The sequence below is a fragment of the Manihot esculenta genome, chromosome 9 (genome assembly GCF_001659605.2).
Source record: "Manihot esculenta cultivar AM560-2 chromosome 9, M.esculenta_v8, whole genome shotgun sequence".
Lineage (NCBI taxonomy): Eukaryota > Viridiplantae > Streptophyta > Magnoliopsida > Malpighiales > Euphorbiaceae > Manihot > Manihot esculenta.
Genome location: NC_035169.2, coordinates 34953932 through 35094276, shown reverse-complemented (window position 1 = coordinate 35094276; position 140345 = coordinate 34953932). Strand labels below are relative to the sequence as shown.

The following is a 140345-nucleotide window of genomic DNA, read 5'->3' as shown; positions in this document are numbered from 1 at the left end:
ATGCATGCATGTGGTTTAATCTTCTTGTCATGCGAGCATGGTGCACTTTTCTTGGGATGCTAAATCATCTAAAGCAATCTATTTTTGTCAAGGTGGAAAGTATGTTTTAGTAAATAATTATTTTCGCTGCTTCCAGGTTACTGTTTTCAAGCAGCATGCTAGTAGAGTAGCTGCTCTTAATGAAAGATTAATTGGTATCAAAGTGGGTGATTTCTGGTAAGATAAAAAATTAATTGTTTGTATGCTTCCATCTAATCATGTTTTAGCACATTCTTACTGTTGCTGCTTCACTGTGCAGCCATGTCAAGGAAGGACTTCTTCTTGGGCAGCTCCTAGGTAACCGGTTCACAGTTACCTTACGGTAAGTGTGCTTTCCTACATGGATATATTTGCTGGTTATATTAGCCATCCAATTTTTCTGGTGTTATGGTCTCACAGTTCTTACATTTCCTTAGAGGAGTCATTGCAGATTCTGAAGATACCATCAAAGGTTCTGCAGATTCATTAGGAAGGCATGGCTTCATCAATTACTTTGGTTTACAGGTACGTCCTTGATTTATACTCTTCAAGTTTTCATTTCTTTATTTGCTCTAGTCAAATGCAATTAATCAGCCAACCCTAAGGAAATGCTGGCTGAGCAAGTCTTACTGATCTTTGATGCTGACCCGTGATTTTTATAATGCCATGTTCTTTTCAGCGTTTTGGTAGTGGTTCTGTGCCAACTCATCTAATTGGGGCTGCATTACTCAGAGGAGAGTGGAAAAGTGCTGCAAGCATGATCCTTGATCCTAGAGAAGGGGATATCCTTTTGTCAACTCTGTGTTTATTCAGAGAAATTTTCCTGTTTAGCTAATTCGTAATTCAAATTATTGTTTTTTCCAACTGTAAAGCAATGGAGAACTGCTGGCAGTTGTTTTTCTTGACTTATATCTTTAAATACAAAGAGATGTGGTGAGGAAGGCACGAGAATATTATAAGGAAAGTGATGATATTGAAGGGACCCTAAGGCAATTACCTCGGCACTTGATTGCTGAAAGGGCCATAGTGAGTTGTCCTCCTCTAGTACTGCTCATATGTAACTTTCTCTGAATTGGGTGCTTCTAGTATTGAGTTGGATTCCATAATAAATATTTTAAAAGAGTAAAAGTTAATCTAATGTCGAACTTGTTAACCTTTCTACTCATGTTTCTCACACATATTTCTCAATTCTGTTTGTCACTATGTTAGTTTCATTGCATTTTTATAAGACTGCCTCGTGGTTAACTTTTCTTTTTTTATCTGTTTTTTGATGCTGTCCAGCTTCAGTGTTTGAAGAAATGTCCTGGGAACTACTTGCAGGCCCTGAAAGCTATACCTAGAACTTTGAGGATGATGTAAGTGTTTAGAAGCATTTGAATGTAGTATCTTCCAATTGAATTGTGTTCCACACTTTCTGAAAGAACCTTTGGTGTTTGTTGGCCTTCATCATGATTGAATATATTTGTGTTCTAAGTGAATTATATTTAACATTATTGCTTACACATGAATGCTTTTGTGAATGCCAAAGTTCTGGCTTAATAATCCAATATGGTTTATTTCAATCTCTGATATGTTACCTTTAAAACATATCACTTCAGCGTATGAAGAGGCAGTATGTTGTCTGTATGAGTGTGTGTGCCGCACGCTTGAGATATTATGAGGTATATTTAATGTTTAATGCAAGACCAATACTTTATCAGCACATTTAGCTTTTGGAGGTACAATAATACTTAATCCTATATTTTTTTGCAATACTGGCTTACTATAAAGAGATCATGGACAAGTGCGTATTGTATGTACGACGATATTATTGTCTTTCATTGTATGGTTTTTGAGGTTCATATTTGTGGTTGTTTAGGTATGTGCACAGTTATCAAAGCTATTTGTGGAACCATGCAGCAAGTGCAAGAGTACAAAAATATGGTAAGCTGATGTATTGTCAGATTTTCTTTTTCTTTGTTATTCCATGCATGTAGTGATCAAAGCAAATGTTTAAACGCCTGTCATTGTTATCACTGTTATCACCATACACATTGTTGTACCTTCATGATGGCTTCTAGGAAGTGAATAGGAATGCATTTTATTTACATCTTATAATCATGTTGCAGGAACTCACCAAGTTGTGGTGGGGGACTTGGTTTATTGCAAAAGAGATGATACTGCAAGAGAGACATCAGGAGTTAATTTGGAATGTGAAGATCTTAGCTATGATGAAGTGGATGATTGCAGTAATTTAGATGAAACCCCTGGCACATATGTTCCTGAATGGAAAAGCACTCTTGTTAAGGTCGATTCCTATATTATAGCTCTCAAAGAAACTCTTTCATCCTTTTGTGTACATATTTACCAATCTTCTTTGGAGTATCATACTAATCACTTATTTTTCTTTATCATGCATGTGATGTTAACTGTGAATAGTATTTTGCTGGTGTTGCTCACTATTGTCAATCTGATGCATATATCATTCATAACATGAAAACTTTTAGGGCTATTTACATGAAAAATCCAAAACTTTTCTCTATTTTGCAATTTAATCAAGAACTTCAAAAGTTGGTAAAATTGTCCAAAATTGCAAATTTTGTTGCAATTATATCTAAGTTTAAAATTTGAATTGGAGAGAGTGTGTTTTGCTGATGTGGCAAGATAATGTGTATTATTTTATTATACTGATATGCCACATAGATAAATGCTATTGATACAAAAAATTCATAACTTTTAGCTATTTTGCAATTTAATCCAAAACTTTGAACACTAAGACTACAATTTTTTTTTTTAATTATATTGATATGGTTTTTTATAACAAATATATTGAAATTTATTGTGATGGATACCTAACAAATAAGAAACTAATAAATATGATACCTGTTGTAGTTTTTATTGGAATTAGTGGCAAATAGAAAGAAGTTAAAAGTTGTGATTTTTTACATCTAGACGGGTATGAAGACATAAATTTAGAGAGTTGAATTACATCAATTTTTAAAGTTTTGAATTAAATTGCAAAATAGCTAAAAATTTTGGATTTTTTTATCAATAGCATTTACCTACGTGGCATACGAGTATAATAAAATAATCCACATCTTCAAGATACACTCCCCAATTCAAGTTTTAAGTTTGGATATTGCAACAAATATTGCAATTTTGGACAATTTTGCAAACTTTTAAAGTTTTGGATTAAATTGCAAAATAACGAAAAGGTTTGGATTTTTTATGTAAATAGGCCAAACTTTTAATATAAGATTGAGAATTTAGAGATGGTTTTGTATCTTTTGGCAGGCAGTAACTGCAGAAGACATCTCTACTGGAAATTATACTATTGATGATGTAATCCTTCCTATGCCTGGGTAAGGCAAAGCCATGTTGCTCATATCTGTTTTTACATTAAAAAGAACAAGGCAACAAATGAAATTAACTCTTTTTGTTTTGGCAGCTCTAGGGTGTCTTATCCAACAAATGACATTGCCCAAGTTTATCATGATTTGTCAAAGAAGGTTTGAAATAACTTAATTTATCACCTACCTCTGTAAAAGAAGAATTCTGATAAAGGAAAAGTGGTTGATGTGTTATCAATCATCATAAAAATTTGTTATTTAATGGTGAAGAGCACCTTGGTCTAAACCCCTAATTAAAACCAGATCATGCTCCTGTGCGTCACTGTCACTCTTCTTTAAACTTATTTCACATTCAAAGTTCAACTGTAGTATTCTCGGAATCTTTTTTTGTTTCTTGTTTATTTTAATTATTGTCTTATTTATTTTTTGATCAGGATGCTATCAATTTGACTGAGAGTGTCCATAATGTCAAGTAATTTACACAATGCTTTCCCTCAAATACTTTATGATACTACCTTCCAATCCTTCCATCCCTTTCCCTTACACCCCCCTCTCTCTGTCTCTGTTACACACACTTGCATACTTTATTCTAATTGGAGTGGCACATTTGTTTCCTTTCTGTAGAGAATTTTCAATAACCAGCATGACTGGAAGTTATAGGCGCGTTTTTCAGAAGCCAATGGACTTTGAATGGCATGTCTCCTTGCTTTTCTCGCCATTTGATCTGGGCATCTGGAACCTGGATAATTAATTGACTGGTCATGGTTATTTCACTTTTTGCAGGGAATTACTCTCGTATACTGATGGTAATGTACCATTGGCAGAGACAGATTTTGACAAAATTGCCAAGGTTAAATCTAAGAGCTTATTCAAAGAAGAAGAACAAGTCAATGAAAAAGAGGATAGAAACCCATCTGATTGCACGGGACTACCAGCGAGCTTTCAAAATGATATACATCTATCAACAGGTTATAATGAGACTGAGGGTGAGAGAGAAGTAGGTCTGCCACAAGTTGAGTCTCTATGTAACTCTAATTCACAGGGAGCCCAACTGGCTCTTAAGTTAAGCTTCACTCTTCCAGCTTCATCTTATGCAACAATGGCCATAAGAGAGCTGCTGAAGACATCTACATCTGTAAGTATTTTTATTTACATTTTAATTACTAAATGTGTTGAAACCATCATAAATTTGGAATTTTGTTTGAAATGCTTCAGTACATAGGCTTACACCTGTGTGCCAATGATGTGGGTACTCTGTGTAAGACCAGATACATGTATGTGCAGTTTATAGATGTACAATTTCATTATAGGTTAAACTTTTTTACCCACACACAGTTATGGCATTCAAGTCCATCAATATAATTAGTCATATTATGTAACTATTCATTGTCAGATTTCTTCTTCTTCAACTTCCTTCTGTTTCAAGTATTGGTATATGTACATATCTAACAAATTTCTCCGTGAAACTTTCAGGTTGCATTCCACAAAACATTAAACCAGTAAGATCATAGACGTTTTTGGCATCCAAACTGGAGTCTTGCTTTTTCAGAGATCAAAAGCACTAATTACTAGAGCAAATAAGGTTCAATCTTTTTCCTGATTAACAATTTCTTCTTGTAGATGAGAATCCATCTTATTAAATGAAATATGGGTTCTTTTTTTCTTCTTTGTTTTTCTTTTCTGTTTTCAATTTTTTCTGTTAAGCAGATTCATGTGACTTTGCACATCCATATATTATTCTGGACTTTGTAATACTTAGCTTATTATCTAAACCCCATATGAACATTGCCTGTTCATAACATATAATATGTACCTCGTATCATAATCCTTTCAGGTTGGATGTTTGTTGATGTGATGCATTAGATCAGCTTTTGAAGCTATTTTAGATGGGGTCTCAAACATGTTCCCAGGAAAAACAAAGTTTTAAGGACCACACTGCCCTGTCTTTACTCTTTAGTCACAACGAATGCCTAAAGGTTAACAGTGTAGCTAAGCAGTATGCAATGCTTATAGCCTTCTCCAACTCCTGAATTCAACTCGTGCAGGTTACTTCTAGAAGATGATTAAAGCTCAAGTTTGTTGCTTGTGATGACTTTGGGAAAAGCTGTTGTACACCATTTGCAAAGTTAGGGGAACAAAAAATGTAGCATTCACCTTTGTTCCAGTATGTTGCATCTTTAAATTATCAAGTAAACAATGAAACTGATGTTCTATTCTTGATTATCATGAGAACGTCAATCTTACACAAGTCATCTAGCTGTGATATTCTATACACCAAAGAATTGTTTCCGTCTTTTCCCCCTCAGAGAGGAAAGCTAAGTTAATTCCAATGCATCTTTGTGTGCGCTGTTTTTGTGGACGGAAGATTGCGTTCTTCCTTTGTCTGCAACGTTTAAGAGTTGGTACCTAAAAAGATTTTTAGGGGTAAACTTGAATTTGATGGTTCCTTGCAGTGACCCTAGATTTATAAATTTATCTGGCATTTTGCTTTGATAGCATTATAGCTCCCAACTTTATATTGGTTCCTTCACTTTTCTTTGGCTTAAAGAACTACATTAGTATTTGGATGACCAATTGGTGCTTGATTCAAATGGCGTTGTTATCAAAATATTCAAAAAACTTTGGGCAAAAACTTCTGTAAGATTGTTTCAAGTAGAGAAAAAAATTAATGGAAAATTCACCTCAAATGCGACAAAAGTTTGCATTGGTTGAGATAACTAGAGCGAGTTGTGCTCTTCGTATCACTTTCCTTTGAGCTGGTTGGTTGATAGAGCTTGATGAGCCAATGGTCTTCGTTTCATAAGCAATGGATGTTTAGTGAGAGAATAAACCTTTTATCTGAGCGCCATGCTGGGATCTCCTTTCAACCATTGAAGCTGCTCCTGTTGGGTTTCGTGCACCTTTTGGGCTTCAATATTGGTTCACTTTGTTACCTGACTTGAGCCCTTGAAGATTCTACCAGTACTTTGGGGCCGAGTAGTTTGGATGACAAAGAGGCTTGTTCTGGGATTGGCATGGGAGTTGGGAACAGAGTTTGGGGACTATTCAGTGCTGTGGTGAAGGAAAACTCCTCGTATTGGCGTTCTCGCTTCCAGATTGCGAGTTTTCCAGAGTAGCACAAGCCTGTCCCATGTTCCCTTCTCTTGTCTTGAATGGTTCACATTCTCATATTTGTCCATCAAAACTCCTTTTGTTTCATAAATACTAAGGTTGATTCGACTCCTTGTATGAACAGGTGAGAGTTAAACAAACTGAACAGTGACTATAGCGTTGTCTCTTGCTGAACCCGTCGCCCTCTGCAATTACTCTGCTAAGAGTTGCCCCATTATTAAACAAATTAGTTGTATCTTGATGAGTCGTTTTTGCATACTGTAATTATGTTTGTATTATCTTCTCATCAAGTGGATTTGTCCTAGATAAAACTAGAAGGATTGGCTGAGAGTGTCATTTAGATGTGAATAAACATGGCCTTATTATAATTATGAAAATTACAAGGCATGTTTTTGGATGCGAATCGTAAACTTTCAGTGATAATGGAGATTTTATCATTTTGGAAAATAACTCGATGTCTATATCGAGTTAAAACGGATTGATACATTTTGGTAAAAGCTTTGGGCATTTATGTGATGAAGAGATAAACTATTATTGCCATCCAGACACAGATCCAAGCAATTTTGAGAAATTATTAGGAAAGAAAGATGAGAAAACAGCATAAAAAACAAATGACAGGTCTAATCACTGCAAATTCTCCATGGATCTATCTCATACATAATGTCAAATTACAGCTTTACTACTTCCCTTTGCTCAAACTCATCTGCAGAAATGTTCGAATCCATAATATAACGTTGCCTATTTGAATAAACAAAAAAATGAGAAGAGATCAGGGGCATTGAAATTTACAACCTAAACATCTACCTAAGTATTGTGTGCCTCTTCATAGATCATTGATGAAAAGCTGATAGATCAAGCTCTAAAACTGTCACAGCTACAACTATGGTACACAATGAATCAGTTTCTATAATTCTTCAGCTTTTAGAGTATTCTCCTTGAAGCTTTTTGTCAGCCATATAGCAGTTTCCCTGGGGGAAACCTTACCAGGCCCAAAAGGCTTTAGTAGCACACCAAGCTCTTCATACCTTTCATCTTGCAGTAATCTTGCACTAAATTCAAGCAGCCCTTCCAGAGCTTCAGCACGTTGCCTGAATGATGAGGTGTCAAACCTACAACGCCTTGTGTCTGATGAGGTACGGCTTGATGCACCTGCTGTTGCATTTTGATTAGAGGAATTGCTTCCTTCATCTTCATCTACCTGAAACATGCCATGTTCAATTCCTTGCCATTCGTCATTGAAAGTGGGCCTGGCAGAGCTTCTGTCAACCTGAACTGTGCATTTGTCTTTTGTGATTGAGTAGTCCCCATGACGGGGAGTGCCACTTGATCCTTGAGCTGAAGTTGATGAAGTTCTGCGGACAGGAAAGAATGTCTCTTCATATGAAGCTAATGGGAATTCAGCTATTCTATCAATTCGTGGAGCATTGACAGAGACATCTGGAGATTTTATATCATGAAGGGTTCTGATATTTGTAGATCTTGTTGGCAGTGGGAGAGATGATCTGCGATTTGTAGGAACTGATGTTTTTGTGGGAGTGCGTGTAATAGGAAGCTGAAAAACAAAAAAATACATAAGATCCTGATTTGCAGTACTAGTCGAAGCTGCAATTGAGAAGCTGTGTGCATGCAGGTGTGCAAATGGGTGTGCAAGCATAAGGGATGGGATGTGTGTGTGTGTGTGAGAGAGAGAGAGAGAGAGATAGAGAAAGAGAGAGAGAGAGAGAGAGAGACTCCTATTATCTTACAGATTCACGTTTCTTCACAGGCTCAGTTCGTCTCCTAGTTGTGACAGAAGCTTTTGTGGGAGTGAGTTTTGAAGCCTTGGCAATATTTGAAGGTTTTGAAACAGTGATTGATTTACAAATAACTGTTCCATCATTGCTACTTCCAATGGATAACTCTGACAACCTACCATGTATTCCTTTCGTAGAACAAAAGGAATCCTGCTCTCCTACAGATATATTGGGGTTTAATGCCCTATCATTGCTGAATGAATGTCGCTTCTTCCTGTAAGATTTAAGAGAGAGCTCTTCTGCATCTGCAAATCGTGTTTTCTTTATGTAATTGGATTCAGGCCACTGGACAGGAAGTGCATTATGCCTAGGGCTATTGATCTTAAGATGAATCTTGAAGACATAAGGCTCTAGATATGGGTGCCTGAGAAGCTCCGCAGCCTGTCTCAGTGGATATTCAAATAGAGGAAAACACGTTAATTTACTTGCACAAACTCACGCACACAGGCATATGCACATAAACATGCACTCAAATTTCCATGATATCATTACACAGAAAATGCCAATCATAACCCAAAAAATTGATACCACTTGTACTGAAAGTTAATAGGCAAAGCTTTAGTTTCGTTTCTGAAATTATTGGCAATTAGGAAGAAAAGTAACATAGTAACATGTTAATTTGGTATGTTTATAGAGCAAAGGTGAAAAAACATTTTGTATGGTCCACCGAAAAGTGTTAACATTTGTTGCACTCTTGCAGAATCAATAAAATGAAACTTCATAAGTCGTCTTTATGTAAGCCTACAGCCAATTATGAACTTGCACAGAGGGATTTTCACATTTCACACTAGGAGGGATCAGAGGAGATCAGACATACACTCGGTCTAAGCTCTGGGTTCTTTCGCAGCATGCTTTTGACAAGACCTCGGCTGGAATATTCAGCAGAATCATGATTAAATTAAACCAACAATGTTTACTAAAATCCATCATTTATAAAGTAAAGTGCTACTGCGATTATAGAATGAAGAGATGCAGTACATACAAGGCACCAGAATATTTAGTTGGAAGTGGAGCAACTATAGATTTATTTATCTTGTTAATCAGAGCTTGCATATCCTGCAAAGACAAGTAAAATTATGTAAATACAACAGAGCAGACTGAGAATCAGAAACAAAAAAAAATTTAAAGATGTCAGAGAGCTCAAACACAAAGGGAGATGTGAAGGAGAGGCTCCCAGCCTTCACCATGCAGAAATAAAATCTAGAAACAAAACTCTCTTTCAGGTATAATCACCAAATTTTAGGTCAAATAATCAGAATTCTAAAGGGTAAATTACACAAAAAGATCACATGATTGTTAGTGAGAATGAACCTAATGCTTTCTATTACTTCCAATCAATATATTATATCAATCGATATTATATATTCATCGATATAATACAAAAAATATCAAATAGTAGTAGTTCATTATCTATACATGCATTAAAAAGAGTTATGAGAAAGTATATCTTAGATCCACGAGGTATATAGAACTTACGAAGGCTTTAAATGCAGGCTTCAGTGCAGTCATTTCGTATATACAGCATCCTGACAATTTTCAAAATAATAAAAACATATGCAACTAACGAAACAAGAAAACAATTAAAGCTAAGTAACTTCTGTAAATATATGGTCCAACTTACCCAATGACCAAATATCTGATTTTGAACCATAAGGTATATCAGCAAGAAGCTCAGGACACATGTAGCTGGGAGTTCCCACAACCTGAATTCACGACCATAACATTTAAGAAAAAGTGGCTGAAATTGTAGGACTACCCTGAATAGGGACCAATATACTTACAGAGGAAGTAAAGTCATCCGAAGTCAATATTTTGGCAAGTCCAAAATCACCTGAACCACTGTTGATCATTATTTGTTCAATGAAATCTTAATGCTAATGACAAGAATTAGAAGTTAACCATCAGATCACTCACCAAGACGAATGTTTTGCTCCTTCGTCAAAAAGATATTTGAACACTGAAGAAATCATTAAACATTATTGACAATGCAACTTCAGAAAGGATTCAATGTTTAGCCCAAGTACAAAAGTATGACACTAACCTTGACATCACGATGAAGAATATGATTCATATGCAAGTAATCAAGTGCCATCAGAAGTTGCACAAGCCACTTGCAGAGCTTCTGGAAAACATTGAGTAACAGAGGTGTAAGCACCAGATGCAATTGAAATTTAAGTACAATAGTTGTTAAAATGAATAACTTTTCCTGAAACAGACCAAGAGGCCCAAAAAGGGAAAAGGAAAAAACAAACCTCCTCTGGGTAAAGCACTCCATTAGCTTTCTTTATGGCTTCTGCCCTGCAACACATAGAAAAAGAAAAATAGCACAGGTGCCTAAGATTATCCTTGTTTCAAATTCGACAGATCTTAGGGCTAGCAAGAATCCAACTTACATGTCTCCTCCTTCACAGTAACCTATGACAATGCATACATAGCAACCCTGAGTCAAAAGTATCAAAATCGTTGAATGATTGTTAGGCAATTCACTCAAAGAGTTCTGAACCATAATAATGCTTCAAAAACTAGCCTAATAAGCAAGAAGCCATAAATAACAAATTATGGATCTCCAAGGAGTTCATGACAATGAATATCGGAAAAACATATCACACTGTGCCAAGGGCATTCAACAAAGCACCTCCATAAGTTATTAGTTCCATAGTAAACATTTTTAATGATGGCTCTCAGAGAAAAAAATGTTATGTCAAAGGATTATGCAATGCCCCTGAACACATAGAAACTAGTTTGGATATGTAAATTTAAAAGGAAAATCTAAGGACTTAAGTAGGGAGATGAATTGGACACCTTTCAGCTCAAATGAAACATTAAAATGCCAAGAACACCACAATCAAACTCAGCATCCACTCACACAGACCATTGACAAGGAAAAAGTAAATGAAGGCAGCAAGACGACATAACAAAATGAGGTACGTAATTAACAAATAGTTAGAAGCAGTAAGTACCTTCTCTACCCAGGAATCTTTGTACTCTACAATAAATGGATTTCGAATTCTAGAAATAAGCTCCTTCTGCATGAAACACGAAAAATGTTGAGCAAGTGGATCTGATTATCAGCTAAAAGGTTTCAGCCATATCACAACTAGCAGTGCAGGAATTCATTAAAACAGATCAAATCCAATCAAAATAGAATTTATTGTAATGAGATTCCAAATCCATGTTCAATGATGTTAAGATGCATTAGGCGTATCAACCATAAATTACTGAATTCAGGCCCTCTATTAGCACTGTGACTTTTTCTTTTTTCCAAAGGAACAACAATGCCAACAGCAAATGCCTTTTTTTTTCCTTAGAGATTATTGAAAACTATTTTTTGTGTGAACCGTGAATTAAGCATAGCAGAATTTCAGCAGAACAGAAACACACGAAGACATAAATATGGACAGAGATATTGTCACATATTCTTTGATAAGATGATAAATGGCCTGGCCATCAAGACAGGAGACACTAACCTCTTGATGCGCAGAACGGCGTGACCTATCAGTCTGCCGGGCAAGGCGGATCTTTTTCAACACATACCTTAACAAAACAAAAGGCTCAGAATAAAAGAATGAAGTTCATTCTATGAAGGCATAGTATTACATATGTTTGTGATTCTTAGCACAGAATTCTATATGGCAAGTCAATAAGAAGACAGAGTGCTAGGTTCATTCTCACTTCTTCTTTTCATGTTTATGCCTCACGAGAAGAGCTGAACCAAATGATCCCTTGCCTATTTGCTCCAGTACTTCATATTGCTCCATGTGAAATATTCAAGGGACTTGCTTTTCTGCATGTAGACAAAAAGAAATCAACAATTACATAAAAAATTGCAAAATCTGCATACGGTAGATGCTCATCAAGGAATTAAAACATACTCAAGTAATGTACAAAGATAGCAGCATAAGAAAGTTACTCTATCTGTGAAGTTACTCAAGCAAATGCATGTACTGCAAGCTATTGAGTAGTGATGGAGAAAGGGACTGCATGGAAATGAAACCGGGTCATTTGAAGAATTTACAATATTAAAAACAGAACCTTGAAAGTCGAGAAATACAAGAAATATCCAAGATTTTGCAATGCCAGGAGAAAAAAAAAAGTTGGTGTTATTATGAGTTCAGAAACGATCCCTTTTCTGCCAAATGTGAGAAGAAAAGTACCCTCCAGTTTAAAAAGAAAAACTAACCTCTCAGCAAAAGGAATAAATTGTCAATCATCGAGAAAATTAGACAAAACCAAAGTAGTAATAGTAGAATGCAACACAAAAAGTAAAGCACTGGTAGGCTACATTGCATGAATTTGATCAACCAGATTCAAACAAGCTCTTGGTCATTAAAGTGACACAAGTTAGTTAAAGCATGTCAGATTTAGAGCGGAATAAAAAAAAATTAAAATTACAGGTAAAATTAAATCAAATTTCTCCAGTAAAATTTTTATGCCTTATTATTTGGCCAACAAAATAGAGCGAAGAAGGAAAACAAAATGCCGAATATGAATTTTTTTCCCCCCAATTATAACACTTGTAAAGCTCAAATTAGCCATTAAGAACATTCAACCAACCCATTCAAAGCTAGAAAACTTCATAAAACAATCAATTTCTCACCAAACACCAGAAATGAATACTATTAGATTCAAAATTCTAGTGTCCTTCCTTCCGCAACATTTTCCCAGCAACCAAACGCTGTCGTTATCCGAACGAAAAAGGCGGAAAATGAAAGTTCAGGAGAGAGAAAGTAGACAAGGAAAAAAAAAATCCACCCAAAGGAGCATTCGAAGACCACAAGCCAGCTGAACTCCTTGCACTTCAAATCAAATTCCAAAAATAGCAAGTACTATATATATTATCAGTTTTGTGAACCAAAAAACTTACAGAAAGAAATGAAAGAAATCAAAGTGAATCTTTGAATAAGAAAGCAAACTGCAAAATTACAGCAGAAAATTTTGAAAAAGGAAAAAAACAAAAACAAATCAAATCTAGGAACTCTGAAAGGAAAGGGAAGCAAAATACCTGAAAGTGAGTATATATGAAATGTATGGATCGAAGAAGGAGATCAGTGATCACAATGTGCGAGGAAGAGAGAGGAAGAGGAAGGCGGAATTGAACATTGTAAGAGAAACGAAGAAACGACAGCGTTTAAGGAGGAGAAGAAGGAGCTTAGGAGCAAGTTGCAGCGACAGCAGAAGAAGCTCCGGTGACATAGTGCGTTTGTGGAGAAAGGGAAGGGAGAGTGAGAAAGCGACAAAGTTTCAGTAAGAGAGAGCTGAGCGTGAAACTTACTTTTAATTGGCCAACCGTCTTATAGCCAAAAATTAAACCCACGCCACCCCAGATTAATATTATAATTTAATATAAATATCCTTGTACTTAATAATTATAATAAAGAAAAAAAAATAAAGGAACAAATTGCAAAAATTTAATTAAAAAAAAAAAAAAACACTCACCACCTTCAGGCTTCAGGTGGTCCTTCTCTTACCATAAAAAACGTTTCATTCGTTTATTTGATTTTAATTTAGAGTATTTAAATTCATAATTCTACATTTACAAAATTCTTATTATTCTAATAAAAGTTGAAATGAAAATAGAGATATTAAATTATTAATAAAAATTTCTTTTATCATATAAAGGTAGGTTTATAATTTTTTATGGATTAAAAAATATAGTTTCAGATATTATATAATCAATTTATTTTGATTTATTATTAAACTATTTTCAAAATAAATAAACGTTAATTTTTAACACATATTATAATAAAAAAGTATAGTATAAAATTAATAAATAAATTATTATTTTAAAAAAGTAAAATAATTTATAATTTAAGAATAACAGAAAAGGAAAATAAGCTTAAACTTTTATTTTCTACAATCAAATTTGAAACGAATTTTTTTAGTTTCGATGTAATACTATACTCTTAACATACGAATAAAATCTTTATAAAAAAAAAAAAAGGCAGAAAATGACATAAAATCTAGGGAGATAGAGGGAAGGGGTAAAAAAAACAAGAAAACTATGGGTCAAAATGAGAAATGAATAAAATGAGGGTATTTATCTGCTTTATTTTTTTTCCTGTTAAAAGGAGAGAAAACTGAGAAAGTGAGAAAAAACGGTGGGAAGTAGTGTGAATTTGTCAGCTTTTTAGGGGTTTAAATTAAATTTTACTTTTTTTCTCAAGTTCATGAATGGAGGGAAACAAGGTGGACCCACACAATAGATCCTTCCCTGGATCTGAAATCACGGGGCAAATAATCCGGCGCGTTTTATGACCAAAATACCCTCCTATCCATTCCTCTAATTTTACGTTTTCCTCCCTAGATATTTTATTTTCTGCTTTATTACTTCACACACTATATTTTAAAATAATTCAATTTTATTTTTAATAGAATAATACAGGGTTTTAAATAGCTTATTTTTAAAAATATATATATAATATTTAAAAAACAACTAATTCATCCTCTTATTTATTTATTTGGCCAATTCAGATTGAAGTGTCAACATAATTTTAGTGGAAGGCATAACTTTGAGTTGTTTAAATTGTAGTTAAGGTGGTGACGTGGAAGCATAATCTGAAAGCAAAAAGCGCTCTGCTTATGTGTTCAGTGGTTTGTTTTTACGACGAGTATTTGCGGAGTTGGACCATTAAGCACGATTTTTACTTTTTAAGCACCCTAAATGATTTTTAATGTTGTGAAATTTAAAAAATAAAATTTAAAATATATATCTAAATTTAATTAAAAAAATTCTATCTTCTTTTTCTTTATTTTTTTTTATTCTATATTACAATTTTATCAATATCTGTCACTCGGTCATAAATGTATAGACGAATCAAAATACTCTTTCATACTAAGCAGTTATTTAATTTTTTTTTCGTGCACGTATTAATAAGACTGCAAAGTGATTGAACTTGCTTCCCTTACCTTCTATCACGTCACCGAACTAAATTTTTTTTAAATAGGTTTATTTTTATAATCAGTTCGGTCTATCTCATATCATAAAACTGAATTATGCATGTGAATTGACATATTTGTATCTGTCTTGTATCCTTGTCGATGAACCAGCCATCATCAATTTTAATATCAACCGAGTTAAAAGTAAAATTCATCCATTAAAGGGATGAATCTTGTGGACCATAAAAGGTCAAGCATTTAAGGCAGGAGCACATGTAGGAACATTGAAAGATCTTCGTAAGTTCCAAGAAGAAGAAAACAAAACAAAAATCTTAATGGATAAAAAGTTGGAGAAATACCAATCAAAATCGTAGCCAAGCATTTATTCTTTAGCAAAACTCACCATGCAAATAAGAACAAAGTCAGACCCATTTACTAAAAAAAATTAATCTCATTGTAAATTTTAGTTGCAACAAACAATAAGGCCTTATCGTGATTGAAATGAGTTTGGTTCATAAAGGGAATGTCACATCCTCTGCTGCTGAAGACTGATAATTAAATATATTCACAGAGAAAAAGTGATGGATTTGGATCCCCCGTGAATTGTGTGATGTAAATATTAAAACTCTTACCTTTTCGTGAGCTCACTAATGGACCCTTGTCTCATCATCATCATCATCATTTACCAAATAACCGTATTGTGAATTTTTCTTTTTACTGATTTTTCAATGTCTTAAAATTCAGCTGATTAATTGATTTATAAATAATTTGGAAGCCGGCCAATTCATTAGGAAGACTTAAATTTATTATATTATATTATTTAAATTTCTAAAAGAAATGTGATAAGTGAATAACCAACTTATGTATTGGCAAGCATGTCTTTTTTTGGGTTTGCTAGACAAATTGGTCAGCAACAACAGTGAGCATGGTATGAAACAATATCTAAAAATTAGATAAAGATTTTATAGAGAAAAAATATGTGGGTGTGTGATTGGGGATGTAGAGGATCGGATAGTGCAAACCACAACCATTATCACATGATCCAATACTCGCACATACCTACTCAACTCAAGCTGTCAAGTTCATGTCCTTATTAGCAGCTGGCTCCTAAATATCATATATAAAAAAAAAAAAAAAAAAAAAAAAGACGTAATGAAGTATGGCTTTCAATACTTTGGTTGAAAGGAGGAATCCGATTAGAAAAAAAGGGATTTTTTTTTCAATTTTTAAATTGATTTAAACTTTAACTGTTATAACCGCTTCTAACTGTTTTAGAATTTTAATTCAATTAAAATATTTAACATTATTTTTAAAATAGTTGCTGGAACAAAATCTTAAAATTAGGGTTTATGAAACTTGATATTGAAAGTTGATTTTGATGGTTAAATAGAGTTGGTGTGTATAGGCCCAATTGTTAGGATTTGATGAGCTTGACCAGGCCCAAATAGTTCGACCATGGACCCAGTTTAAAGATTACTCGTGGTTCAGGTTGAGCGGTGGCTGTGGGCTGGTTTAGAAGTTTGATTTTCAATTAAAAGCGATGATTTTGACAAGGGGAGTGCAGGGGTCTTGAATTGGATTGCATTCATTAATTCAATAATTGTCAGTTCAAATATAAAAATATTTAAATTAAATTTATTGGCTGGTTTTAATTTTAATTTTTCTTTTTTATGATTGAATGGAGGAGATGAGCTTAATTCCTAAAAGTAATGATGGAGATGAGTAGGTAATTTAATGGGTCCGATTTGGATAGGGACTCCATTCCAAACCAGAATCGGCCCTTGTTTATTATTTTGAGGACCCCAATTCGATACGGTGTACCAACCGGTACGTAGTCGCAGCTCTGGTCAGAGTCCTCCTAAACAGCATCACGTTTGACGATGATGCGGTGCACCCTATCAGTTTGCATAAGATTCAGATTTAGATTTAGATTAGATTATATCAGATGCGTCGTATGACATGGGACCCACTGTGGGTTCTTGTCTTTTTTTTTCCCTATAAACCATTCATTTTCTTCTCTATAAATTATAAATTAGTCCTATAATTTAAAATAAATACAGTTAAAATTATTTTATCCATAAATTTTAGCTGTGTTTCTCATAACAAATGATTAATTCATTAACTTTAAAAATTTATGTGATCGTTTTAGAAATTTAGAAAGTAAATTAAATTATAAATATAACTAATATTTTTTTTAATTTTCTTTCTTTATGTACAACAAATTAATTAATTAATTGATAAAAAGATATAGACATTCACTGAATTCTCCGTAGGGCATGTGGTGGGACTCTTCCCCAACAGACATATTCTATCATGTTCTTTGTGTTGTCGTTTTAGGTTCTGCAATTAATGTAGCCTTTCTCAAGTCAGTCGGTATCACTCTTCATTTTGTTTTTTGACAAATATTTCCATAATCTCATATTTAATTTTTCACTTCAACATTTTGATAGCTTTTAATGACTGAAAGAATATTTTGTGTATTAAAAATTGCGTATATGACACTTCATTTAAATATTTTAAGTTTTTTGTTCATTAGAATTATTATTTTTTATATATTTACAATTAAATAATATTTTTATAGAAAATATGTTTTATTTATTTTAAAAATATTTTGTAAAATATTATTCCTAAAACAAAAAGAAATGTCATTATTCATAAAATTACTAATACAGGAGCATATTTAAAGAAGTAATATCTATACTTTGAAAAATAAACTTCAACTTTTATATATATCTTCATATTATTTTATAATGTAAATCTTAACATAATGGTTTCTAGTAAAATAGACTTATGCTAAATTTTTATTAGATTCATTAACAAAATAATTATATATATATATATATATATATCTATATATATATATATATATATATATATATAAAAGCAAATGCAGCATCACAAAACTTATTAATCAATTCAGACAAAAAAGCATATTCTTTAAAAGAAAAAAATAGATGAAGTTTCCACTTTAAAATGAGATGATCATCAAATATTTTCAATGTACGGACTATATATTCTATAATGATAATTGATGTCCAGAGATCCAATAAAGTTAGACTCAAGGTATATTTTGATAAGTTTGATTTAGTTTATTATCCCTTACTTCCTTTATTTCCATCATTCTGTTTTTTACCTCCTATTATAGTTATGTTTGGCCGTACGTATGGACGTACTGTGTCATTTTTCTATCGTCAGACGACTATTTAATTCTATTTGGTGTCATGTGGATACAATCCCAGACGTTATGAGATTTATTGTCCCATCCAGCAGGTTAATCAAGTTAGGTCTTACGAGATTTATTATCTCATCCAGTAGGTTTATCAAGTTAGGCCTCCCATATGTAGGCTTAAGTCCGGTCCGGTTCGTCAAAATAAGTCATAGACTTGTATGTGAAGCAGACCTATGTATTAGGTCTTAATAGAATAGAGTTAAGATTTGGTCTTTCCATCACAGACTCAATTTGGACTAGGGTATCCAAGGCCCGTTTATCATCAAGTGTCCCCTTACCCGCTCATTAATTATTTCATGATTAATGAGGGGTAAATCCCAAAACTCCAATTATTATTGCACAGTTATAGGAGAGTTATTCTTAAAACGTCTTCTCTTTGTCTTTACTCATTTCAAATTTACGCTCTTGATTTTACTCGCTGCTCTGCCAGTTATGCTGCTTTTGCTGTCTTGTCCTTTCTCTTCTCTATAATTCCTGCCTTTCCAATTTGAGGTACGTCCTACTCTTCTCATGGGTTTTTGCTAGGATTTCCGATGTAGTGGGTCTGGTGTCCTTCATCACCCCTTCCTCCTTTTTTCACTACTTTTTCAACGACTACTCTGACACTACCATCTATAGAATTAGGCTCCTTTACCTAATGAGCATATTGTTGTCCCTTATCCACCACCGGCAAGCCTGATAGACGCCTAGTAAAGGTGCAACTTGGTCTTTTTCATCAAACAACGCGATTTTGGACTGACCTTCCCTTTTATTTCTTTCTTTATTGAGGTCTTCTGTCACTTTAGGGTGGCTTCTCGGATGTTGTCCCTAAATTCTATTTTGTTCATGTGCTATTTTGAGTCTGTTTGTTTGTGCTGGGGTTTTGCTCCTTCTATTAAGTTGTTCTGCACTTTCTTCCATCTCATTAGGTCTATCCATGGATTCTATTACTTTGGTCTCTGGCTTCTTCATAAAATTCTGAAGGTGGCCTCTCTTGATTAGCCTTTCTATCTCATTTATTAACTGGTAACAATCGTTTGTGTCATGGTCATGAGTTCTGTGGTATTGAAAGTACTTATCCGGGTCCCTTCTGCTCGCTTCTACTTTCAAGAGCTTAGGTCATTGTATGAAATCTTTATCTTGAAGTGCCACGAGCACTCGGCTCTGGACACGTTCAAGGGAGTAATCTCAGTGGGAATTCGGGGTTGATAAGGTCTCTACTCCTTTCTCTATCACCGGTGTTTATTCAAGGCCTATGGTCCCCGATCTTGCCTCCTCTCCAGCCTATCTTGTCTCTTGTCCTCCCCAACCCTTCCTCTGTCTCTATCATCTTTGGCAAATCGTTTGGTCATCAAGGCGTCATCCTGCCTTACGTATTTCTCGGTCCTCTTCATCAGTTTTGATAGGGAAGTGGAGGGCTTTCTACATAACGATCAAAAGAATTCCGGGGAGGTTGTGCCCTTTTGTATAGCTTTTATTGCTCTCCCTTCATCCAGCTCCGATATCTGCAAAGCCTCAGAGTTGAACTTGACAACATACTCCCTTAGGGATTTATTCCTCCTCTGCCGAACGGTCTCTAAGTAGCTTGTTTCTCTTTCTGCAAGAACTCCGGTGATGAATCTACTAATAAATACACTAGTCAGGTCTATGAAGCTCTTCATGTTTCTGCCTCTAAGCTGTTAAACCATGTCCTGGCTGGTCCTGTTGAGGTGGTGGGGAAGACCTTACACATCAAGGCATCCGAGTGGGTTTGCAATTTCATGAATGTCTTATAGTTCAAGACATGCTCTCAGGGGTTTTTCGTCCTATCATAGGCTGCCATGGTTGGCATCATAAACTTCTTTGGAATGGTTTCTTGTTGAATCCATCTCACAAATGGTGATGAGGTTGGCAACGGGGGCCTGTTGTTGTCTCGTGCTCCTAACTTTGTCATTAGTTGCTCTTTCAACCTTTCTAGCTTTTAATCTATATCTACGTCTTTCCTTCTGAATCTTTTCTCCAAGTGGTAGTTTCTTTCTAACTCTTTACTCTCCGACCTTTCTGTTGATTCAGAGGAGTAGCTCTCAGCCTCATTATTCTCAATGTGCTCTCTCACTACCCTGCCTTTTGCTATGACTATCAGCTCATTTCTTCGACTGACCTCTCTATCTCTGTCATTTATTCTCCTACTGTTCTGCTGAGGGGCTTGATAGTTTAACGTGGGTTGGGGCTCATTGACGTTGAGCCACTCGGCTACAGGTGGTATGCTCAACAGGTGCGGAGCCCTCTCTGTTGCAATATTTGGCCTAGTCTCTGGGCAGTGTTCTGTAATTGGAGAGCCATACTTTGCAACTCTTAGTCAGACAAGATAGTTCGAGGTATGGTTTCGGCTGAGATCGGTGACGGGTTAAACAATATAGGTGGCTGGTTTATTGGGGCAGTTGGGCTAGAGAATGAGAACTGTGGTCCTTCCTGAGTTGAACTCAGGTCGTTTGGGGTATTTCCAGTATGGTTTTTATCGTGATTAACCATGTAGATTTCAGTGGGTGAAATGAGGATAAGAACTCCGGTGATGAAAAAATCTCCTTCGTTCCCACAGACGGCACCAATTGATGTCCAGAGATCCAGTAAAAAGTAGGTTCAATGTGTATTTTAATAAATTTGGTTTGGTTTGTCCTCCCCTGCTTCCTTTATTCCTGTTCTCTTTTATCCTTTAGTAACGTGTAACCGACATCCTACGTTTGTACTCTCCTGTCATAGTCTCGTTTAGCGTACGTACAGATGTATTACGTCCTTTCCCATCATCAAGCGGCCATTTGATTCTATTTGGTGTTATGTGGACACAATCCCGAATGTTACGAGATCTGTTGTCTTATCTAACAGATTAATCGAGTAGAGCCTCATATAGGCTTGAATTCAGTCCGATTTATCAAAATATATATTGAACCTTAATAAAATTAAGGTTTGACCTTTCCAAATTGAGTTTAAGGTCTGATATTTTCAGTACGGGTTCAACTAAAATCTGAGTGTTTAGAGTCCGGTTATCATAATAATTAAATGATTGTTGGTTTATTATATACAAATTTATGTGAAAATTATTCTGTTTACGTGAGGATAATTTATCTAAAATTTTCAAATGTTTTAATTAAAATAACGTAAACTTTGAATATTTTTCTGCCATTTAGCTTTTTAAATTTTTTTTACTTATATCAGAATTTTATACATTTAATTAATAAAAAAACCATTAATATGAATTTAAACATGAGGCTAATGAACCTTGATTTTAGTGAAAACAACATTAATTAATTGAGAATATACTCTGAGTACCAGGTAAGAATTATATTCCTTATATGCATGCAAATTAATTTGATTCTCCTTTTGTTTTGCTAAAAAGATTCCAAAATCTCTTTTTCACATAGTAAGAATATGTCTTTCTCCAATATAGAAAGGAATACTTGAATAAAAATAGAAAAATTATAAATAAAAATAAAACCAGAGATTTTGAGTTCTCATAATTAATTTATTATTTTGTCGGTGGCCACTAAAATACAACTTCACATGTCTCCTCCAATAGATTTATAGAAGATATATATCGAAAAAAACAATGTCAAATGATATAAATATATTATATACACTCGCACGCTATCTCATGTCGTTTTGCTAAAACGAACAAGACAAACAAAATAAAAAGAAAAAGAAAAATTATCACAGAAAAACACCCACATAAAAAAAAATAAAAATAGAATTCAAAATTTGAGACCTGGTGCTCCAACCAGATTTTTCTCAACATTATGCATTGTTGAAACTAATAATTAGCCTGCTCCAGGTAGGGCGGCTTTTCCAGCGAAGAAGCAGCCAACGGCAGTTTTTCCGGCAACTCAGAGTGGGGTACTCCGAGCGTTCCTTGGTTATACAAGGTGCTTAATTGATGAAAGTAAGGACATGTCCTAGAATCCACAGATCTTTTCTTGTTAACATCCTTAGTTTTTCTGAAGTACTTGTTTATGTTCTCCCATTTTTCTTTGCACCTCTTTGCACTCCTTTTATAACCCAACTCCAACATCCCTTGTGAGATTCTCTCCCATAGAGGAGCCTTAACTGTTGCTTCCTTATCTTCATTGCTGCCATAGAAGCTGCTTCTTAGGTTTATCAAAGCTAATACCTCGTCTTTTGGCCATCTCTTTCCCAGGTCTTCGGCCTTACCATTAGATGCAGGCTTTCTTTGCACAGTTACTGTTTGCAGTCGATTGCTTTGGGAATTGGGATAACTTGGGGTCTTGGTTTGGGGACATTGTGATGAGGATGTGGATGAACTGCGCACGAGGGTTGAACTAGGGTTTTGAGGTGCTAGGTTTTCTGGCAGTGAGCTTAAGTTTTGATGGCCAAAATCTATCATAGTTGACATTGGTGCTTCAGATTTGCTTTGTTTGTTATTAGGGTTTTGAGGTAGCACCAAGGAAGATGAAGTGGAAGGATTTGAATTGTTGGGTCGTTTAAGGAGATCTTGTACGCTTGTCTCCCCAAGAATTTGAACACAAGAAGCAGTTGATGGTGAGAATTTTTTCAAGAAGTTGACTATTGTTGCCTGTCTATCACCTGTAAGAGCTTGTGCTTGTGCCCTAAGTTCAAGCTCCTTGTTTATCTTGTCCATTTCTTGCTTCTTCCAAGCTTCTTCTCTCGCTAACTTCTCTTCATCTCTCTTCACCATATCTTCAAGAAGCTTATTATGCATTTCTTCCTGTTGAGCCATGATTTTGCTAATGATATCTTCGCAGAAGCCCATGAACATTTCGAACTTCTGCTGTCTTTTTCTCTTCTTGCTCTTTGATTTGTCAACCCATTTCCCATTTTCTCCATCTAGGTTTCCTACTGTTTGATCAATTCTTGAATCTTCTTCCACGTTCTGTTCCATCTTGCCTTCTTCTTCGGCGGCCTTGTCCATTGTTTTGTTCTTTCCTAACGCAATCCCTTGAGAATTATGATTATCATCACGATAAAGCTCTTCAATCTCCCCAAACACCTTGTAATTCTTGGAGTAATTAATATTGTTGTTGAAGTATCTGTTTTCTTCTTCAAACTTCTCCTTACACTTCTGAGCACTTCTTTTGAACCCAAGCTCTCCAAGCTTCCTGTACCCACCATAAATATGAATAAAACAAAAGCCACCTACATATCATTAGCATTTATTTTCTTTATTTTGATATTCAGGTATTAAATATTCAAGAAAAGTTCCATACTTTCTTTAATTCTCCACTCAGATATGCTTGATAATCCCTAGACTAGACACAAGAGAAGGTGGGTTTCTAGCTTATAAAGAGATTTAGTCAATTCATTGATCATATTCATCATAAAGTGCAGCAAAATCCACTTACGTATATGTTTTCTTAATTTGCACCGCAAATTAGCAGGATTAATGGATGAAAAGAAGTGCAAATCTAAAGGGATTAAACTATTACCTTGATACATGTTCCCAAGTGAATTCTGGGAACCAATTCTCCATGCTAGATCTGATCCTCAACAGTGCAAGAACTTCATCATTAGACCACGGATCAATGGATTCGTGCATCGATCTCTCTCTTTCACTTTCCAAATTCACAACCACCATGCAGTTTTCTTGCTTGTCTTGATTTTTACTGGTGGATGGTGCAGTTTGTTGCAGAAAAGTAGGCTGCTGCAAGGGTAGGTGTTGATGATGAGAAGTGTAGAGATCAAAACTAGCAGAGGAGCCATGAAGAGACGGGAAAGAGAGAGGGAGAGGAAGTGAAGTTCTTGAAACTGTGAATTGGTGGAATTGGTCTGGAACTCCTTCAAACATTTGTGCCCTGTGTATGTGTGTGTTTTTGTGCTTGTGTTTTTTTGTTCTTCTCTCTATCTCTCTCTCTCACTGTAAATGGCATTCAGTATTCATAAAACTACAACACCAACCTCTTCTCTCTCATTTATCAAGAACTTTGTCCTATCATGGAAGTGAGAAGATAGGAGGCAGCCAACATACTCAACTGTGAAGGGAAGTGAAATCACAGTCCAATCAGAGTAAAAGAGAAGGGGATTTTATAGGTAGAGAATATAGAAAGTAAAACGCACAGGAGAGAGATGAGAATGGGAAGAAAATGATACTTATTATTATTATAGAGGGGGTTGGATTGGGATTGGAGGTATTATGAAAGGTCCCTTTTAGAATCCAATGCAGTAGCTGATGCTCATCATGGTGTAATTAACGGCAAGAGGGATGGCAGGGCACGTGAAAACATGCAGAGACTGGGACCAATTCTTTAAGAAATGAGAGAGAGAGAGAGAGAGAGAGAGAGAGAGAGGGGGATTCTTTTCACATGCTGCTTAGGGCTACCTTACTGGGGTGCGATTTTAAAATTCAGTCCACTGTGAATTTAAGTAAGAATTATCTTCTGAGGGTTCATGGAGCAAAAAGGAAAAGGTGGTTTTTTTTCTTTTCTGCTTCTATTCCACTTTTTGGGTCAAAAAAGTTCCTCTCCTCCTTGCTTCCAAACAAAAGTTCCTGCATCATCTTTTTCCTTCAGCATATCCAGCATAAGATATCACTCTTATTGATTTTTTTTTTTCTTTTTCCAATTTTCAGTTTTGTTAAATATAGATTTAGAATCATAATTTATTATTATTGTTGTATTCGTTGTTAATATATTTTAGTTAAAATAATATTAAAATAATAAAATAACTTAATTTTATTTTCTTTAATAATTTTTTAAAATGCAAATAGGTATATTATTACTCCCATATATGCCATTAGATGTGATAAAAAATGGAGATATTTAAAAAGAAAAAGACTATGGGCCTGTTTGGATTGCTGGCAGGTTCCTTTTGCCCAGAACGAGGATAACATATACTGGACTAGGCCTTCTTCTAAGCCTGTAAATTTATGATTTGGTTTGAAAAGTAAAATAAAATATTTATTTTCAGTAGACACTTTTGTTCAAATTTTTATAATTTTCAAGTTTACAGAAAAATAAAATAAAAATATAAGAGAGCAAATATGTAATTTCCCTAAACCCATTCATTTTTTCACATTAAATTTCAATGATTTAATTTAGATAATTTCAAATTTGGTGGGCCTAAGGGAAAATGTTCCTCTCTCTTTATTTTCTTTTTTTATTTATCAAAATAAAAGAAAATCTCTGGCAAAAAAATAAAAAAATAAAATCAATCTCTATTTACTTTTAGTAATCAATTTTTTTTATTTGAACAATTAAAGGTTTTTTTATTACAGTTATTTTTAGAAATTACAAAGCCGATCAAGCTTTGATTTCAATTAAAATTGAGTAAAAAATATTATTAGATGGTCCCAATATTCTCAATGTTTTTTTTTCTGAAAAAAAAAATTCTCAAAGATATCTTTGGCATCCATGGGGGGCATAGGAATCAAGTGGAAAGAGATATTTAGCATATTATTCAATTTATATATAATATGTTGATTAAAACAATAAAAATAAGAATATAATTAATGAATATATAAGCAAATTTATATTTCTTGCCACAATTAATTTATGCTCAACTAATGATAATTTTTCAATAATTTTTTTTTGATAAAAATAAAAAAAAGTATTTCTTATTGATATGTCCATTTAGTAGATGGTGGGTAAAAAAAAATTAATTTATTTTGAAAATAAATTAAACTGATATTTAAAAAATTAAGTTATAAATAGATTAAAATAAAATGATTTTATAGTTAAAAAAAAAAAAAAAAAATCTTAGGTCCCAAAACTTCTAGAAGGCCAAGTCAGAGTAAAAAGTAGAAACCCTTATTTGCCGTTAAACCCTAGCCTTAAAGTAAGGCATATGACAATATGCTTATTCCTCGAAGCCTCCCTCCTTCTCTCGGCGCTTCTCCTTGTTTTCAGACTTCTCCAGTCTTGACCCATCTTAGAAATCGGTCAATAACCAAACCCTAGAAGTTAAATCCCCCAAAACCCATCTTCCTCTCCCAAAAAATCATACCTTTCGACCCTGCCAATCTTGCTTTATTAGAAAGCTTTCAATTTTCTCTTCTCTGAACGAAAAAGGTTTAGTAATGGATGATTCAAACGATCACAATCAGAAATACTACAATTACCACCCATATCAGGATCTCTACAACGTTCCTGCTCAAAGCTTATACAAATTACCCACTTCTCCTGAGTTCCTTTTTCATGAAGAAGCTGCCCATCAGCGCCGCAGCTGGAGTGAAAACCTTCAATACTATACCGGAACCGGCTACTTATCTGGAGCGATCATTGGGGGGGCTAAGGGTTCTTTGGATGGTATACGCTCTGCTGAGCCTGGTGACACCTTGAAATTGCGGATCAATAGGATTCTCAACTCCGGTGGACATATGGGTCGGAAGTTTGGGAACAATTTGGGTGTGTTGGGCCTGATGTTTGCGGGCCTTGAGAGCGCTTTGATTCAATATAGAGATACTGACGATTTGGTCAATACGGCTCTTGCGGGGCTCGGGACTGGGGCGATTTATCGTGCGGCAAGGGGGCCTAGATCGGCGGCTATCGCAGGGGCCATTGGAGGGATTGCAGCGGCTGCTGCTGTTGCGGGAAAGCAAGTGATTAAGAGATACGTGCCCATATAGAAATTTGAAAACTTTTTCTTTTGGTGGCTTTATTAGAGGGGATGGGACTTGTAGGTTTTCTTGGGTCGAAAAGTTAGATTATAAATGATTTTGGTATAAAGTGGATCGTTACGTGTAACGATTATGATTGTTTCACAATCGAATTTGCTGACTTGACATTTCTTGATGCCCTCTTTGATAATTGTCAGGAACATTGGGGTTTTCACTTCCATTTATTAAATTGGTGATTCATGAAAAGACATGAAAAAGTTGCTTAGCAATTGAAAATTATGTGTATTATGGTGATGTTATATATTTGCATTTAATTTGGTGTAAAGTGTTGTTTGACGCTTATTATTGTGTTGTTGTGTAAGCTCATGTTCTTTCCAAGCCTACATTTTCATGTTGATGGAAATTTTGATTTGTTGGTTGAACTTCTATGTATAGTGCCGAGATGAACTGCTCTTGTCTTCTTCTTCTTCTTCTTTGTTTATGCATTCAAGCTTAATTTGTCTTGTTAACATATTAATTTTCAGTTTAACTGTTTGGTTGGAAGGTGTGATGTTAGTGTTCCATGTCATGTCTTTTATGCTGTATTGCTGTCATGTTGGATTTTCTTTGAGGTAATCTTAGCTGCAGACAGGAGACATACTGGGTTTAGTTGGTACTGGCTATGGGGAATGAATGAGAGCTTAGAGAGCATGAAATGTTCTGGAGTATCAAATAGGGGATAGCAGTTCTTCCAAATTGGAGGAATAATGATCAATGGTGTTCATATGGGTTTCAGCTGTTATTTGCTTTGGGGAACGAATGAGAGCTTAGAAAAAGATGAATGAAATGACCTAGTCTCCTAGAGTAGATCAAATAGGGGAAACTGTTCTTCTAAATTGGAAAAGTACTGACCCGTCATGTCTAATACAACTTGTTGGATATGTTTATATTCCATCTTTTCTGTTCCAGGTTCACCATTAAGTAGTAGTTGCAATACCTTGGAAGATATATAGAAAAGACGATGAGCATACTTGGGATTATGTTGAAGGCAATCTACAAAACCATACTCATCAAGTCAATGTGATTATATGAAAGGATAAAATTTTTGGAGCATTAACTGACATTAGGGAAGCTGAGTGTGCATCATTAATATAATCTTGATGTCTAAGCTAATAAACTATTAGATCTGCATGCATCTCTGGACAGAATAATGAAACAGTGCATGGGATTGAACATGCTGATTAAGATGTTACTTGTAGTGAGTGAAGTTGAATGGGGCTTCTGTAGGGAGTTCTAGTTAGGATGGTGTGAAACTTCTGTGTTTTATACAAGAACAGAATTATGTGGATTTTTCAATCTTGCTTTGCATCGATGTGCATCATTCAGATATGGTTTTGAGTGATTGGGTAATTGCATATTTACTTTGTTTTATACAAAGTGGTCAGAGGATTGTGTCTAGTATCCAAGAAAGCGGGAATTCCTGAAGGCAAGTTCCATACGCCTTTGATGGTTGGCGTTGTTTAGCCTAATCTTTGTTTGCTAGGAGAATGTAAGAGTTCAAATTGCAGTTGGTAATTGTGTCTAGACTGACTAGATGTGTAGCAGAATTAGACAGTTTTTGCTGTAACTAATCCAGAAAGTCTCGTGTTGGTGATTACCTTCATCTTCCTTCTCCCATAATAAGTATCTGGAATTGAATAATTTCTTCGCAATAAAATTTCTGTCGTCATGCTCTCTGCTCGACTTTTCTGTTTCGTTCAAATGTTAATCAGAGTTAAAAAGATAAGATGTTGCAACCTTGTTAATGATTTTGCAGAATGGATTGGGCATTTGGTAGTATGGCGTTGTTAATGATTGGGGTATACATGTTACATGTTTGCTTGTCTCCTTTCTCTCTCTTTCTGAGCTTGTCCTGTTAAGCGTTACTGGGGTTTGAAGCTAAATATATGGATTTGGAGGGGCGGGAGGAAGGGGTTCATCTGGCAGGGTAACTTCAATTTGCATATGGCTTGATGAATGAGCTACCGCCGTTTTGTTGCATTGCTAATATGGTGAGGCCTTGCATGAAACTAGTCATCCATTTATGGAAGCGCCTCTGGCTCTGGGTAGACCTGCAGTGTGATGTATCGGTGGAATGACTCTAGGTCTGAGCAGTTGTCTGCTACCTAGTAAAAGATGGTCTTTAGGCCAACTTGCTACCACAAAAAAACAGACCTTCAAACGTTTGTAGACAACTATGTGTAGGATTCAGGAGCTATATGTTGTCGTATATGTGTTTGATACGGGTTCTATTAACACTTGGGACATGTTTGTTCTCTCTATGACAAGGACTGTCGGCTTTGGCCCAAAATTCGCGAGTACATCTTTCACCACCCCCATTGGATTTCTACTGTTTACACAGCCATTTGAATGCTGTGGTGAGAAAAAGAAAATTATACCTTGCTAGAGCATCTTCTGTCCATAATCGTAATGCTGAATTTCTAGATGCCATTTTTTTTAGGTCGGACTCAAAAGGAAATTCATTGGATTGCTTAAAAATTACAAGGTGTACTGGTCTAAAAACTGAAGGAATTTACACAAGAATCTGAGCCCAATAATTTAAAAAAAAAAAGAAAAGAAAAATAAACTAGGATGGAAAAGAGGCAACTTTAAACAAGCAATGGCTCAAGCCCAGATCATTAACCTCACCGACCTCCGCATGCATCCTCCGAAAGGAGGGCAACGTCACAGCTAACTTCAACATCAAAAATTGTGGACAAAGCTATTGCTAGCCTTCACCGTCAAATGGGCCTTCATTTTTCATGTCAAGGAGAAACAACAATGGTCTCTGGGGGAAGGTAGCAAATGAAAACCATCTACTAGAAGATGGTGGATATAGCGATACCTTTTTGAATTATCAAGAAAATACCGTAAGTCTTATCATTGTAAACTATTTACTGTCTGCACTCTTGGTTAGATTTGGACAGAAGAGGCATTGAATCTGGGCTTCCCAGGACACCATACTAAGAGACAACCACCATAAACAGCACATATACTAATAACATATTTTGCTAAACCACCAAAAAAGAAAAAATTCTCTGCCCACCCTAACTAAATAAATGATGGAGAGGACAACCTATTGCTGAATTAGAAAAAGAAAGGTCTTATGTCGTGTGATGAAAATAGAGGAAAGCCGACAAAATTAAGAGTTATATAGTTGTTTAAAAAAATTTCTATCAATTTCTAGATACCATTGAAAGTTTATAACTTAAATATTTTATTTGGAATTTTATATCGTAAAATGAATTAAAATGTAAAGCACCTTTCTTTATATATGTATATAGATATATAAATTTCCAACCGGAGCTAGTTGATGATAGGAGGAAAGAATAGATCTGACATTAGGGATTATAACTATGAACAACATGGTCGACAAAACCCATTGCTTATACAATTAAGCTTGATTTAATATTCTTTCTGTTTTTGACTTGTTCAAATCTCTTGTATATTTCCTTCTTGATTTAACAGCTACTATATAATTTATTATGCCCAGTTTTGGCGAAATTTTGACTTTTATTTGCTCTATTGGTTTTATATTTACATTGCTAATCTTCTAGAATTTCCTTTCTTCTTTCTCATTTAAAATTACATAACCACAATAGTTTTCTTTCTTTGTATAATTCCCCCATTTTATTTTATTTAAATAAATACAACTTAAACAAAAACATTATTGGACTAAGGATTTGCATCATTACCATGAAATTTTAAAATTGAAAATTCATAAACTAAAAACATATGACAAGAACTATGAAATAACTTTCTAAATTGATAAACTAGTCTTATTTTTATGCTTGGAAGCCAAGTCATAGGTAAGAAATTTCCTCTAATTAGCCATTATTAAATAAAAATTGAAATTAGAGTTTGAACACAAATTATTTAAATGGGTTAAGAAGGAAGATCTCTTTTATTAAATATAATATTTATTATTAATATTTGTAAATTCTAGAACAATTAGAAATAAAGAGTTTTTTTCCAAAAATAAAACCTTGAGATTAAGAATGAATATCTTAAGCTGTAGATATGATTGATTAATTATTATAAACATTTTCAGCTTTACTTGTTTAATCTTTCCCTAAGCACGGGAACAACTATGTCGTTGCTGTGATTGACCGCAATCTCTCAGTTGACTTCCTTCTCCACCTAACTACCCAAACTACCCTTCAAACAGTTTTTTTTTTTTTTTTTTTTTGCAAAAATTAAGGGATGGAGGTTGAAATATTGAATACCAGACTTTTTGAGTTTAAACTAAATAAACTTACTGTTGAATTAATTCCATGAGTACCCTTTCAAACACAACTTGGTACTACTTAAAGTGAGTGTAAATTAAGGGTAATCTTGTCATAAAGGAAAATAAACTTACCAAATGAGGGATTTAGAGAATGTTTCTAATAATCTATAAACTCTTAAAAGAGAAAAAAATAAATTAAACATCAGTTTCTCATTTTTATTATTTATTAATATCCTTTCTAAAATTCTAAAGTCTAGCAACTATCCTCGTTTAATTTTTTAAATTTCACTACATGTATTTTTTAAATAATTTTAATATAATTATTTAAAACTTTAAATTAAATTCCTATAAACTAATTTTTCTCAAGGCAAGTGAAGCATCCTTTAATATTTTTCATGTTTGAAAAAATGAACCCAAATGATAAAATCAATTCTCCTGTTTACTCTTTAAAAAGAATGAAATGCTTGATATATTCAAACTGCAATATATATATACATATACACACACACAGAGACCAAAGAGAATTTTTTAAAAAATAAATGAAAAGCCTGAAGGAAAAGAACTGCATAGAGAAAAAGATTTGGCGAAATAAATAATTTTGCTGCCTGAACAGAAGCTTCTACAAATAAATAATAAGAAAATAAACTTTAACTTCTGCTTGTGGTCATAGACGTGCATAAAGAAAATTTCAAACAACTCCAGAGAAAGTGTTTAAATATTGTGTGTTTGGTGATCTTTATATCATATAACTTCACCAAACTTCAAAAGCAAAAACATCCCAACTTTCACTGCAAATTGCAAGCTTTGTACCTCTCTCAGTGTTTGTGCTGGAAGAGATGGCTTTCTTTAGTGCGCCGCTGCCTTTCCTTTCTCTGCTTCTTGTGTCGCTGCCTGTCCTTGCTTTAGCAGATGATCCCTTAACTCCTTTCCTGCGTACTCCCTCCCTCTCTATCTCTCTCAAACTCAAACTCAAAACTCATCAATATATAAACATGCATGTTTTTTTTTTAATCAGACTCAAACTTGGATTTTGAATTGCAGAGAAAATATGTGATGAAGTGGAATGCGGGAAAGGAACATGCGTAGCAGATATAAAATACCCACTAGGGTACATGTGCCAGTGTGATCGTGGTTGGACTAGAACTACAAATGATGATATTAACACTAATCTTACGTTCCTTCCTTGTGTCATCCCAAATTGTAAGCTCTTCCCTTTCTCATAAATTAACCAAAACTTGCATACAACATAAACACGTGGTTGTTACCACTTCCTTGTTCTGGTTCGCAGGTACTCTCAACTATGGTGGCTGCCAGGAAGCCCCGAAGCCACCCACAGAGAAGTCCATCCCCTTGAATTCATCTGCCTTCGATCGTAATTTACTATTATTACATCACAATTCTCTAGTCCATGATCAGGTTTTTGAAGAAAGTTTAACAAGTAGACTCCTGATTTTATGTATATGTAGCTTGCTATTGGACCTACTGTGGAGGAGGAACCTGCACAAGGAATGCAACATATACCCACATGTGCACTTGCAACTCTGGATTCTTTAACCTTCTCAACATCTCTTACTACCCATGCTACAGCGAATGTAAGAATTTTAAAGACTACTAATTGAGCCAACTCTTGTTGATTTTTCTTTCTTTCATGTTCAATTGATTCCGATTAAGACTCTAATTTTTTTTCTTTCAGCTGATATAAGCTATGGATTTTGATTGTTAGGTACAATTGGGTCAGATTGTTCCAACCTTGGGATTAAGGTTTCAAATACGCAGGCCACAAATAATACTGCAGGTGGTGCAGGGAATCATGGTAAGCTATTTCTTTAATTTATGAAACATTATTTCAAGTACTAAAAATCTTGAGGCCTCTGGAGTTCTAAAAGCAACACATGCACCAAAGCCATCACCTTTGGAAAAACATGCAAGGATTATTAAAATGTTTCAGATATTGAAGCATTGTGGATTTTGTGTTTGTTATCCAGGTAGCTCAATTATGCCTGGGAAGTTCCACTGGATGATCATATTGCTCATGTCTATGCTTGTGGTTCTACGCAAATAGGAGCAAAACACAGGCTCATCAGCCTCTATTTTCTCCATACTATACTAATATATACTTAGAAATAAAAATTTACTTGGTTTTTATTATTTTGTGGATTCTTGTGTAGAAATTCAGTTTGTATTGAATAAAATATAGATCACTGGCGAGGGTGATTCATTTTAGGTTGTACACATGTTTTGAGCATATACAGTTTGTGCTTATATTCAATTTTATATATTCTTGTAATTTTCTTAAAGAAAACATTTAGATTGCTTAAAAAAATAGAATGGGTATATAATATTGACAATTTAATTCTGAAGGAAACTTAACAGCAACAAGCTATTGGCAGTACACTTGTCAAATGTAAATTTCCCCTTCACTCTCTTCCAGATAGAACATTTCTGTGTTAGGAGCATACAAGTCATTGTCATACAACAGCAACAACAATAATGATAAAATATCAATACTTCAAGACTTGATTAAATAGATAAGCCGCCTTAAGTCTGGAAAGAAAATAAAAACGTCCAGGTAGCTTCTGGGCAAGATGCTTATTCTCAATGGTGATCGAGTTTGATACTTTCAAACAAATTTAATGCAGTAGCACTTGCAGAAGAAAGTTTGATCTACTAAGGCTACAAAATTTAGTAACTACAATTGATGGGCTACAACCGTGACACTATAATAGATGTAATTTTCCCTTCTTTTTCTTCCTCAAGAGAAGGCTTCTGGATTCCATGCCAAACAATTGTGTTATCACAGAAAATGGGAAAGTTAGGAAACAATTGGGGATAGAATAACCACCCAGGTCTAATCTACACCAAGAATCACAACAAGATAAAAGCACAAGGTTTAGGCTTGCTTGACGAAGCAATATAACTACAAGTTGATTTATTTCCAATGGGGGTTTGTTGCTACTTACTACTCACTATTTGAGTAAAATTATTTTTTGAAAAGATTCATTTTTCGATTCAAACATCCTGTCCCTTACAAGGAAGAATGCATAAATACTCCGAAAATCTAGCTGTTATCAACTGCTCTTCTCGAAAACTTAAAGGCCTAGTATTAATGTTGCAACTACAATTTTTAACATGACAAAAAAAGGGGACTATAATGAGATTCTATAGCTTTTCTTTTCTTTTTTTTTTTTTTTCTGAGACTCTCAGTGTCTTCTGACATAGACTCCATGCTATAGTTACATTGGCATTTGCTTGGAATTCACATTGATGTCTCATAATACGTGAGAGAAACTCACTATTTCAGTGGAGTCGTCATTTCTCTCACAAGAATACTTAAAAAATTTCCTGATTTGCTTCCTAAATATTGGTTCATCTGAAATCCTCATTTCCATATTCTGCAACATCTTAACTAAGGGATATAACTTTCTACAGCTATGCACCCTTGTGCATTCTTATATGACATGGTGCAAAAATGAAACCAATTAATTGAAGGCAATCCCCTGTTCTTGGAAATTTGCTCAAACCCCCAAGAAAGAAGTTATTAACTGAAAACTTGTGATGTGCTCCCATACAATCAAGCTTTAATCTGTTAATCAATTTAGCGTGGTGGTTCAGGGTTATTAGCACTCCTCCACAATAGTAGACACAAAGGAACTCCCAATTAACACTCCTACACACTTAAGTTTCTCACTTCACATGGAGATTAATATACTAAGTTTCTCACATCACATGGATAGGAGTATAGGGCACAAGTAAAATGGTGAAGAATACTGTCATTGGGTTGATGTAGAAGGGAATATTACTTTAGGCACTACTCTACATGGAATAACAACTAAAAAGAAAGGAAAAAGGAAAAAAAAGAGTAAACAGCAGAAGCAAACAGCAGAAGCACAAAATTTTGCTCAAAGCAATTTATTTCTTAAATTCTCTGGGCGCAAAATACTATATCGAAATAATGTAGTTTCAGATGGACAATATAAGCATGAAAAAAAATTATTCATTTCCCATTATTTCACGTCTCTACTCCTATGATAATTGTGCAAAGTCCTTCTAAGATGCCCAACAAACACACAGCACAAAAAATTCTAACAATTACTCAGACAATGCCCATTAGCGGTGAGCCCACCTAAGATGCTAGACCAAAAGTGCTCAAAATCACCATGAAAGTAATCAACAACAACAATAGAAGAGCAGCAGATGATAAGAGATCTCAGTTCTCCCTACCTCCTCTGAAAATATCACTTGGCCTTGACCTCCACTCCACTCTTCCCAGCAATAATCACGGCTGTTGCCATATCCAAAAATAACCCATGTTCCACCACTCCTTCAAAAGCTGAAATCTCTCTTCCAGCTCCATATGCATCTTTAATTGGATTCTCGAAATACAAATCCACAATGTAATTGGAGTTATCGGTCACATAAGGCTTGCCAGCTTCATTCAATCTTAGCTTAGCTTCGCACCCTTCTTCATTGAACAATTGTTTCAACCTCACCAAATTATGCTTCCAACAAAACTGCACGACCTCCACCGGCATTGCCAGCTTGCTCCCGCCAAGACCCGTTACCAGTTTCGTCTCGTCGGCTACAACCACGAACTTCTCAGACGCTGCTTCAACCATTTTCTCTCTCAAAAGGGCCCCACCGCGGCCTTTGACAAGGTTGAGATCAGGGTCCACCTCGTCTGCGCCGTCTATAGCGAGGTCGAGACGAGGATGATCGTCGAGGACTGACAGTGGGATCCCGAGCGAGCGGGCTTGCTCTTCCGTGCGTTTTGAAGTGGGTGTACCAACAATACCGGACAACTGACCGGATTTTAGGAGTTCCCCGATCTTAGCAACCACAAAAGCAGCAGTTGATCCAGTGCCAAGGCCCAGAACCATGCCGGATTTGACGTAATCGACGGCTTTGTCGGCAGCGAGTCTCTTGAGGTCATCTTGGGTGAGGATAGGTGCGGATTGGGCTCTGATAGAGAAGGTCCTGGTGGAGGAGCGCAGGCTAAGGGAGCGGGTCCGCAGGGTAAGGAGGGAGCAGGAATTGGGGTACAAGGAAGCGGTTGAGGAGGCGGCGGTGGTGGACGGAGGAGAGTGGAGGGACAAGGAGGCCATTATTTTGAGGAGGAAATGCCAGAGAGAGTGGAAGGTGGGTTGTTGGTAGTAGTGTACTAGTGTTTGTTTTTGAGTTACATCGGAAGCAAAGACACATAATTTGGCTTTTCATTGTGATATAAACATTCTTTTATTTCTTTTTTTTTTTTAAATCCAAAATAAATAAGAAATATTGAATTTCTAAATTATTCTTAATATAAAAATTATTAGAAGTAATTAAGTAGAAACTATGTAACTCAATTACATATATTATTTATTTATTTATTTATTTGTGGGAGAAGATAAATTAATATGCTCATTTTTATAATAGTAATTAACAATTAGTTCTTTCCAACGTATAAAAAGAGTATCATTACGATAATGGTGCTTAATTATAATTCAACCCAATTAAATTTTTCATAAATTCAATCGAGTGCTATAATTTTTATTTCTTTTATTTTTTACAAATTTTAGAAAATATAATTTTTTATTAACTTTTTAATTATATTCCTTCAAAATATATTAAATTTTATTAAATATTAAAAAATATTTTAAAATTCTTTTAAATAAAATAAAATTATAACACTTTATTATAGTCTAAAAAAAATTATTATAATAAAAAATTAGATAAAAATTATAAAATAGATGAATTAATAATTAAAATAAATTATATATACTTTTAATAATAAAAATTACTTTTTAATCTCTGATAAATTACATAATTAACGAATTTATTTATTTATTTTTAAAATTAAATACTTTAATCCCTACCTTGTAATTAGATCTAAACAATTTCGCCCTTCCATTAATTAGTTCAGTTAAATCAATGGTCTACCTAATTATAGATTATATTTTATTTCTCTACATAAACTTAGTTTGTTTCATTTCTCTCCTTTCTTTCTCTTTGTTGGATTTACCTCCTTATTTCTCTTTCACCGCACAGTCCTCCTCTTCTTCTTCTTTTACTCCTCCTTGGATCTATAATTCTCCTCCATCCTATTTCTGTTTCATTGCTCAGTCCTCTTATTCTTCTTCAATTATATCAATAATTCTGCTCAATTCTCCTCTCCTCCTCTTCCTTCTTCTTCTTTTTTCTTCTTATTTTTCTTCACTTAAATTCATAGCCAATAAACTTTGGATTCACCTGTAGCTTCATCAAATTAGTACGCATGTACTCTGCTCTTCTCCACAGAAAAAAGTGCATGCCTTGTTTTTTCAAACTCTAGTTTACTGTCTTCGATAGGATAGATACAATCTGAATCCCATTTTTCAAAAGGTGTAAGACAGTGATTGATGGATTATTTTATAAATCCTAACCCTAAATTCTAAATCTAAATCGGTGCTTTGTTGATCGAGAATTGAATTACTCCTGGAATTAAAATTTTTATAAAATTATTTTTGTGGAATTAAATTGCTAATTGGTGCTGAGAATTGAGTTTTTTGAGCTTTTTACAAAAATTAATTCGGAGAAATAATATAATTATGTACTCTGCTTCTTTTATTGCAGCACTTATAGACTTGAGAGGTTGATGGTGAAAAGTAATTATTGAGAAATTTCTAAAGTTAATAAGAATTTTATATTCATTTCTCATTTTATTATCAGTAATTTTGGCGGAGAGATATTCAATTTAAACAGAATTAAAAGTTATAAATTAAAGTATTCGATTTTAAATATTAAAAAATAAATTTATTAATTATGAAATAATTTTTTTTAATAAATTAAAAAAATGATTTCTCTAATGCTTGAAGTTAAGAAAAAGCATGTCACTATGTGAAAACTGCTTTTCAACCATTATTGTTGTTTTTTAAAAGCGATTCAACCATAAGCTATTCCTATGAAGATAGGAATATGGGATAATGAAATATGTTTTTTCTTTCTAAAATGTATTTTGCATTTAAAATATATATTTTATTAAATAAAATGTAATACGTTTATCTTATTTAAAACTTTTATATTATCTATATACTTATATTTAAAAGTTATTAACGTTTTATTTATATTAACTTTTAAGTCCAAATATTTAATTTTTGAATGATAGATAAAACTAGTGTGCACCTTATATTAATAAATTAAGAATATTTACTCTATTATATTATTATCTCACAAATACTTACTATATTTTTTATTTTCTATTATATTAATTTCCGGTACAAAACACATTTAATAAAAAAATAAACCTATAGCCACTATTACCCTATTTTTTGAAGGCTTCTTTTTCATTTTATTCAAGTTTAATTGTATTAAATTTTAAATCGATTGTGAAAAAAATAAATAATGTACTTTTATATGATTAATAGATAATTTTATTTTTAATTTTTAAATAAGTTAGACTTTATCTAAATTTAATAAAATATTAAAACTTTTTATTTAATATTAAACTTTTAAGAATATGTCATACACCAATAAAATTTTAATATCAAAAAATTTTAAGTCGATCATCAACAGAAATAATGTGTTCTGAGTAATAATTGAAATATAAATTTTTTTATTTTGATAAACGCATTCTCATCATAGTTTTTTTTTTTTCTAAATTAAAACAATACAGTTAAAAATGAATGAAATCATAAAATCACGAATTTAAAGGACAAAATTCCTCGTATTCAAGGAGTATATATGGCATATCAAAATCGTAATTTGAAACCATAGCAGGAGTTCGGATCCCAAAGTAGGTCCTGACCCATGAGGTGAGAACCCGCATGTTTGGATTTCAGTGGGATTTGGGGGGGTCATGGATCAAACGGTACCGTTTAGGCTTTACGAATTCAGTCTTGCTCCGAGATTGCCCCGTTGGTCGCAGTATATTATGCTCTCTGTCTGAACAGTGCTCTAGTTTCTTTGCGTTTATTTCCTCTTTCCCTCTCAAAACCTCTGCCTATACAAAACCATGTCTACAGAATCAGCCAGTGCAATTCTCAGAAGCCAAGTAAGTGCCCTTGTTTTCAGTTCTTCTTCGTTATTTCCGACCCTTGTTCGGGTTATTGAGAAAATTTATGGGAATTTTTCGAATCTTGGAGCTGGGTTTTGGAGGGTAAAATTGAGATTTGTTAATTGTGGTTTCAATCTTGTTGGTTAATCAGGTTGATCTAGTAGACTTCATTGATTGGTCTGGAGTTGAATGCCTCAATCAAAACTCCAGCCACTCTCTTCCCAATGCTCTCAAACAGGTAAATTTACCAGCAGAAAGTTTTCCCTTTTGTGCATTTGATAGTCTATGTGGTTTGGATTTTCTTTAATTGCATTATTTTTCCTTCATGCTCATCTAAATGCAATTTTTATTTCCTTTCCATTTGTTTCTCCCTTCTATTTTCGTAGCACGCGACAAACTTTCGGGAGTGTTCAATACGTTTTCCCTCAATTTTCTTGAAGCCCAAATTGACTGACATGAAGCTTACTAAGATTTTCTTTGAGCATAATGCTCACTTCAATCATGCTCAGAGAAAGAATTCCTCAATAGATTGTTTTTTATGATTCATATGGCTATATGTTTTACGTTTATTGTAATTTGTGCACAAGTTAGGGATATAGAGAAGATGCTGGTTTGAATCTAGAGAGCGATGCGGATGAGCAGCTGTTGATCTATATACCTTTCACTCAAGTTGTTAAACTGTACTCTGTTGTTGTCCAGGGACCTGAAGAAGAAGGTATCTGTTAATATAAGCCCTTTATCATTTTCTAACAGCACCACCTTTTGTTAAATTTAATCATTCATATTTTTGCAACAAGTTCCACTTTGCAAAGGTTTTAGTGAAAAGTGGTCTCATCCACATGGCTAGATTTCTAATGAGAAGGGTGTCTCTTCAGGTCCCAAGACTGTAAAACTTTTCTCAAACAAGGAGCATATGGGATTTAGGTATTATTTAGCAACTCTCAACTAATTACAGTTTTGGACGAAAAAAAATGAACTTATAAACTTTTTAATTCCATGATTTGATAATGGCAGTAATGTCAATGACTTCCCTCCTAGTGACACTGCAATTTTATCTTCAGATAATCTCAAGGTTTGTTGTTACCCTGTGCTACTACTATGATGTTCACATCATGTTTCTATAAATTATATTAATGGATTCTTTTGTGTTGTCTTTTATGTTTCATTACCATCTCCGTAGGGACAACCAGTAGTCTTGAAGTATGTTAAGTTTCAGAATGTTCGCAGGTATCAGAAGTTATTATGTTGTTGGTTACTGTGTTGTTGTACTCCATTCTCTTTGTATTACAATATCTTCTAGCAAATAATTTTACTGATAAATTTACAATATCTTCTAGCAAATAATTTTACTTTTAACTTTTTTTTATCAGTTTGACAATATTTATTGAAGATAACCAGTCAGGTTCTGACATCACGAAAGTTCAAAAGGTTGCTCTATTTGGGACAACGTAAGTTTTGAATGATCATTGAAACTTTAGCTGTAGGTTCCCTTCTTATGGTGCTACAACTATCTTCTTCACCTGTATGATATATTTGTCATATATTTACTTGGGTCCTTATATAGTGAATCAGTGTCGTTACTTTATTCTTTGACGATTACTGTGTCTGCTGATTTGACACATTTTGAAGTGGCACTTTTCCAGTGATTATTAGGTTATGAAACCTGTAAATTCTGATGACTAGTTACCCTATCCAAGAGTTAAATTTGAATTCGGGATGTCTTTATCAAATCATGCTGCTTGTGCTTATCAACTGAATGCACACTGGTTCCACTTTTGCATAAATAATAGTATGAGGATTAGATCTTTTCGTCAATTATGTCTCATGTGCTGCCAACACTTAAAATGATAGATGATTGCATTGTTTACGCCTGCTTGAAGCTTTTTGTTCTGTGTACAAACTTCTGTAGATATAGATTATCTTTTGTCAACCAACAGCTATTTGCAGTCTATATGGTTTGTTACTTGGTGAACTATCATCTGATTCTTTCTCAAGTAATACTCCTTCCGTCTCATAATTTTTGTCCATCTTTCCTTTTTTTTATTATCTTAAAATTATTGTCCACTGTCCTTTTATACACTATAATAACATATAATTTGACTATTCTAATTCTATTTAATTTTATTTTATTTCCGAGAAATCTCTCAAAACATCTATTAATATTTAATAAAATTTAATGACTTTAAGATGGGTATAATTAGAAAGTTAATAAAAAAAAATTGTCTTTTCTTAATATGCGTGAAAAAACAAAGTGGAAAAAATTATGGGACGGAGAGAGTAGAAGCAATAGTGACATCCGATCAACTATTATCTAGTGTCTGGAAGGTATACTGTGGATATGGCTGTCAATTACGTGTGCAGTTGTCACTTGTTTTGAATGAAAATAACAATTGAAGCATCCTTTACCACCATATTTTATTTCGCTTTTCATTCTGAATGATCAGCTACGCAAGAACAGTGCATATATTTTTAACATATTCTGTATCTATCTTTCAAAGATGCCATATTTTCTTCCCGTGCTTCCTTTTATAATACCATCCTCTGGGCAGTCCACATCACTTTGATGATTTTTTTTCCTATTGCAGGGTGGAAACTACAGACATGAAGGGCTTGAAGAAGATTGAGGATCATTGACATTGAAGGGGGTGTTAAAGAAAGGGTTGAAGTTTCTAGCAACCACCGTTAAATTTGTTATTTGTGTTTTCCCAAAGTTCCAACCATTTATCATACAATATCAAAAGATTTTGGTGCCTGAAAGTTTTTGGCTGTTGTTTCAATCTCGTGTCCTGGAAATCTGCCAGTTATTATACAATTGAATGATTGCATCTGAGGCATGTCTTACTTGGTTACATGTGCCTTAGAGATGGGTTGTAACTTGGTACATCAAGTGTTTTCTGATACAAAAACTTGATATTAGCCTAGGAGAAATTTTAGCTTAGGTCATGCTTGTGGTTGTGGCCTTACAGCATGAGTTTCTCAACCGTATCAAACTGACGAACTCTTTTCCTAGTTATGAATTTTACAAGCAGCTTCTTTAAAACAGTTATGTTCTTATGCATGCAAGTCTACTATATTTTCTTTTGGTCTAAAGCAAGATGATTATCTAGTGTAAACGAATTATATACCACCCAGATGATGATGCCATCCTTCTCCAAGGCCTGGCAGTTTTACTGCACAAAACGACCAACCAAAATGCCAGAGTTGGCAGACTTGCTTGCTTTGGAGCAACAATTGCCAATCTGCGAAATGTACTCGTCAAAATTTGCCAACTACATCCCCATCATCACTCCCCTCAAGAGCCCTGCAAAGAAATACTCAAATGAGATGATGGATGCAGATAGAGTGTAATATAATATCTCCTTGAGTTTTATATCCTGGGGTGCTAATGATAAGCGCGAGCATTCAGTTAAGCACCACTGAACAAATGCAGCAGAAATCCATTCACATAATCTAACGGGCACTCCACGACCCATATATATCTGGAACTTCGAAATTCACTTTCTCAGTTGTTTTTCTGTTTAAAATGATTAAGATATTATAATGTAGCGGGTAAGTAAAAGATTGAAAAATTGAAATGACATACACGAAGGATAATTTGAAAAACTAAATGCACCAGCCGGGAATCGAACCCGGGTCTGTACCGTGGCAGGGTACTATTCTACCACTAGACCACTGGTGCCTCGATGTTAGTGGATGTAATTTAATCATTTTATTTATTAGTAATTTTCTTATTTGAGATGAAAAAATTCAATTCTATAACTTAAAATATTTTTACTGTAAAAAAATTAAAATATATAATTTAATGAAAAATTATTAAAATTATTTTCCTATAAAATAAATTATATCAAACAGGTTAATATCTTTTGGTTTAGGGCTTTATATAAATAGGCAACCTAACATTTTTTTTCACTTTTAAATATAGCTATATATAATTTTAACTTTTTTTATATTTTTATAAAATTTAGGAGTATTTAATTGCTTCATATTATAATAAAAAGAAAAGATAAACTATGAGTATCTCTATGTAAGTAAGCATAATTACTTCTCTTATATCCCATAAATGAACTTAAAAGACACCATATTTACTTATAAATATGAATCTCATTTTAAGCAACTAATATTAAAAATATATGAGAAATTTAATAAAAATTTACAAATATAAAAAAAATTTAGAAACTCTTCACTGCCTGTCTGCATGTGGTGGCGTGGTCGTCACATTTTTCAATTTCCTTCTTTAGGGACCACAATTTTCCTCCTTTTTCTTTCTTTCTTACATTTTCTCTTCCCCATGCTTCTTCTTCTATATACTCTCTCTCAAAATCCTTGTACAAAAAGTTTTGCTATTTCCACTGCACTTATGTTTCCTAGTCATACATGAAACAAAGTATTATGAGACTGTAAGTAGTAAACTATGGCTTGGACATAGCACAAATAAAAGTCTACTACCTCTACGATTCTTCTCTATTTATACCCTAGCTCATTTTTTAAGAGAACAAATGCAGAAGATGAAGAACAAGTTAACTCTCAAAGTCTTAATTACTCTCCCTCTCTCTCTCTCTTTCTCTCAGCTGTGCTTATGGTTTCTGTATATGTATATATGTTTATATATATATATATATATATATATGTATGGCCCTTGTAAATGATCTTGTGGTCGTGTACCACTAGCAGATGAAGCTGCCAGCATGATCTGAGCTTTCGTTAATTATCCTATACATATGGATATATCCAGAGGAGAGATTAGATCATGTGGCTGCTTCACCTGTTGATGGTAGCATGAAAAACCCTAATCAGGATAAACCCTAATCCCCTGGTTCGATCCATTTCTCACAAACAGCGGGCTTTCTCATGGAAAACCACAATTAATAGATGAGGTATGTCATATATGAATCAATTCAAATCTATTTGTTTGTTTTTTTTTTTTTTCTGTCTTTTTGTTTTATTTCTCTCATAATCTGCTCTTATTTTTTTCAATGTTTTTTCTGTTGTTGTGTTCTTATGTGAAGGTTTGTGGAGAATCTTATTAGCAGGCATATGATGTTGTTAAGGTCTGGAGTGACAGAATTTCTGTTGGTTCTTTTGAGATCTATCCTTGCTGCCTTGAAGACGGTGCTTTTAATATTTTTTTTTTTCTTTCATGTGCTTTTAAATTCATTTAATATTTCCAATTGATGATCATGAATTTTCTTAGTTTTCAATTTTTAATCAGAAAATGCTATTAAGAATATATAAAAATTTTAATTAATTGTTGTAGTTCCTCATCTTTCTCTTCATCTCTACCACCCAAATTAAAGATGAAAATTCCGATTAGAATTGGTGACGAATTAGTTGTCAAATTGAGATTGATTTCCTAATAAGAAAATAGGGATGGAATAGTAAGCTTTTTCTCACTTTGTGGTCGCATTTGTAATCATGAAAGTGAAAATTATGACCAAATGACGTTTCTTTTAGTTTTCATGTTCATAACAGTTGATGAAAATTAAACCATACACAATGAGATCACATTTTCTCAGAGAAAATCCCATTTGCCCTATTGCATGAAAAAAGTTCACAGAACCCATATATTTTCTCATTGTAGATCCAAAATCAAACACTGTTTAATTAAGGTGATTTTAAAGCTATAGGAATTTAGCCAGTAGAAATAAATCTTCATGAATTACAAAGCTAGCTAGTTTGCCAAAACCAGAAACTTTATCAATATTTTCAGAAGTTGTTAGTGTGGACCATTTGATTTCCACATTACTATTCATTGAATGCAAAACCAGCATGGAGGGGACCATCTCTTTCCAATTCAACACCTTCATTAACCCTAATCTAATTGTGATCACTTAATCACAAGAGGAGTTCTTGTGAGACCACCTTTCATGGGTTCCTGCAATTCTAAGGCACAACAGCTGGTCCTGGCCTATCACCTTTCTCATAAAGCATTAGCCTGTAAATATTAAATATAATATATATATATATATATATATATATATGTATATATATATATATATATATATATATATAGAATGTGGTACCTCCTTGTGAAATAGACATAACGAAGCATATGAACATGCATTATTATCTGATATGGGTTTTTATAATTCTGAACATTATCATATTTTCCCAAGTTAAAATAGATGACGATGATTTTTATGGTCAGAATAAATCAAAACAAAAATGTATGCAACTCTATTTCTAGTATTTGTCTCATTTAGTGTAATATTCCATAAATAATTAATTTCTTTATTTTTTTTTGGTTGTTTTTGGAACTCATCCAATATGCAATTATTGATAACCTAAGCTTGTAGCATTTGTCTGCTTGTATAAATTTCTCACCAGTTACAGTCAACCTTTTACACCATGAATTTCATACAGCCACCTAATATGCAAGACTTAACTCCTCCAAGGAATATTTTAGTCTTTGATCTTCTTGCATTTTTCATCAAATAAGAGGATGTTTGTCTTAATTTATAAACCCTTAACATTTGTAAACTAACTTTTATAAATTAAGCCAAATATTTTATAAGACTCACAAGTCACACTGTGATTTATAATATCAATTTCTTTCTTAGAAAACAAAATAATCTATGGATAACACATGTAAGAACCACATGATCTCCCTCTCTCTATTTATATAAAGTAGTTGGTTTTACATATGTCATGAATTAGGTTGTTATAAAGGTTTGATTTCGGTTTGTCTGGAAGCTTGAGTTAGCTAGAGTCCATGAAACGTTCACAAGATTCCTGAAGGCGGCCACCTAAAGGAAACGTCAGCTATTTGAGATGAAATATTGGTTTGGGCATGATCTTTCAATTTGAACAGACATGGTTGGTGGAGTTTGTTACATGCACATATTAATATTTAATGGGGCTTTTAATTCAAACCATGAACTGTCAAGAGAATGAAGTAACCCTAGACTGCGTTTCATGACTTTGCGTTTTGCTTGTCTAAGTTTTACATCAATCTCCTGTCCTCGTTTGATAGATATTAGGGCTGCCAAAGAACTTCTTCATGCTCTCCGCTCATGAATTCAAACATTTACAAATTTAACCTTATTGTATAATATAAAGCCCTCCTCATCTTTAACCATTATGTCTAAATTAAAAAAAAAAAATCATAAGAAAATCAAAGCATATAATTATGTGAATCTGTGGGTATAGGCTGGTTTCAAATTGAAATCGAGAAATTTGAGAGTTTTTCTCTATTTTAATATTAATAAAATTTAGTAATTATTATTTCAAAGAAAAATAATTAATTTTCCTTTAAATTCAAGTTTTAAATGGAGGCAAAAGTGGTCAATTCCAATATAATTTACAGTTTATTTTGATAAATTAAGTATGACTTTTTTAATTTGGTTTTGATTCTAAATTAGACTAATTATGGTTCTGGACCAGAAAAATGGGCAGGCTATGAAAAATTGAAATGGAAAAGTGAGTTTGAAAATTTATCAGTGCAATGTGTGGTCAATTTCTTGTCCCAAATTGATTAGTTAATTGAATTTTGGAAAGCAGCCTGACCTGATCTCACCCTGAAGCAATTCCGTATTTTTCACTGCATTGTAGAGTAGTTATTGTCAATAATCCATATCTGAAGAAAATGGATCAATTGGGCCCGAAATTAACTCATTTTTTACGTAGCCCACAAAGCCCAACTGGAATGTGGACCATACTCTGCAGTCGACGTGCCTATCTCGTGCCTATCAATATGAAATGTAAATTTTATATTTCAGGAAAACATTACTCGTGTGAATTATTAAAAAAATACATTAACTATCTCGTGAGATTATTAAAAATACAATGTACACTGACTATTTTTATTTTAAATATGATTAAATTGCTTGAACTATCTATGCATGGATATAATTCTTATCATAACAATAATAATAATATCTTGAAAAATTACTGATGGATTAGGTTAGGCAATTCATTTATGGAAAAATAATTATTTAATTTTTTAAATTAAGTAAAATTTATTAATTAGTTTATTAATTTAAAAAATTCATTAAAATATTCTATATTAAAAATTTATTAATCAGTCTTTTATTAATTTTAAATATTAAATGTTCCTATTATTTAGTCTTAATATTATAAATAAAATTTATTATTTATTCCCTTAATTTTATAAAAATTAAATTAACTAATTCTTTAATATTTAAAATTAACGGAGGGTTAATTAGTAAATTTTTTAATATTTTAAATATATTTTTAAAAATTAAGTGATTAGTTTCATATTACAAATTAAATAGTAATTATCTCTTCATTTATATTTAGATTAAAATTAAAATTTTAATTTTCAATGTGTTTTAATTTAGTCTAAGATTATTTTTTTTACCAATGAACACAAAATAATGATTTTGTAATTTATGGTCAATTAATTTTAAACCCTATTCACTTAAAATGCATCAAATTCATTTTGTTATCATAAGAAAATTTCATTCTATTATAAAAAAAATTAAGGTCTAAAAATTTTTGTGACTATTAACTGGACCAATTTCTTTTTTTAAAAAAAATCAAACTTCTTTAAGCTAAATCAGCTTTTAAAAAAGACTCTAATACATGCAAGTGGATTATATTTCCACATATGAAAACCCGAAAAGCTCTGGCTAATGCATGAGCAACTGGATTAACAGTTTTTTTTATATACATAATTTTAACATCATTAAGAGTTTGTAATAATAAAACACAATAAAAAATAATAGCTCTCAGAACTGAATTTAAACAGTCTAACTCTAAAAATATTTAACTACAACACTCTAGACCCTTCTTTTTCTTTAATTCAATTAAGAGTTTCATGGATAGGAATGGCTTCTAATGTGGTTGCCAAATACTACTCCATATTATACTTGGACTCCCTCCCAAATTCGAGTTAAAGAAAGTTTCCCCCTTCGAAAGTGACAGATGTGTTTTGCTACTGCTCAGTACCTTTTTTAAGCCAAAAGATCTTGGCTCGCTGTCTCCAGAACTCCTCCTCCTCATCCTGCTTGTAAAGTTTCTGAAGTTGGCTTTCAACGCATTTAATTCATTAACCTGGTCAACTTCACACTAACCCTTCACTTTCTCGATGCACTGCTTTTGAGTTTAAATTTGTTCTCGAAGCTTTCCTAGAATGTGCTTTCCTCAGTTGTCTAAATCTCCTCCACACTGCTCCAATCTATCTTGGATCAATAAACCTCCAGATCTGCCCCAACTTTCTTTCACAATCCTACCGCATTCCTCTTTCCTACTCCATAAATTTTCATATCTAAACCTTCTCCTTCTATAGACTTTAACGAAGTGTTTAAGTTCAAGAAAGATAGGTAAGTGATTAGAGGAGGAGATAGGGATATATACCATGCGAGATTGGTTGAATCTCTCTAATCAAGACTCCAACGCAACTGCTCTATCAAGATGCTCCTCAACCCAGTTGTGTAAGCCACGCCATTTCTCCCATGTAAATCGGTGACCAAGAAAACCAAAATCTTGCAATAGACAGTCATCAAGAGCATTCTTAAACTTATTACACAGATACAAAAGATGGGGCAAACGACCTATTTTTTCATATGGACCCAGTAACTCATTAAAGTCCCCTACTACTACCCAAAGCAAGTTAGATTCATGGGCTAATTGTCTCATGAGAGCATAAGAAAGGTGCCTAGAGCCTCTACTAGCATACCCATAGAAACCCATCATCCTATAAGGATCTTCTTGGCCCACTCAGACCTTAACATCAATATGATGGTCCAAAGTACTTCACACTTCAACTACGACAAAGTACTTCGGCACTTCAACTACGACATTCCCCTTCCAAAATAATGCTAAACCCCACTATGATCCACTCTACCCATCGAAATAATATGATCGTAACCAATATGGGTTTTTATTTCATCACACTTTGCAAATCACAAATCATTTCAATTAAAAAAAAATAAATATTGGCTTTTTGTCCCAGATTAAATCCGTACGAGGAGGCAAAACCTTCTTCTAACCCACATGATAAGCTATTACTTGGAACAATTAAAAGTAATTATAAGTACTTTTCCAAAAATTATAAATTTATTTTATATATTAAATTAGCTCAATTTTTTTTTTGAAGAAATTCAGCTTTAATCCATGATTTATATGATATTAGACGAAAAGTCCCAAACCCATGTAATGCTTATCCAGTTGATGGGGAGATGAAGAAACCACAGGTTCTGTCATTGTCACAGTGCTAATCGAAACCCTAGACTGTTACACAGTACAGATTGCAATTAGGGCTTTATCAGCAGCTCATCTGGGTCCCTCCTCCACAATATTGAGAGGCTCCAATGTCTTCAATTCACGGAGGTGGGGCATTCAATTTCTCAGCTTCACATAGAAAGGTAAACGTACTCGCCTTCTATGTCTGATGTGCTATTTTAACTTTTCTTTTGTTGAATTGCTTGTGGAACTCTGGCTTGGTCTTAGCAAGCACTCCAATTTTGACAACAAGCGATTGAAATACTGTAGCTTTAGATTCTCTTTTGTACTTGATGTCTGGGTTTTATCCAAGTTCTCATTTTTTGTAGTTGTTAATTAGTTCCAATGCAAGAGGACTACTAGAACTAATTTTTAATGATTATACTTTGTCTCTCAGTTTTGTGTTGAAAAAGACCTGTCGCCCATGGTTATTTAAGCAATGTCTCGTTTAACAGATTTGTTAATTTTAAATTGGTTTATGTTTTCTTGAGTTGGATAATTTTATCGGGATTGATTCAGTGATCTTTAAAATTAATGAGTTTCTCCTAGAAGACACTGAAGAAAATTTTAATGTAACATTTTGAATGCCAAGGAATAAGAATGGACCATTTTGAACATCGAGGAATAAAGATTAACATAGGGTAACTAACTAGATATTCCCCAAAGATTTCTCATACTAGATACACTTGGTAATTGCTGTTTCAAAATTAGCAATTTTAGTGTTGTGCTACTAGTAGTGAAAAATTTAAGATTTAGGGGAATTCCTGTGGTTTCTAATATAATAATCCAGAGACTGAAATGCAACTAAATTTAAAATCTTAAGGTTTAATTAAGATAATAGAGACTAAAGTCTATTGAGCCATTAACTTTAGGGAAAAATGAAAGTTTTTATTCCACCAAAGCTTTGGAGAATTTCAGAATTTGCCAATTAATCATATAGATAGACAAATGTGTTTTAAGTGCTTTTCTTTATGCGGACAACAAGGACAAAAAAGAAAAGTTTAGAAAAAACTTGTCTAGCTTCAATTAACAAATTAGCCTGGAGAGTATTAATATCAAACAGAATGAAGCAATAGGAAATTCTAAAGACCAGAAATGTTGTCAAGGTGTCTTATTTTCCTAACAAGGCTATAACTCTTCTTCTTTTTCTTCTCTCTCTCTCTCTCTCTCTCTTTTTCTTTTTGTTTTCTGGTTATCACCTGAAGCATGTGTTATCACAAAAATATTATCATGGTGTTCAATTTCTTCTCTTTTTTCCATTTCGTTTTGGTTATATTTTCTTTCTTCATACATTTTGGCTAGCAGTTTCTGTTATCCTTGCATGTTTTAGAAGTTGGTTTGCGTCCAGTGTAAGGGTGTGTAAACTTCATTTCTCATGGATGATTGTAGCTGAGAGAGTTTCAGTGATAAATCAGTTGACTCAATCTACTCTCCTATTTCATTAGTTAAGACTTTTCCAGTTAGTGTAATAATGTGAGAGGTGTTCTTTTGTCCTGCTTTTAAAGAATTTAAGCTCTGTGTCTCTTTTCTTTGTATTTCTCTGATTGTTAATCTGGAAGTTTCTAGTACTTAAAAAATTCTTCTAAGATGCAATAACTAAGAAATCAATTTTTTTTTTGTTTCGCAACTACAACATCAATGATGAGATAAATTTTGGACGTGGATTATCGTGGTTAAAGGAGTTAGTTGATCTATATTAATTCCCATTTTTGTTCCCATTAGAAATGGATAAAGGTGTACATCACAGAAATTAGAAGACATTCTAGAAGATTATGATTTTTGTTATGCATTCTGTTATCCTCTCTCCCTTTCGCTCTTCTTCTTCTTCTTCTTCTTCCTTGCCTCATTCTAGTTCTCTGTGCATATTCTCTGTCTTGATTCATTTCTCATTTTTCTACCTAACTGGTATCTTACAGTATGCTTTCTGCCTTATGGGTATCCCTAAACTTCTCCTGGGGGAAAAGGAAGGATTGAGTAGAATACAGATGAAACTTAAAAACTTACTGAACCGAGCAATTCCTCTTTGGTTGTTAGTTACTTGATTCAACTCTACTTTATTTAATGGGTATTTTGATTATTCCAGTTAGGTTCAGCTTTTTAGATTTTAAAAGATAACAATAATTGAAATGAATCAACTGATATAATATATGTAGCCTGACAAAAGACCCAATTGCTCGACTCGTCAACCCCTCCTTTCCTCCAGTTTGCACCTCTTGCTTCAATTATTCTTTTCCTCGTTTGCATTTTCTTATTCTTCTTCTGTTGCTTGCACTTTCACTTTGACTTATCAATCTTGATCTTCTTGTTACTAAGAGAGTTCTTTTGAGGGAAAGGTTTGAGAACTTTAATGGGGTGCAAAATTCAAGCCAGAAGATAGACTACGTGTTCAAGGTTGTCTATGTTGTGGATTCCATGCATGACTGAGAAATTGCAAATACTTATTTGATTTGCCAAGGATATTGCTGGCCGACGGACATTCTGCTGGAACTTGGAAATAAATTGAGCAATGGTTTTTGTGGGTTGTTCGCAATTGAGGATTTTGTTTCATTTTACATTTTGAATTCATTGCTAGATAATTGAAACTGAGGTTTGAGAGAAAAGCGGAAAATGTTGTTTTTGCTCCTAATTGAGTTGATTCCTCTCAAAATCGAATTATCAAATTGAGGTGGACCTATCCGAATTAATTCTTTTTGATCTGGCTTGGTTCACTATGAAAATTGTTTTTCCAATTTTGTAATTGGAAGGTTTTAGTCTATTTGATTTGATCAGTTTGGTTCAATTTTAGACCAAATCTATTGATTGCACCCCTAGGCAAAATTAGGAATGGGAATGAGGTGGGGTGCATAGCCATTCCTTGCCTCCAGCCCGATAATGGTAAAAAGTGTACAATTCATGTCTACGTATTTATTTTCATCTATATTTGCTCGTTGAGCTCTAGCATACTTTGAAGCAGCTTCAAAAACTTCTAGGTCCATGCTTACTCTTTGGTGTCTCTATTAGCAATTTTATGGAAATCAACTGATGTTGTTTAGATATATCTACCATAAGATGGCCGAATATATAATTTGCGCATTGATCTTTTCACGAAAAATCACTTTACCCCCCTCCCCCCCCAACCCCCAACTTTACTTTCATTGCCTCTAATCCCTAAACTTTGTTAAAGTATATAACTATCTAGTACTCAAGATTGACAAACTTGTCTGTGTGAGAATTACGCATTCTAAGATGGAAATTAATATTGATTTTACTGGAGAACATGGACAACTTATCCTTAATTAGATAATTAAAAAATTAAAAAGGAATAAAAGAATAAATTTCTCATTTTTCTGTTTATTTCTTGAGGAACAAACACCAATAAGCTTCAAAGAAAATATTACAGATCCAACGATCCATTAGCCCAAAAAACCATCCAAAAATATGACAATTGATTTCGTTAAACATTACACAATCCATAAATCCTTTATAAGATGACAAAACACAGACTTAAATGCTAGAAAACCAAATCAAGGAAAACCCATCAAGAAAAATAGAATCCGATCAGCTTTGAGTAAAGGAGGACAATGTGATGAAATGCACGACTGCTAAAGTGAAGCTTTTTAATGGAATATTATAAAAGAAGAAAAAAGGAAACTAAGAGAATTAGATTGAGAGGAAGCATAACAAAGAGATGGTTAGAAGAAGAGTTTTGATGATCTTTATTTTTTAAGGTTTCTGATTCTATGGATTTGAGTTTTATTTTAAACATAAATTATTAATTTGATTTTGTTATTTAAATATTATGAAGTTATTTGTTTGCCATGTCATCTTAACTTTTTACATGTTTACTTGTGTTACAAAGCATGAATCTACATGCTTGCTGACTAGGATTTTTAGGGGTTCAATTATTCCACATCTTAAAAGTTCAGGGATCAAAGTGGATAAAAGAAAAGTAAAGGGGCTAAGTTACTTTTCGTGAAAATATCAAGGACTATATTATACATTCAGTCACATAATATTTCTCCGTGGTGAAATTGAAACTACTTTTTTGAAGTGATTTCAAAAAGAAATAAAGTAAGCTATTATAACTTATGAGTCTCAGCATTAGTTCTCACGGCCACGTTAACTTGTCAATTTGTGATTATGGCATTGGCCATCAGAAGAAAGGAAAAGAATAGGGAAATTATTAAGAACAAAGAATGTTTGACACATCCTGCATGAGTGGTTGGTGTAAATTTTCATGCCATCGATACATTCCTTTTGGATATTCCCACAGTTTAATTTGTTAGAAAGACAGGGAAAAGAGAAGGAAAAGATAAGAAACCCCTTAGTGACTTTATCTTGCAGCCTTGGTAATGGAGTTTTTTTTTTTTCCCCTCTGGTCATCTATCGTTGTCTGCACTACACAGAAATTAAGCAAAATATGATGAAAAGCAAAAAAAAAAGGGGGAGCAAAGCAACCACAGAATAGAGAAATGTTGATATGTTTCTTTTTCATAACCTAAAGATGTAAGGGACTGGTAAATAGATTCAATAGTTAGACATTTAAATCCAGATATTCTCAGGATAACTGCTAAGAGCTATGATAGCAAACACTAAAACACTTATATTTTGACAAAAAAGTTATTTGTACGCCTTTATGCTAGAACTGATCAGTGCCTTATGTTTTCAGGTTCTGAAAGCTCTTTGCTTCGAAGCTTCTTTTCCAGGAACCGGAATGTATTTCACAGCACAACCAATTGGCCAAGATACAGCTGCAATGCCAATGCAGGCTCCCCATTGTCCCCAAGTCAGCCTCTCAGTACTAGCAAACCTCTTCAGAAGCTCCACCATCATCACTTGAAGAACTACAGTAATTCCAATGATTGCTAGGAACAACTTGTTCTTATGTATGCCATTGAATATGTTCCTCTTCTCTAGCTTCCTTGCGTTGAATTCATTAAATACTTGGCAGAGGACAAAAGTGTTGAAGATAAGGGTATCCTTGACTTTTTCATCCACCCCAAAGATGGACTCCCCTTTACAATGTAGAATAATTAAGATGACTACCTGATATAAGGCCTGAGCGATAAGGTTCCTCCACATGATTTTGGTTATAAGTGGCTCAGATCTACCAGCAGGTGGCTTTGTCATGAGGTCATCAGTGGGCTGCTCAGTGGCCAATGCCAGCGCCCCCATGGTGTCCATAATGAGGTTCACCCACAGTAGCTGAACTGCAGTTAGGGGGACTTTACCAGAAGAGATGGCTGCAACAAAGTTGATGACAAGGGCAGCAACATTAACAGTGAGCTGAAATTGGATGAACTTTTGAATGTTGTTGTAGACACACCTCCCCCACCTTAAAACTGTCACCACAGAGGTGAAATTATCATCTAAGATGATTATGTCTGAGCTTTCTTTTGCTACCTCTGTCCCTTGAATTCCCATGGAAAGCCCAATATCTGCTTCCTTAAGAGCAGGGGCATCATTTGTGCCATCACCGGTGACTGCTACCACATGACCTTTCTCTTTCAAGCACTGTACCATCAGAAGCTTGTCAAATGGGGATGATCTTGCCATTACTCTGATGTCTTCTATCCTTGCCATTCTCTCTTCAGGTGAGTAATTTCTGAATTCAGCACCTTCTACCACTGCTTTGTTGTCCATGTCCTCTTCTGGATTAAGAATTCGACATTCAATAGCTATAGCTCTTGCTGTGTGCTGATTGTCACCAGTGATCATTTTAACACTCACTTTTGCTTTCTTACATGATTCTACAGCTCTTCTAACCCCTGGTCTACACGGGTCCTTCAATCCCACAATCCCCAACAAGGTGAATCCAGTTTCTTCAAGCTTCTCAAAGACTTGCATGTTTTCTTCTATGACTTTTTTGTGAGCAAAGGCAATGCATCTGAGGCTTTTGGCGGCCATACTATGAATTATTGCCCTAAATTGCATCCGTTCTTCTTCATTCATGTCTACAAGTTCCCCGCCTTTGACATAGTAAGTTGAACACATTGCTAAGATCATCTCAGCAGCTCCCTTCCAATGTGTGTGAATAGCTTTCTCATTGCTCTTCCTCATCATTACCCCACTTCTCTTTTTCTCTGAATTGAAGGTTTCGACATACATTATTTCACACTTTTGCTTTGTTTCGTTGATATTCATTCCCAAATCTAGGACAGCCCAAGAGAGTATTGCCTTCTCCGTTGGGCTACCTGATATCTCGGGTATTGATGTAGAATGTGGTTTGTCAACGTTGGCTGTTGTATTTAAAGCAACCCCTTCTTCTAGTAACAAAGAGAAAGCTGGTTCTATTTCCGTTGAAATACTGTCGTGAATTAGCTCTTTACCAAGCCAAAACTCCAAAACTTGCATCTGGTTCATAGTGAGAGTCCCTGTTTTGTCAGTGCAGATAACTGTGGCTGAACCCATTGTTTCACAAGCAGAGAGTTTGCGCACCAGTGCGTTGTCAGCCATCATTTGCTTCATAGAGTAAGCAAGAGTTAGGGTTACAGCCAGGGGTAGCCCTTCTGGAATTGCTACTACTACAATAGTCACTGCCGCTGCAATAATATCTACAACTGAATTCAGCACATCGTTGACCTTGGTATTACCTCCATTATATTCTCGACGCCCGTGATCATCTCTGGTGTTTCCTGTGAAGTAACGAACTGTCAGAACAGCAAGAACCAGTATGGCCACTGCCAATCCAATTTTTCCAATATAAGATGTCAGTTTGTTGAGTCGTGCTTGCAATGGTGTCTGCTCATCCAAATTGCGGCTTATAGAACTCATCATCTCCCCCCAAGCTGTATTCATTCCGACAGACGTGACAAGCATGAAACCAAAGCCATCAGTCACCTTTGTTCCAGAAAGCAAGAATGGATTTCTGGTGCTGTTTACCTCAACGTGGTCGCTTTCACCAGTCATGCTAGATTCATCTACCTTCAAAGAATAACCATCTGTGAACAACCCATCAGCTGGTATTTGATCCCCTATCTTCAGAGACACCACGTCGCCCACCACAACATCAAAAATGGATATATTCTGGTGCCTTCCATCTCTCACCACTTGCACCCTTATGTCACTACTTTCATCAGAAAGTTTAAGAAATTGCCTTGATTGCTTGAAGTTGCTTACAGCCGAGACAACCACGACAAGAAAGATAGCAACAATAATGCTTCCTCCATCATACCAGCCATCTTTTGGGCCATGCTGTTTAATGCCAAAGGCCAACGACAGAATAGCACAGGCCAAAAGAATGATGATGGTCGTATCCTTGAGTGCTTCAAGGACGAAGCTGAGAAAGCTTTTTGCAGGTGGCTTCTTGTACTTGTTTGCACCAAAAACATCTCTTCTGCGTGCAAGATCAGCTTCCTGCCCACTGATACCTTCCTTCACATCACTGTGCAGAATTACAGCAACCTGAACAACTCCTCCTAGTTGGTTCAAAGAGTGCTGGTCCTTCTCTTTGACCATCTGAGAGAGTTTATTCTGATCAATATTAATCAAAGACACGTCGTCCCTACAGGAGTTATCATCATCAACGGGGATGGAAACGTAGGAAACTGAACGCAAGAGCTTGGTTTGCTCGCACAAAACTTTCTTGGACGAGGAAAGAAGCAACCTCGTAAAATAAATGACAGTGAAAGCCATCCTCCATCTGCGTTTTGCTGGGAACAGGTGTTCAGGATTAAGAGTAGGTGTCTGGTAATGTTTTGGAGCTCTCAAATGCATCTTGACGAAGGAAAACAGTATATATTAATTTGTACGGAACAGGATAAGTGTTTATATGTATACAGATTACGAAGGGATTCTTATATATAGAGGAAGTAGGGCAACTTTCACTGTAGCTTCCTCTAGTTTGAGGTACTTACGCGGCACTTTCCTTCGGACTATTACGATTTTATAACTTCACACGAATTCCAGGTTTCTATATTATCCGTTACTGGAAAAGCGGTGCACTATAGAGCAGAAACTCTCATATTTACGTGAAATCCAACGTCCTCAGTATTTTTCTAGATTGCTTCCCTTTCCAATTCTATGTATAATTGTGAGTGCAGGTATATTATACATGCACTTCAACTTTATATTACTATGTTAAAGAATTGTATAGATAGTATGTAAGCTTATGTTATCTTAAGCAGATCAAAGATGAAAAGATAAAAACACTCTTTGATGATACAGAAGAGGATGTTAATGTGGTGCCCCACTTTTCCACAGCAACTGCATGCAATTCTTCCTTTTCGTGTAGAACAATGCAAGGAAGGAAAAGGAGAAAATACGAAGAAGTTGCATGAAAGGTATCTGTAAGTTTCCTAACTAATTCAATAATTTCCAACTTTAATCTTTTACTAAATCCAACACATTAATTGCATAAACCAACTCCTCTCCACCACCTACACTTTCATAAAATTTTAATATCATAATTAGGATTTTTTTTTGTTAATCTGAAATAAACATGATCTATTTAAATTGGTTTTGCGCAATTTTCTGCTTAAACTCGCCTTCATTTTAAATATTTTCCTACATAATTATATATAAAAAATTCTAACGGTTGCTAAGAAACCGTAGAATTAATTCTGATAGAATTATGTTACATTAGAACAGATTTCAATGGAAGGTGGTACACACCATCCAATAGTATTTAAATAAATAATTTAAATTTTAATAAATTTAAATTGAATGTAACTTTTGTATAAATATCATCTTTAATGATAATATTAATTTAGTTAGTAATTTTTATTATGTCTTAATGCCATTAATTTAATATATAATTTTTGAACGATGAGATAGTAAATGGAAATGAGCATTTTCCCAAATAATTAATAAGACGTAAGTACGAAGACCTTGACTCTTGACCAAAAAAATAAAAACTAATCCTTCATCTGGACTTGACTCGACGGAAATTGCGTTTTTTTGCACAGGGTGCTCACGGTCAAGTCGTGTTAATGGAAATTTAAAATGTTATTGCCTGGCAATTCACATTCATCCAGTGCACGTGAATTTCATTAGTCAGTCTTTTCTGTTTTTTATTGTTTTTTTTTTTTTAAATCCACCTTTCTATTTATGGCGAGTAGGGGTGTAAACGAACCGAGTCGGGCCGAATTTTAAAGAGCTCAAGCTTGGTTTGTTAAAATTTGTTCGAGTTCGAGCCGAATTCGAGCTTTACTCATATCGAACTCGAGCCGAGTATTAAGAAGTTCAAACTTGGCTCGTTTAGCAAACGAGCTTAGACGAGTTGAGCTTTTATCGAGCTGAGTCGAGTTTTTATCGAACTGAGTCGAGCTTTTATTGAGCTGAATCTTGAATAGTTCACGAGTAATTTAATTTATTTACATATATAATGAGTTTTAGTTTAAAACTAATAAGTTTAAAACTAAAATAATTTTAATTAAATAAGTATATCTACAAATTAGCATGTAAACTTATAAAGATGAGTTTTTAAATCTTAATGATCCAAATATATGCAAGTTTAAAAGTGTAACTAAATTATATAGAGCTGAATTTTAAAAAATTTAGATTTGACTCATTAAAGTATATGCAGGGTTTGAGTTTATTTCTCTTATGATAGTAATTTCAGTTTGCTTAACAAGACTGTTCACGAGCCTATTCGCGAACCTGCTCATGAACTCAGAAACGAGCCGAGCTCACGAGCCTTAACGAGCCGAATATTATGGAGTTCAAGTTTGGCTCGTTTACCAAATGAGCCTAAATATTAAGCTCAAGCTTGGCTCGTTTAGAAATCGAGTGGAGCTCGGTCGAGCTTTTATCGAATCGAATCTCGAATAGCTCACGAACGGTTTGGTTCATTTACAGCCCTAATGGCGAGCAGTGTTTGATTTTAAATTAAAAAAATTGATAAATTGAATTTTAATTCAGTTTAATTTTTTATTTATTTTGATTTAGTTCAATTTTTAATTTTAAAAATTTTAATTATCTTATTTCGATTTGATTTTAATTAAAAAATATAAAAAAATAACCGAACTGATTAATAATAATAATATATTATTTTCAATAAATTATATTATATTAAAATTAAAATATTTTTATTAAATTTTAAAATATTAAAATTAAAAAATAAAAAGTAAAAAATTATTAAAAATTCAAATCGATCGAATTGAATCAATTTATATCGGTTTAATTTAATTTGATTTCTGATCAAAATTAATTTCGTTTGATTTTTATAAATACTAAAATTTCAATTTTTAATTTTTTCGATTTGATTTTAAATCGAACCAACCAATTGATCACCTGTTTCCATCTTTCTTCTTTCACAAATTAATTAAATTCAGTGAATTCTATAACAGGTTCCAGTAATGTGATTACTAACGAGTAGATTCTTATATTTAAAAAAACTTAGCAGACTCTAGAATTTTAATTTTATTAAATATTTCCGTCTCTCCATTTGTATAATTGTTAATACTTGAAAATACATCAAAAAATATAATATTTAATTTATTCTTAAAAAATATATGCATAAAAATTTTATTAATAATAATATTTAGGAATTAAATCTTCATGTATTTTAAAGGACTTTACTATGGAAATATTGCATGATTAATATATATATATATATATAAAAACTTCTATCAACCATATATAATTACTGCAAATTGGCAGCTGAAAAATTCCTTTAGATAGGATAATTTTTTTAAAAAAAAATTAGTGAGAGTATCAATGAAAAATAAAAAAATAATATTATCTTAAAATTTTCAAAGGGAGAAATCATTTAAAATACAAAAGATTTACTAAAATAACAATTATTGTGATAGGAAAGCAGTAATGGCTAAAAATAAATAAATAAATATAAATATGGGTAACAAACTCTTAGTGTAACGACCCCAAAACGGACCGTCACCGGCACTAGGATTCAGGTCGGCTTAAGGCCGTCAGAACCCGTAGCAAGTCTGCGATACTCACTGTGTACCTGTAAATCTCATACATGGTCATACATTTTCTGTGAAAATAAAAGCTCTTTTCTGACCCAAGGCTTAACCTGTGCATGCATTGTCTCTGTTTGTACTCTGTACTCTGTACCCCTGACTAGAGCTTGCTCTAGATGGGTTAATTCATACCTGTTAAGCCTGAGTATTTACATACACTGTAAACAGTTATATAAACAACCCATGTATACAAAGATTTACAACACAAATATAACTAAGTCAAGCACAACTTTAACTGTATACACAACTAGTACATCTCTTTAATATGACATGTCCACTCTACGCTATTACAAATCTCTTTACTCTTTCTGTATTCTGCTGATCTCCCCTGTACACTGTACACTGAACCTGCAAGACTGGGGTTAAGGGAGTGGGATGAGCTCTATAGCCCAGTGAGTAGAACAGTAAAATATCTCAATATGATCTTATGGAATGCATCATAACACAGTCAATCCACATCAAGGGTAAACCTGTCACCAAATAGTCCCAGTATCTCATACCAGGGCGTAGTCAAAGGCACCTGGATTTCCTGTCTCATATATGTATATGAGTATATAACACCTGTACTTACCATTGCCAGGGCGTAGTCAAAGGCTCCTAGGCTTTACTATACCTGCCAGGGCGTAGTCAAAGGCTCCTGGACTTCTATACCTACCAGGGCGTAGGCAAAGGCTCCTGGACTTATCTCAGTGACTAATGGATCATTCAGCATTCACCCACATCAACAAATAACTATGCAATGCAACATATTCGTGGATTCTAATGCAATCAACCTACTGTATAACCATGATGCATGATATATGCTAAAAACATTCCATTTCTTAAGTAAAAGAATTAAGGTTAGTTCCACTCACCTCTGGCTATCTGGGCTGACTCTGCAGGCTCTGAAAACTCTGGAGCAGTACTCACTGCTGCTCTCTCTGGTTCCTCTGGTCTGTGTAGGCACAGATAAACTCAAATGAGGGACCAAACTAACTTATAAACACCTCTATTAACCTCCCCAAGAATCCCTTGAAACTCACTCAAACATCCATGTAAAGCAAGCAAAAAAAGACTGGACAGAACACTTTCGGCGGCGGGTTCAGCGGCAGAAAGTCCTCTCCAGAGCCGAAACTCATGCACCTTCGGCGGCCGAAACTCAACTTTCGGCAGCCGAACCCTTTCGGGGGCAAGTTTCGGGGCTGAAAGGCACTGATCAAGCATAATTTAGCCACATTTTTATCATAATTATTATTGCTTATTTACACATTTTTTAGTTTAATTTATGGTTTTTATCTTGTTTTTACAGAAAAGGAAGAAATTGGAAAATTGGAGAAAAAGTGCAGAAAATTTACAAAAAGGTGATCTGCCTAGTGATTTGCCCAAAAATCTGCTCCAATCACTGCTCTGATCAAGCTAAGGCAGAAACCCGGAGGCAACAGATAGCAGTGATATGGGCAGTGATTTGCCCAAGAAACTCGAAGATCACTGGTCAAATCACTCGCAGAGACACAGAGGACTGACTCACAGAGAAGCGATCTGGTCAGTGATTTGCCCAATCACTTGAAGAAACTGGTCAAAGCACCGGGCAAATCACTTTGACAGCAGAAAATTGCAGCAGAGCGGGAAAATTGGCAGCAAACAGAAATCCGAATTTTCAGAAGTCCAAATCCAATCCAATCACTTCCAACACAAATCCAAGAGCCACGAAAGAGCTTCTCATCCAAGGAAATCCAATTGCAATTAAATTTAACATCAAAAGAGGAGTCCAACACCAAATCAAAAAGGGGATTTCAAAACCCTAGATGAGAGAATTCTTCAGCTATAAAAGGAGGACTTCCAAACCAGAAAATCATCCTCTGATCAGCAACTCAACTCGCCAGAAACTCTCCAGCATCTTCCTTTTTCTTTTCTTTTCATCTTTTTGTGTATTTAGTCCACCATGAGTGGCTAAACACTTTCTTTTATAGTTGAAGTTGGTGAATTTCAAATTTTGTGATGAATTGGGAGATTTAAATCTCCATTGTTAAACTTCTATTTATTTTCAATATTTATGCAATTTGAGCTTTCCATAAATATTACTTTGCTTTTAGAATCAATAAGGGCCCATTGCTTTTAAATTGCTTAAGTAATAGTGTTTGAATGATTTAGTTCCGTAATTGCTTAGGTTGTTCAAATACACATTTAATCAAATTGCATAATCTAAACTTGACCACGCGGTTGGCAAGGATAGAATTGGGTTTCTCTAAGTCTTAATGCAGTCAACAGTTGTTCGATGCTACAATGCCCCAAGGACGTTCCTTGGCAACTTGTTGATTAGTGTTTGATTAGCGAACGTTTCCTAATCAAACTAGAACTAAGGAGGAATTTGGATTGTGAGAAGCGTCTTCCACATCCAAAACTAATTTATTGGAATAAAAAGGAGAGTTAAAGAATCAATGATCAATTCTAAACAATCTGAAAAAGATCCATACTTCAACTAGAAGCTTTTCATCCATTGATTTACTCATCTTTAAATTATTGCTTTCTTTTGCTATTTAGTGTTAATCTATCAACTCAAAACCCCCTCTTTTAATTATTTGTTATTTACTTATCCTGGTTATTATTAGGAAGATCTTTAGTGTCAATTCCCTGTGGTTCGACCCTATTGCCACTATCTACAAGTTTATTGTTGATTGTTTAATAGGTTTATTTTTGACGGCTTCGACAACCGCCTATCAAAAATTGGCGCCGTTGCCAGGGAATAATTTAAACTAACGTATTTTCCCTTTATGACCAGGTCTGGCCGTAAAGACACTCTTCTTTACGACCCGGAGATTGAAAAGACTGCCAAGAGCTTAAGAAAGCAAGCAAATTTGAGGAACCAAGCCTCAAAACCATCTTCATCAACAACTCCACCTCACAGACCACCTACTGCCCCTGCTGAAGAAATTTCTGCACCAGCAGAAACTTCCATCACCGCACCTGCTACAACAGAATTTTTCCCAGAAACTGAATTTCTGGTCATGGCAGAAAATCCAGCAATGGCAGCACCACCTGCTGCACATGTAGAAGCTGAAATTCAAGCTGGAAACGTGCCCATTCAAGCACCTCAGCCACGGGAAAGAACTCTCGGAGAGTTGGCTGAACCAGCAGGAGATCAAGCACCCTTATGCATTGAATATCCCCTATTGACAGCACCATTTGAGCTAAGAACAGGTCTGATTCATCTCCTTCCTAAATTCAGAGGCCTAGAAAATGAAGATCCTCACAAGCATTTGAAGGCATTCCACGTTGTGTGCTCAACTATGAGACCTCAAGGCATTCCAGAAGATGATATCAAGCTTAGAGCTTTCCCTTTTTCCCTTGAAGACTATGCCAAAGAATGGCTATTCTACTTGCCACCGGGATCCATCACATCATGGGCTGATATGGTAAGAGCATTCTTGAGAAAATTCTTTCCAACCTCAAAAGCCATAGGCATCCGTCGAGAAATAAGTGGCATAAAGTAAAAGCACTCTGAAGGTTTGTATGAGTACTGGGAGAGGTTCAAAAAGTTGTGCACAAGCTGCCCTCGGCATGATATTTCTGACCAATCTCTCATTGAGTACTTCTATGGAGGTTTGCTACCCTCGGAGAGAAAATTTATTGACGCAGCCTGTGGAGGAACAATTGAAAAAAAATCACCTCGAGAGATGAGGGACTTGATTTCCTCCATGGCTGCAGCTTCTCAACAATTTGGAGACCAAAAGCTGCCAACAAGGAATGTGAATGAGGTGAGTAATTCCATTTTATCATCCCAACTTTCTGAACTCACCAATGCTGTCCGTAGCCTTGTTGTGAGTCAAACCCAACAAGTCCAGCAGATTCAGCAGCCCAAGACATGTGGAATATGTGCCAACAACCACCCAACTGATCTATGTCCTTCCCTTCAAGAGGAGGACCAGCAAGTCAATGCGGTTGGAGGCTTTAATGGGCAAAGAAGGTATGATCCCTATGCAAATACTTATAATCCAGGTTGGAGGGACCATCCAAATTTTAGTTATGCAAGGGGACAGCAATATCCAAGCTATCAGCAAAGGAACCAAGCTCAAGCTGCACCTCAAAACTCTAATACATCTCTTGAAGAGATTGTGAAAAATTTGGCAAATACTGTGCAGAATCTTGAGAAACAAATGGGGCAAATGGCTTCATCCTTGAACAAAATTGAATCACAAGGAAAGCTACCTTCCCAAACTGAGGTAAATCCAAGACAAAATGCTAGTGCCATCACATTGAGGAGTGGAAAGGAGTTGCAAGACAATAGGGCTGAAAAAGTGCAAAAACAGCGCGTGGAAGAAATTCTGCCAGAAAGTGATCAGGGCAGTGATTTGCCCAGTTTGCTTGTAGAAACTGACCCGATCGCTGGGCAAACTAAGCTGTCCAGCAGTGATTTGCCCAATTCTCCAGAGAAGGCAGACAGTGATTTGCCCAAATCAACAGACCAGGCAGAATCCAGCCAAAGGCAGAAACAGCAACCTATGGAGAAATTCAAGGTACCTCCTCCCTTCCCAAAGAGATTTGCAAGGTCCCAAAAGGAGAAAGAGGAAAAAGAGATATTTGAGACACTCCGCAAAGTGGAAATCAACATTCCCCTACTTGATGCTGTAAAACAAATTCCAAGGTATGCCAAGTTTCTCAAAGAGCTATGCACCAACCGAAGGAAACTACCAGTCAAATGCAAGGATAGAGGAATGTTTGCGGTTTCATGCAAAATAGGCAATGTGGGAATAAAGAAGGCCATGTGTGACCTTGGAGCTTCAATAAATGTCATGCCTCTGTCTATTTTTAACTTGTTAAATGCAAGTACACTCAAAGGCACCAACATTGTGATCCAATTGGCTGACCGATCCATTGTCTACCCCAAGGGAGTGCTTGAAGATGTGTTGGTGCAAGTGGACCAACTAGTCTTCCCAACTGATTTTTATGTGATTGACATGGAGGAGGACAAGGGCAACATCACCTCTGATATCTTACTTGGGAGACCATTCTTGAGCACAGCAAGAACAAAAATTGATGTGCATGATGGCACATTGACCATGGAGTTTGAAGGGGAAATTATAAAATTTAATGTTTATGATGCCATGAAATTCCCCAATGATGTTTCTCCTGTTTATGGCCTTGATATAATTGATGATTTAAGTCAAGAAATTTTTGATTTTGATCAAGAAAACTTACTCTATGAAGGTCTTTGCAGGAGAGAAGAAGTGGACAGCAACATCACTGAAACAAAGAAAACAACAGACTGCTGTAACTTGCTGGAAGTGAGTGATTTGCCCAGTGATTTGCCCAGAATACCAGAAAATCTGCTCAAATCACAGCCCAAATCAGACAGCAAAGAGCAGAAATCAGCACAGACAGCAACTACACCAGAACTGAAACCCTTGCCTAGCCACCTCAAATATGCCTACTTGGGAGCTGGAAATACACTTCCAGTAATTATTTCCAACCAGCTCAGCCAAGAAGAAGAGGAAAAGCTCCTTGATGTATTGAGGAAACACAAAAAGGCAATTGGGTGGACCTTGGAGGACATAAAAGGCACCTCAAGACCATTCGGTGGAGGCTCAAGACAGGATGCAACACATGGAAAGCATGTGGCAGCTGCTGGTTCAACACTTTCTGCCCCAGAACCGTGACAGATAGCGATTTGCCCAGTGATTTGCCCGGTGCTTGCCCAAGTCACTGGTCAAATCACCCCCAGGCCAGGAAGTCCCTTTCCCTTTCATTCTTAAATTTTTCCTTTATATGTTTTACATTGAGGACAATGTTTGGACTAGGTGTGGGGGTACTGTTAGGTTATTTTTGCATCGATTCCATCATCTTTTTGTTTCTTTTTATTTGTTTCTTTTTGTTTCTTTTTGCATTGTTCTTACCCCTTTTTGCACGCACCAGAATTTTTTTCACTTTTTGCACACACACACAGAATTTTATCTTAGCTAATTGCTCTACTCAACATAGATAACAAGGTTGAAAGAGTTTCCTTATCTCATGACCCCATTGATTTGCCACCCCTTTAAGCCTAAATTGAATCATTCACAGTATGTTACCTTCACTTAGGGAGTTTTTCTCTTGAATTGAATCCTTAAATGTGCTAAGGTCAAGAGAAATAAAAATACAAATGCATGCAAACATAAAGCTAGTGTAACTCCCTATGAGTTGATTTGCCCAAACTATCATAAGAAAAAATCAGCACAAAGCACAAATCATAAACCTGTTCCAATGGTCTAAAACTATGAACTGTGCCTAAAAGCCACTTGGAGAAGTTACTGACTGAGTAACCGGGGGTGTATCACCCATGTACACAATCGCGTAAAAAGGTCAGTAATTTTTTCAAGCAAATAAGTTTCGATGGTCTAGACTATGAACAGAGCTAGTAGCCACTTGAACAAGTGACTAACTGAGTAACCGGGGGTGTATCACCCATGTACACAATCGCGTAAAAAGGTTAGTGACTTTTTCAGGCAAGGATAAGAATAAGTGCTGCTGAAAATAAAAACAAAAATAAAAAGAAATAGAGAAGAAAAGGGGCAAGTCACTCCTAGGGGTTGCATTAAAACTAACATAAAGGAATAAGCATGATTGAGCCAAAAACCTTTCTCTTGACCATGGTAGGTGAAAGGAAACAAGGAAAGGAGAGGATGACCTTAGTGCATGTACTCTATACTGTGATAATTCAAATTAGGAGTCTAGGGGGGGTTGATTAAGTGGTACTTAGGCTCTAAGGAAAAAGGGGGCTTGATTGGCTAAGTTATTTGTTGCTTGAGGACAAGCAAAAAGCTAGGTGTGGGGGTATTTGATCAAGCATAATTTAGCCACATTTTTATCATAATTATTATTGCTTATTTACACATTTTTTAGTTTAATTTATGGTTTTTATCTTGTTTTTACAGAAAAGGAAGAAATTGGAAAATTGGAGAAAAAGTGCAGAAAATTTACAAAAAGGTGATCTGCCCAGTGATTTGCCCAAAAATCTGCTCCAATCACTGCTCTGATCAAGCTAAGGCAGAAACCCGGAGGCAACAGATAGCAGTGATATGGGCAGTGATTTGCCCAAGAAACTCGAAGATCACTGGTCAAATCACTCGCAGAGACACAGAGGACTGACTCACAGAGAAGCGATCTGGTCAGTGATTTGCCCAATCACTTGAAGAAACTGGTCAAAGCACCGGGCAAATCACTTTGACAGCAGAAAATTGCAGCAGAGCGGGAAAATTGGCAGCAAACAGAAATCCGAATTTTCAGAAGTCTAAATCCAATCCAATCACTTCCAACACAAATCCAAGAGCCACGAAAGAGCTTCTCATCCAAGGAAATCCAATTGCAATTAAATTCAACATCAAAAGAGGAGTCCAACACCAAATCAAAAAGGGGATTTCAAAACCCTAGATGAGAGAATTCTTCAGCTATAAAAGGAGGACTTCCAAACCAGAAAATCATCCTCTGATCAGCAACTCAACTCGCCAGAAACTCTCCAGCATCTTCCTTTTTCTTTTCTTTTCATCTTTTTGTATATTTAGTCCACCATGAGTGGCTAAACACTTTCTTTTCTAGTTGAAGTTGGTGAATTTCAGATTTTGTGATGAATTGGGAGATTTAAATCTCCATTGTTAAACTTCTATTTATTTTCAATATTTATGCAATTTGAGCTTTCCATAAATATTACTTTGCTTTTAGAATCAATAAGGGCCCATTGCTTTTAAATTGCTTAAGTAATATTGTTTGAATGATTTAGGTCCGTAATTGCTTAGGTTGTTCAAATACACATTTAATCAAATTGCATAATCTAAACTTGACCACGCGGTTGGCAAGGATAGAATTGGGTTTCTCTAAGTCTTAATGCAGTCAACAGTTGTTCGATGCTACAATGCCCCAAGGACGTTCCTTGGCAACTTGTTGATTAGTGTTTGATTAGCGAACGTTTCCTAATCAAACTAGAACTAAGGAGGAATTTGGATTGTGAGAAGCGTCTTCCACATCCAAAACTAATTTATTGGAATAAATAGGAGAGTTAAAGAATCAATGATCAATTCTAAACAATCTGAAAAAGATCCATACTTCAACTAGAAGCTTTTCATCCATTGATTTACTCATCTTTAAATTATTGCTTTCTTTTGCTATTTAGTGTTAATCTATCAACTCAAAACCCCCTCTTTTAATTATTTGTTATTTACTTATCCTGGTTATTATTAGGAAGATCTTTAGTGTCAATTCCCTGTGGTTCGACTCTATTGCCACTATCTACAAGTTTATTGTTGATTGTTTAATAGGTTTATTTTTTACGGCTTCGACAACCGCCTATCAGGCACTCCAGAGACGAAAGTCTCTAACCTTCGGCGGCATCTTCGGCGGCCGAACTCCCCTCCAGAGCCGAAAGTCCAAAGGCTCGGGGGCAAGCTTGGGCAGCAGAAGCCACCTCCTCAGCACATTCGGCGGCCGAACCTTTCTTCGGCGGCCGAAGCTGGGTTCATCAGCAAGGCAGAACCTTGCTCTGCCTCACGCCAAAATGCTCAAAACTCTCCCACACTCAACCACCTCAATTCCTCAACATGCATACACCCAAGTATATGCTCAAAGGGGTCAAAAACTAGCTAAAACCCCCAACAAACAATAAAGAACAACACATACACAAACTATTCTCACAAAAACATCATGTAACAGCCCGGCCCTTTCACCGGCACTGTTACCGTTCACGGCCCAGGGCTATCCCTCGCCTGGCCTGTGCCACCTCGGGCTTTCCACTGGCGTCGTGAACAGCTTTTAACATCCATTCACCCTCACGGGTTCCTGGCAGGATTTGTCCCCTTGGGTTCTCGCATCGCATCCTTCCCCAATTGGATTTGGCCCAAATTTCCCTTTGAAAATTAGGTCGCCTCCCCCACTACTCGAACCCTTGACCTCCCACTTTAAGGGAATAGTCTGGTGAGATTGAGTACCAATTGTTCCAATGTTCACGGCCCAGGGCTATCCCTCGCCTGGCCTGTGCCACCTCGGGCTTTTCACTGGCGTCGTGAACAACTTTTAACATCCATTCACCCTCACGGGTTCCTGGCAGGATTTGTCCCCTTGGGTTCTCGCATCGCATCCTTCCCCAAGTGGATTTGGCCCAAATTTCCCTTTGAAAATTAGGTCGCCTCCCCCACTACTCGAACCCTTGACCTCCCACTTTAAGGGAATAGTCTGGTGAGAGTGAGTACCAAAGGGAGGTCAAGGGTTCGAGTAGTGGGGGAGGCGACCTAATTTCCAAAGGGAAATTTGGGCCAAATCCAATTGGGGAAGGATGCGATGCGAGAACCCAAGGGGACAAATCCTGCCAGGAACCCGTGAGGGTGAATGGATGTTAAAAGCTGTTCACAACGCCAGTGGAAAGCCCGAGGTGGCACAGGCCAGGCGAGGGATAGCCCTGCGCCGTGAACGGTAACAGTGCCGGTGAAAGGGCCGGGCTGTTACACATCAAAAACTCTCTTTAAACCCTATTCATGCAACTCTCTCCCAAAACCTCATAAAACCTTCAGAAAACATAAAAACAAGATCAGGATCTTCACTTACCTCTTGACACCAAGAAGATGAACGATCCTAACGTGGAGTTTTGAAGCAACTCTCCAAACTTCACAATCTCAAGTTTTTAGCTCAAAACCTTCAAAAACCCATGAAAATCAATCAAATCTTTGCATGAGATAATGAAAATATGAAGAAAAGCTCTAAAAAGGACAGGGTCTCACCTCAGCAAGTCAAAGAAACGGTGATCTTATCGTTTCAACCGACTGAGGGCCTTTTATAGGTGGCTGGCCAGACCACCTTCGGCGGCCTATCGTGAAACCGAAAACCATGCATGTTCGGCGGCCGAACCTGGCTTTTCTGCCTTGGTTCTTTTCTTTCACAAACACATTTCCTTATGCTGTAAAACGATGAAATACATCAAAACAGTTTAGAAAAACATTAATCTTCCCTTCTAGAGAATTCCGACATCCTGGATTCCACCGGACGACAAGAATTCCGATGCCGGACTCTAACCGGGTATTATATTTAGAAAATTACCCCAAATCCAGAACAGAAATATTTTAGAACCCTAAGCTAACTCATGTAGTTTTCATTCATTTACTATCAAGCAAAACACGACAAATCTCATAACTAAATTATTTAAAGGATCAAAATAGTCTTTGTTGAGTTCTAGAAAAGAAAAAAATTCGTCGAAATTTCCTGAACAATAAAAGATTTGGAATTTTACATAGTATGATGACTCAGAAGAAATATATAATAATAATAATAATAATAATAATAATAATAATAATAATAATAATAACTAATCAATTTTGATCTTCAAAGACTTTTAAATCTCATTTGTAAAGAAAACAAATGAGTATCGATGATCGTTGGCCCTCTAGCGCTCGGTCTGAGTTCAAAACTCATTAGAATTTATTAAACAAACCGATTCAAAACATGTTATTCAATCCGCGGTTAAAACAGACCAGACTGATTGAGAGTGTAAATCTACTAAAGGAGAGCCTAACTCGTTTGATGTGATGGGAAATAGGAGAGCAGACCCCACTATACCACAGTTCTATCAACACGCGCGTCGGAAGGAAATTAAATAGGCGTCTCACGAGGAGGATGGACAAATATATACGCATATAGTACTATAGCAGAATTGCAGTTATGTGTCATTAAAAAACAAGAAAAATAAAAATAAAAGAGAAATACGTGATCTCCCGGATTAAATTTATACACTCTATAATCATATTTTTTCTACATTTCAGATTTTCAAATATACTTAGTCCGATGCAGTTTTGAAAATGATTATGAGAGAGTGGTAAGAATTCTAAATGGAAATTGCAAACCTGGAATCCTTTGAATGATCAATTTAAATAGTAAGAAAATATAGCGACTCAAGTATTTTTCATGAAATTCAAATATAATATTTATCGGATTGTGTGTTTTGAAGGATGTCTTTAACTAATCCATAACCTCAATCATTAATTTCATGGTTCAATAGATACTAACTGCAGCCAAGCAAATTATCAATTTTATTATATAATTCATGATAAATTTAGTTTTCCTCATACTCCACTCCATTTAATAGATCTAATTTTCTTCTTAATCTATCGTATGGGTCCTTTTATACTTGATTCGAAGAAAAAATCTGCAAAATGAAGAAAAATGGTTAGGGGTCTACCGGGGATGCCCCGGTGGAGACCCTCCGACGTTCAAGTCAGATTTTATGAACTAGAGTAATATGAACAGGCAAGAATTGCAGAGAGAAAAAAAAAAATAGAGTCCAGGAAGAAGGAGGAAGAAGAGAGAGCTCCCTTTTCGTCTACCCGTGATGTATATCTGCCTCTATGCTACAATGCTAGTTGTCTCTGTCACTCAGCTCCGTACGTACGGATGTGTCAGGGCTCCTCTTCATGCCAGACGGCCATTTAATTCTCTCCAGCGCGCATGCGGGTAGGGCTGCGAGGTGATTGGCCTACTATTCTTTCTCACATCACTTCACTGGGCTGAACTTCTTCTCATTGGACCCAGACTCATGGTGGATCCGGCCTACCCCGCGCGTCTGGATCGAGGCTTGAGACGCTGGGTCGATCTTGCTTAAAGAGGGCTTGATGGGCTTTGGGTTATTGTTTTCCTCTTGAGCCTGGCCTCGCCCAGAGTAGAGTAAGCCCGGCGGTCATCAAATCAAATTGAAATAAGATATATAGAAGTAAAAATCAATTTTATATATTTAATTCTATTTGATTCTTCACCATGCTCCAAGTGTTGATGGAAAGTAAGCAAAAACCTGAAGAAATATATCCCACTTCTTTTGGGAATTGGAGGAGAAAATCTTTTTTTTTTGAAGATGTATAACGTGAATAAAGATATACAAATTAATTAATAATAGATAGATATGATATATACCATTGACCCATTCACATAAATGGGATTTGATATGTTAATTTATTTAAAGCTATAAGCTCTGAGTGGAAATTGAATATTATATTACAGTGATTTTGTATCAAATAGCAAGCATCATTCTTACAAATTCTTCATAATTAACTTGCCCATCTCCATCCAAATCAGCTTCTCTAATCATCTGCTCAACCTCTTCATCTGTCAGTTTCTCTCCTAAATTTATCATTACGTGCCTCAGCTGCATGGTAAAGTTCAGAAAGAATTTAGACAAACAAAAATTAATTAAAAAAAAAACATATTAATCTACCTCATTAGGTGAAATGTAGCCATCTTGATCCTTGTCAAACACTTTGAATGCTTCTTTCAATTCCTCTTCTGCTTCAGTTTCCTATAACCAGCCATAGAATTAAGACCCAGGGACAATTAATCAATTAAATTCTTTATTTAGCTAGCTATTTTTGGGTACCTTCATTTTCCTTGCCTTAAGATTCAAGAACTCTCCGAACTCTATGGTTCCATTACCATCAACGTCAACTTCATTGATCATACTCTGCAATTCTTCTTCTGTCGGATTTTGGTCTAGTGACTTTATTGCAGTCGCCAATTCCTCAAATGTTATGCGACCTGTACACATATCATAACAAGAATCACACCAACAAGCTGAGATGATACTTAACAAAAAAAAAAACAATATGAAGGAGAGAGTACCATCTCCATCCTTGTCTAGCAGACAAAAAGCTTCTTGAAACTCAGAAATCTGCTCTTCAGTTAACACATCTCCCATGTTTATCTCTGTGGATCGAACTGATCAGAGAGTTTGAGATTAGATTAGAAGCACAGCTACTTGAGCAACTCAGACATGCATTTTTTCCAAAGTGGGTAGAGCTTCAACTTGTCCAATCCATCAATCTGTTATATAGAAGTTTTTTTTATTCAAAGGTTAGAAATGGAAACACACCTACATAGTCAAATCCATATGTTTTGGAATTTTATATTTTAGTATTATGTCCATATTTTCTGGGAACTACGTGGGTGTTCATTTTCAAAGTTCTGTTTTGTCTACTAAAGCCCCAAAAGTCTTGTTATTGTACGGCCAAGAACTAGGGTTGGAAATTTTACGAAAATTTGGGAAAAACCCTAATTATTTTCACATTTATTATTTTTAAAAATGCAGTGAGTCTTACTGCTGGAGATACATTGCATTAGACATGATTCAAGATTGATGATTGGAACATACACTGTATTAACAGCTAATGATGATAGTCTTGCTACTGACTTAGATCCCATCATGTGTTAGTTATTTGTTTACCCACTAAAAAAAATTATAAAGCAAACTGATTTTAAATTAATTAAAACTATTTAATTCAATTAACATTAAGGATTATTTATAGATTTAAAATTAATTCTAAAGTTAATGATATGAAAATTAACATGAGAAAGTTGATGTTCTTACTTGAAAAATAAAATAATAAATATGTATTTTGTAATGTCATAATCAAACCGTCCATAACTAATCCAAGGGCGGATCAATTATGACCCATTCAACACTCTATTATTTCTTGAGCTCAAATGACGCAGACAAATATAATTTATTTATTAAATTATTTGAAAAATAAATTAAAATAGATGTTGATAAGAAATCATTCGGCTTAATTCAAGAAAAGCAAAACAATTAAGGAAGACTAATGAAAATCAAAAGTCTATAGTCATGGGTTGATTGACTTGATTTTTCAAAATTGTAAGCTAATTTACAATTAACACTGCACCCTATCTATCAATAACTACTATCTCGTTTTTTAAAGAAATTATATTAATGCGAGTGCACTCACTGATGGTAAATACATTTGAATAAATTTGAGAAGTCGTAAGTTATATTATTTAATTTCCGATTCTCATTTCAAAAAAATAATCTTATTAATTAATTGAGTGAATTAAGGAAGTTAATGTGAAATGGGCAGGTCTTTAGATAACTGTTTGAGCCTAAAGCATTTTTGTCTGATAGGGAAAAATTCTTCAGAGCAGAGACCACCGTATGTTTTGGGGTTCAACACTCTTACATTTTCTATTAAGCATTCTCAAAAACCTAAAGGTTCCAGACAAGAGAAAAGGCCGGCCGAGGTAAAGTTTTTAATTAGACTGAATCAGCTGTCTGCCTCCTCCTCTTCTCCTTGCCATTAATCAAACTTAGCTCCACCATAATTATATCAGCAAGTCAAATTCTTAAGTATGATTAATTCCAAGTCGTCAGAAGCTTGTAAAATATGTGATTCTCAAAGATATTCCACCCCCCATCTTTTAATCATATATATATATATAATTGTTTTCTGACCAACTAAGGACACGTTTAATTATAATTTTAAAATTCAATGCCAACTGATATTATGAATGATCAGCCACAACTTTTAAGGTAATGTTTAGTATTTAGAATTTAGATTAGTATTTGAATGATGAGAATATATATTATCAAAATTTATTTTTTTATTTTTTAAATATTTACTACATATTAAAATAATTAATCGCTATTAAAAAGTTAACATTATTTAATAGGATTTTTTTTAGTTCATTAATAGAAACTTCATGTAAGTAATATGTCTTTAACCAGCCATTAGACTAAAAGAAAATTGCTGTAAATGATTTTTTTTTTTAAAGATAAGATAATTTATTGATCGAAAAAGATAAAATCTAATACGAATATAAAATTAAAATTAAAAAAAAAAGCCTCTGAAATCTAGAAAAATAACACACAAAACCCATTGAAAAAATTTGAATCTAATTGAAATCGATAGAAAACCGATGCAAGAAAGGATCTACGTCACTCCTTTTGGAGAAGCGATGAAAATCGTAGAGGTGACAAACTCCTCCTACAATAGGCCATAAGGCCGTTAAAACACTCAATGAAACTAAAAAAAAATTGTTATTCTTGAACCACGACGACCATCAACACCTAGATTATGGAGATCTAAACACCCAGTCCATGAAAACATTCATACCAAAACTCAGAAAAAAGAACTTTAAAAGGTTTCCACAAATGTGAGGAAGGAGAAAAAATTAAGGCAAAGGTCAAAGCCCACGACTTTTGAGTATTTAATAGCCCAAGGGAGCAGCCAAGATGGATAGTAGACTCTTTATTCTTTGGAATGACCTTCTCTTCTGACACAATAGGTTGAAAGCACACTCTTCTAAGACAATTGTTTCTTGAAATACAAATTTACAAATATAAAAAAAAAAATTAATAATAACAACTAAAAGATAGATCTACATGGCATTCTCTCTTATAAAACTCTGATTTATCTAAAAAATTTACCAACAATCACCCGGTGATGGTGAGAGTGAATCAACTATCAACAAGGAAAAGATCGATTTTTTCGATCGAAGTCAATAGTACGGTAAAAAAAATAGAATTAAAAATCTAAACTAAAAAAAAAATGAACGAGTTAATTTCTCAATCTAACAAAATAGAAGAAGGACTTTTTATAGATCAATTGTAATGAATATAGTTGTTTGGTATTTCATTTGTTAATCTAATTTATTAGTTTAGCAATGAATAAATTTATTGGTAATCCGAAAAATTCTTTAAAATGGTTAGACCTTTATTAACAACATGAGCAAACAGGGACTTCTCATGATGCTCTGATGAGTAAACCTTACAAGCTAATTAATAAAAGTCATGAATTATTCATAATTTGTTCCAAATTCTTAATAATAACATAGTTTGGCTCAGTATTTAAAATGATCTTTTAATAAACTTTTATATTAAATGTGTTAAAATACATTGATTGATTTTACTTTACTCAAAAAAAAATACTAATTTAAATTAACACAAATTCATAATTAAAACTAATACATGTATGATACAATTTAATTTATTTTTTTAAAATAAAATTTGAATTAAATCCAATTCACTTGCTTGAAGTTGTCTAAAATTCTTATAAAAAATATATTATTCTATTTCAAATCGATATATGATTCAACAAACTGTGCATAATTTTTTTAAATATTTTAAATTAAAATAATAAATTATACATAATTACTAATAAAAAATATTAACAATTGTATAAATTTTTTGAAGATAAAAAATTTAGCAATTTATTAATACATTTCACAAAATAATTATAAAATAATTTTGGATAAACTGTAATTTAGTCCCTCTGGTTTAGTGAAATACAACTTTTTGTCCCTCTGTTTTAAAAAACCTTCAATTTAATCATTCACATTTAAAAAAATTACAAAATAGTCTATACCATCAAATTTTCAGTTAACCTTCCGTTTATTTTAATGAAAATGAACGAGTGATAGCGATTTAATTATAAGAGAAAGTTCTAATGATAAAAGTTCTAATGATAATGATGAAAGTAGGAGGAGGAGGAGGAGGAGGAAGAAATGGTAATTTAGTCATTTTTATTAAAATAAATGGAAGGTTAACTGAAAATTTGACGGTAGGGACTATTTTGCAGTTTTTTTAAATGTGAATGATTAAATTAAAGATTTTTTTAAACAGAGAGATGAAAAGTTGTATTTCACTAAATCAGAGGAATTAAATTGCAGTTTATCTAATAATTTTTTTAAGAAAAAAAATACAAACATACTTATTTTCAGAGAAATCTATCCAAATCATATATATATTCTTCCTTTGAAAGTAATGCATGATTTCCATTAGCATAATAAAAGTAAGAATTCAATTTACTATATTCATTTATAAGATAAAGCATCAAATCATTAAATTTGATTCATTGTCATATCGTACATGATTCATCTCCAATTACAGCATTAAATTATATATTTATTTTTCTCCATTCCATTAATATATTTTTTTAATTACTGTGGAATAGAATGTAACAACTCACCTATATAAAATTTAGTTAAAATTAATATTGTAATAATGACAATTATCATCCAAAAGAGCCGATTATCTTGAAATCATTAACTAATTGGTAATAACTTAGTATCTTTTTTAATATTTACGAACAAAGGGATTTACAATTCATTTATTAATATCCTAATTGACATTTCTTCTTTCAGAAATCTAACCATTTTTTGAGATGTAAATTGATGTAGAGGCATTTTAATTCTTTTTAAATGAATATCAAATATTGGAAGAATAAAATCTAAAATTTTTCATATTTACTCAGATATATTTATCATCATGCTAAATTTGTGGGACGCACTCTAGTTATATTTTTTTAAAAAATTTAATATTTAAATAAAAATTAATTTTAATTATATTTTATTTACTGTACGTGTCTGTATATATAAATATATTTGAAAGAAAATATTTAAATTTTCAATTAAAAATAATAAAAATATTTTAAAATAATATTAAAAATTTTTAGTATTTTATATAGTATGCTAAACAGCCTTATTTAAAAAAAAACAAAAAAAAAAAAACTAAACAGCCTTCGATTAAAAAACAAAAAAGCTCAGTATTATTATTATTTATTTATTATAATAATACAAGTCTCTGTGGGTCCTCCAAAGGAACAGGGGCATTTTTGTCAACTTAAGAGAGGGGTTAGGATCTCGTGGGAAAATTAATGGTTATGCGCGTGAACGCAGGAAATGATTCGTGAGGGTGTCCCCGCTCTCCCACCAATTGAATTATGCTTGGCCCCACCAAATCCTCACCCCCTCTTTATACTTTTGCCATGCCTTTCTTTGCTAATTACCAGATTTGCTATTCCTGGGAATTGTTTGGAAGGAATTTCCAAATCCTCCCTTTGCTTTGCGTTTTCGGCAGGGAAGACGAGGGAGTATATATATATATATATATATATATATATTCTATGGGGGGGTTAAAAAATCCTTGGATTTGTATTCATTGACTAAAGACAAGAGAGGGTAAATTTTGGAATTTAGGTGGAAAACATACCTTGATTCCTCTTCCATTCATTCTCAAGTAACGCTTTTTCCAACCAAACAGGCGTATAACTTTCATTTGTGTCTCCACTTTTACAGTCTACACGCTAAAACGCTCTCTAAAGTTGAGCAAAAAGACTCTTTTTTAATCTTTTTTTTTTTCAAAAAATTTTTATTTCCAACCTATATTGTAGGTTTGCCCTTTTCCATTATAAAGGTCCCTTTTCCCCTCCCTAAATTGTTTTTTTATGATATTATTATTATAATTTAAAAACAAGAGATGAGTGGCATTTTTGAAATATGGGTGAAATCAAAGTGCCAAACAGAATCTCAAAGAAACATAGCATTTGCCACCTAACTGGTCTTTATAAAGACCGCATCCAAGCCTTTGCGATTTCTAGTCATTGTCTTCTCCAAACCGAAACCTCCGATTTCAAACTCCCTGTCAGACACGGCCAAGGAAAAAAAAATGGTTGATGGTGGCATGACTGTCCTAGACGGAAGCCATCTCAGATCGCTCCAGGTGTCCTTGCCGGACTCCGAGGTCACTCTCACCGGAGCTCAGGTCCTCGATTGGGCTGAATCCAAAGCCTCTGACGCACTCTTTGGTCTCTCATTGCCTCCATGTCTCAAGTCCTCCGCTCTCCGTCGCGTCAATGTTGATGATGACGTCAGTTTCCGGCATTCCGAACTCATCCGTGAAGCTGCAACTTCTAAACTCAATGACTATATCACTGCCATAGCCGATGAACTAAAAGGTATAATATTTTTTCACCAATTGATCTATATATTTATCTATCTTCCCATGTACATATATGTAACTTATATATTTTTTTTTTCGGATTACCGTGTTTAGATAATCCATTAGTGGTGTCGATTTTGGATGGGAATACTCTGCGGCTGTTTTTGGAGGACGAAGACGATTTTGCAATGTTATCGGAGAATATATTCACTGATTTAGATACTAAAGACAAGGGAAAGATCAGCAAGGGAGAGATAAGGAATGCGCTTGTTCACATGGGAGTTGAAATGGGTATTCCTCCTTTTGAAGGTTCGCTTCTTTAACCATTTCCTTTTTGCTATGTAATTTTGGTGGTCCTCTTGAATGCTTAGCTTTGTATTGGTATTGCTGCTTTTTGTTGCAAATGAAAGTTGAATATGTACAGGGCTATTGATATGGCTATTCAGAGTATAAACAATTGATTTTGTTTTGATGTTATCTGCTCTGGCTTTGGCATTTGTGTTGTATTGGCTTGATAGTTTTTGAATAAAGCATTATTTTTTACTGTGTATTAAGAGTTTAATTTTGTATCTTGTCAGTGCTGTCTATTTGTCCAAAGAATATGTTTTTCAAACTTCATGAATTTTGATGAATGTAAGATGTGATTCAACAGAATTTCCTCTGCTAAATGACATCTTAAAGAGGCATGGAGCAGAGGGAGAAGAAGAATTGGGCCAATCACAGTTTGCTGAGTTACTTCAGCATATTCTACAAGAAGTTGCTGATACTTTGGCTCAAAAACCTGTTGCTGTTATCCATAACATTAAGATTGTTAATGGTTCTAAGCTAAGAAAGGTATGTCAATGTATCCTCGAGTTATTGATCCAGTGAATGTTAGTATTGCAAAATACATTTGTTTATTAATGCTAAATTTTTTGTGGGATTGATCAACATTCATTCTTTGAATGTCTTGTTTGTTGATCTGATAATGAATTAATTCTCTATATGGCATGTTTTGTAATAACTCAGAAACCGGACCGCTACCGGCGCTAGGATTCAGATCGGCATAAGGCCGCCGGGACCCGTAGCAAGCCTAACATACATCCTCTATACCTGTTAAATCTCATACATGATCAAACATATACATAAAACTTTAAACTTTTTCTTTCATTTACCAAGCTTAACCTGTGCATGCACAAACTCATAAACATAAAACCCCACACTGGAGCCCTCATCAAATGCTCCAATGGGGCAACATATCATACATTAAGTTTGGCTTACATAAACATCAATAAAACATTTCATAAAAAGAAGATCATATACCAAAAAGGGATTAACCAACATACTAGGGTCAAGTACAACTCTAATCCTCAATAAACATCATTACATTACACTACATTACTATACTTTACATTACAATGTCTTTCTTATGTCCACAGCTAGCTATTATATAAAACATGACTTTACTCTTATTGACTTTCTGATCTATCCCGTACTTGCAAACCTGGGGGATTAAGGGAATGGGGTGAGCTATTAGAGTCCAGTGAGCAGAATAGTAAAAATATTATATTAAAATTCATGCTTTCATGAAATGCATCACATCACAAACATATCACATCAAGGATGGACTTGTCACCAATAGCCCTTTACACATTCCAATAGTGTCAGGGGCGTAGCATGGGTCTCACTGGTCTTTCTCTTACATAATATAACATAACATTCCAATAACATTCCAATATGCCAGGGGCGTAGTATGAGCCTCACTGGTCTTTCTCTTACATCGTACCAGGGGCGTAGAATGGGCCTCACTGGTCTTTCTCTTACATCGTACCAGGGGCGTAGAATGGGCCTCACTGGTCTTACATACCATACCATATCATATCATATCATGTCATCATACGAGGGCTAATGGATCATTCAACACCCATCCACATCAACATTATATTATGCAATGCAACATATTCGTGAATTCTAATGCAAACATCCTAATATATCACATGGCATTTGTGATGCATGAACATGCTCTAAATTTATTTACTTTGAAACGTAAAGATCCATTCTACTCACCTCAGGCTAGCTCTGAAAAGACACTGAAGCAGCTATCTCACTGCTGGGGTTATCGGTTCCTCGGGTCCGAACCTACACAGGTGGACTCAAATGAGGGACTAAACATACATGAACATGACTCTAAACTACTCCCCAAAAACCCCCTAAAACATCTTAAAACAATCATGGAAAGCATGCAAAGGAAGGCTGAACAGGGCACTTTCGGCGGCAGGTTCGGCGGCTGAAAGTCCCTCCAGAGTCGAAACTCAGCCACTTTCGGCAGCACCTTCGGCGGCCGAAAGTGGTTCCAGAGCCGAAACTTGTGCATGTTCGGCGGCACCTTCAGCGGCCGAAACTCCCTTCCAGAGCCGAAAGTCCAACTTTCGGGGGCAGGGTTCGGCAGCCGAAAGCTTGCCTCCACAGGCAGGTTCGGCTGCCGAACCTGAGTTCTTCCAAAGGGCAGAACTCATCCTCCTCATGCACATTTTGCCTCCCAAACCATTCAAACATGCATTTAGCTATTCTACAACATGCATACACAAGCAAATAAGCATATAGGGGTCTCAAACTAACCTAAACCCCAACACAAACACATATAACAACTCATACAACACACATTATCCATAAACTCAACATTAACCTAAATATGCATTTCTACCCCATAACCCCTCAAAACTTGCTTAAAACATACAAGAAAGGTAGGATCTAAGCTTACCTCTTGAAGATCGAGAGGAGAGACGATCCTAACTTGGAGATGGGAGAAATCTAGCTCCTTGGACCTCCAAGCTGCAAAACTTGATCTTAGCTTCAAAAATCTTCAAAACCAAGTTAAAACTTGTTAAAACTTGAAAGATTTGAGGAAAATCATCAAAACCAACCATGGGAGGGCATGGACTCACCATTGGCCGAAAATAGGGGAGAAAGCTCGCCCATTTTCGGCCATGGATCCTTTTATAGGTGACTGGCCAGGCCACTTTCGGAAGCCGAAGGTGATTTCAAAACTCATGCATGTTCAGCGGCCGAACATGAGGTTCGGCGGCCGAATCTGGATTTCCCTCAATGGTCTTTTTCATTCAAAACTTAATTTCTTTCTTACTTAAAACCATAAAATACATGAAAACATTTTATAAAAACATGTTTTTACCCTTCTAGAGGTTTCCGACATCCGAGATTCCACCGGACGGTAGGAATTCCGATACCGGAGTCTAGCCGGGTATTACATGTTTTTTGTATCCTTCTGGCTTCAACTTTATTTGTTATGATAAATTCAGAACCTAGAAGTATGTGAACAAGGGAATGCTCTTGATTTGACATTGTGTCAGAAGTTTGAAATAATGTAAGATTTTGGCAACATTTAGGACATGCATAGGTATACAAGAGATGCTGAAGTACCTTCTGAAATTGGGATATTGGGTTTCAGTAACTTGATTAAAATGCAAGCTTGTCCAGCTTGTTGGATAATTAGCTCAGTCTGGCCAATAGCTACTGTATTTGGAAAGAATATGCTGGTTATCCAAGTAATTAGTGGAGCTGCAGCTGACCAATGACACTCCTATAGGAAAATTTGATAACATTAATCTGAAGGCTCAGACTAATTAATACTTGAATAGTAAGTTAAAAAAACATTATGTTTTCAAATCTTGCTAGTTAAGCTCTTCTATTTGAAGAAATTCAATGTCTGCAACTTGTTGGCTCAAAATGGACCTTGACTCGAGCACTTTTTAACTATTGTATTATAAAATACATGTTTGTTGTATTATGTAAATTCTTATGAACTCTAAATTAATAATTGCAGCTTTTGACCGATGAGAAGCAACTGAACAATGTCACGGAGAAGATGTTGCATAGAAAGAAGGATGACCAAAAGAATACAGAAATAATCAGGGGTTTCCTTGAAGAAAATGGAAAAGAGTTGGGCTTGCCACCATCAGAAGCCAACGAAGCAGTGATCCTTCTTTATGATGCAGTATTTGCTGATGTAGAGAGCGGAAAATGTGCTGCAGAATCAGAAGATGTATTTAGGGAACTTGTGAAAGAAATCCTTGAGAAGTTTGCAGAGCAGCTTGAGGCCAATCCTATCTACTGTGATCTTGATAATTGAGGAATGGCAACTGGCAAGTTGGTATATCTTATATAGAGTTGTTTGGCTATGCTATTGTTGTTTGCTCAGCATTACATTATCACCCTCGCCATTTTAACTTTATTATATATGTTCACGTTGAAAATTTATATATGAACAAACACATACCTGCATACATTATCACATCAGTCCTATATCTTGGTTTTGATTCTTCTGTAAAATGCTTTGGATAGCCAAGTTTATCAAAATCCTTCAACATAGAAAAGATAATTAAACATGAAATTCTCTTAGTATTTCTCACTTGCTGCTGCATTCTTATATTTACTTGTTCATCTGTATGATGATCTGTGCCTGTATCTGACTTGTTGACTGCATATTTTCCCATTCGGTAGAATGGCATGCTTATAAGTTGCATACTTTAAGGAAGAGGTTGCATATGGGAATCTAAAATTCTCAATCCTGTCCAAGACATGGACTGGTCCGAGCAAATTGTGTAACGCTGTCGTTTTCAGACAACTAAATCTTTAATTTTACGGTATATACTCAAAATATTCTATTTAACTTATTTTTAGTTTTTTTTATCTAAATTACTCTTTGAAGCTTTATTTAAACCAATCAAATTTTCTTAATTTCATGATTTATATCTGATTTTTTTTATAAAAAAATACACTCAATTTCTTAAAAGTTTAAATTAAATTTATCGATCTTAAGTAAAAAAATGAAGAAACTGAATTTATTAATTTTCCTTATTTTTAAAGTTAACTTAAGATTAAATTAAAATTTTTAGAAAATAAAAAATAAATTAAATATTTTAAACATATTCCTCGTATCACCGGTTACTTCACCGATAAGTGATTAAACTCATTCTGAAAATTCTTCTTTCTTCAGATTGATTGAATTATAAGCTATCTGAATTACAATATTCGTAAGGCCTATGATGTATTTCAAACAAAAAAACAAAATACAAACCACAAAATGTTTAGGCTGTACTTGGAGTACTAGTTTGGAAATATTTTGAGTTCTTCCACGTTACCAGATGGGTTCCCTACGTTTTAGGCCTTGCAAATTAGCCACGTTTAGTTTCTTCCTTGGTGCTAAATTGTGAACCACTCAAAAATGAAAAACATCAAATTTCATCCCCGCATGGCTACTCTCAACCCATCACAATCCCTAGATCACATCAAGATTCCATCTTGTATGACTCAAAATAGTTTATTTTATAAAAAATCAATTCATTTTAATTCCTAAATTTAAATCTAAAAGATAAATTTTATAAAAGCATAATAGTTTACTTTATAAGAAACCAATTCATTTTAATTCTTAAATTTAAATCTAAAAGATAAATTTTATAAAAATAAATTTTTTTAAGATTTACTATTTAATTTCTGATTATTATTAATATTTTAATATTTACATTTTTAAAAATTTATTAATTGTCGAACCATTCTTTTTTTTCCGTTAAAAATAGATGAGAGATGTGGAATGAAGGAGAAAATTTTTAAAATTTAATTTTACCTTCAAATAAAATTTTTTATTTAGTCTCTAGTATTATTATTATTAATAAGTCAATTCTTATATTTTTAAAAATTTATTAAAACGTTCTTGTTTTTTAAAATCTATTAAAACGTTCTTTATCTTTTTTTAGATTTATTAAAACGTTTTTATCTTTTTCTAAATCTATTAAAACGTTTTTATTGTTTATTCCCGTCAATGAAAGTTCCTTCTCCTCCTTAAAAAAAAAAAGAAAAAGACGATAAAAAAAAAGAGAAAAAAACAAGCGCCTCCTTCTCTTTCTCTTTAAAAATGAAAAAGGAAAACCAAAGAAGAATCAAAAAAGAAAAGGAAGAATCGAAGGAAAATGAGTAGTATAATTTGATCTTTTGCTATATTTTTAACGGTAGAAATAAATGAAAAAACTATTTCGTTGACAGAGAGAAAAAATAAAAATATTTTAATATATTCCTGAAAATGGAGAGTAATATTTAAGGATTAAATTATAAATCTCTCTGTTCTTTTATCTGAAGAGATAAGTTGAACATGGTGGAGCCAAAGTATAAACATTGTCATAATCTGCAGGAAGGACCACAAGCAGCAAGTAGGCTACTGCCCCACTTGGTCATTAACAAATACCAATAAAGGCATAATTTAATTTTGCAGCCTCTAATTGAAGGATTTTATTCCCAGAATTGCAGCTGTCTCCATAACAATCCCACATGATTAGATTTCACAAGATTCAACATGTCTGAGATTATTTTGCCAAATATACAAATACCAAAAACAACAGGTTGCTAAACATCTGATGATAAAATGGGAGCAAAGCAACTCCCCCTGAAATGCAGCAGCACAGTTCAAAATACAAAAACCAAAGAGTTTAAGCTGATAATGATCCATACTCGAATACCCTCTACTACTTCACAACCAAACCATAGATATCCACAACATGTAGAAAATTACGGCTTTGTAGCTTCAACTGCTTCATTCTTTGCCATCAGCGGCGCGAAGTGAACCCAACTGAACTGGCGCTTGAGTTCCCACCACTTTGGATGATCCATAAATGGACAAGTCAATACCTTGAGCTTTCTCTTTTTCTATTTGTTCCTTGATCCAGAAGTACGTAATTCTCAGCCCATCCTGCAAAATAGCATGTTGACTCATTATTCGTAAAGCAGCAAGTACAAAATACATAAGCTAATAAAAATGGCCTTGCTGCTAACTGCTTGTTTCTGAGGAAGTTCCACATGCATTCAAAATGTAACCAACATTGATATTTGTAATCAAGGTACCTTCAGTTTCATTGTAGGAGCCCAACCAAGCTTCTCTTTGATAAGAGTGTTGTCTGAGTTACGGCCTCGGACACCTTCTGGACCAGGAATGTGATGGATTGGAAGCTTCTTGTTTTCAAAGCTGAGAACAATCTCAGCCATCTCATTCATGCTGACCATTTCATCACTTCCAATGTTCACTGGCTCTCGAAAGTCTGACTTAGTCAATCTAAAACACAAGGATTAACATTGTTCAAAGAAAAACAAATGTAGAAACAAAAAGGAAGAATAGTGTTCCAATTCTATCAGAAGCATAGACAAGACAGAAACTTTTCTATCAGATGATTATGCTCATCTATCCATTCCTCTGTCCATGAATGATATGTATTGAAATTATTGCCAACCCAAAAATCTCAAGAAAAATATTGCAAGTCTCAATCATATAAACTGCAAAAGAAAATTTGGAATGCTACCTAAGAACGCCTTCCACGCATTCATCAATAAAGGTAAAGGACCGGGTTTGAAGTCCATCTCCCCACATCTCAAACTTATCAGTGGAAGTGATAGCCTTTCTACAAAAAGCAGCAGGTGCCTTCTCCCTGCCACCTGTTATAGATGCAAGAAAATACCAAAATTAGTATAATCCATAAAGGGAAAAATTATTACAATCTAAGGCTCCATTTGTTTGGAGAAATGACTATATTTGGCAAATATTTTCCATGAAAAATAGATTAGATCAAAAATGTTTTGGGTGGAAAATATTTTCCAGAAAAATATTTTATTTTCTATTATTTGGTTGTGATATTAAAAATTAAACATTAATAAATGTATATATGATGATGTTAATAAAATTCTCAAAGTTAAAAAAAATGACTTCTATTTCAATAAAGTAAGTCATTTTTCTTTTAGAAAAAAAAAGAGTTAATTTTCCTTTTGACAGAAAAACATTTTCCATTTGACAAGAAAAACATTTTCCATTGACCCGTTTCCTAAACGTCCAAAAATATGGAAAATTTTCCTAAAAGGTATCCTCCAAGAAATAAACAAAGGCTAAGAAGCAAACGAATCAAACACATGGACAAAGCAACTACAGACATAGAAGCTCACCTTTCCAAGTTCCAAAAGGACCATAAATATTATGGAACCTTCCAATACGGCATTCAATTCCAAAGTCCTTTGTGTAGTGCTTGCACAACTCCTCTGTAGCAAGTTTCTCCAAGCCATATGCATCTTGAGGCTGCATAAAAATTGAAAGGAAACTCGATCATTTTAATTGTTTACCGGTCAGAAACAAGTGCGTTGGACGGTTGTAACCAACTAAGAGAGTAACCTACCTCTGCAGGCCAGGCATCAGATTCCTTCAAGCTCACATTAGTGTCCAGCTGCTTAAATTCAGGATAAATACAAGCACTAGAGGCATAGAAGAACCTGCACGAACAAGAAATCAGACTTTCCAAATACGAATAGGAAACCCGACTTCCAATTCACATAGGGACTTATTTCAAATTAAGACGAACATATCCTCTACCCACAACAACTAACCTCTTAACTCCATTAATCCTAGCAGCCTCAAGCATGTTGAAGCTGATCATTGTATTGTTATACATAATCACAGAGTGGTTGGACTGAATGAAGCCCATGCCACCCATATCAGCAGCAAGGTTAAACACATGGTCTACATCCTTTGTTACCTTCAAGCAATTATCCATGACCCTTAGATCCACAAGATGGAACTCATGACAGAACATATCTTCTGTCATGTGCTCATTCTTCTTCCAGTCAGAAGCAATAATGTAATGGCCTTCACTCTTCAAACGACGAGCAATGTGGGAGGCAATAAAACCACCAGCCCCAGTAATGGAAATTCGGAGCTTCTCAGATGACCAGTATGGTTCCCTCTCCAGATTCTCATAGGTGAAAGCCCCATAGCTGGTTCCATCAGTGCTTCCCATACTGTATCACAGTATCAGCCAAACAGTTAAAGTAACATCCAAGATGCATCAGACAAAACAGAAATGTGTTAAAATCACTGTAATTTAACCAAGTATCAAAGACTGATGAAATAAAAGCTTCACTATCTGGGATCCTAAACAAATGCCATTCCTCAAAAGAGAGAAAAAGGTAAGATTACCAGCTGAGATGACTGCTGATGTTATAATTACTCTTCAGCTCTTACCTATCTCAAAGGAAAATGAAAACATTTGCCATAGCAGTATTTACAATTTAATACGAGCTTCTCACCCGCAACCCATCAATAGGTCACAGTCAAAGTTTATGAAATCTACTAAGGAGAAATTTTTATAGAAAATGCAGAGAACATGAGGCAAGGAAAACGAAGCAATTCTAGCCAAACAATCGTAATCTAGAAATAGGTATAGATAGAACCAGAAAACCACTTTAACGAAAGGAAAGCAAAATTCTTGAAAAAGATGGAGCAAGGTATCTATGGCAAAAACAAAATCACTGCTGAAAGTTATCTTTATTTAAAATTCGTAATTGAAAAAAAAAAACACAAATCAAACTACCAATGTCATTAATTTCATCAAGAACAGAAATTTAGATAAGAAACTACATAAACAGAGAACAAATATAGACAAATCCCAAACGGAAAGGATAATGAGTGAGAGAACAAAAGAGCACAAACCCAGTTGAGATCTTTACCTGCAAGGCCTAAAGAATTAGATTTTGAAGCTTGGCAGCAGAAAAAGAGAAAATTTTAGAAGAGAAAGCAGAGGATGGATGGTGAGAGAGAGAATCCAAAAGGGGGTGATTCAGAAGGCCATAAAGCTCATGCCATATATAGAGAGAGGTGAAAGAGAGGGAAGTAGGGGACAAACAAGGCCACTCGTTTCTTTTTTTCCATAGTGGGACCTCTAATCTCTTATTTCACTTATGAGCTGCGATGTAGGAGAGATGAGAAAGGAAATTGCTTATCAGAATTATTGCTTTTATTTAATAATAATAATTTATAATTCACACCTAATACTTTCAAAGCTCGGAAATTTTCTATTGAAATATTAATATTATAATTAATAATAAAGTTTCATTATTCAATTAAGTATCCAAATGCTTGGCGTTCTCCAAATTATTAAATTTTATAAAAAAAAATAATTAATGTATATATCATATTAGATAACCTAAAAGATTAACCAATCATTTTAATAAAATTTAAATGGGAGTTGTTGAAAATAATGTCATGTTTAGATTATATCATTAATAATATTATACTCGTAAACTTAATTTGATAGTAATTATATTTAAATAAATTTGAAAGATTTTAAATTTTATTTTTTAAATTTTTATTTAAAAAAAATCATTAACAACATTACCATATATTATATTTATTATAATCATATAATATGATATTAATTTTATATATATTACATTATTTTCAGTTTCATAAAATATTAATTCATGGACTAATAATACATTAAGCCTCTGTCATTGAGTTGGTATTTCCCAACCATGTCCATTAAGCTAGTATTATTAAGTTGTTAATCTCCCAACAAGATTTTAATTTTTCCAAGGAAAATCAAGACATTAGGGGGATTTGAAATAAGAATATATAAATCAATTGGGCACAAATAATATATAATGATAAATTGAGCTTTATTTTGTTTTATTTGAAAGGGAAAAAGAAAATGCCAAGCTCAAATAGAAGAGAATGGCAATGGCATTGTTGCCAATCTATCGATTATACATGATTGTGTCCGTGTAAATAAAAAAAAATTAGAGAATGGGGGGTGGGGCTAGAAATAGCAATCGCATGTGGTGAAAGAAAATTCCAGGAAAGTGCATTAAAACTGAAAGGTTTGTCTTAGTTGGCACCATTGGAAATCACGAGGAAGCGCTGCTTGTTGGCTCTTGCTTTTGGTTTTGGCAGCACTCCCGGTACATATTTATTGAAAATTTTGATGTTATAACTATTTAATTTTTAAATTTTATTATTATTAGATTTTATTTATTTATAAAAAAATTATATTTTAAAATATTTTTTAAAAAATATTTTTTAAAACAAAATAATTTATTTTTAATTGTTTAATTTTAATTTAAAAAATAAGATACATCAGTAAATTTATATATAAAAATATTAATAAAATTTTAAATTGTGAAAATTGACATTTTAAGAAAAATTATTTTCCTTCAAATGTTTAAATTTTCTTTTGATTATATAAATATTTTTATAAACTAATTTTTAAGTGCTCAAACACTATAAAATGAGAAAAATTAAACTATTGAATTATCCAATTTTATACTTATTAAAATATTTAAGATTATAAATAGTCGGGTATTTTTAAATATATAAGAGTAAAGTAAATTTAGATAATCATAATTAAATTTAAAATATATTGGAATTTGAAAAATAATATTAATAATTGGTTCAAATCAAATTTAATTTTTTTATATTTGATATTCATTATTTAAATTCGTTTATATAAATAATTAATTTAATATAAAAATATATTTTAAAATAATATTTATATTTTTTTATATTTTTTATTTAAAAATTAAAATTTAAATATTTATTTAAAAATATTAAAAAAATTTAAATGAAACTTATTAATACAAAATATTTTTATATAAAACTATTAATTAAAATATATAATATTAAATATATTTAAATTTTATTCAAATAATAATAACTGAATTTATATAAATTTTATAAATTAATTTTTAATTAAATTTAAAATGAATTCAGATATTATATATAAATCGATTTGATTAAATTAATTTTTACAAATACTCTAATAGTTTATATCCCAACAAATATTTAAATTATTTTATTAATTTTAACTAAAAATATGATTAACTCCTATTCAAACATTTAGTAATTAATAATTAACACATATATCTTATAAACATGTAATTATTTAATCTATACACATTAACTCTATTTTTTCTTTATAAATTTTGGAGTTACAACTTATAAAGTTAGCAATTAAATAATATTTTTATTAAATGCTAAGGTGTTCAACTGTAAATACAAAATATCAAATAATTATAAAAATAAAGAAAAATTATAAGATGATTAATAATACTTTATATTAAATTCTAATGACAAGATGGGTAGAAATAATTTTCAAAACATAAGAACTCATATATCAATAATTGCAGTCTGTTGTTTATTGTCGTCTTCGAAATAGCTAGCGGGAGTAACAGTGGCGGTTTTTGCTGGCGGAGGTAACGGTGGCGGTTTCTGCTGTTGTTTATTGTCGTCTCCTTCGACATGGCTGACGGAGTAACGACGACGGTTTAAATTTGCATGAAACTTTTAAATACGCTGCAGCCAAGCCAAATGTTAACCGTGCTAACAACGTGTCCGTGGGATTCTGAATATTTTGCTTTAGGGTTTTGTATTCTGTTGGCCGGTAGGTTTTAGTCTAAATCATATTGATTTATTGCTTTTTATGTGGTATGGCCCGGTGGGCTATTTCATGCAATCAATGTGTTGCATGATTAAAAAAGAGAAAAAATAAAATAAAAGTAAATAGTTTTAAGTGAGGAAATCATTTTTTTTATTTTAAAAATGTTACTAATACTACTAAACTAAAAGTTATTAATATTGCTAAATAATATAAAAATTAAATTATTTAAGGAAAAACTCTTTTCATGGAAAAATATTTTTTATTTAATTTAATTTTTTAAAAAATAGAATATATTAATAAATTTATATATAAAAGTATTAATAAAATTTTTAAAATACAAAAATCAAATTTCTTAATTGAAAATAATATTCATTTTTGCTTAAAATGATTTAATATTTTTTTCAATTAACTAATTTTTTAAGTGTTTTAAATTTAGATTGAAATTCATTTATTTTTCTTTTATCTGTAAATATTTATTGTGGATCTAAGTTTTTAAATGGGTCCAGCTCAAAATTATAAGGCTTGTGGTTCTTATGTTTCTTATTTTCTTGGGCTGAAGTGTACACAAAGCTGATTTGAATTTATTAATTTAGATTTATTTGAATTTATTGTGATAAAAAAACTAAATTTTTATAAATTGAACTAAATTAAATAAAATAAAAATTAATTTAAGATAATATTTTCAGTTAGATCTTGAATTTCCCATAGAATTAAGGCATATTGACAAAAAAAAAGTTAAATTTTTATGAATTTTAATAATTTAATTCAAATATTTAATTATAAGTACAACATTTTAGTGATTTTATCTAATTTTAAAATTAAAGTTAGAAAAAAAACACTAACATGGCATGAGCATGTGTTATTTTTTTTATTATTTTTTTTTAAAACCACATAACATGATAACATTTTAAAAAAAGATTGTCAACATAAAAAATTTAAATATTTACGATTTTTTGTAAATTAATTTAAAATTTTATTTTTTAACATGATAGGTCAAATTATTAAATTTTGGCAATTTTTTAATCTAAATAGTATTATTATAAGTTTTTGATTAATAATTCCTAAATTTAAAAAAATAAATTTTAAATTATAATATTTTATAAAAATCTAAACCTGAATTTTTTTTTTAATCCTTCCACATGATCAATTAAGTATGAAATTTCCACATATCCGTCATTTCTCTTTTTGTGTTGAAGAATAAATTTCATAACACCATAGTGTATACTTCCAATTAAAATCAAGATATGAAATTCACTCTCGGATCAAGGGGCAAGGCTTTCATGTGTCTCCTATAGAATCAGGGCTCGTATTAATTTTATAATTCTCGTTTATAGAGTTAAATGTCTATAATTTTTGAATCTCTTATAAATAAATTACAATAATATTTTTTTTATTAAAAATAAAATTGTCATAACATTTGAAAATTTTAGCTTGTCAAAGAAACAAAGTTCTAGATTAAATCGTGATACGGTATAAATATTTGGATTTTTCATATTAGTCAGTAAATTTTCAAATTAAAAATTAATTATTTCATATGATATAGAGTAAAAAATAGCAGTTATCCTATTATGGCAGCATAAACACATTCCTTCCTACTTTAATTTTAAATTTAATAAAATTATTAAAATATTTGAATTAAATCATAAAAATTAGTGAAAAATTAATTTTTATGTCAATATACCTAAAATTAACAATATAATTTTAATTTATTACACAGAACTGAACTATATTTCATCTCTAATCATAATTCTCCTATTAATTTTCACATAAAGATATTGGTTCATTTGTATGTTTATCATTTCTTTGATTTTTATCCTCCAAAGCTTCATCAATATTGACATTGAATTTCACAAGTCGTTGTACATATCTATTATTATTATTTTTCTTTTTAAATTGCAGTATCATTGCATTAAAATACCAATGAAAAATTATAATACTCATGGTCACTAATCTCAATTTGAGCAAGTGGATGTCACTTGAAGCAACAAAGGACGCCTTGTAAAGCACAAAACAAATGCTCGAAGCAACGAGTAGGGTAGTGATTATAGGTAGGTAATTAGGAAAGAAGTGCTGATAAAGAAGTACCCAAGGCTTGAGGCGCCGAGCAGTTGACGAAGGAGATCTAGCACCAAGAGTTGGCGGACTAAATGAAAATGGACCATGGCCATAGACTAACAAAACCTATTCATCAGTTTTAGATTGATAGTAGCTCAATCCATCATGGATCATCACAAATCACAATAAAAATATCTATGTGAAGTTTCAGTCTAATGCATGCAATCACGTCACCATCACTCAGTTCATCTATTATTTTCTTTGTGGTTTTTATTTATGGGCGAAAGCCCTTTATGTGCCCAATCACTCAGCTTCCCCTATCTCTCCGGATAGAAGGGCTCCCTCTCCTCTGATCCGGCTGTGGGTCACTCTTTCCATAATTAGCATGGATGTTTTTTCTTTTAATTTTCTTTTGCAATGGGTTTATAGTATGGATTCTTTAGTTGCACGGTTCTTTTCATTTCTATGTTTTTTGTGTGTATTTGGTGTTGGTTTCCTAATCTGAAGTTGCACATAGTTATTTTTTCCGTGATCTCTTTACTGATGGAAGATGAAAATAGTGATTGTGAGAAAAAACCTCATGAGGTGTTTTATAGTCGCAAAAAATGCACTTCATCGCCTTCCAATGGAACTGTTAAATTTGTGTTGACTTCTCTTGACCCTTGCTTTGATAGCTTTATTGATGTTTTTATGGTTTGTTGCTTTGTTATAGCAAGCTCCTTTGTTTCTTTCTTAGATTTATTCTTGCATGTGGTTCTTTTGCTTTTTATCTCACTCTTTCATTGTTGCTTTGGATCTTTGGTTCCTAACGGCTCTTTCTTTCTTTGTGCTTCAATTGGACTTTTATGGGTTAATTGCTACAGTTGTAGAAAACGATTATTATTATTATTATTATTTGAGAATGGGATAGGTCGTTTTTGTTTTTTTTCCCAGAGATAAAAGTCATTTCATTAAAAAGTTATATGCAATTAAACGTGTATAATATTTTCACATGTGCTTCGGAGTTTGGACCCACTCTATCCATTCATTTATAATTCCGATGGTAGTTAGGCAGCACTGGCCATTGGAACACGCCAAAGATTAGAATCAACATTTCCTTTATATATATATAGAAAAGAAATAAAATAATATTAAAACAAAAAAGTCTCAGTGGGCCCAAAAGATACCGTGGTGGTGGTCCATCCAATCATACCCACGATTTTCTTCTCTTGTTTTTTGGAAAAGTCGTCTCTTCCTATCCACTATTCAACAACCCATGCCAAATGTGTGTTTCTTTTGTAAATAGTAATTTACGGCCAAGTTTATTAATTTTATTAAAATTTAAATATTGGTATTTATTATACGTTTAAATAACAATCGAGTATTTGTTTTTTTTGAAATAGAAGTCGGGAGAGTCGAACCTTAGACCTTTCAAGACTACAGGATGCACTTTTTATTAAATTAAGTTTTGGAGTGAATAACAATTGAGTATTTAAAATTTAACTTCATTAGATACATTAATTATTTTATTTTAAAAAGGTTAATATTCATAAAAATATTTTAATAATAAAATTACGCTTCTTTTTTTACATGCAAAATTTATTGCTTTAAAACCTATTGGATCAAGTACAGACACTTCCATCCCTAAAACTCAAGCCCCCACGCGTACCACTAGCCTAAAAACGGCGCCACCCCATGAAACCTCCACTTCAGCCACAGGTAAAGAAAGAAAAGCACATAAACCCATCAACAACCAAAAAGTGAAAAGAAAACTAAAACTAAAAATAAAGAAATGTACAAACAACTAGCAACCAACCCCAACAATAATGAAAAACTCAACCAACCATCCTTCAAACTATCAATTCAAAAAATAAACATCCAGAACTATTACAAATTTAGATTTGAGATTTTATCGGCCAAGCACCACTCACAAAGGGAAAGACACAATAGTATCCATAGCCTATTAACCATCAATTACGATGAAAATCATTAAATATAACGACATAATCCTCAAAATATCATTATCAACATCTATGACTCTCTCTAAATATTTTTGTTCTGTTTGGCTTTTTATCACACTCCACATAAGATGCTTTAATTAATTTAGATTATTTCAATTAATTTTGAGTGATTAAATGGGTAAGGATATCTATGAATGGAGCTAATTTTGTTTTTGACTCTCTTAACTTAATATTCCATATCCTTAATTCGTATTTCGCTTTTCAGCCGTATAATCATTTTTTTTAAAAAAAATCTTGTAACGTAATTAGTCCTTCACAGGTTATTTTTACTTATTTTTTATAGAAATTTAATTTTTTAAATGAATTATTTCATAAAATTTAAAATTTTAGTAAAATCTATTCTGCATGTTTATAAAAAATCAGACTAAGCATAATTATAGAATATTTCTTTAACATAATTACAGCAAATTGAATGTAAATTAATGGGCATAGATATTGCATAACGATGTGATAATTTGGTAATTTTTACTATTTCAATTCTCTAAACGTTCTGTAAATTTTACATTAATTTCATCTTTCTTTTTTGTTTACTTAACAATATCATCAATGACAATGTGTCAAAATTTACGATCTATTAAAAATTTTTCATAGAATTTAAAGATTATAATTGGAGTCGGTTAGAGCCGTTGCAATAGATTTTGAAATGTCATATTTCTCCGTTTATTCCTTAATTGCAAAGAAATATATATGAACAGTATGTGAAATACAGGTAGAGTTAACTAATTAAAATTGCAGAAAGAAAAGAAATCTCAAAATTAAAAATCGAAATCTTACAGTTTTGATATTATATTAGCAGAAAGAGTACAGATAATAATGAAAAAATTATATGTATTTATATTATATATGTTTTACAGAAATATTACATCTATATATATAGATGAGAGTATGAATTAATTATAATAAAAATAATAATAATTATTTTAATTATACTAAATAAATTTTTTATAATTATTGAAAGTGATTTTTTATAATCATGCTAACATATTCATTCTTCTTTTTCTAAAATAATCGTCACTGGTTCACAATAAAGTAGATTAAACACACTCCACTTTCTAATTAAAAATAAGAAAATAATAATAAAAATAATATCTTTTTTAGTCCATCTTTGTATGTTGGCCACTAGAGCCTACATACAACGAACAAAGTGTTACAGCATGGAGGAAGCCAAATTATCATTTTTTTTAATTTTTAATTTATTTATTATACCTCCCAGATTTTTTTTGTTATTTATCGTTTTAATTTTTCTTAAATAAGCATTGTTCTATAATTTCAGTGTTTCATTAAATATATATATTTTTTAATTTACACTTTATGTGGAGTTTTAAATAGGTTCGTATTATTTGTATAAATATTTTGACTAAAGAGTAATAAAATCCCTTTATTCCTATTTTTATTAAAATTTGGTGTGTTTATTATTTTTAAAAATTTTAAACGATAAATAATAAAAAATAGTGAAAATAATATTTATTGGGAATTTTCTTTGTGATAAGTGCAATGGTCACCTATGATTATTCTTCCAAGTCTTCTCCTATGATAATTTATATGAATTAAAGTAATTACTTGATTATGTGAAAATTGAATCCTATGATTATAACGTAAATCAGGTAAAAAATAGTAATTATATGAGAATTAAATTATTTTTTATTGTGAATAATTTATTCAAATAAAGCCTAAAAGAAAAATTTATAATTTTTTGTCATATAAATTAGAGTTAAATAATTATTGTAATTTATTTATCTAAATTTATAAATAATAAATGAAATTTAAATATAAATTAAATTATAAATCCCTGTTAGCAAGTCATATTGTCAAACTCATATTAAAATTTAAAGAATTTTATTATAGAAATTAAAATTGAGAGATGTAGGTAGACAAATTAAACTACATAGCCTTTGACGAGATTTCAATTCCTTGCGCGGACAAAAGAAATGATAAATTCTATATACACGAGGAATATAAAAATAAATAAATAATTTTTTTTTTTGAAATGAGTTTTAATTAATTAATTTTCTTTCACGAAAAAAACCAACAAATCCGCATTTTATCCAATTCCACCTCAGACCCACATCAGATAAACGGAAAAAACCAATTAAACAAACACCAACGGTCCTCCCGCATAGCATTCGCCGATATGGATAGGGTATTCTCAGTCGGAGAAATTTCTGACCAGTTCTGGTCACCGCCGTCACAGACGCCCCCAGCTTCAGCTCAACCGGATGATTACTCCAAGATGAACCGGAGCGCTTCTGAGTGGGCCTTTCAACGCTTTCTTCAAGAGGCTTCTGTTGTGGCTGTTTCTGCCTCTGCCTCTGCCTCTGCATCTGACTCCTCGCCGCAATCTTCTTCAGCTCCCGCTGGCGATAAAAGCGACGTCATTGAGATCAAGGACAAGGATAATGATTCTTTTTCTGGTGCTAATGACAAAACGACTGCGTCTTCGTCTTTTAGCAATGGGCGATGTACCCCGTCGTTTAATGAAGCTGCGGCTCCCGGTGCTCCTCCCAATATTCCTGTGGATTCCGAGGAGTACCAGGCGTTCTTGAAAAGCAAACTTCAATTGGCTTGCGCCGCCGCTGCTGCCCAATCCCGGGTAATTTTTCCTCCCATTCTTCTCCGTCTTATTCTCCTTTTTTATTATTTTTCTAATAGTCAAACGATTATAGAAAAGAAAAGTTTCTATTTTTATTTATTATTATTATTTTTATAAATGAAAAAAAAAAAAACAATTTAACTCAGCCACTCTGTTGGAGAAGAGGTCTGTAAGGTAAGCTTCTTGTCTTTTTATCCCCTTTCCTCTCCTCCTTTTTGGGAGCTTTCTATTTTAAGGTTGTAATTGTTTGCAGAGATAATTGAAAAAAAGAAATAGCAAATAATGCTATTTTCAGTTTTACATGTTGATTGTTCTGTAGAGTGGAGAATGGTGTTAAACATGCCTTCTTTTACTGTTTTTGTAGCCTAAATTCACCTTTTCAAAATAGCTTTTGTGTACAGGCATTCCACTAGCATCCCTCTCTTTTCCAGTTAGAAATAGCTATACGGTTTTTGTTGTGGGCATTCAAGGACCAAAGATAATTAGATAAAGTAGGCATGAGCTGCATAAAGGAAACTCCGCCTGAAGCTTGACCAAAACTAAATCAGAGAACCGATAAGTCTTAAAAGGCAGCTATTTTGGTTACACTCAGAATAGTAGGATCCCAAAGATGTGAAACATACGGCAAAAAATTAGTTAATCCAAGGTAGCCAAGCATATTGAAGATTAACCAAAGTAATTATGAGTCAATAGTCATTTTAACTGAACGAGTAATGGTCCAAATGTAGCTTGAATTGTTGATTGAAAAGGCTATGAAAGCTGTTCTTCTGCGGTGAAGAATTTATAGCTTGATGTCTATTTTAGAATCTGAGGTCCCTAGTTTCTGAACAGAATATAAAAGTCACTATGTTTTGGCTTGCTGATATGAAAATGAAGATTTATAAAGCAAACACTAAAAGCTTCTTTATGCATAAGTTTAATACTGTAATCACAATATTATGAGGTAAAACTGGGTATTTGAACAAGTTTTACTTTTAGCAAATGGGAATCATGAGACTTATAAGCGATAGCGGTGAGATGCTTATTCACATGTTTATCAGACGGGGTTATGTATTGTGATTCAGATGCTTGATATTATTCCTGTGATAATGTAGCATTACTTCATACATGCAGCATGGACATTTTGTCACTTCTTATTCCTTAGTTCTTACTATAAAGATTTGTTGCATTTGAATCTTGGACTTGGTGTATCCAACTTGCTTTATCATTTATCTTGATTTGCATTTTTTCTTTAATGAAGAAAATTCAAAGGCATCCTTGTCATTGCAACTTCTTTTTAATTATTTAGTTATATGTTGGTTAATTTAATATGATATATTCTTGCCAATAGACATCTTTTCTGAGACCTCAAGATTCTCCTGCTAGAGCTGACAGTGGATCACAGGCTTCAAATGCTTCACAATTAGGAACTCATGCTACTTCTAAAGGTTTGCATCACAGAATCTATGAGTCAATGTCCATGTGTATAAATGTAATTACTTACCATTTTTGAATGTGAAAGCGTTCATTATAATAAGGGTGGATAAATTGCATAAATATTAGATTGGCAAAGAAACTGCCGAGAGTAGTTTGATGCCTTGGGTATTCTTGTCCTGGATCCTTGTATAATTGTAAAAGCAGCTTAAATAATCAGCAAAGTTTGTCAATCTCGAAAAAGCGTGGCTAGTTGCATAGTCATTCTAATGTTAAATGACCACAAAAATGTAATGTAAGCTTCCATAAGAGTTACTACAGCTTTTCCTCTTAAATACCTTATTCAAGCAGTTAGTTTATAAGATTCAAACAAACATCAAACCCATGCTTGGACAGATTAATTGATACTTGTCTTGCTCATACTATTGGTTAAAACTTAACAGGTAAAAAAAAATTTTTTTGGCAGAATCTGAGTTGTATTGAGAAGGGCAAAATTTGATCATTGTGTAATTTAAGTCTTGCTGGATTTTTCCTAGCACTATTCCAATGATATCAAGATATTTGCACCCGGATGACACAAGCAGACAAAATTCTTTTATAATGCATTTTCCCTGTGTTTTTCACTTCAGCATAATTTCTTTGTGTAGGGTTGAACATGTCTTCACAAGTATGTTTATATATTAATTACCTATTATTAATTGCATGTACAGGGGCTGGAGGTGACTTATCCAGGTCACAAGATATGGATGCTAATGGACCAGTTGGAATCTCCTCCTTATCCAGCGCACGAAAGAAATCAGGAGCTACTTTGAAGCCAACGACAAGTGGATCATCGAGAGAACAGTCAGAAGATGATGAAAATGAAGAGGAAACTGAAATAACAGAGAATATGGACCCTGCTGATGCAAAACGTGTAAGGAGGTAACCATTGTCTCTGATGCTCTTGTTGTGCATATTTGTTGCTCCTAGCATGATGAAATTCAGTTTTTTATTTTTCTATATTTTTGATAAGTGTCACATGACTCACATCTTCATGTAAGACCACATTTTCTGGATGTCGTCTTTAACAGCAGCAATTATTCTTTTTTCTTACCACGATCCTACAGAGTAGAGTGTATTTTGCATGCTAGATAAGGTGGTGAAGAGAATATCCAGTCAAACATGTAATATATTTTTTCACTATATGTATTGACAATACATAAAACTGAATTTACAGTGTGCTCTTGGGGTAAATTTATCCACGAGGAGTTAGGTTGTATGTCAAATGAAATACGCCTGCTTAACCCAAAGGATTTTGATCAAATTATTTTCTTTCTCTAAGGTCTATTTTTGGTCTTCCAAGCGCTTCTATCTTCGAAGGTTAATATCATGCTGTTAGAAAGTAGTAGTTGGTGTCATATTTAATGCACATGGTGACACGTTACAAAATTTCCCTGTTTATTTGCTTACAGTTGATCGATTTTATTCTTCTGATACTTCTGCTGATAATTTCTGTTCTCTATGAATGCTTTTTGTCAGAATGCTTTCAAATAGAGAGTCGGCTCGACGATCAAGAAGAAGAAAACAGGCCCATTTGACTGAGCTTGAGACACAGGTTTGGTTCTTTTAATTGGCCACTCACTTTCACTTATAAATATCTCACTCTGTGAAACTACTTTGTTGTTATAGGTTTCTCAATTGAGAGTTGAAAATTCTTCGTTATTAAAACGTTTCTCTGACGTAAGCCAGAAGTACAATGAGGCAGCTGTAGATAACAGAGTTCTAAAAGCTGATGTTGAAACATTGAGAGCAAAGGTAACTTGATAAAAATATCATGGATGAACTTGAAAACCATGGTAGATGTAATAACATGATGGATGTTAAGGGGATCTCCACATACAAAAGGAGGGCAGAAAACTAACATAGTATCATATAATGATTGCTTATCCAGGTGAAGATGGCCGAGGAGACTGTCAAAAGGATTACTGGTTTGAATCCAATGTTCCATGCTATGCCTGAGATATCCACAACAAGCATGCCATCATTTGATAGAAGTCCTTCTGAACCATCAACAGATGCTGCTGTTGCTGTCCAAGATGACCCAAAGCATCAGTTGTGTCAGCCTCAAAATCATGCTGTATCCGCTCATGACCTAGGAGTCAACAGTGCTTTGGCGGACATCTCTTCAGTTGAAAATGTGCGGCCACATTCTGAAGCAGCAGGACTAACAGGGAACAAGTTGGGACGAACGGCTTCTTTGCAGCGAGTGGCTAGCTTGGAGCACTTGCAGAAACGTATCCGCGGGGGTGTAACTCCTTCTGAGCCCCAGTCCAACAGGGAGTAGCTGTAACAAACAGAATGGTCCCAAGTGTAAAGATGGTTTTGCTGAAGGATATTGTCAATGAGCATTTTGTTGCAGTATGATTTTCAGTTGCAACTGTATGTATAAGGCTCCATTCTTTATGTAACTACACGCTGAATCAAGCTGTTATTTTAACCTTCAATTTATTATGTGACAGCAACTTCTTGTATGGAACAGTTCATCATAGGTGATCAGTGAGAGTTTAATTCTTTATCATCAACACAACCATCAAATTTCCAAGCTGTTGTGTTTCTTTGAACGTTTAGGACTTGCAGGCGAGATATTCTCGGGCTGTTTTTGTGCAAGCATTGCTGAGTCCAACAGTTTCACAGCATGTTCGTTTCAGGTTATTCTGAGAGTATATTTATTCTACAACTCCTGAACGATACAAAGAAGTATAAATTACACTTTAGTTTTTAAGTTAAATAACGGATCGGTCCTATATTTTTAAAATCACACGCTTAAATCATCCATAATTCTATTAGTCAATTGATTAGAGGAAAATTAACATATGAATACTCTTATAAACACTTAAATTCAATAAACACCTAATACTCTTATAGACACTTAAATTTTTTCCAATATAGGTAAAAATTTGATATTGTATAAATTATATTTTGGTTCCTAAATTTTAATATAATTGACGAATCCGTCTTATATTTTTAAAATTAAGTCTTTAAATTTCTCTATAAAATTACAGTTAACATTAATTTAAAACTAGTAGATAATCAAATTATTTTTAAAAGTATAATTTCTTCCTAAAATACTAATTATAAAAGTTTATAATCTATTTAAAAATTACTCGATACTATTTAAAGATATTTGAAATTGTAATTATTTTTAAAAATTTTAAAGTTATTAGTATTTAAGTATTTTAATAAATGAAAATTAAAGAATAAAAAATATTAAAATCAGTTAAATGAGATATTATAGACAAAAGTTAATAGAAATTTAAGTGTTATTTTAAATAAAAAAATAAGAATTATAATAATATTTAAATTATAATAGATGAGAATAGACAGAGGAATTTAAGTGTACAATTTAAAAAATATAAAGCACGGTCTATTAATTATGCTAAAACTCAATAATTTAAGTGTAATTTATCAATGACAAAAATGGATGGAGAAATCTCTAATTTGGATAAACGCGTTTGGTTTTAAAAATATAAAAATTGATCCATTAATTATGTTAAAATTTAGAGATCAAAGTATAATTCACCCAGCAAAGAATAATGTCAAGGGCAGAGGCAGATGAAAGTGTTTAAGCTTGCAATTGTACATGAGCACAGAAGAATTGCTGATCATTATATCCTAACAAGAGGTCAGGTAATAGGTGCTACGTTTTCAAAATTGTATAACCTAGAACCATTGCATGAATTCACTCCTTTTATTACACAAGCAATTTCGAGGGAATAGCAAGTGTGAGATCTTTCTTTCCTGCATTACATTGTTATAGCCACACACTTACTCTTTCTGATCCTACTGTCTTTACGCACATCTTACATCTATCTTCATCATCGGTTTCTGCATCTGATTTCCCGTTTAGTTATCTTCTACTGTTCACATCTTGAATTTTATCACCTGCCCAATTAATACTCCATTCTACACTCAAATTCCGAAAGGGTGGTCGTTAATGGCTTGAACTGAACTAGCACCAGGATTTGTTTCTATCCTCTTAACCTTCATTTCCTTTCTCACCGTCTCCACCTCTTCCCACCTTTCTGCTGAGGCAAAAATATTTGACAACGCTACATAGTCCTCACCTGTATAATTCGAAACGGTAAAATTCTTTTCTTGATGTGAGTTGAGGAGCACCTTTGCCACTTTCTCACCCAACACAATGTCCCCATGAATTTGACAGGCACTTAATAGACTCCTCCACAAGATAGCATCTGGCTTAACTGGCATGCCTGCTATGAACTCGTATGCTTCTTTTAAGTGCCCTGCTCTGCCGAGAAGATCAACAACGCAACCATAGTGCTGTATTTGAGGTTCAAGACCAAATTTGCTCTCCATATTGTGAAACAATTGAAGCCCCTCCTCAACAAGGCATGAATGACAACAAGCTGAAAATAAGCTAGTGAAAGTCACTGCATTAGGTTTAACACCACCTGCGGCCATGACATCCAAGAGCTCTAATGCTTCTTTCCCTTTACCATGAATGGCTAAGCCAGTAGCCATTGCTGTCCAAGTCAATACATTCTTCACCCTCATTTCTGAAAAGATGTTTAAAGCACCATCCAGATACCCACATTTTAAATACATATCAACTAAACCAGTGCCAATAAAAACATCACTTTCAGGCTTACGAATAGTCTTCTCTATATAACCATGAATACAAACCCCACTCTCAAGCACCCCCAGTTGTGAACTTGAAGAAAGAACACAAACCATGGTCCTATCATTTGGTTTCTCTCCATAAAGATCAACCACCATGTCTCTAAACAACAGGAGGGCATCATGAGCACATTCTTTGGCCTTCTCTTTCTGTGAACTATACCCCGTTATCATTGCATTCCACGTAACCACACTTCTTTTAGTCATTTCATCAAACACTTTTCTCGCTGAATAAACATCCCTGTTATTGGCATAGAAATGTATCAACGTAGTTGCCAGCAAAATATTTGACATAAACCCAAATTTGAGGGCTTGTGCATGTACTTGTCTTCCCAGCCATAATGTTGACAACGAAGGAGATCTGGCACAAGAACCTAGAAAATAAAGATAAGTAAAATCATCGAAAGCCAGGCCATTATTGGGAATCCAATTGGTTAAAATATGTATGGAGTCTCGAGGTTGGGTGCACCTAATCAAAGTGTTAAAGAGAAACAGGTTTGAGTTGTGAAAGTGCGTGAATATCAACTGGGCTTGGTGTCTGCTTGATAAAGAACAATATTGCTGTATTAGCTTGGCCAAAAGGGTAGGTGATTTGAGGTCATGAATGATCAATTGGGCAAGAATTTGGTTGGATTGCTGCGTGGTTGTTGGCTTCAAGCGTAAGAGGGAGAGACACCTAATTCTGGGGAGTTCATGCATGTACATGAATTCAAGAAAGCAAGGTCAAGATAGACAACATGTGAAGATGCAACCTTTGATGCTCGAGAGTTTACTGGATTTCTTGGCAATTGTCATTCTCTTTTTTTAACTATCTTTGTCGGAACTTAAACTTGAAATTTTATGGCTTTATAAAATTAAGGTATTCTCAACCTTATATATGTAGAACTCACATCCTTACTAATTTATAGTATTATTTTGATGCAAATTATTTATATTGAATTGAATTAGAAAATGATATTAATAAAAATGAATGCTTTTTATTTATTTATTTATTTATGATGATCAAAGTGGAGATAATCCGTAATCCCGGTTCCCGGATATCCAAAACTCCGCCCCACCATATCCAGAGTTCCAGCCCACCTATCTTCCTCAGACTTTCACACAATCCACCAAAATCTCCACAACCCATCAACAAAAAAAAAATCAAATATAGATTACAGTTTACAGAATTAGGACCATGGAGATTTCATCTATAACTCTCTCCTTCTCGAGGCCCCCACTTGCTCTCCCTTTCTGTTCTTCTTATTCCACCTTCTTTCAGGGCACAACTCTTTTGTGTACAACCAGCAAGTCTCGCGATGATGCTCTGGTTTTAGGTAAAAGCAGATGTAGAACTCAGAGAACTAGAAAGGGTCTTACTTGCAATGCTTTGTTTGGTCTCGGAGTGCCTGAGTTGGTTGTGATTGCTGGAGTGGCTGCTCTGGTTTTTGGGCCCAAGAAGCTGCCTGAAGTTGGGAAGAGCATTGGGAAGACTGTCAAGAGCTTCCAGCAGGTTGGTACTTTTCATCTGGGTCTGTTTTGGTTACCACTAAATGATAGAAAGTTCTTAACTTTACATTGTGTTTTATGCTATTGCGGGAAAAGGAATTACGATCAAGTCAGTTGGTAGTTATGCATTCTCTTCAATAGTTTTTTCTTTGAGGATATGCTGCTTAAGTTTTCCTGAGAATAACTACAGAAGCTGGTTGAGTTGGATGATTGTATTAAGCTTAATTTTGGTTTGGATTTCTTTTTCAAGGGTGGGGAGAATCAGCTGGGTAAAGGAGAAATTGCATCATGTTTCTGCAATGTGATTTTGATACGATAAAAACTGTGGCTCAATATCCTAAATAGTTATGATTCATTTCACTGGAGCTCTCTGGTGATGGGTCTGAGTGATAGACTTTAGTCTGGTCGGTCCTTTCTATCCTGGATTAACAACATGCACTACATACCACAAGGACGATACACTAATACATTGCAGATACCTCCACAGTAAAAGAAGCTGAAACCCATAGTTATAAATATGATCTATCAACAAACATGGAGTTTCTTTTCAGTTTTAACGCCCTTAATCAATGGTTAGGCTAGTGCTTCTTGGTTATCTATTTTTGTTGTCCTTGGATTGTTTTTTTGTTTGATTTGCAGAATTGTGGGTGATGTTTGGACTACTTTCTTCTACAGTGGATGAGAAAACTTTTGGTTGAATGGCAGTCATAGAATTTAGAACAGAAATTCTAAGCCGCTGCTATCCTCCTGTCTCTTTCGCTCCTCGCCTCTCTCCCTTCAGATATCTAGTAATTTCATTTTCCACCCATCTTGATGCTTCCATGTTGTCGAACGTCTTCCCTTTTTGATTTAGATTTCAATCTGAAGTAACCCAAAGTTTGGGAGTAATAATCATTGAAGTGACAGTGACTAACCATACACCTTATTATAAGTTAACCAAGTTAGTCTTTAACTGCATTGAAGCCTTAACAAGTCTTTCTTGTCGGTTCCCAAACCCAAACCTATATATAAGCAAAGAGGGAGCATGAAAAGCGAAACAATGCCTTTTCTACTTACAACATTATTTACATACAAAAATGAATTTGTTAGATTGCCCACTTGCCTCTTTCCATTTATATGTGTATAAGTGGATAAATCTCTAGCCTGGTGTAACATATGGATTCAAATTCCTTTGCCTTTCTGACTGTAGAACCTTGACATGTCAGTACCATTGATTTGTAAATCATACTTGCTCATAATTCATAAATCACCGTAACCACTTCCTGAGTACCTATTTGTAGGAGAAGTTAGAATTTTCCAATTAAAGGTCGACGACAACAACTAAGCCTTAATGCCAAACCAGCAAAAACAACAACAAAAGGTTGACATTGACGAAAAAATGAAGGAATTTGTTTATTGATTTCAACCTCTTAGAAGCAAAACCTGTTTTGGAATAAGCAAAGTGTGGCATGCAATGAGCTATCCACCATAAATATCAGTGAAATTGTTCTCAATGGGCAGAACGAAAATTTTGGCTTCAAATAGATGGATTGGAGCGTTGAATTTCATGGACAAGCAATGAACTGCGCATTTATGACCAACATTGCAGTTTGCAAGTAGGTTCCTATTCCTTTGTTTCTGGAAACAAATAAATAGGAGTACTGCTTAACCCCTTAATATTGATTGAAAGGTTTTGCTGGAGATCTGTGCCTTGAAGCAGTTCTTTGACTTTTGTTTGGCAATTTTTACTCTTCTTTGTCATGTTTGAGACCATTCAGACTTACAATAAACTATACTTTTCTTTGTTAATACTGACATGTGGATTGAGGGCAAATTAACATGTTTGTGGGCACTGTGGTGTGCTGACCACTCTGCTTTTAGAAGGTATCATACTGCAACGATTGTGGCTTATTTTGCCATTTTTCAGTGTTAGTAGATGGCTTCTATAGTGAAGGAATTGTACCCCAGTTGATCTGTGGTGTTCTATCTTCAAAAAATTGTGTCGTGTAAAAGCAACAAGGATTGAAGCTACATGCTCCAAGATTTGGGTTCTTTTATAGTTTGTGGCAGTCATTTGCAAATCTCAGGTGCTATCTTTTTTAATGCATTGACTATATTCATCATGCAAAAGCAATGGAATTTTATAGTTGGGAGAGCATAGTCATTTGCTATCTTTTATAGTTGGGAGAGCATAGTCATTTGCTTCTGTAACGACCCGAAAATCGGACCGCTACCGGCGCTAGGATCCAGATCGGCTTAAGGCCGCCGGAACCCGTAGCAAGCCTGACATATAACCTGTAAACCTGTATAATCCCATACATGATCAACAATCATACATAAAAATTTAAAACTTTTCTTTCCATACTCATCAACCAAACTCAACCTGCATAAATATAAACATAATATTGATCCCTCTGTGGGATCTCATCAGTGCCCCCGAAAGGGGTGACATAACATATGTTGAGTTGGTTTACATAAACATCATAAAAAAAATCTCTAAGATCATGTAATTAACGAGGGATAACAACAATCTATGGTCAAGCACAACTCTAAAATCTATATACATCATCTCATTACATATCTATACTGATTAAGACATTACAATCTGATCATGTCCATTGCTAGCTATTACATAAGCATGACTTCTTTACTCTATCCGGACTCCCGCACTATACTGTACCTGCAAGCCTGGGGGTAAAGGGAGAGGGGTGAGCTAAAAGCCCAGTGAGCTGAACTATAAAACATATTAACACTATGCTTTAATGAAATGCATCATAACACAGACAATTCACATAAGGGTTGGGTGAACTTGTCACCAATTAGTCCAAGCTAACATGGTGCCAGGCCGTAGCATGGGGTCCTGATCTTCCTGTCATACATACATTACTTACCATTATTCCAGGGCCTCCTCTGGGCTCCTGGTCTTCGAGTCCACAATCGTGCTAGGCCGTAGAATGGGGTCCTGGTCTTTCATTTCCGTGCCAGGCCGTAGAATGGGGTCCTGGTCTTCCTGTCATGGACTAATTGGGTCATCCAACATTCACCCACATCAACAACACATGATGCAATGCGGCATATTCGTGAAACTAATGCAATCACCCTATTGCATGATCATGATGCATGAAACATGATAAAACATTTAATTTAAAAGATTAAGTTTAGTTCCACTCACCTCTGGCTGACTCTGACAACACCGAAGCAGCTGACCTCACTGCTGGGGTCCTCGGTTCCTCGGGTCCGAACCTACACAGGTGAACTCAAATGAGGGACCAAACATGCTAGAACATAACTCTAAACTACTCCCCAAAAACCCCCTAAAATATCATAAAAACATCACATAAAAACATGTAAGAAATGGCTGAACAGGGCACTTTCGGCGGCAGGTTCGGCGGCCGAAAGCCCCTCCAGAGCCGAAAGTCAGGCACTTTCGGCGGCACCTTCGGCGGCCGAAAGTCCCAGACAGATCCGAAAGTCTTCTTTCGGGGGCAAGCTTCGGCAGCCGAATGCTGCCTCCACAAGGGGGTTTGGCGGCCGAAACTCCCTTCGGCGGCCGAACCTGGTTTCTGCCAGAAGGGCAGAAACTTGGTTCACATGAACCCCTTGCCTCCCAAAACCTCAAATCATGCATAAATCTCAACCAAAACATGCATACAAGTTCCTAGGGGTCTCAAACAGTCATATACCCCAACTACAACACTTCAAACACACACAATCAACACACATTGTTCAAAACATCAATATTAACCCATAACTCAACATATAACCTAACATGCATTTCTACCCATAGATCTTGCATAAAACTTATTTAAAACACATAAGGAGCTTAAGATCGGCTCTTACCTCTTGAAGATCGAGAGGGAGACGACCTAAACTTGGAGATCCACGAAAATGAGCTCTTGAGTTCCCAAAGCTCTAAAACTTGGTTTAAATGCTCAAAACTTGCAATGTGAGTTTAAAACTCAAGAAAAATGGAAGAGATTTGGAGGAAGAACACAAGAGTTGCAAAGGGAAGGTCGGAAGCTTGCTGTGGCCGAAAATGGGAGAAAACTCGCCCATTTCGGCTAAGTGCCCCTTTTATAGGTGGCTGGCCAGGCCACGTTCGGGGGCCGAATGCGCTTCCGCATCCATGCAATGTTCGGCGGCCGAACTTGACTTTCGGCGGCCGAACCTGGACTTCCCTAACTCATGCTTTCGGGGGCCTAACGTGCCTCCAAAACGCATGCATGTTCGGCGGCCGAACTTGATTTTCGGCGGCCGAACCTGGGTTTTCCTCCTATGACTTTTCATGCAAAAACTCATTTAATTTCATACTTAAAATCGTAAAACACATTAAAACATTTTTATAAAACATGATTCTACCCTTCTAGAGGTCTCCGACATCCGAGATTCCACCGGACGGTAGGAATTCCGGTACCGGAGTCTAGCCGGGTATTACATGCTTGTGGTGGGCTGTATAGAGTATCTTACATATTGAAGCAATAAATAGTAAAGCCACAGGTAGCACAACATTTTGCAGCAACTTGAAGATGGATACTCTGGAAATCGGTCATTTGGTGAAATCACACGGTGAATTGGTCAGCCAAGTAGAATTGCATCATCTAATTGCAGTTAAAACTACGAAGAGAGATGTTATGGATTTAATCTAAAGAGCTTAGTGAGCTCATATGAAATCCTATTCCAACCAGAAATATGATTAATTTATCTTTATTATCAGTTACTATTACTATTATTATTGAAGGGGTGGTGCACGGGATGTCTGGGCGATAACTCTTAAAACTCTTATACAGTGGTATAGACACTCCACCTCTAAACTATTAGCCAAGTGGCAAATGTTCGAACAATATTGGAGTGATATTTGTAAAGTTCTTTTATCTTACATTGTATGCTTGATAGTAAGCAGCCATGAATATGGAAGGAAGTAGATGTTTTCTTTCTTAAGCCTATTTCTGAACCTATATGCTCTTGGTCAATGCTTCTGATATTGAGTAATGCCTGCTAATGATTTGAAGTGTTATTTCTGAAAATTTCTGAACAATGTTCATATGTCTTATGATTATTGCAAAACAGATGTATGTAATCATTGTAATTTTGCAGGCTGCAAAAGAATTTGAATCTGAGCTTAGCAAGGAGCCTGATTCACTATCAGATAGCCCAGGAGAAAAACCTACAGCAGTCAGTGAAGAGAAGAAACAAGACGTTGAAATCTCAAGCTCAAAGGAGAGTGCATGAGTCTGTAAAAATATGCAGTTGATACAATTTTCCCAACTATCTTATTTAATACCCATGTGTTCAGATCAAAATTTCTTTGCTGCAGTGTAGATTACTGAGAAAGCAAAGCAAAAATATGCAAACAACTTACCAAATAGAATGAGATTTTTTCTTTTTAAATCAAAAGCACTCAACTTCTATTAATCATTAATATCAGCAAAAGGTACATCACAAAGATAGGAAGGAGGAGAAGACTCTCACTTCACAAGATCATATTCAGAAACAGCTACTCAAGCCAACATATGAGCAATCTCAGCAACATCCATATCTAATAACCACCGACTCAGAAAAAAACAAAAAAAAAAAAAAAAAAAAAACACTAAGTTGCCCTCCCTCAATCCTACAACCCAATCTATCTGGAAGGACCTATCCTAAAATAGAATAAGACTTTAATCAACCTAGAATTGATGTCTTCTATACAAAATTGAAGCTTAGTTATGGGGATGTTTTTTCTTCAAAACATATGAAAAGAAGCCTAAGGGTAACAGGGTATGTGTCTAAGCTTAAGTTAAGGATAAATGCCTCCAAAATACATGTAGAATGATGATGAACCTTCATTTATTTAAATGAATTTCCCAACAAAGCCAAAAATGAACCAACTTTTTCTTTATGATGGAACACTTTTTAAGCACTACAATCCAATAATCAGCCTACCAGAAATGTAAAATATATCCAAGTTGAGCTAATTTAAAACAGGGTAATATGTCATGTTTTGTTAAATAATCAGACCACCTTGGCAACCCACTTAGTGAACTTTTCAGAGGAACAAAGGGATTGGTGATAATTGACCCTAACAAACAGAGGCACCATTTAAAGTTAATAATAAAAACATAAAGGATTGATAAAGGCTGAAGGGCAAAAGTTGGTGAGAGAGAGAAACTTTTATCTTCTCTATAATATAAAAATGGAGAAATGAGTATATGATTTTTGTCATTTATCAATCCCACTAAAGATTGGTATATAAAACAAAGATTGATAAAAAAAAAAATCAGTTAAATTGAATTTTTGATTTTTTTTTATTTATTCTGAACATGGAAAATGAGGGAGAAAATGATGCAATTTGGTTGTGATGATATTTATAAATCAATGTGATACCCACAAGGAAAAGAACAAAATGAATCCCATTTAAGCTTTAATCATAAGCAAAGTCAAGAGTATGAATAGAGCAAAATTCCTTTGCCTTTTTCAATCCTAATTAATCATTATCTTATCATGTGTTTCAGAAACATTCGGTCATTTCTTCTTCCATCTTTTGAAAAGTTTTATTGGTTTTGATCATTAAATCGAACAGATCATCCTTGCAAGTTAATCTCACTGTTATATGGTCAAGTCTTATAAAAAGATGAGTTTTGTTTATTAAATTACGTTTATCTCACTTTAACTTACAATTAGGGATTTATGATATCAAATTTTGTTTTAAAAATTACTTTTTTTTTAATGAAATCTAAATTTTTTTTTAAATGGAAATTAAAAATCGGGAGAGTAGAACCTAAAATCTCTTAAATTTACTCAAATATACTTACCACCAGACTAAACTTGTGAGTACAATTAAATCTAAACTTTAAATAGGAAAATTATTATTTACCTCATACAACTTGTTGTTTGATTCCTTTATTTTTAAAAATAAATTAATTAATTCATATTTATTCAAACCATTAATTATTTTCTCTCTCCTGTAAATTGTAGAGACTAAACTAGTTGTGATGTTGAAACTGTTTGAAATTGTAATACTTAAATAATTATAATTTTAAAATTATACGAAATAAATAATTATATTTTAAAATTATAGAAACTAATTAAAAAAATTAATATTATAGGCATTTAACACACTAATACTGGTTTAAATGAGTGGAGAAACTAACCATTTAACAATTTAAAAAAGATAAATTAATTAATATATTTTTTGAAACAAAATGATCCAACTGTTAATTTCACTAAATTATATGGACTTAAAATTAATTTTTCTTGTGAAATTATAATTCGTGATTTTTGTTCTCATACTTTAGATCGAATTAGGAGTACAAATAAGTCCAACCATTTATTAATTAATGTATGAGATTCCAAAATGGATTTAAGCTCAAAGTAAATTTTGGTAAATTTAGTTTCTATTTTCTATTTTCTCTTTTTTTTCCTTCTATTTCCTTTCATTTTAATTTTTTTAGGCGTGTAATCCTTTTGTAAGTCAGCCTTTTAATTCTATTCAGCACTCATCAAGTGGCGGCCACATAAGCAACTGATACTGATGTGCTATATACTTTCCTTTCGTCAGACAGCCTTTTAATTTTATTCAGCACTTATTAGCCGGCCATTAATTCTATCTAGCGCCACTTGAATACAATTTCGAGTGTTGCGGGATCTGTCCTTCCATCGAGACTGATTGGCATTTGAGCTAGATTCTTTCAAACCAGTTCAAGTCTTACTCGACTCAAAGAGGCAGGCTTGAGACCGGTGAAAGATCATTCTCTTTTTGCGTATTGAGCCGGCGCTTAACTCAACCTGGTTTTTTTTTTTACTTTGATTGCATAGCTTTGGGCCTTCACAATCACACAATTCCGGAAATTGCGAGATCTGTCCTTTCACGAAGGCTAATTGGCATTTAGGCTAGATTCTCTCCATCCAAATTCTACCGGCTGAGAAAGACAGACCTAGAACCGATGAGAGATTATTCTCTTATTACGTGTTGCACCATTGCTTATCTCGGCCTAATTTCTTTTACTTGGGCAATGATTTTGAGACCAGCGGTCATCGTTAACTATTTAAGATTTAACTCAACTAAAATTTTAACCGAGCTTTACTTAATTTTTTTACTTAATAGATCTAGTTCAAAGTATTACCTTAAAAAAATCAAAATATTACTAAATTTAAATTAATCACATTTTGATTTATCAATTAAATTCATTTACAAATTATGAGTCCATTACTACTTAGTCACGGATATGATTAAACTCATTAATTGATTTCTCAATTTAAAAAAAGAGAAATTTATTATTTAATTTTTGGATATTTTTATTATTAATAAGTCAGTTTTTACATTTTTAGAAATCTATTAAAATAGTTTTTTTTTTTTTTCTGTCAACGAAATAGTTATTCCATTCTCATTTCCGTTAAAAATAAATGAAAAATATGAGAGAAAATTTTTAAAATCCAATTTTGCTCTTAAATAAAACCCTTTATTTAGTTTCTGGATATTGCTATTATTAACAAGTTAGTCATGTATTTTTTAAAATCTATTAAAATTTTCTTATCATTTTTCAAATCTATTAAAATATTTTTATTTTTTTTCTTTGTTAATGAAATAATCGCTCTTCCTCCTTCTCAAAAAAGAAGAAGGAGGAGGAGGTGTCTAGAAGAAGAAGAATCAAAATCAAAGACGATGAAGAGGAGGAGGAAGAGGAGGAAGATAATGTAGCCTTTTACTATATTTTTAAAGATAGAAATAAATTATTATATTTTTAAAGGTAAAAATAGATGAAAAAATTATTTTATTGATAGAGAAAAAAAGATAAGAATATTTAAATAAATTCTTAAAAATGTAAGGACCGACTTATTAATAATGGTAATATCCATAGATTAAATAGTAAAACTTTCTTTAAAAAATATATTAAGACGTTGCTAACATTTTAAAAAGTCTATTAATTTTATCCGTTAAATATTGTAAAAAGTCTAAAATATTCCTAATACAAAGATACGAATTAGTAAATTTTTTAAAAATTTATGAAACAAACTAATAAATATTTTAAAATTATATAGATTTTTAAATTTTTTAAAATATTTAAAATATTTTAATATATTTTTTAAAATCAAAAAATTAATTTGTAAATTTTCTTATATTATAAAAATTAAATAATAGTTTTTTTTCACATATAGATATTGCTACGAGTGAATTTATTTAACTATTTTGTAAATTTTATTATTTAAATGTTTCCATATTAAAATGTAATTTAAAATTTTTATTAAAAATTTTGAGAAGTTATTTTTTCAAAACCATATATAAAATATTTTTATCTACAATCAAGTTGATGTACGAGTGACATATTTTTAGTTAACACCTAACGAATATGAAACTTAATAGACTTCTCATATCTGAACATTTTTTAAACATAAAGTTTACATAATTTAATATATGTGGTGATCTAAAATGAAAATTAAAATCTACTTAGAATGTTATATACCCTAAATATTTTATCATTCGATCTAATTCATGTGATTAAATGAAGAATGATTTAAAAATATAATTTTAATTTTAATAAATGAAAAAATATTTGAAAATGTGTACAATTACTGACCGTGTTATTTAAAAATAATAAATTATAAATTCTGTAATAAAATCAATTAAACACATATAAATTTAGACACATATAAATTTAAATTAAAAAATATCTATTAAATAGGCGAGAAATTTTCCATAGAAAAAGGAAAATGAAAACTTTTCCCGGGTATCCCTTAAAGAATGCCATGTCACGCACAGCTAAAAGCTCTCGCAGCACAAAGTCAGAACCAAAAGCAGAAAGCCCATAAAACAAACAAAAAGAGTTGCAGCATTTTCAGACTCCTCTCTCTCTTTCTCTCTGCCCAAACACGAACTTCAAAGGCCAGCCATTCCCATAAACCATCTTGGAATCCACAATTCGCTTTCCGGGTTATTGGGTTCCGGATCTGTCACCCAATTCACCAACACAACTCTTTGTTCTTGGGTTTCCCAAACATCCCCTCCTCCACTTCTCTATATTCCATTCCATTGTCTCTACAGCCTACAGGGAACGAGACTCTCTGCACTCTCCCAAGCACTCCATTTATATTATACCAAACTTCAAGTGTTTGTCTCTATAGAATACTTTTGCATGGCGGGAAATCCACCACCTGAGGGATTAGGAGATGATTTCTTTGAGCAGATCCTGGCAGTGCAGCCGGGCTATTGTGGTGGTACTGGTGACACCGGTGGAGGAGAGGTGGTGGGATCCACCATGCCCATGATGGGTTTGCAGTTGGGGACTCCTGCTGCTGGTGGGTTGAGGACTAATAGTATGGGAATGATGCCTTTAGGGCTGAACTTGGAGCATCATGGCTTCTTGAGGCAACAAGAAGATGGTGGTGGTGCTTTGGATAAAAATAATCACACCAACAATAATGCTTCTACAACTTCTGGAATCAATGTAAGTCTCTCTCTCTCTAGCTTGTTTTGTTTCTGTTGTTTGTTATCTGCTGTCTGCTTTCTCCCTCTGCCTATTATTTGATGTTTGTTCTGAGTGGATTTATGTGTTTGTTTGTATTCAAACCCTTTGGTGGTGTTAGGACAAGCATTTGGGTTGTCATGTTTTGGGTTTTGTTTGTGGTAGGATTGGCATGTGGGCTGTCTGTTTTGTATTTCTTTAGAAGCTTGAACTTGTTCAGATGTGAATGTCTGCCATTTCAGGGGAAAATACTGCTCTTGTTTTGGCATTCACTACTTTGCCCAGGAGTTTGCTACTCTCCTTTTAACTTTATTCCTTCAACTCAGTATCATTTTCTTGGGAATTTTTTGTTCAGGCCACCAATTCATAATCATACCAGAGTAAAATTTTGAAAGAAAAGATTGGAAATTGTGGAGTATTTGTTGATGGGTAATTCTAATATATGCCAAAACTAAAACGAGGGGCATTAGAGGAGGGGTAGTTTGGTCAAAATATGTGATTTTTACTGTCTTATTTCTTCCTTTTTTTTTTCTTTTTCGCAGGAGAGAGATTCTGTTCACATTGCAAGTTTGTTCCCAACGTTTGGACAGTTGCAAACTCAGTCAATCCGCCCTACACCGCCACCTCCACCACCTGGTCCACCTCAGCTCCACCAGGTAAAAGTTGTTGTTCTGGCCTAAAGCCTAAAATGCCCTCTTCTTCTTTACTAAGATTGTTTCCCATAGTCTAATGTTCTAAGGCTATTCTTGGTATTCCATATGGTTTCTGCTAGGATCACAAAGGGGATCACCTTCATCATGTTCTTTCTTTCTATTTTTTTTGGGACAGACAAATTTTTCCGCCTTTGTGAATTGTGGTGATGCTAATTACTATTCTTGGAACTTTAGAATTTGGATAATAGTGGCTGGTTGTGCATTTCACGCGCTTTGAGATAGCTTGGGATAACGACTTGAGATAGAATCCTAACATAGAGAGTAGCAATGCGCAAGTATTTCGAAACGTGTGGGTCATCTTTTTCGGTATTAGTAGAATCATACGGGTAATTTGGTACACACTGCGTGAATAGCTACGAGGTTAGTATGATTGCAGTAGCCCGCGGTGATCACACGCACCTGTCCTCGTTGAGTCTATAGTCAAGTAAAGTTTGACTTCTACTTCAATCAACTTGCAGGTTTCTGCCTTTCTGGCATGATTTTTTGAGATCAAATTTTTCATTGAATCCATTTTAATAACCAACTATGAATACTAATTGTAAACATCAAGGATACAAAGGCTCAACAATGGATATGAGAGGAAGTTCTTACTTGCATTGTGCCAAAACAAAAAAAGAGATTTACTATTTAGTCTCTTGAGTATTGTTATTGTTAATAAGTCGGTATCTGGATTTTCAAAAATCTTTTAAAACATTCTTATATTTTATAAAAAAAAATAAATTTTTTAACAAAAAACGAATGAGAAAATTTTTAAAATTCAATTTTACCTTTAATAATTCCCTAATTTTTTTATTTCTTCTTTCTCAATAACCCAATTTTTAAAATCCAATTCTTTTACGAAGAAAAAGAAGGAACAGAAGAAGAAGAAGGAGGTAATTTGGTCTTTTGATACATTTTTAACGGCAGAAATAGATGAAATTACTATTTCATCGTAAAGAAAAGATAAGAACGTTTTAATAGATTTTTGAAAATATATGAACTGATTTGTTAATAATGGCATGGATTGGTAAGCTATACTCAGGCACAAGTAAAAATTATTTGGGTATTAGATGGGACAATTGCAAAAGAAAAAAAAAAAAAAGACTTAGCATTTTTCGTTTGGCCTAATTCCTTGAAAAATTACATTGAATTTTGAATAATATGATGGGATAGTTTTCTCCATTTCATAAATTCCTCTAAACCATGTTCGGTAGAAATTTGAACCTGAGATGCAAAAATTGTTTTTCATCTGTATGTTTCTTGTGTGACCATTATGATTCATAAGTACTATAATTTAAAAAGCCACAAGCATGTTAGATGATTGGATATCTTCCTTCACTTAATGTGGGAACTCATGGACAAAGTAAAAACTGAAAAGGAAAGGTATGAAATTGACTTGTGATAGTGAACATGTGAATGAATGATTAAGAATGGAGATAAGTACTTCGGTTTTGGTAGGATGAGTTTCTTCAGTTAAACTTCCCTTCGTGTTTTTTCTTGTGTACGAGATACTTTTACTAACCGTAATCTCCCAAGCCCAAAACTGTGTGACATAATAGTTTGGAGGCCATTTGTATTTAAATGGCGTACAAAAGGTAGTTCTGTGTTTTCAAAATTCTGATTTCTCTGATATCCTTAACGAGTGTTATGACATTACTGAATAGATAATTTTCTCCTTTTTTCTTTCTTGCTGCATTGCATGTTTGATTAGCTCTTTTTGCTAAATTTTGTTGCAGCCATTCCATGGTCAGCCAACACCAGGAGCAGTTTCTGCTGTATCACAGCCACCTGCCATTCGCCCGAGGGTGCGAGCAAGACGAGGACAAGCCACAGACCCTCACAGTATTGCTGAGCGGGTAAAATTTTGTTCTGGTTATTTAGAGAATCAGAAAATGTAGAGTTTTTCTTGCAGCAAAAGTCCTTCGAAAAATGGTGCAATAACTTATCTCTCAAGAATCCACAGTTGTATCCATCTTGCATGTAACATGATGAAGGTTTTGCAATTATTCAGCAATTCATGTTAAAAGAAAAAGAAAAAGAAAAAGATTCAGGCATTATACTTTTGTAGAATCTCTTGTGATCTCTTGTAACATGGCTTCAGTGTCATTGAAACATGTGATGTTTCTTTACTTACAGTTGTTATAGTTTGGTGTTTCTTCACTGAAGTAGTCTGTGGAAGACAGTGAATATGTATAATTTGCAAGTTCCAAAGTTTTTAGTTTCATGTGGCAGAGAACAAGGTGTCTATGTGCTTTGTGCACATCCGGGATAAAACTATTTTTTTCGTAGTTCCACTTGCTATAGGATTCAATATCAGAACTCTGCTTGAAGATTCCTTGATTATTCTTGAAATCTATATCTGTACTTGATTGTTGCAGTCTTAGAATGAGTAGAACTATTTCAACTGTTTTTGCGTCACTGATATCAGCTTTTGATTTTTATTTTCTTCTGGGTCCAGTTACGTAGGGAGAGGATTGCAGAGAGAATGAAGGCTTTGCAGGAGTTAGTTCCTACTGCCAACAAGGTTTGCATATCCTTGATTCAGTTACTTTTGCGTTCAGCTGTAGTTGCTTGCTGTGACTTTCCTATGAGCTGATTGTGAAATTGAAATAACCTGTAGAGTTTTATATGGTTCTTATGAATACTATGGCTCTATGAAATTGCGACGATCTGACAGGAAATATAGGCCACTTTCTTTATGTATATATTGGTTGTAATTGTTTCTGCTATTATTTGTAATTTCCACTGGAACTTCATTCTTTTTCGGCCTGGCACCTTAGCATGCATTCATTTCTTGTGCATCACAAGTTTACAAGCTAAAGTTGTCAATTTCCTTACGAAGCCAGCAAATCGATTTTACATGTTTACTTAAATAGATGTTACTTGTATGCTAATATTCCAAATTCCCTGTGCAGTCAGATAGAGCAGCCATGCTTGATGAAATTGTGGATTATGTGAAGTTTCTAAGGCTCCAAGTGAAGGTATTAAAAATTTAAAAGTCCCAACAGATTCATAATAAATAAGAGATTGATTGTTTTCCTGTCTTATCTGTGCTAATGTATATATGATTTAGCCTTGTATAGTGCCTTAAATTTAAGGGAAGTTAAGGAACATGCACTTGCGAGCTTGAGTTCATAACACGGTGTGAGTCTTTCAAACCAAAAGGTTTAGGGTTGGAATCTTGGCACCCCCGCTGATTAATTGAAAACAGAAGGACAATCTAAACCTAAATCATTAAAAATGTGAAGTCATATTTTTGGTTTCTAGGAATAAGAGAGAAGAAGAAAAAGAAAGGCATCTTTCTGGTACTTGTTGTTAGAGCATTAATGGAATTTGTTGCCCACCCAAAAGATATAACTGATTCCAGCAAGTCGTTCATTACGTGTTCTCAAAAGTCTTAGTAGGCCCCCATATCATGGTCGGACCCTACCACATTGAATACCCCGGACATAATTGAAGACCTGAAAATGACTTCTCTTGTGTCAGAATCTCAGTACTGCAGTTAACAATTATTGAATAGGGAGTAGAAACGGATAACATCCTATTGCACTTATTTCTTCTCGTATTTGAAATGAAATTATTTCACTTTCCTTTATCTCATTAATAGATCAGAGCTATAGAATATGTTCTAATAACAATTACCATTACTTAAACAGGTTTTGAGCATGAGCAGACTGGGTGCAGCAGGTGCAGTGGCTCAGCTTGTAGCTGATGTTCCATTACCATCAGCTGAGGTAATAATTGGAACTTATGCGTTACTTATGCTTTAGATGTGGGAAAAAACTTACCAAAACCTGATAAACCCAAGATATAAACACGAGTATCCCACTTATTTTACATATGCGTCCCACCATATATATTGTATTTAGGACAGATTGGGTCTAAATAAGAATTCCCATGAATGGAAGTGTCCATGTGATTCATTTCACTTGTGCGCAGATTTGATTCAGTTTATTTAAATTTTTAGTTTAATGTGATTCAAGGGAGAAAGCATGGAAGGGACAAATCAGCAAGATTGGGAGAAGTGGTCAAATGATGGAACTGAGCAACAAGTAGCTAAGTTGATGGAAGAAGATATTGGTGCTGCTATGCAATTCCTTCAATCCAAGGCACTTTGCATCATGCCCATCTCACTTGCGTCGGCAATCTTCCTAACTCACCCACCAGATGCACCATCAATTGTCAAGCCTGAATCAAACACTCCATCATAAACCTTCTCAAGGGGTAAGCATCTTCACGTGCTTATCAATCTTTCCCAGCAGGCATCTGGGTCCCATTGTTACAGCAAAACTGGGTTGAAAAACAAATCAAATCCCAGTCGGTGCAACTGTTGCTTATCTTTTTTACTTGTTTTGTCAAAGGAGTCATTTTCATGTCAAGGAAGAAAAATCACTGGCACTTGGTTTTATATGTGTGGTCAAGGCAAACCAAAGTATTCAAACGCTCCATTGATGTCCTCCTGGTTTTCAATATATGTGGTGGGGTTAGTGGAGAATTGACAAAAAAATATTAGTACTACTGAGAACTCTCTCTATCATTTTCTCTTTTAGATAGTGGCAGCGTAGGGCCCTTCAAAAGGGATTGATGGGTATTGTGTGTATGATGTATTTGAAGAACTTTGTATGCAAGTTGAAATAGATTATTGTAGCTTGTCTTATAAGTGTTGGAAGCTTCATGTTTTGGCAAAAATAATTAGGAATAAAGTTCAAACCCTCTCAACTTTCAGCTAAAATTTAATTAAGTTATTTTTTTGGGTCAATTAATAAAATAATTATTTATTTTTAAAAAATAAGAAAAAATTTTTACTTCATTTTTTTTTTATAAATGTTGAGTCCACTTAACAAATTTAATTTTAGTTTAAAATTCAAAAGTAATATAATTAAACATAATTTTTTTGAGATATGTAGATTTATAGCTTGTGATGCCTATGATCAGTCCTTAGCAGCTCATTTGGGCACACCACTGATCTTGTGGGCTAATGACATTTTCACTGCCTCGTGCAATGCTTCTTTATAGCCATTACATCCTTGGATTTGGAAAGTTCGGTAATCAAGCACCTATCAAGTTGGCTGAAATTTTGGTTAAAAAAAATTTATGTGGATACAAGCTTTATTTAATAGATTTATTGTAATATTTAATTATAACTAAAATCTCTATAGTATTCAAAAACTTCTCTTAGTAAGACAAAACTTGCACAGTTCTCCTTTTAGAATACCAGCTGCTTGAAAACGGTGATAGCCAGGCAATTTTCCAACTATAAGAGCCATAAAGTCAGAGAAACTCTCACTAAAAAGACTAAATTACCATTATCCATAACTACTAAAAAGAAAGACCTAAACTTAAATAAAAAATCATATGCAACCCGTAGATCTATATAGATCCATAACATGAAGGTGAAGGTATGTTATTATGAGACTTGTCACTCTCAAGCCCTATCAAACTACCAACAATAATATGGAAGGGAGTCTTCACCAAACTAGATGATGCCAATAAGGGTGGAGGAGATACACTCTTCAGGGTGCTAATTGCATCTTTCAAGTCTAGCTCCGCATCGCCACCTAATATCCCTCGCCAAATTGGAGTAGCAAGATAGAGTGTAGGATTTAGAAAGTCTCCAAACATGTAAAACTGAAAAACCACAAACAAAAGCCCTATTTCATAAAAAAAAGTTAAACAACTTTTTACATTTATATCTTAACTTTAAAATTTTAAATAATAAAATCAATAATTTTATATTTAACTCAATTTAATCATTTATCTTAATAATTTTAATAAAAAAATTTTAATTCACATGTCAAAAGATCTAATTAATTAAGTTATTTAACTAACATATTTAGGGAAATTTGACAAATAATTAAGGTAATAAAAATTTTGAATTATAATTTTATACAATTAATGAAATATGACGAAATTATTAAAGAAAACAATGTAATTATAGAAAATTTGGTAAAGTTTATATAACAAACACAATTTGATATCAATTATAATTGTAATATTTTTTTTAAAGTATATTTTATGTTTTATATTTTTAATTTTTATATTTTAATATTGTAATTAAAATTAAATCCAACTGATAAAGCACTACAAGGATGAAAGAAAGAAACCACTTGAATTTGGGTTGGGCTAATAATCCAACTCAATTCCAATCTAATTTAAGGACCCGATTCGTCCCGCGGTTCGTTGTCCAGAAACTCGGATCGCACAGCGTGTGGTGGATTCTGCAAGCTGGGCCTAGGGTTTAAGCATGAAAGGCACAGATTGCTACAATTTTATATGTTTTCTTCAACCATTCAAAGAATTTTCTGCTGTTTGCAGTGGAATACCAATTCTTTCCCAGCCACAAAGATACCATCTTCTTCTGAATCTCAACAAAGATGCAGTTCTTATTTGAAGTTTTAACCTGGTACATGCCATTGCCATTTGATCCTCTCCTTATTTTCTCCGAGATTGGTAAATGTTTATGTCTTTTGAACCATGGGAACTGCTTAATACTATAAGTGATTATTTCGATCAAGTTATGTGGAATATAAAACTCAAGAATCCTAGTCCTCAAAATCAGTCTGGTGGTTGTTGCTTATACATAGTGCTTGTGCAACTATGCACTGTTATTGGCGAGGTATTCGATTTCTTAGTACTACCACAAGGAGTAAGAGGAACAACTGGGATCCTACTGTTTCCCTTGAACTTAATCATCCATCTCTTGTTTTGCTTGAGAAAAGCAATACCAGAGATCATTTCAAACAGATTTTGGGACAGATGATGAGAAGCAATCTGATTGGTCAAACATTTCCCATGAGTAGACTCATTTTTTTCTCAGCAATTTCACACCCTGAGAATTTAGACATGGCCTTACTTCTTTTTAATCATTTTACTCCTAATCCCAACCTTTATATTTACAACACCATGATTTCTGCCCTGTCTTTTGCAACTAATCAATCTTTTGTTGTATATAATTCTATGCTGAGTTCTGGCATTGACCCAGATAAGCACACACTCCTTAATCTACTCCATGCTGCTAAACATGTATTGGAAGTGAAGCAAATACATTGCCATGCCATTGCTCTGGGTTTGACAACCTACAGATATATGCAAAATTCCCTCATTAAGATGTACTTAGAAAATGGATTATTTTGGCTTGCAAATCAGCTATTTGAGCAGATGTTAGTTCCTGATGTTGTTTCCTTCAACATTATGATTGATGGTTATGCCAAAAAAGGATATGGTTTAGAAGCTGTACAACTGCTTCATGAAATGATAGCTTTAGGCCTTAAATCTGATGAGTTTACTATGTTAGGTCTGCTTGTTTCTTGTGGGCAATTGAAAGAGGCACGATTTGGGAAGGCTATTCATGCATGGATAGAAAGAAGGAAGTCCATTACTTCATCAAATTTGATATTGGGTAATGCTCTTGTGGATATGTATATCAAGTGCCAAGAGTTGGTTCTTGCCCAGAGGGCATTTTCTGCATTGACAGAAAAGGATATTGTTTCATGGAACACCATAATTGCAGGATGTGCCAAGGCAGGTAAATTGGAGCTTGCACGTAGATTTTTTAATCAAATGCCTAGCAGGGATCTTGTGTCTTGGAATTCTTTAATCGCTGGATATGCCTGTCAAGGTGATTTTACAATGATAAGAAACTTGTTCAATGAAATGCGGGTGGAAAATGTTTCACCTGACAATGTCACTATGATTAGCTTGATCTCTGCTGCTGCAGAAATTGGAGCTCTGGATCTTGGGAGGTGGGCACATGGCTGGGTAACTAGAGTACGCATTAAAATAGATGCGTTTTTGGGTTCAGCATTGATTGACATGTATTGCAAGTGTGGAAGTGTTGAAAAGGCTTTCTTGGTTTTCAGGGAAATTATTGAAAAGGATGTCATGGTATGGACAACAATGATCACAGGATTTGCTTTTCATGGCTATGGAAGGAAAGCACTGGAGCTGTTTTCTGAAATGCAAGAAGATGTAACGCCAAATGAGGTGACTTTTGTGTCTGTTCTTGCAGCTTGTAGTCACAGCGGACTTATAGACCAAGGGCTTAAGATATTCAATTGTATGAAAGAGTATGGTATTGAACCAAGAATTGAGCACTATGGATGTTTGGTGGATCTTTTAGGGCGATCAGGTAGGTTGGCTGAGGCTATAGATGTCATTGAAATGATGCCCGTGAAACCGAGTCGATCTATCTGGGGGTCAATACTAAATGCTTGTCGAGTTCAGGGAGACATGGAAATGGGTGAGAGAGCTTTGTCAGAGTTGCTAAAATTAGAACCTGAGGAAGAGGGTGGGTACATGTTGCTATCTAACATATATGCTGCTAATGGAAGGTGGAGTTATTCTGACAAGATCAGAGAGACCATGGAAAGCAGAGGGGTGAAGAAGACCGCTGGTTGCAGTAGTGTGGTTATTGATGGAGTTATTCACGATTTTGTGGCTGCGGATAAGTGGCACCCAAGATGGATGGAGGTAAAGTTCATTTTGAATTGTTTGTCAAGTGAACTTAAGTTAGGGGCTGATGTGCTAGTGGAATCTATGCATCCATTACAGGAAACATGTTGACACAGCTATTGTTCTTTAGGCCTCTTATGACAATCCATTCCATGTTGTTTCAGCTGAAATGCACGAATATGTTCAAGAAGCATTATTTTTTCGGGTGAGAACTTGGCTGCGCAGGGAAGTAATGGGAACCACAGTTAAGTTCTGCTTTAGTAGCATGAAATGGAATTAGTTGCTGAAAGTGCGAGCCATCACCTTATGTTGTATACGAGATACTAGTTTTATTCGGACAATAAGATACCCTGCCACCCATTTCATTTCGATAGACGATAGATCATAAAACAAATGTGTTGAAGGGGTGATTAAGAGACATTGCCCTAAATCGAGGTACATATTATATTCTGCTAGATAAAAGGATTTAAATTATACGTTGCCGTTTGTACATTCCTTCTTGGTTTCAAAAGGCCAGTATTTCCTTTGACCTACTTAATATATTTCAATTTTCAGTTGTCTTGCTTAGCATACTACTTAATAGCCATGCTACTTAAAGTGGTATCCACCGTACAATATCTAAAAACTATAAAATTTCTTATTATTGCAATTTTATATTTTTGCTCATAATTTAAAAACATGCTATAGATTTTGCATAAAACCAAGCCGATCCGACTTAAATTGAAATCGAAACCGCCAATAAATAAGTGGAACAAAATTAAACTCTTAAGCATCTAGAGCCTATCTATTGAATCCAGAACCCAAGGTCCACATTTATTTAACACCAAGAACTTGAAGAAAAATACCAGGTATAACAACCTTAGGCATCTTGATTTTTTCTTTTTTACAAAGTTTGTCCACTCAGCAAAGTGTGATTTCTGTACAAAGGAAAACCACAGCTACAATCATTACCCTTATCTTCAAGATTATTCTACATCCTACCCACTCATTAGAGGATTATATTAGCTAAATACCAATAATATAAGACAGGCCCAGGATATATCTTCAACCCTCCACAAACTGCCCGAGAAATTGTTATTACGAATTCCCAGATTCCCCTCCTCCCAGTCCCTAACTGCCAGTTTCTTCATCAGCAAAATTGTCAGAACCTAGAAATGGACAAGGCCACGCTCGTAAATCTACACAAAACCCAAATATGATTAAAACAAAATCGACCTTTAACTATTTCAATGATCTATTTCTACCCGCAGAAAAGGAATTCATTCATGCTGCTCCAGAACTTGCAGCAACTCCACTGCCATCTCTTAACCCTTGGAGGCATAAATGTAGTGTTCTTTGCACGCTATCTGCAACCATTTTCAACCTTCCTTGTGTAACATCTCCAGTTGAACATCCATTTATTTCCACAGTTCGAATCACCCTCTGTTTACATTTTTCCCAGTCATCAACACGCAGCCAGCAAGCTCGGCCTCCATGGCTTCCTTCCATTCCAAGGAAAGTTACATTAGTGTTTTCCCCGAATGAATATCTCAACCTCACCGAGACACAATATGGCAACCAAGCAGCACCACCAGCAGCATTAACATGAGGTATATGAGCAGGATCAAGAACGACAGTGAGTGCAAAATCAACACAACTATGGGGCCGATCATAATGAATATTGCTTTTAGCTGCAGATGAATTCTCAGAGTTGTCATTCTCATTAATCCCAGCATGATTTTCAAGGCACAATTCAATACGAGGTTTTTGTCCAGGAGCTATTTCTCCACCTTGCACCTGAGTCAACCCTTTCTTCCATGCAATCAATTTTAGAAATTCTCGCAGCACTGATATTGGCAAGGTGAGAAGGGTAATGAATGATGCAACACGAGATGCATCATAAGGTTCTGATGCTACACGGCGACTGAAATAGTCGCATATCTCTCCTATTTCTGATTGAGTTAATTCTTCTTGAGAAGTAGCGGAGTTCTGTTGCTGTTGTTGCTGCTGCTGATGATGAAAACGCTTAACACTGAGAACTTGAAGAAGAAGTTGAACTCTGTGGACACTTACAGCAAATACATAACCTCTGCGAAAAGAATAAGATGTTGCAAGCATGTTAATGCCTTCAAATATTTGTGATACATTCAAGCACGCAAGTGATTAATGACAGGCAGCAGGACCCCACAAATAACTGATCTCTCTTTTTTTTATTTTAAGAAAAAAACTAATAGAGGGAGAAAATTAAAACTATAAACAAAAATTTTCCCACAATCTTACCCCACAAAGAAGCGCAAGGCTGGCTGTTCCTGGTCCAAATTCAAGAGTGCGCCTTCATTGTCCTTCAAGATTGATCCTAGGATCTCTTTTAGAAGATCTGGTAACTGGGCAAATAGCCAAAGCACTCCAAGATACTTGAGAATACCCCTTAGAACCTTCTTAAGAGCTACAAGAGGAACCCAGCCACCTCCATACCCTCCATCATCACCAAGACCAATAATGGCTGTATTTAGTTCTCCTCTCACATGAGCAGGAACACCAGCACCAGGGGGTCTCCGTATAGGCAATCCTGAGCTCACAACAGCCAAATTTGAAGATCCTGGAACTGCATTTCCAACACGATTTAGAGCAGCAACTTGGGTAGCTGCCCTAGAAAGTACTGCAGAACTAGGCAAGTTAACTCTATTTCCATTAGCACCTGATAATTGAGAACCTGAACCTGGATTTGAGGGGTTTGAATTAGCTAGCCCAGCTGTCTGTTGACCACCAGTGAAGCCCGGATCTAATCCATTCAATTCTTGGGCAACATGCTCCATTATGAAAGGACGAAATTGTGGACAAGGCAGTGAACCTCCAACTTTTGGGCCTTCCTTAGGTGGTGTTGCTGGCTGCAGCCAAACCTGATCTCCAGCAAAGCATCTCATATCAACTGCAAAATGCTTGCGATAAATTATTCGAATCCAGTATGGCCCACGTAAGACAACGGAAACATCAATTGGCAACAATGAACTAGGAACAATGCCAGGGCCCCCTCGACCAGCACCAGCTAACATTGCAGAACCATGGAGACTAATATTTCCCATCGGAACAGTACCACTAGATGCAACAGCATTCCCTACAGGGACAGAAGTTGGCTGACTAACATTGTTAGCAGAACTGCTACCCAAAACTCCCTGGGATTGCACATACCCTGCTTGTTTCGGCATAGAAGCAATAGCTGAAGTTACCCCAGGAACCCCTGGAGCAGGACCAGCTCGTGCAGGACGGGTAGCAGCTGCCAGAGCATGCAATGGTCCTGCAGTGAGACGAATGCAATCCAAAAGGGATGCAACTTCAGCACCATTTATAAAATCTTCCAGAAACTGCACAGAATATCAAAGTCCAGATGTATAACGTCATGTCCTTATAATAGCAAAAGCAATATCAAACAACCACTCCACCATTCAAAAAAGGAAGGCACTAGATCAACAACACCCAGGCAACACCAAAAAACTCGGGCCTTATTGATCAAGTACATCGAAATCTAAATTGGAAAAGGAAAATGATACCACCTTTTAAATTAGGGCCTCAAGAAAGCAAAGGAGATCATAAAATTCCAAATTTACTTCCCATTCACCACAAAACATAGTCAACTGAATTTGCACTGCTTAACTGAGAGCATAAAATCACTTGGAATAAAAATGTTACAAATACTATCAACGACAGCTACAGCTTTAGCAGTGGCAAATTCTAAACTGTAAAGAAATGGACAGGAAAAAAGAAAACACAGGAAAAGAAGGTGTGTTCAATACTAGGCCACTAAAAATAGAAGAAATACAGTGTGTTCAGATTAAACCTATTCTCTTGCATATTTGTGTGAGTTGTTAAAAAAATTTTAAAAACAGAAAGCCTTCCTCAAGACCATGAAATGAAAATTAAAGGGAAAATAACACTCTTCACTCACCTGTCTATATAAGCATCAACCATGAATTTTAACAGTGTTTCCCAGGTGTATCAGACCAAATTAATGGATAAGAGACATGCACTTTGAGTTGTTTAAACTTTGCTAATGAATGATTGCCATGTCCCCAAGTGCTCTATACACATCTGGACATGTCAGTCATTTATTGGTTTCATGTAATACACCCAGTATAGCCAAGTAGTTTCCATCATATTACGTCTTATAAGTATTTTACTCTTAAAACTATGGTAAAGGGGCCAGGTAATGATATTGCATTATCATAGTAGACTAAGCGAGAATATTTTTATTCAATATTTCATGCTTTCATGTGTAATGCTTGTTTCACATGGTCGTATGCCTTCCTAATTGATCTTGGGAATTTGTACAAAAAAATTTTATTCATTTTGACCGACCTCAATTTGCAAAATTAGGATTTAAATTCATGATTTGGATCTCTATTAAATGCTATGATGATAATAGGAAAAAAAATCAGGAAAAAAAAAGACAGAAGAATAAAATACCAGGATAAATAAGTCACTCACCTTAGTATGTGGCCATAGTTGGTCAGGAGAAACATGCATTGTGCATCCCTCTTTACCTGATTCCCACTCAACAACAAAGCGAGCAAGTACACCAGAACCAAAACTAAACCACAAACTCATTAGCCCAACTGCCTCTATTTTAAATGCCCTCCTCATCTGTTCTGATAGCTTATCAGTTGCCTCAACACCACTTTTACACCCAGCTGGCAATTTAACATCAGAGTTTGCACTATTTTCATCTGATTTCTCGTCCGGTCTTACTCCAAGGATCTTACGCATTCCAAGGGCAAACATTCTAGCATTAGAAAGCCTTCGAATATCTGCCACTAGCTTCTTTATGCTATCAGCCTCAACAGACTGATAACTCAGAACAACACCCTCTGGATCATAACGGATATGGGAGTCCACATCAGATGTATTGGCAATGCGAACTCCAGAGCCCCAAGGTGTTGTACTGCTGCCCTTCTGAAGCTCCCATAAATCTCGAAAGTGTTGATCATTTATTTTGACATCCCAATACATGCTTCCTGGTCTGCCAAGCCGCAAGCAAATATGCTGGCATGAATCACCTCGGGCAAATGGAAGTCGGAACCATATATTTGAGGATGCATTTCTTAGTCCAACCTCCTCCACGTATGGAATTTCCAGAGCATCCATCTGGCTAGTTAATCTGGCATGCTTAATACAAACTGAACAATGCCTAACCACGTGTAGAAGAGCTGAGACATAAATGTTTGAAGGTGCATTCCCCTTATTTGCTTCAGCTATTAGATTTCCATAACTGTATCCCTCATTTTTAAACATCATTTCTGATGCTAAAAGCATCTGTGATGAATGCTGCTGAGAGAGAGCTGATTCTGACGTCTTCTTCCTCTTAGAAAATCCTGCCTTGGAATCAGTATCTTGGAGTGATGGAATCAAATTCAACATATCTGAAACCGTTCGTTTTCTTGGATTTTTATCAGGTTTGGAAACATTATGACCAGAGCCATGAAAAACTGCAGTGTCTCCTGCTGCCTGAGCTGAAAAGAAAGCAATTATTTTAAGTCAAATATTTTAATGTAAGGCAAAAATCGGATAAACTTAGAGAAAGTATAAAAATAGAATAACTTGGAGAAAGTATCTTACATACGGGAGTTGTGGCTAATGAGCTTGATCCAGTGCCTCTAACTGAACCAGCTAGAGGCCCAGTGGGGGAGCTTCTCAGTCCACTGTGTTTTCCACCAGGAGTAGAGGCTCGAGAGCCAGTTGACTGGGATGGAGATAATAGTCGGGATGATCTACTTCCTGATAGGGCGTCCATTGAAGTATCATTCAGCAGCCTCAAATGATCTTCATCCACTGAGGAACTAGAACCAACTTCTACAGAATGGGGAGATCTAAGAGAAGCCAAATCCTGATCAGATTTTGAAGCTGATAACTTTTTTACAGTAGTGCCCCTTCCTAAACCAGAAGATAGCGAACTATATGAATTGGAGTGCATTGGGCCCTTCACATTGTTTGACGGATACAGCGAACCATTATAATGGGAAGCTACATTTGAAACTTTTACAACATTGTTCATCTGAGATACCTGAAGACCTCCTTCCCACTTAGGAGAGGGAGTTCCAGCTTTAGCAGTGTGAAGATTCATTGGAACAGAGCCAAAACGAGAAGCAGGAGATGCATTGTAAGATGTAAGATTCTGAAGAGGGAATGAAGGTGCTGCTGCCCCTTTCTCATGTTCAAATATTTCATCAACAACAGATGAAAAACTTGATGGAGGACATCCTGCAATTTGCATAGGACCTTCAAGACTGAATTCAGAAAGAAGGCCGTGTTCAGAGGTCTGACTGGAACCTCCAGCTGGCAAACAGCCAGTCAATTTTCCCGAGTCAAGTAGACTTAGATTCAACTCATCTTCAAATATCTGCATCTGGCTAACATCAACTTTCTTTATACGCATCACATGATTAGAATCATTAAAAGAATGACTTTTCGCAGAAGGATCAGCCTGAGTCTCCAGCAACTTGAACAGAGGTTTGAAATCTTTATCCAGTTGCACATGCAGAAAATATAAATTCCCACAATCTGGGAACCCCATTATCAACATGGTTGAACCACTCAAAAGGGTTTTAGGCATTTTTACAATGGTGAAACCTTGTTCATATACCTGAAAATTACACATCAGAGCCTTATGACAAACTGATAGCCTTTCTATGTAGTATCATAATCCATATTCCATCTAAAATGTTCACATTTGAATTAAAAGAAAGATGTGGAGAGGTGGGTATAAACATTTACCTCAAGGCCAAGAAATCTACCAATAGATGCAAATAAATGCAAAATGCTTTTGCTTCTCAAGTTGATAAAAACTTCAGCAGCAGTCATACTTCCTTGATTTAAAGCTTCTTCATATTCTACCAACGTAGCAGGAGAGAGCATACTTTGGGATGATCTGAGAAGAAAGCGGCCAGTCCTGCACATCCAATATAAAAAATTTGGGTAATTAATCATAAAGGTAAAAGGTAAAAGTGTGTCCTCATGCATCATGAAATATAAAAGAGAAATAACTATTTCTTTGTATGTGCTTTTTACCCAAGAGCAAACGATGTATTTTTCAATCTTTGAGACAGATAACCATAATGGACAGGAATTTGAATTCTAAAGATGGACAATGATAGATGATAAAAAGTACAAGTAAAACCAATGAGTTTTATGTTTTTAATGCTCTAATTCTACAGACAGTGCAATCTAATTGCCACTTTGTTACTAATCTAATATTAATGATGCAAGAATTTTCAAAATATTTCAGTGCTGATTATGGATTGGGGGAGGAGGTAATTACCTTATGTTTATTCCAAGTGTAAAAAATGATGAGCCATAGGCACGAACAAGTAGTGCTTCCTGCCCCTCATATTCTCTGCCATCATTTTTAATTTCTTTCTGCAGACACAAATTTCAGGAGGCGTGAACAACATGAGATCATGAAGTTTAGTAATATTTCACTAAAGCACTTACAGGTTCATCTCTCAAACTGGATAATTCAGTTAACAAAGAGTCTAGTCTTAAATATAAAGTAGGAATATAAGAAATTAAATATATTAAAGATTAGATTTCTTCACCCATCATGATGAAATAGTTCCTACAGAGAACTATTAAGAACTTGTGCACAAGCAACCGCATAATAAATGTGAACCAACCTTTTTGGAGTCAACATCAGGTTCCTCCATGTGGGACTGAAGCACAACATCACCAGCAGCACGAAAGACTTGAGCATTTTTCCCCAACTCTTTCTGAATTTCAAGTAGGCGAGTATATCTATTACAACATATAGTTCTTAACAGCAACTTTTCAACATCAATGCAACTTTGGTCCAGGGAAAATTCTGCCTCTCTACCATTAATTGGATCTATAACAAATGTGCTATGGACACACTTTATCTGCAGATCTGATCCTGGTTCAATTTTTATAAATGGGCATGTCCCTGAATCAGATGTACCAGAGTTTTTATCCAAATCTAGCCAGTATACAATTTTCAATCCAGGTGTTCGTAGACCTGCTGAATCAGTTTCTCCATCTTGGTTTAGTTGTGTAGATCCACTACTCCCATCAGATATGAGCTCAAACCGAATAGCATCTTTCCATCTTCCTTGACGAAGTACTTGTACTTGCCTTATGACAGTATCCATAATGAGTGAAATGCAAAGCTCATGGAGAACTGAATATAGTATCATGAATGGATTTTCTGCCCCTGCCATTCTACGCTCTAAATCATCTCCCAAAGCATGCCGTCGCAGTTCTTCCAGTTTCACAGGTCCACTTCTCTCACCAACAAGCAACTCTAAATGCAATATCCTCCACATTGATAGGTGCCCTCGGTAACCAAGTGTCACTAATACCTTAAATTCACCATTCACACGAAGTAGTGCTGTACCATCAGAAATTTTCACCTCTGATATTTCCTTTGGGAGTGTAACTTCAAGTAGCTTAGAACGCACAAGTGTGTCCAACTTCTTCAGAGCTGGCTTCTGCTGCTCCTCAGTTAATGTGCTTTGCATACCTACATCTTCAATGCATTTTGGCAAACGCTGATAAGATCCAGTAAGGAGGACTTCTATAGCGGATGGAACATCATAGATAGGTGCCCGAGCTTGTTGTAGCCCCTCATGCAAGAAAAACAATGAATCTGCAGTTTGGGTAAAACATGCCTCATGACTTGATAGGGTAGACTGGAGTTGCTGACAATACTGTATCAACGGAACCTGAAGAACAAAAGAACTTGAATGCCTCACTTCTACATGAAATTTGACTTCATAAATAATATTTTTAAGCAAAAAAAGTAAATTTGAACCAAACTTCAAACTCCATTAAACGATGTATTACTTATCAAAATCCAAAACAAAGTTGACAAACAGGGAGCTTGCAGTTTACCGTGCTGTTCTGGTGCATTTGATTTGGGAAAGACCGTTAATAGAATAGAAAGTTGACTTTTCTCCTAAATTTTTGTTACTTCTCCAGATATTCAAGGCAATGTCTAAGACTGTACAAAAGTAGACATTGACAAGTACAGAACATGTCTATGCTTGCAATTTGTCTTATTTTGTCTAAACCAGTCATCCAAATTGCCGCTATATTCACAAAGGACATGGATTTGTGATCTCATGTCATGGGGGGTGAACAAATGCCATCAATGCTTCCACATACAATCCTATCAAGGCTGCCACTAACATGATATGAATGTGACAAGTAATTGCCACATCAAATATTTAGGAACACTTTAGCTACAAAATACTGATTGAAGCCCAAAGGAAAAACCAAATAAAATTTTAAGCACCGATCAATGCCAATTTATCTCATCTCAACTCTCCATATTGGTTTATTCAGTTGGTTTTATATCTTATTCTAGTTCCTACAATGACATGTTTTCTGATTGATGAATTCAAGTAATCAATTCTCCAATTATAAGTAATACAAGGTTGATATCAACTCCTCTGCTATGCTTCTTCATATTAGTTCTGTGGCACGACCTTATGTGAAGCTATTTCTTCAAAATAAACAATTTAAATTCGCAATTCTTCATATCTTGCCAGCGTCAATAACCAAGCAAATTTACAGTTTTCTTCTAAGGATCTGGATTTCACAGAAAATATCTTGCAGAAAACATTTCCACATTTCAATATGTTTGGTGCACTCATGATGATTCATCAACAATAAACAATGTTCTGCTGGTACAGGGAAAAATAAGAGATTTCACAGTTGTTTTGAAATCATAAAACTTCATGTCATATTCAAAATTTTTTAACTTTCACAGTCCAATGAAAAGGAAAAGAACTAACAAGGAAAACATATAATCAGTAGACTGGAGCCAATCACCAACGACAAGTGACAATCACAATGTACCTTTTCCATACGTTTACTATCCTATTGAACCATAAATTGAAAAATATTAAAACCTCATAGATGCCAACAGCCAAAATTAGTTTCCAATGAATATCTTGTAAGCAACTAAAAGGCAGAACTAAGCCATTTTCCGAGGAAATATTTCCTCACAACTAAACTAATAGGTTCTCCCAATAAGCTCAAACTCACTAACACCCTCACTTAATTGGCCACCTTCCTGTTGGTTTCAGCTCGCACACTCTGTTAGCTGTTTAAATCAACAAATTTTTAACACTACATAAAAGAATCTCAACCCGAAAATCCCCAAAAGTTAAAAGTTCATGGTGGTTTACCCATCCACTAATTAAAGTTAAAAGTTCATAACACTCCGCAAGAACAATCAACCCAAAAATTAAAAATGCGTGAAGTAAAAAAAGCCTAAATTCAAAAACTTTTCCCACAATTAACCCAGAACTACAGGAACACAAAATTTCCAATATAATGAAACAGACTCGGTCAAGGTGTAAAACAAAATATAACCCTGAATTCAGAGTTAGCGGTTCTCATTGGGGTACACAGCTGCCTCAACCACTGACCTGTTGGCACCACTTAGCAAGGACATTAAGTCTGAGCATACGTTGCTGGGTCTTAACCAAGTACTTCAAGAGGCTAAGCTTCTTATCGGAATCCGATTGGTCAGAAGATTTGGATTTGTCAACCAGCTCTTTCAAGGAGAGGAAAGATTCCTCGGCGGCACGACTGACGAGAGTGGAGAAGTCGACCGTTTGTTGCCCTAACTCGGCCATATTAATCCCGTCGTTAAAAGTCCCAAAGTTAGGGCCTTTAATGGGAAGATTAGTCCGTTATCAGATCTGCATATGGAAATTGTTAGAATCTAGGGTTTGGGTATAAGAGGGGAGAGAAGAAAGAAGGAAGGGGCTCTGTATGGTGGAGTTATTGAGTAGGAAAAAGAAAATAATGACGCGAGGGATTGGAATTGGATTTGGAGGCGGAATTTAACCCCCTCTTCTTCTCCTTTGTTCCTTGGTGTAAAAAGCACCCATTGTAGGCTATAAACGTTCCAACTCTCAGACCGATTCGCCACGTCATCCTTTTCGCTCACTTTCATATTTAGTCAATATAATTTAGTAAAACTATTTATTTTTTATTTTTGGAATTACATTAATTAGTTTTTAATTTTTTAAAATAATTAACTATTTAGAAATTGAGCCAAAATATAATTGAGATTTTTAATTAGACCCTTATTTGATTAAGATAAGTTAATTCATCAACTTCAATTTTTTAGAAAATTGACACGTTCAACTAATTTAATTTATATATTTTGACTTTTTATAAATTTAAAAAAACTATAACTTTCTAAAAAGTAAGAAATTCGAACCATCAAAACTTAAGAAATATTACTGGTGTATTTAAAATTGACTGAGGTGATTTTGCTATAAGTATATATTTTTATTTCCCATGCCATGGATCTCTAGTATGTAAGAGTTAGAGAAATGAGAAACTCCAAGGCTCATATATTGAAACTTGGACTGTTAGGAGTAACATAAAATGAAAAGTAATACTAGAATAATCTAGAATCCATATGAAAAGGAAAGCCACTACTAAAACGATTACAAGTATAGGTAATAGAGCTATTCGGCATCTCTCTCACGCCTTCCAAAACTGTTTTGTGTCTATTAAGATGTTACCAGCAGACATTCTACACCTCTACGCCAAATTAAACCAGGGAAATGAAGGATATGAGCCTCTCTAAAGCCTGCACAAAAAAAAAAAGCCACAAAATGGAGCAATCACACTTCCACAACGACCAACTATCACAACAAATGCAAATCAATATCATAAGTTCAGTATTTGCCTTCAACCATTAAACAACAAACAAAAATACATATTTACAGCCTACTGGGATGGGGGAGGATTAGCCGAACTGCAAGCGTAGCCATCTTTACCTTTCGGCAAGAGAAATCTACTAAAAAATATAAATCTCTTAGATGAAACTGACAAAAATTAGAAGAAAAAAATTCAGAAAATCTCTCTTTAAAAACCTAAAGAGAAAGTTGAAAGCTTGAGATGCTTTTACTTTTCTTGTAATAGGTCTTCGTGGATGTTAGGTAAGGGTGTAACCATATGATCTCAGATTGCAAATATCAACCACGTTAACTGTTGCTTACTTTTCATTGACTACGTTTGGAGGGAGTAAGGAAAGGAAGGCAAAGTATAGCCCAAAAGCTGACCCTTGATCTATGGGTTAGTTCTAATAAATATATATAACTTATCATGCATGTAACTTAACCTAGTTTTTCCTATTGCCATTAATTCTATAAAACTTTTTATGCAAATAAACTATAGTACCGTACTCTTTCTCATAAAAATATATAATTTTTTAAAAATGTAAATAATAGATACTACATGATCACTGAATAAAATATAAAGTAAGATTAAAAATAAACTAAATATTTTTTTATATCTTGACAATATAATCCAAAAGTTTAAATCTAAACATAATTTATAAAAATTTCATCCTGATTTTTAAAATTATGAAATATTGTTATCATTTTATCGAATTTTTAACATATTATCTTATCTTATTTTCTATGTGATCTTATCTTGTCATTGCTATCAGCTATTTCTTTGTAATTAGCCTATCACTTACTATGTTTAAAATAACAATTATCTACCAGCTGGCTTGATTTGATTTGAAATGATTTCATAACAGGAAATTAAGAAAGAAAATATATATATATGTATATTTATTTATGTTATGCTATACTATGTGTAAACAGAATTCAATTATTTCATTTCTGCATGAAAAAACTTTTTTGAAGATTTACATATACATCACTCATTCTTTTGTACATGTAATAAATTAGAAGCAAAAATATACTATACATGCAGATCTGTGATCTTCTAAAAATTCTTTAATATTTTCACCTTGTATTCCCACAAGTTGAAAAAAAAAAACAAAAAAAAAAGAACAAGATCAAGAGCCTTCTTTTTTTTCTTTTTCTTCTAATTTCCGGGAAAAAAAATCCAGGCTTTCTTCGAGTAGAACCCTGGTTAAAAAAAGCCATTTCTTCGTCATGAAGATGAACATCATGATCTTCTCAGGAGCTTTCAATTTACACAGCACAACCCAATCCTCTAGCTTCTGACCCTTTCATGATTCTCAGTCTCTTGCAGGAATTCATGAACATACTGTACACATTCAAGAAAATAAAATTTAAAAAAAAATTATATACTGAATACTAATTTTGCAGAAGGAGATTAATCAAGTGTAAGATCTAAGAGAAATGGAACTTACTCCCATGGAACATCTCCAACCAACATCCAATCACCATCTTTGTCTTCATATGTAGGTGCATAATCTGATCCATTGTAGCCTTCCCTCTCAGAATATTCACCTGAAAATTTATTATTTTTAATTACTTTTCATTAATCCTTTTTAATTTTAGAAATTTTACTGATTAAGGACATACTTACCAACTTTGAACTTGAACATGTCTTCTAAGGCCTTGAGGAGCTCTGGATAACGCTTGTAAACCTTCAAGTCGATCTTTCTAAGATAAGGAGCACCATCCATGCTAACTTTAACGTAAATTCCAGTTCCGGCAGCCTCAGCCTCCGCTTTCTTTGGTTGAAGACATTTTTCCGGTAAGATCTAATTGGTGGCCACCCTACCACTTGTGCCCTACACATAACAAATCAACAAATAGCTATTAGCCCATGAAGCCAAACCAGGAAAAAAACCCTAAAAATGCAGAAGAAGAAGAAGGCGAAGGCTTACTTGGTGGGAGGAGCAGTTTCTTGGTCGTCTTTTTTATTGTAAGAGACATTAGAGTTGTTCGTCCTTGAGCCTGCAGATTCCTCATTCATGTCGAGCAAAGATCTCTTGTTGCAGTTAGCAGTTGCAGCAAGCGTTTGCTTTTCGGAATCTTTGGTGGTGCCCGGAAGGCCTAATCTGAGCTCTGTAGCCTCAAGATTAAGATCATCACCATCTCTTTGAAACGCCATTGTTAGAATTTCGATCTCTTTTCCAAATCTTGAATAGAAGTTTTTCTATACCAATGACTCAACTTTTCCCTCTATAGAGATGCTAATATTAGGCGGAGAAAGGTTGAGATTACAGCTGCCGAGTTCTTGTTTTTCCGGCGAGGTTATACTCTCGGTTAGCGAAGAAGAAGAAGAAAAGAAAATATGTGACAATACTAAAGGAAATTCTTAGTTATTATATAGATGGAAAGTTGGTGATTGCAGGACATTGTCTAAGGAAGGGTAAAACAAGGACACCCACCTTCAATATCCCTCGTAGCGCGTGCAAACTACGGACTCTATTTTAATTCTTATTATATTTATGTATATATATAACTAAAAAAGTAAAATTTATGGGTGAATATAATTTATTTAATATGAACTTAAATTAATTAAATGATAAATATGGAAAAAAAAAAAAAAGAAAATTCTGGTTGGAGGGGGCGCAGGGAGGCTAAAGAGAGAGTGAGAAGGGGGAGATGCAAGGAATCTGAGTGCACGAAATTAGACATGGGCAGCTAAGTGTGTTTGTCACATGAACAGCAAAATAAAGGAAATTGTCCTTATATTTTGGGGACAAGCTTCGGACACTGCTTAGCTGCCCTTATTGAAGACCGTGACTCCTGATCCCACGGTCATCATCCACCCAATGATTCCCCGGTAACATTCCTCCACCGTTTGATCAATATCGAGGGCTGGGTGCACCCCATGTGACCCGGCCCCACTTTGATACCCATAGCTGATGGTTGAGTTGTGCGACCTTATTAATTAAGGGGTATATTCTTTTTTTGAAAAAAAATTACGTTAGAAATAAATTTATTATAATATATAAAACAAATCAATTAATATATAGTAACATAATAATAATTTTTTTAATTGTGGAGTTAATCATAATAACTTGTATAGTTTAATTGAAATGAGAATAGAAAATAATTGCGATGAGATGTAATAATGTTTGATTGAAATTTTAAGCATTAATGAAAAGTGTTGATTATGCCTTTGGATTAGGGGGTTGAGTAGACACTGCCAACCCAATGTCTATGATTTTGTCTAAATTTTCTCATTTCTGATTATGTTAGTTGTGGAATTTCTTTCAGAGAATTCTTGCATTAGAGACCATTAACGAGTACAGAGAACTTATTTTTTTCTTTGAATTTAAATTTACAAAAAAAAAATAGGGTAATATATAAAATAGCACCGACGGACGATGCATCTGAAAAAGGTGCGGAAGAGCAGAAACACAGCCACCCTTTAAAAACTATTTAAATGGTGATGGGGTTTGGTTTACTACAAATTTGTGAGAATATTGGTTTAGGAGGCAGAAGAACAGTGGCCAAATAAACACAAAGGGTCCACTTCTTTTAATGAAATTTTGAACTGCATTATGAGTTTTTTTTTTTTGTTTTTGGTTACAGCGCACTGCTAGAGTCTTAGAGTCTATCCTCCAATTATGGCATTGGCCAGCCACTCCATTCCATCGCCCTACACCATATGGGTCCCTTGATAAACTCCTCCAACTAATTTTCATAATCTCTCTCGCCTTTTTTTAATAACTAATAACAACATTTTGTTATGAAAATTATTATAAATTTTAATTAATAAAATAAAAATACCAAAATAATTACTTAAATAGTGATTTTTGCTAGCATTTCATCCGGATCACTTTCTAAGAATAAATAGGATGTTAGAATGGGAGGGAGACAATCCGCTCGTGACTTCAACATTGCCACGTTAACCTTTTAA

General features: G+C 34.4%; 16 protein-coding genes, 1 long non-coding RNA gene, 1 other non-coding gene and 2 pseudogenes across 33 annotated transcripts in view; 10 read left to right on the top strand and 10 right to left on the bottom strand.

Moving 5' to 3' along the window:
• LOC110623382 (multisubstrate pseudouridine synthase 7) overlaps positions 1–5595 on the top strand; it is a 7290-nt gene extending 1695 nt beyond the window's left edge. Inside the window, exons 6-20 of one of the 4 annotated variants that reach the window (XM_021768301.2) lie at positions 137–216; positions 299–361; positions 456–543; positions 698–800; positions 941–1044; positions 1300–1373; positions 1877–1941; positions 2127–2305; positions 3268–3359; positions 3446–3506; positions 3782–3819; positions 3972–4040; positions 4131–4482; positions 4821–4929; positions 5393–5595. In XM_021768301.2, the coding sequence (XP_021623993.1) occupies positions 137–216; positions 299–361; positions 456–543; positions 698–800; positions 941–1044; positions 1300–1373; positions 1877–1941; positions 2127–2305; positions 3268–3359; positions 3446–3506; positions 3782–3819; positions 3972–4040; positions 4131–4482; positions 4821–4850 (1398 nt within the window). In that variant the 3' untranslated portion in view covers positions 4851–4929; positions 5393–5595. The other 3 variants (XM_021768300.2, XM_021768303.2, XM_021768302.2) reach the window with 3 other exon arrangements.
• A 1466-nt stretch (positions 5596–7061) lies between these two features.
• Positions 7062–13531, bottom strand: LOC110623435 (serine/threonine-protein kinase Nek2). Of its 8 annotated transcripts, none has more exons than XM_021768378.2 (16): positions 13254–13531; positions 12124–12228; positions 11924–12035; positions 11719–11785; positions 11212–11277; positions 10645–10691; positions 10504–10549; positions 10293–10373; positions 10166–10208; positions 10033–10082; positions 9873–9954; positions 9728–9777; positions 9234–9307; positions 9069–9120; positions 8204–8632; positions 7062–8010 (listed from the first exon to the last, which is right to left on the bottom strand). In XM_021768378.2, the coding sequence occupies exons 3-16, from the start codon at positions 12007–12009 to the stop codon at positions 7363–7365; spliced, it is 1821 nt and encodes a 606-aa protein (XP_021624070.1). In that variant the 5' UTR covers positions 12010–12035; positions 12124–12228; positions 13254–13531; the 3' UTR covers positions 7062–7362. The 8 variants fall into 8 exon arrangements, with proteins under 8 accessions (XP_021624070.1, XP_021624069.1, XP_021624071.1 ...); XM_021768377.2 differs by having other exon boundaries at positions 12162–12228; XM_021768379.2 differs by lacking the exon at positions 13254–13531 and adding an exon at positions 12849–13176 and having other exon boundaries at positions 12162–12228.
• Positions 13532–21873: 8342 nt separating this feature from the next.
• LOC110622375 (trihelix transcription factor GTL2) lies at positions 21874–24386 on the bottom strand. Its single transcript, XM_021766857.2, has 2 exons — positions 23771–24386; positions 21874–23443 (listed from the first exon to the last, which is right to left on the bottom strand). The coding sequence occupies exons 1-2, from the start codon at positions 24127–24129 to the stop codon at positions 22120–22122; spliced, it is 1683 nt and encodes a 560-aa protein (XP_021622549.1). The 5' UTR covers positions 24130–24386; the 3' UTR covers positions 21874–22119.
• A 1723-nt stretch (positions 24387–26109) lies between these two features.
• LOC110621911 (mitochondrial import inner membrane translocase subunit TIM23-2) lies at positions 26110–27321 on the top strand. Its single transcript, XM_021766206.2, has one exon. The coding sequence runs from the start codon at positions 26356–26358 to the stop codon at positions 26902–26904; it is 549 nt and encodes a 182-aa protein (XP_021621898.1). The 5' UTR covers positions 26110–26355; the 3' UTR covers positions 26905–27321.
• Positions 27322–31823: 4502 nt separating this feature from the next.
• On the top strand, positions 31824–33409 carry LOC110623169. The gene is made up of 6 exons (XM_021768098.2): positions 31824–32074; positions 32183–32341; positions 32430–32513; positions 32608–32733; positions 32865–32954; positions 33127–33409. Exons 1-6 carry the CDS (start codon positions 31978–31980, stop codon positions 33201–33203), a joined length of 633 nt encoding a protein of 210 aa, XP_021623790.1. The 5' UTR covers positions 31824–31977; the 3' UTR covers positions 33204–33409.
• Positions 33410–35115: 1706 nt separating this feature from the next.
• LOC110623168 (probable ribose-5-phosphate isomerase 3, chloroplastic) lies at positions 35116–36341 on the bottom strand. The gene has a single exon (XM_021768097.2). It carries the CDS (start codon positions 36241–36243, stop codon positions 35377–35379), a length of 867 nt encoding a protein of 288 aa, XP_021623789.1. The 5' UTR covers positions 36244–36341; the 3' UTR covers positions 35116–35376.
• A 2645-nt stretch (positions 36342–38986) lies between these two features.
• On the top strand, positions 38987–42191 carry LOC110622079 (PITH domain-containing protein At3g04780). Its single transcript, XM_021766457.2, has 8 exons — positions 38987–39146; positions 39301–39387; positions 39741–39864; positions 40025–40073; positions 40164–40221; positions 40330–40376; positions 40520–40597; positions 41735–42191. Exons 1-8 carry the CDS (start codon positions 39108–39110, stop codon positions 41781–41783), a joined length of 531 nt encoding a protein of 176 aa, XP_021622149.1. The 5' UTR covers positions 38987–39107; the 3' UTR covers positions 41784–42191.
• A 566-nt stretch (positions 42192–42757) lies between these two features.
• TRNAG-GCC lies at positions 42758–42828 on the bottom strand. Its single transcript has one exon. It is a non-coding gene; the product is annotated as a tRNA-Gly (tRNA).
• Positions 42829–43417: 589 nt separating this feature from the next.
• LOC122724523 lies at positions 43418–44281 on the top strand. Its single transcript, XR_006351966.1, has 2 exons — positions 43418–44023; positions 44156–44281. It is a non-coding gene; the product is annotated as an uncharacterized LOC122724523 (long non-coding RNA).
• A 9546-nt stretch (positions 44282–53827) lies between these two features.
• On the bottom strand, positions 53828–57062 carry LOC110622323 (annotated as a pseudogene).
• Positions 57063–71321: 14259 nt separating this feature from the next.
• LOC110623537 (calmodulin-like protein 11) lies at positions 71322–72994 on the bottom strand. 2 transcript variants are annotated; one of them, XM_021768522.2, is made up of 4 exons: positions 72830–72994; positions 72588–72745; positions 72429–72509; positions 71327–72359 (listed from the first exon to the last, which is right to left on the bottom strand). In XM_021768522.2, exons 1-4 carry the CDS (start codon positions 72903–72905, stop codon positions 72225–72227), a joined length of 450 nt encoding a protein of 149 aa, XP_021624214.1. In that variant the 5' UTR covers positions 72906–72994; the 3' UTR covers positions 71327–72224. The 2 variants fall into 2 exon arrangements, with proteins under 2 accessions (XP_021624213.1, XP_021624214.1); XM_021768521.2 differs by having other exon boundaries at positions 71322–72359; positions 72588–72994.
• Positions 72995–78364: 5370 nt separating this feature from the next.
• On the top strand, positions 78365–83026 carry LOC110622113. Its single transcript, XM_021766508.2, has 4 exons — positions 78365–78732; positions 78831–79025; positions 79369–79550; positions 82537–83026. Exons 1-4 carry the CDS (start codon positions 78444–78446, stop codon positions 82840–82842), a joined length of 972 nt encoding a protein of 323 aa, XP_021622200.1. The 5' UTR covers positions 78365–78443; the 3' UTR covers positions 82843–83026.
• A 1939-nt stretch (positions 83027–84965) lies between these two features.
• LOC110623092 (GDP-mannose 3,5-epimerase 2) lies at positions 84966–88403 on the bottom strand. 2 transcript variants are annotated; one of them, XM_021767964.2, is made up of 7 exons: positions 88245–88403; positions 87126–87536; positions 86918–87011; positions 86691–86820; positions 86057–86189; positions 85605–85812; positions 84966–85452 (listed from the first exon to the last, which is right to left on the bottom strand). In XM_021767964.2, the coding sequence occupies exons 2-7, from the start codon at positions 87533–87535 to the stop codon at positions 85297–85299; spliced, it is 1131 nt and encodes a 376-aa protein (XP_021623656.1). In that variant the 5' UTR covers position 87536; positions 88245–88403; the 3' UTR covers positions 84966–85296. The 2 variants fall into 2 exon arrangements, with proteins under 2 accessions (XP_021623656.1, XP_021623657.1); XM_021767965.2 differs by having other exon boundaries at positions 88228–88381.
• Positions 88404–97033: 8630 nt separating this feature from the next.
• On the top strand, positions 97034–101573 carry LOC110621946 (light-inducible protein CPRF2). Its single transcript, XM_021766252.2, has 6 exons — positions 97034–97594; positions 98925–99021; positions 99718–99928; positions 100526–100601; positions 100676–100801; positions 100938–101573. Exons 1-6 carry the CDS (start codon positions 97136–97138, stop codon positions 101328–101330), a joined length of 1362 nt encoding a protein of 453 aa, XP_021621944.1. The 5' UTR covers positions 97034–97135; the 3' UTR covers positions 101331–101573.
• A 1124-nt stretch (positions 101574–102697) lies between these two features.
• Positions 102698–104565, bottom strand: LOC110621989 (pentatricopeptide repeat-containing protein At3g18970). The gene has a single exon (XM_021766311.2). The coding sequence runs from the start codon at positions 104387–104389 to the stop codon at positions 102956–102958; it is 1434 nt and encodes a 477-aa protein (XP_021622003.1). The 5' UTR covers positions 104390–104565; the 3' UTR covers positions 102698–102955.
• Positions 104566–104689: 124 nt separating this feature from the next.
• Positions 104690–110545, top strand: LOC110621990 (sec-independent protein translocase protein TATA, chloroplastic). The gene is made up of 2 exons (XM_021766312.2): positions 104690–105176; positions 110246–110545. Exons 1-2 carry the CDS (start codon positions 104862–104864, stop codon positions 110378–110380), a joined length of 450 nt encoding a protein of 149 aa, XP_021622004.1. The 5' UTR covers positions 104690–104861; the 3' UTR covers positions 110381–110545.
• A 4355-nt stretch (positions 110546–114900) lies between these two features.
• On the top strand, positions 114901–120954 carry LOC110623620 (transcription factor UNE12). Of its 2 annotated transcripts, none has more exons than XM_021768621.2 (7): positions 114901–115572; positions 116133–116246; positions 118019–118138; positions 118741–118806; positions 119198–119263; positions 119939–120016; positions 120250–120954. In XM_021768621.2, exons 1-7 carry the CDS (start codon positions 115261–115263, stop codon positions 120316–120318), a joined length of 825 nt encoding a protein of 274 aa, XP_021624313.1. In that variant the 5' UTR covers positions 114901–115260; the 3' UTR covers positions 120319–120954. The 2 variants fall into 2 exon arrangements, with proteins under 2 accessions (XP_021624313.1, XP_021624311.1); XM_021768619.2 differs by having other exon boundaries at positions 114905–115572; positions 120266–120954.
• Positions 120955–122375: 1421 nt separating this feature from the next.
• LOC110622208 (pentatricopeptide repeat-containing protein At3g04750, mitochondrial) lies at positions 122376–125300 on the top strand. Its single transcript, XM_021766639.2, has one exon. The coding sequence runs from the start codon at positions 122880–122882 to the stop codon at positions 124842–124844; it is 1965 nt and encodes a 654-aa protein (XP_021622331.1). The 5' UTR covers positions 122376–122879; the 3' UTR covers positions 124845–125300.
• A 264-nt stretch (positions 125301–125564) lies between these two features.
• On the bottom strand, positions 125565–135605 carry LOC110623100 (mediator of RNA polymerase II transcription subunit 14). 3 transcript variants are annotated; one of them, XM_021767983.2, is made up of 8 exons: positions 135152–135605; positions 132377–133438; positions 132022–132119; positions 131478–131652; positions 130327–131346; positions 129195–130211; positions 126993–128074; positions 125565–126801 (listed from the first exon to the last, which is right to left on the bottom strand). In XM_021767983.2, exons 1-8 carry the CDS (start codon positions 135359–135361, stop codon positions 125997–125999), a joined length of 5469 nt encoding a protein of 1822 aa, XP_021623675.1. In that variant the 5' UTR covers positions 135362–135605; the 3' UTR covers positions 125565–125996. The 3 variants fall into 3 exon arrangements, with proteins under 3 accessions (XP_021623675.1, XP_021623674.1, XP_043816187.1); XM_021767982.2 differs by having other exon boundaries at positions 129195–130216; positions 130323–131346; positions 135152–135604; XM_043960252.1 differs by lacking the exon at positions 135152–135605 and adding an exon at positions 133608–135131 and having other exon boundaries at positions 129195–130216; positions 130323–131346.
• Positions 135606–137347: 1742 nt separating this feature from the next.
• On the bottom strand, positions 137348–138817 carry LOC110622292 (annotated as a pseudogene).
• Positions 138818–140345: the final 1528 nt, after the last annotated feature.

Coding starts and splice junctions, on each gene's coding strand:
- LOC110622208 (XM_021766639.2), top strand. CDS start 122,880: ATGCACTGTTATTGGCGAGGTATTCGATTTCTTAGTACTACCACAAGG.
- LOC110621946 (XM_021766252.2), top strand. CDS start 97,136: ATGGATAGGGTATTCTCAGTCGGAGAAATTTCTGACCAGTTCTGGTCA. Junction 99,022..99,717: donor AACTCATGCTACTTCTAAAG/GTTTGCATCACA, acceptor TTGCATGTACAG/GGGCTGGAGGTGACTTATCC. Junction 99,929..100,525: donor GATGCAAAACGTGTAAGGAG/GTAACCATTGTC, acceptor GCTTTTTGTCAG/AATGCTTTCAAATAGAGAGT.
- LOC110623092 (XM_021767964.2), bottom strand. CDS start 87,535: ATGGGAAGCACTGATGGAACCAGCTATGGGGCTTTCACCTATGAGAAT. Junction 86,190..86,690: donor TCCTTTTGGAACTTGGAAAG/GTGAGCTTCTAT, acceptor CATCTATAACAG/GTGGCAGGGAGAAGGCACCT. Junction 85,453..85,604: donor CTCCTACAATGAAACTGAAG/GTACCTTGATTA, acceptor GCTATTTTGCAG/GATGGGCTGAGAATTACGTA.
- LOC110621990 (XM_021766312.2), top strand. CDS start 104,862: ATGGAGATTTCATCTATAACTCTCTCCTTCTCGAGGCCCCCACTTGCT. Junction 105,177..110,245: donor CTGTCAAGAGCTTCCAGCAG/GTTGGTACTTTT, acceptor GTAATTTTGCAG/GCTGCAAAAGAATTTGAATC.
- LOC110622113 (XM_021766508.2), top strand. CDS start 78,444: ATGGTTGATGGTGGCATGACTGTCCTAGACGGAAGCCATCTCAGATCG. Junction 78,733..78,830: donor CATAGCCGATGAACTAAAAG/GTATAATATTTT, acceptor TACCGTGTTTAG/ATAATCCATTAGTGGTGTCG. Junction 79,551..82,536: donor ATGGTTCTAAGCTAAGAAAG/GTATGTCAATGT, acceptor TAATAATTGCAG/CTTTTGACCGATGAGAAGCA.
- LOC110623537 (XM_021768521.2), bottom strand. CDS start 72,905: ATGGGAGATGTGTTAACTGAAGAGCAGATTTCTGAGTTTCAAGAAGCT. Junction 72,510..72,587: donor TTAAGGCAAGGAAAATGAAG/GTACCCAAAAAT, acceptor GGCTGGTTATAG/GAAACTGAAGCAGAAGAGGA. Junction 72,360..72,428: donor GCTACATTTCACCTAATGAG/GTAGATTAATAT, acceptor TTTACCATGCAG/CTGAGGCACGTAATGATAAA.
- LOC110623100 (XM_021767982.2), bottom strand. CDS start 135,361: ATGGCCGAGTTAGGGCAACAAACGGTCGACTTCTCCACTCTCGTCAGT. Junction 132,120..132,376: donor CTGATGTTGACTCCAAAAAG/GTTGGTTCACAT, acceptor TTGTGTCTGCAG/AAAGAAATTAAAAATGATGG. Junction 131,653..132,021: donor ACACTTGGAATAAACATAAG/GTAATTACCTCC, acceptor TTGGATGTGCAG/GACTGGCCGCTTTCTTCTCA.
- LOC110623168 (XM_021768097.2), bottom strand. CDS start 36,243: ATGGCCTCCTTGTCCCTCCACTCTCCTCCGTCCACCACCGCCGCCTCC.
- LOC110621989 (XM_021766311.2), bottom strand. CDS start 104,389: ATGTACATGCATGAACTCCCCAGAATTAGGTGTCTCTCCCTCTTACGC.
- LOC110622079 (XM_021766457.2), top strand. CDS start 39,108: ATGTCTACAGAATCAGCCAGTGCAATTCTCAGAAGCCAA. Junction 39,865..40,024: donor CCAGGGACCTGAAGAAGAAG/GTATCTGTTAAT, acceptor GTGTCTCTTCAG/GTCCCAAGACTGTAAAACTT. Junction 40,074..40,163: donor AAGGAGCATATGGGATTTAG/GTATTATTTAGC, acceptor TGATAATGGCAG/TAATGTCAATGACTTCCCTC.
- LOC110621911 (XM_021766206.2), top strand. CDS start 26,356: ATGGATGATTCAAACGATCACAATCAGAAATACTACAATTACCACCCA.
- LOC110623620 (XM_021768619.2), top strand. CDS start 115,261: ATGGCGGGAAATCCACCACCTGAGGGATTAGGAGATGATTTCTTTGAG. Junction 118,139..118,740: donor CTCACAGTATTGCTGAGCGG/GTAAAATTTTGT, acceptor TTCTGGGTCCAG/TTACGTAGGGAGAGGATTGC. Junction 119,264..119,938: donor TTCTAAGGCTCCAAGTGAAG/GTATTAAAAATT, acceptor TTACTTAAACAG/GTTTTGAGCATGAGCAGACT.
- LOC110623169 (XM_021768098.2), top strand. CDS start 31,978: ATGGCTTTCTTTAGTGCGCCGCTGCCTTTCCTTTCTCTGCTTCTTGTG. Junction 32,075..32,182: donor TCCCTTAACTCCTTTCCTGC/GTACTCCCTCCC, acceptor TTTGAATTGCAG/AGAAAATATGTGATGAAGTG. Junction 32,955..33,126: donor AGGTGGTGCAGGGAATCATG/GTAAGCTATTTC, acceptor TTTGTTATCCAG/GTAGCTCAATTATGCCTGGG.
- LOC110623435 (XM_021768378.2), bottom strand. CDS start 12,009: ATGGAGCAATATGAAGTACTGGAGCAAATAGGCAAGGGATCATTTGGT. Junction 10,374..10,503: donor GAGTGCTTTACCCAGAGGAG/GTTTGTTTTTTC, acceptor AATGTTTTCCAG/AAGCTCTGCAAGTGGCTTGT. Junction 9,121..9,233: donor ACTAAATATTCTGGTGCCTT/GTATGTACTGCA, acceptor TGAATATTCCAG/CCGAGGTCTTGTCAAAAGCA.
- LOC110622375 (XM_021766857.2), bottom strand. CDS start 24,129: ATGTTTGAAGGAGTTCCAGACCAATTCCACCAATTCACAGTTTCAAGA. Junction 23,444..23,770: donor ACTTGGGAACATGTATCAAG/GTAATAGTTTAA, acceptor TGGTGGGTACAG/GAAGCTTGGAGAGCTTGGGT.